The 115,452-nt window shown below is 53.5% G+C and overlaps 3 protein-coding genes and 3 long non-coding RNA genes across 14 annotated transcripts; 2 read left to right on the forward strand and 4 right to left on the reverse strand.

The window, feature by feature from the left end:
• The first annotated feature begins 2,757 nt into the window (after window positions 1-2,757).
• FMNL1 (formin like 1) lies at window positions 2,758-28,552 on the forward strand. 6 transcript variants are annotated; one of them, XM_045489250.1, is made up of 28 exons: window positions 3,028-3,455; window positions 11,859-11,942; window positions 13,468-13,581; window positions 14,254-14,327; window positions 14,712-14,795; window positions 15,195-15,332; window positions 15,628-15,645; window positions 16,943-17,051; window positions 17,676-17,752; window positions 17,963-18,056; window positions 18,976-19,050; window positions 19,354-19,464; window positions 20,805-20,954; window positions 21,480-21,581; window positions 21,740-22,004; window positions 22,253-22,570; window positions 22,761-22,885; window positions 23,796-23,998; window positions 24,471-24,705; window positions 24,935-25,003; window positions 26,035-26,115; window positions 26,199-26,328; window positions 26,482-26,645; window positions 26,851-26,952; window positions 27,096-27,191; window positions 27,473-27,593; window positions 27,756-27,854; window positions 28,112-28,226. In XM_045489250.1, exons 1-27 carry the CDS (start codon window positions 3,327-3,329, stop codon window positions 27,845-27,847), a joined length of 3,360 nt encoding a protein of 1,119 aa, XP_045345206.1. In that variant the 5' UTR covers window positions 3,028-3,326; the 3' UTR covers window positions 27,848-27,854; window positions 28,112-28,226. The 6 variants fall into 6 exon arrangements, with proteins under 6 accessions (XP_045345210.1, XP_045345207.1, XP_045345206.1 ...); XM_045489249.1 differs by lacking the exon at window positions 27,756-27,854 and having other exon boundaries at window positions 28,112-28,552; XM_045489253.1 differs by lacking the exon at window positions 27,756-27,854 and having other exon boundaries at window positions 13,468-13,551; window positions 28,112-28,552.
• On the reverse strand, window positions 18,407-21,745 carry LOC123603860. The gene is made up of 2 exons (XR_006715074.1): window positions 21,463-21,745; window positions 18,407-19,646 (listed from the first exon to the last, which is right to left on the reverse strand). It is a non-coding gene; the product is annotated as an uncharacterized LOC123603860 (long non-coding RNA).
• A 40-nt stretch (window positions 28,553-28,592) lies between the features above and the next one.
• Window positions 28,593-44,378, reverse strand: SPATA32 (spermatogenesis associated 32). 3 transcript variants are annotated; one of them, XM_045489258.1, is made up of 12 exons: window positions 43,593-43,919; window positions 36,385-36,439; window positions 35,516-35,570; window positions 34,350-35,212; window positions 31,602-31,826; window positions 31,430-31,482; window positions 30,427-30,570; window positions 29,987-30,058; window positions 29,783-29,903; window positions 29,358-29,536; window positions 29,079-29,237; window positions 28,593-28,749 (listed from the first exon to the last, which is right to left on the reverse strand). In XM_045489258.1, exons 1-12 carry the CDS (start codon window positions 43,603-43,605, stop codon window positions 28,613-28,615), a joined length of 2,076 nt encoding a protein of 691 aa, XP_045345214.1. In that variant the 5' UTR covers window positions 43,606-43,919; the 3' UTR covers window positions 28,593-28,612. The 3 variants fall into 3 exon arrangements, with proteins under 3 accessions (XP_045345214.1, XP_045345213.1, XP_045345215.1); XM_045489257.1 differs by having other exon boundaries at window positions 31,430-31,485; window positions 43,593-43,917; XM_045489259.1 differs by lacking the exons at window positions 28,593-28,749; window positions 29,358-29,536 and having other exon boundaries at window positions 29,094-29,237; window positions 31,430-31,485; window positions 43,593-44,378.
• Window positions 32,033-34,284, reverse strand: LOC123603858. Its single transcript, XR_006715072.1, has 3 exons — window positions 34,116-34,284; window positions 33,706-33,760; window positions 32,033-32,088 (listed from the first exon to the last, which is right to left on the reverse strand). It is a non-coding gene; the product is annotated as an uncharacterized LOC123603858 (long non-coding RNA).
• LOC123603859 lies at window positions 34,341-42,634 on the forward strand. The gene is made up of 3 exons (XR_006715073.1): window positions 34,341-34,453; window positions 34,892-35,026; window positions 42,523-42,634. It is a non-coding gene; the product is annotated as an uncharacterized LOC123603859 (long non-coding RNA).
• Window positions 44,379-44,494: 116 nt separating the features above from the next.
• Window positions 44,495-88,450, reverse strand: MAP3K14 (mitogen-activated protein kinase kinase kinase 14). Of its 2 annotated transcripts, XM_045489256.1 has the most exons (17): window positions 88,334-88,427; window positions 66,972-67,135; window positions 64,618-64,890; window positions 63,410-63,479; window positions 61,596-61,806; window positions 60,868-61,485; window positions 59,557-59,694; window positions 53,148-53,277; window positions 52,830-52,961; window positions 52,219-52,323; window positions 50,408-50,571; window positions 49,953-50,103; window positions 48,615-48,989; window positions 48,299-48,405; window positions 47,725-47,869; window positions 46,503-46,603; window positions 44,495-46,167 (listed from the first exon to the last, which is right to left on the reverse strand). In XM_045489256.1, exons 3-17 carry the CDS (start codon window positions 64,868-64,870, stop codon window positions 46,003-46,005), a joined length of 2,865 nt encoding a protein of 954 aa, XP_045345212.1. In that variant the 5' UTR covers window positions 64,871-64,890; window positions 66,972-67,135; window positions 88,334-88,427; the 3' UTR covers window positions 44,495-46,002. The 2 variants fall into 2 exon arrangements, with proteins under 2 accessions (XP_045345212.1, XP_045345211.1); XM_045489255.1 differs by lacking the exon at window positions 66,972-67,135 and having other exon boundaries at window positions 88,334-88,450.
• Between the last annotated feature and the right edge of the window lie 27,002 nt (window positions 88,451-115,452).

Below are 115,452 nucleotides of genomic sequence, written 5' to 3' on the forward strand. Positions count from 1 at the left end.
GTGTATCAAATACACACACACACACACACACACACACACACACACACACACACATTCTGCTTGTATATGCCCTAAACTTTTCTGGAAAGATGCATTAAAACTGCTTTCCTTGTAAACTGAGCACATGTATGTATTATCTTAAAAAAATTAAAAACAATTTTTTTTAAATGTTTATTTATTTCTGAGACAGAGGGAGACCGAGCATGAGTGGGGGAGGAGCAGAGAGAGAGGGAGACACAGAATCAGAAGCAGGTTCCTGGCTCTGAGCTGTCAGCATAGAGCCCGATGCGGGGCTCTAACTCACAAACCGTGAGATCATGACCTGAGCCAAAGCCGGTCGCTCAACCCACTGAGCCACCCAGGCACCCCTAAAAAAAAATTTTTTTTTTTTAATTTGAAGTAGGCGCTCGATGAGCAATGGTCATCAGGCAGAGGGAGGAAGATTCCTGGGGAGACCTGCTCAGTCATCTAAGCTCTGAGTGTCCCCAGTGACAGCACAGTTTCTCCATCGGAGGTGACAAGGCCACAACAGTCCAGAAATGTCACCCACGCTGTGACTCCATCTCCATCACTTCTGGAGGCCTCGCCCTGTCTTGGCTGTCATACCTCCTGCGTCCAGCAGGTGGAAGCACAGATCCACCAAAGCATTGGTTCCAAACTTCACCAAGCCTCCCTTCTAGGATTTCCTCCTCTGTGGACCACGATTGGAAAGATACTTCCTGCCAAGCCAACCAAATTTATTAGGTAATCATTGATTCAATGCTCTCCCTTTTTTTGTGCCTCACATTTCTGATCAGCGCGCGCGAGACAGAATGTAGGCTTGCTGAGTTCATAATTTTCCACGTAAGAGGTTCTATGTAGCTTAGCCTTGTTTCCACCAGGCCTTGGGTGGCAGTGGTTGGCAATGGCCAGAGCATCCCCAGGAATGGAGGGCTTAGGCTGGCAACTGCTTCATTAGAGGCTCCCCACCCTGCTCGGATTTTCAGTTGCAGCGCACAACTCCCATCCTTCTCTTACCTACCGGAAGAAGTAGTTCTGGGCAAGGGGAAGCATGAACACCTGCTACCAGTCTGCCTGATGGTAGTTACTCTCCCAGATGTGTTTGGAGTCTGTCCCTTGCTAGGCTGTGAGCAGTCTAATAATGGGGACTCTTTTCATCTGCCACTGAATCAACAGGAGTGAGCACAGTGCTGGGCACACAGCTAGTGTAAATTTAAGGTTTGTTGTTAAAAGGAAAGGGACAAGCATTGAGGGGATCAGGGACTAAATTCTTTAAAAAGAAATAAAAAAAGATGTCCTAACTAATGTCAAGGGCAAGAACCCCAGGTCAGCTGAGGATAAGGGTAGCGGGCACAGAATGGATCACCTTGGTAGCAGGTTCCAGGAAAATCCTGCTTTGTCTTACCTGTGTGTCCCTGGCTGGGACATCAAATAAGTAACCACATCTCTCACCCACCAGACGTGCTGGTGACCTTGGCAGAAGAAGCACTTAAATCAGGTCAGTCTGGGGGAAGGGGCTGTCTCATCCCAGGGCCTTCCTTAAAATTAGGTAAATTTCCCAGCTCCTGCTGAAATTTGTCAGTGGTTCTGCATGTGAAAGGGAAGGTAGAAGGAAGAGGAAGCTATAAGGGGAAGGGACACTTATGGCCTCTGGCCTGGCCTAGAGAAAATCCAGGCCTCATGTAGTGGGCCCTCCATCCTCAATGTTTTGGAAGTGCAGGGAGGGGCAGCTGGGGATCTCCACAAATTCGATGGGGAACAATAAGAACAACTGAGGGAGAAGGGCCTCAAATACAGGTTGGAGATTGTGTCTCAGAGCTGGGGTTCTATAGTCCTCCCAATACTCACTCACCTTTCTGGCCCACCCTGGATGAGAGGGGCAGTGGGGGCTAGGGCAGCAGCTCCAAGGCAGTGTGGATTTTGAAGGTGGGCAGAGTAGGGCTGTTTCTGACCTTTATTAGTTGTGTGCCCTTGGGCAAGTCAACTAACCACTCTGAGTCTGTTTTCCCATCTCTAAATGAAGATGTCAATACCTACCTTCCCCAGTCACTGTAGGGATGAATGAAAGAAGACCTCTGGAAGCATTTCTGTAATTGCTAGACTTTAGGGATTGTTACTCACCAAGGTGAGAGGCCACCCTACGTCCCTGGAGGGGACAGCGTCAAGGAGATATTTTTTTTTCTCCTCTGCGGAGCCTGCTCCTTTCTCAGCCTGGGTGCTGGCTTTAATCCTCTGTTCCCCAACCCCTGCGCTTCTCCTTGAGACCGCCTTGGTGGTCCCCAGATTCCCGTACCTTGCCTTCTCCCATAGGCGCCCCCGTTATAAAACCCTGGGGATGTCGGTATGGGCGCAGAGTTGGTCCAGGGTGGGACAGGTCCGGGGGTCTCGGTTGGCCTGGATCTGCGCTCCTCGCCATGCTTTGGGGCTCTCATTTGCAGATGGTTCCCTCTGATCCTCAGCTCCTCTCTGGACCAAACAGATGAGGGGAGAAACCAGGGGTAGGGGGCCTGGAAGGGGGTTCCCACCTTCTCAGTCCAGAATCCGAGAGGGGAACCCAGCCCTTGCGCCCCAACGCCGCACCGTCATGGGTCTCCAAGCCGAGCACGCAGTTGCTGGCATCCTCGGCAAGGAGGTTTGCCCCCTCCGACTCCCGGAGGTTTGCCCCCTCCGACTCCCAGGCCGTGACCCCCCTCACCCAGACCCCGCCGATCCCCGGCTCCGAGCGAGCGGGAGCATGCGGTTCTAGGACCCGGAGGCGCCTCCGCGCGCGCCGCCGCCTCTGCCTCGCCTCGGCCGCCTCCCGCTCCGGCAGGTGAAACGGCGCCCGCCGCCCCCTCTGCGGCAGGTGAAGCGGGTCGCCGGCCCCCTCCGCGCAGCGCCATGGCTGCGGCGGACCCCCGGCCGGCTCCCGGCGCCCGCCCCCTCCCTCCAGCCCGCCCCCCGGGGGCAGGGTGCGTAGCGGCGGCGGCGAAATGCGGTTTGCGCGCTCGGGGAGCGACAGCAGAAGTTAGAAAATCGCCGAGGGGGGAGCCCGCGCCGCAGCTTCCTGCCCCCGGCCCAGCCCTCTGTCCCCCGCGGCCTGCAGCCTGACTTCCTCCCCCCACCCCGCAGCTCGCCGCCCGGCTCCTCGGACGGGGCCGCCCCGATGGGACGCCGCGCCCCGGCCCTTGCGCGCAGCTGAGCCGAGCGCCGCGGAGCCGAGCCGCGCCGCCGCCGCCGCCAGCCTCTGCCCTGCTCGCCCCCCAGGCCGGGAGCCTCGTCCCCGGTCCCCCGGAAAGCTGGATTTCCGAGGCTGGAGGCGCCTGGCCGACTGGGTGGGGACCACCATGGGCAACGCGGCAGGCAGCGCGGAGCAGCCCGCGGGCCCCGCCGCGCCGTCCCCCAAGCAGCCCGCGGCGCCCAAGCAGCCGATGCCCGCGGCCCGGGAGCTGGAGGAGAGGTTTAACAGGGTTCTGGTGAGTGTGATCTGTCGCGCTCTGGGCGCGGGCGGGGGGCGGCTGGGGTTCGGCACGCGTCCCCGCCCCCGGGGGCTCAGGTACCGCTTGGAGATCCCCGGCCCAGTGGCTGGCCCCTACAGGGGGTGGGAGTGACAGTGGCTTCTTTCAGAGTGACTTAGCACTCTCCCCCCAAAACTTTCTTCTGCAGTCGCCCAGTCTGCCTCCCCAAGACACCCCCTTCCCCAGCGCTCCTGGGTCTAAAGGTCTAAACAGAAATGTCCTGCGAGGAAGTTGGGAGCCTAGCACGCAAGGGGGGGGGGGTCCTGGGGCGGCCCCTTCCACTCTGCACGCAGGCCCGGCCACCAGGCGAGGGTCGTGGAACATCTGCTTTTCCTTAGGGCCAAAGATGGAAGGGTGACATTTTAATGTCCTGGGGGCTGGAGACCGAGTTCAGGTGTTTGGTCCTGATTTGTTGGTGCCTGGGCTGCTGGGAGCTGAGTCCTCAGATCTCGCAGAGGAGGTGTCTGTATCTCTCACCCCCTGCATGTCCAGGAGAGATTGCCTGTGGGTCCTTATCTTGGGCATTTCCTCCAGCCCACTGAGGGGATTAAGGGTAGGAAGGGCGGGCGGGGTCAGGATGGGTTGGTCACTCTGGCTTGGGGTGGTACAAAAAGTCTGGAAGCATCCCCCCCCTCCCCACCTTCCCCACTATCACCTGCTGGAGGAATTGGGGGGCTTGGAGACTAGGTCACTGGGGAGGAAGCCATCAGCTCTGGCTGAGCCTGGAGACAGTCAAGGATGTGTTTGGGGAGGGGCTCCAGAGCAAAATCAGGGCTCCCTAAGACCTGGTGCAAGGCAGAAGTAGGGAGGGGGAAGGGCCACTCATTCTCACTTCCCTCTCCCTGTCTCAGCCCTGTCCCAGGCTCCTTTCTCTAACTAATTGCCTGGTGGCCTGTCTGCTGTCAGCTCCCTTGCTGGACTCTGGGTGACAGGCGAATGAGGCCACGCTGTGCTTTTTCCCAGGGGGCACTTCTCAGTCTAAGCAGGCTGGCACTGCAGGTCTGGTGGGGGGGGGGGGCGGGCAGCAAGGGAGGTGCGGGCAATAGAGCAATGCTGGCTTGTGGCAGCACTCAATTCTTTGTCCCCTCCACCTCCTTGACATCATTTCCCCTCCCTTGACCTGTTATTAGGCCGTACTTACCAGATCCTCTGTATGGCCCTTCATGATAGTTCCTGGAAATCTTGGCTGTCCCCTCCCGGCAGGAAGGCTAAGAGGGGTCTGGGGGAGCTATGGGGTGGGGCGGGGTCTGGTCTATCCTTGTGAAGACACCTTGTTTGATTAGGGGAGAGGGAGGGACTCTGAGGGACACCTCACACCAGGCTAGGCCCTGTTTCCCCCATCTCTCCACCTGCTCTCCCTTCCTCAAACCCATGGCCTGCGCAAAGCTCAGCAGAGCTGAGCAGATGGGGGAGGGGGCAGAATGAAGAGAGACAGTCTCTGGGGGACCATCTGGGGAGCCTGAGTTGGTGGTGGATCCCTGGACCCCTGCCAGCCTTGTGAGGGGGGGGGGGATATGGGTCTCTCTTTCCCCCCAAGTGTGTGTCTGTGGACAGGGGTGGGACAGGCTGTCAGGGTGAGGTGCGGTCTCTATCATACACACGCTAATGGGGAGGAGCTGTGTGAATAATTCAGACCACTGGGAAATCCAAAAGTCAAATGGTGAGGCTCTGATGCATGTGTAGTTCCTGAGTGCCCTGCTTGTGTTTTGGCCTTCGCTCTGATTGGCTGAGCCTGATGCTAAATGCCATTGGGAGTCCCTGAGTACCAGGGTGTGGAGGGCGGAGGCCCAGGGATGGGTCTTAGAGGGTGTCTTCATGGAGAAGGCAGCGGTAGCTGGGTAGAAATCTAGGGCAGCAGCACCCAATGGGGCTCAACTTCCCATCCCGGCTCCCAGGAACCCCAGTGTGTTTATACTTGGCCTTCTTTCTGGGGAAGGAGCAGCCTGTCCCTTGTCTTCTGTGGGCAGAACTCACCCAACCCAAGGTCACTTGGCTAAGAACCTGGCTCCCCTCACTCCCCACCAACAAGGGCATGAGCCCCGCCCTGGGGTGATAGCCTTGGCCGCTGCCTGCAGCTGCCTGGGCCAAGTATTTGGCTAAACCCACAGGCCTGGCAACGGGTCATGCAGGGTGCGCCTCCATCAGAGCACTGCCTCCATGGCCGGAGCTGAGTCTGGTCCTTAGTGAATGTGTAAGAGGAGAAAGAGGCTCAGACTGCCCAGAGTGATGAACCCACCACCCCCAGGGATCCCTGAGTCTTGATGGGAAAAGCATCGCCCTCCCCTTCAGATACAGTCACATAGCCCCAGGGAACCTCTTCCTTTCGCTTAAACAAAACCCTTTGGTCCCTGGTGGAGGGGTAGGATCCTGCAGCCCCAAACCACTCCTTGGCTCTTGGATGCGGGACCCATGTGTGGGTGAAGGGCGCCTCCACCAAGGCTTATGGCCAGATAGGAGATGAAGCTTGCTCTCCCTTTCCCCACAGTGGCCTTTCTCCCATGCAAGGGTGTTGGGGGGCTACTTTTCTAAGGAGGCTGTGAGCGAGAGGTGCCCCTGCTTAAAATGGGGGTGGGGAGAAAGAGCAGGTTGGCCAGGGTTTCCTGCTGCTGCCTTAGCAACAGCGGAGGAGCGATGGCTGCCCAGCGACATGGGCCTGCTGGAATGGTGGGAAAACCAGCTGGCCAGACATCAAGCTCTTGCCTTTCTTAGGCCATGCCCAAGGCTCATGTCTTCCTTGCAGACCTTCCCCTGTAAGGATCAGGGTTTGGGTTGGCAAGGCACTCTTTCCAGGCCGTCCAGAAGTTCTGTGCTTATGGCCAGGCATTGGATACCGCTGATCTGTCTGGTCAGAGAGGGGCCTGTAACCTTGGGGCCAAGGGACCAAGGGAAGGTGCCCGGGATGTTGTGCTTGAGGCCGAGAGTGATGCTGATCCACACGGAGACTGAACCGTTTGGAGAGGAGTTTGCCTGATGGGGCCTAGCACCCTGGGCTGCCCTTAGCAAGTGCCTAGGGATGTGGACATTTGGTGAGGCTGTGTGGGGAGGTCAGGACAGCCTCCAGCAGCATGTGGACCCTGGGAATCCTGCTTTCAGCTGGACCCCTTCCCTGAGGAGCAGGAGTAGAATCCATTCTGTCTCCATTTTGTTGGCCAGCTCCTTTCTCTGGAGTGAGGCAGATGAAGTTTGGGAATGGGAAGCTACAGGGGGGCTGTACCTTTCATCTCTGGGGTGTCTCACATGGAGGATCCCAATGGGGCTGTGGCCATGTGGGCAGATATCGGGCCGGATAGGGGCTGTGGGGCGACATTCTTAGCAGGCGGGGCTGGCACATGTCGACCCTGGAAACCCAGGGATGTGGTAGGCATGATTCACAGGGACATCTGGGGCCAGTTGGCAAAGAGCTGGGTGAGATGGGCAGGAGCAGATGGGGCTGCCCTGGGGGCTACCTCTGCATTTTTCCTGAGGACATGGAACCCTGGAAGGTGGCTCTGTCCTCCCCGCCTCTGGGAGGGGCCAGAGTTACTCAAGGGAAAGGCAGAATAGCTTCCTGAGCTTCGGGGTCATTAAGTCAGGGGGTGGGTTTTGTCTTTGCCGCTTCCTACCTGGATGACCTTGAGCAAGTTACTTAACCTCTCTGAACTTCAGTTTTCCCCATGTGTAGAAAGAGAATACCAGTAGTATATGCTGGCCTCCTAGGGTCGTTGAAGGATTACCGAGAGTGTGCCTGACACAGGGCGAGTGCTCCAGAAACTCTCCCCCGCTGTGAGGAAGGGACCGACATTGGAGTGGATAGAGTCCTCTTCATATTGGAGGCCTCCTAGGCCCTTCTAGCCTGTGCCTTTCCCCTCTACCCACCTCCATTACCAAGACCAACCAAGGTTGCCAACTTTAGCCATGACAGGCCAGGCTGCCCTTGGCTGCCATCATGCAGGGCAGCCACAGCGGGGCCTAGACCGAAAACTTGCCTGGTGGCCGGAAACCACGAGAGGGAGGGCCCACCTCTCCTGGAGGGTGGGGCAGTGGTGGTGCTAACGGTAGCTGTGTGCACATGGGGAGGGGGTGGGGAGGCCTCCACTTCCCTCTGAGAGACGGTGTACTGGGAGGGGGGGGTTCCCCAGTGAGTAAGAGCTCAGTGTGGGCAACAACAGGAAGCGTAGGGTGCTGGGTGGCAGGAAATGGGGCTGGCTGTTCCTGGTTCCTCAGACAGGGGGACTGGGGCCAGTCTGTCTGCAGAAGACCCCTGGGGGTCCGGGACCCACATTTCTCACCGCCTTCAGTGCTCTTTCTTCCAAGGAAACACAGTCTTCTTACCAGCTTGCCAGCTAGGTCACCTCAGACAAATGACTTAATCGCTCCGTGCCTCAGTTTCCCATTTGTGAAATGGGGATCACAATAGCATTTACTGTGTCAGCTTCTTTTTTGAGGTTTAAATGAGTCAGTAGATATAAAGCACCTAGAATGGCACTTAGCACGGAATGGGATGTTTGGGGAATATTTATCATCATTATTGTTGCTGTAATTCTCCTACTAGCCTGGATTGTATGGGCAGTACCTGCTGTCCTGGCTCCCACCTGGCTTGCCCTTGTCCCTGCCATGGGGACCCTTCAACCCTGATGGGAGAAGCCATGAGCTTTTTGGGACTCTCAGCACCTAATCCTGGGACTAGTCACCTAGAGCCCTCCTCTAAGTCAGGGATTGTCTCTAATAGCCCCAGAAAATCTACCTACTGGAACTTTGAAACATGGATTGATTGCCTTTGGAGACGCGCTAAGAGCTCTAAGACAAAGGCCAAGACCATGTAGAGGTGGCGGATGGAGACACTTCCTGGCTTCTGGGCCCATCAGGCTGTGGAGCCTCTGTGGGGCTGGTCTGAGACTGGGCTTGGTACCCAAGTTCAAGGGCATTCTGGGACTCAAAGGGCCACACGTCATGAGGAGAGGGTGGGCAGGTGGGTTGGGACAGTCTCAGTTCAAACTGAAAGTGAAACGGGAGGGTGTGGTTGTGTCCAGACGCAGACAGAACCCCTTCAGTCACCAGGGACACCTCTCCAGATGTCAGCGGTGGCGGGAGGGGGGAGGGGCGTTGTTGAAGGAGTACGCCAGAAGCTTGCAAGGGGCTGGTCTTGGGTGAGCGAGGCTGAGGGCCCCTCTGGCACCTGGAGAGGTCGTGGCAGGGAGGGAGAATGATGTCTACACATTCTAGTGGAAAGACTGGGGAATCAGCTCCTTTTCTTGGCCACACCTTCAAAGATGGATCTTACCTGTCTCTTCCTGGAGCCAAAGCATTAAGGGCAGCAAGGAGAGGGGAGCTGAAGGGTCAGTTCATTGTTGGCCAAGCACTGGAGACAGGTCTGTTTTATCTGGATGTTTTCACAAACTTCTGCTCACCACACCATCCCTCTCCTTGGGGTCTTCAATGGACTCCTCCCCCAGGCCCCAGTCTGTGAAACGCCTCTTAACAGCGTACATCACTGCAGAGTATTATTACATCAAAACCCAGCTTCTCACTGGGTATTCCTGGGAGCTCTGGGAGCTGGGAGGCAGAAGGGAAGTGCGCCCATTTTATGGAGAAGGAAGCTGAGGCTCAAGGAGACGGAGAAGTTGTTGGGCTAGGTGAGCCCAGGGCCTGGCTCTCCAGGATCCAGTGTGGGTTCTTCTGCCTCACAGCTTCCTCTCCCCGTGTCCCCTTACGGGAGGCAAGTGTCCCTCCTCCCCACCCCTGGACCTCCGTGTCCTTGCCTGTCCCTTTCGAGCGGTGTCAGCCAGCCTCATCTACTTCTCTCCCATGGTGCTGCCTCCTTGCTGAGGGCCCCGGGTCTGGGGTCTGTTGCCGTGTTCCAGGATGCCTTCCCTCCACCCCGAGTCAGTGGCACCCTCTGGTTCCTCTCTTGCTCCTTAGGGTACCGTCTCCTCGGTGGGCACAGCCGAGGAACAGCTGCTAATTAGTGCTCAGCGCTGTCAGAGCTATTTCTGATTTCCGAGCCTAAATTTAGCCCGTCTGGCAGGCTGGCACGTAGCCTCGGGGGCTTGAGCACGCCCAGGTGGGGAAGGGGACAAGGGGTGCTCTGCCCTCCACCACTGCCGGGACAGGTGTACCCCACAGCAGAGGCCTTTTCCTCCCCATTAATCACCATGGGGCTGCCCCCCACGGGGAGTGGGCCAGGGCGCTGCTTCAGAGTCAGCTCTGGGCTCGAAGCCAGCCCCGCTCCCCACTCTCTGGTTTTGTAACCTTGGGCAGGTCACTAAACTAATCTGTACTTGCACCTGTGAGATGGGGATGAGGGTGTGTGGTGGTGAGGACGTCACCCTCGTGGAGGGCTCAGAGCGGTGCCGGGCAGGGTGAGCGTCCGGGCGGAGCTGGCGCCCACATTTGTTGGGGTCACTATTTTGACTATGACTGGTCGCTGCCTCTAGAAGGGCCACTGGGGCCATTCCAGGAACCAAACAGGTCCCTGGAGTGGGCGAGGGCCTGGAAAGACCCGTGTTGGGAAGCGGCTGTCCCCTGTAAGGCTCGGGTGCTGGGGCTCAGCCGTTGTTGCCACATTCCTCCTCGTCCCCCTTCCCTGCCACCACCTCCCTTCTCTGGGTTGGCCACTGTTCCAGTTTCTCTGCGTTGCCTGCCTTCCTGCTCCCTCCTTCCCCCTCAGCCTTGGCTCCCCTCTGCCCTGCCCCACCCTGGATCTCTGTGATCAGGATCGGGAGAGACCAAGGAGAAAGAAAGGCAGAGAGAGAGAATGGTCCCAGGGGCCCTTGCCTCAGCTCCAGGGGCCCTTCCCAGGCAGTGTCTCCTGTAGTGGCGGGGGCTATACTGGCTGTTGGTGGGTTGGGGAAAGGCAGCAGATGAGACAGCAGTGGTTTCCTCAATCCAGGGGCTCGCTTTTGCAATGGGGACAAGAATGACGTATCCCCATCCCCAGCCGGCCTGGGGGGGCCTGGGGGATAGGCAGCTTCACCTCTCAAGTGGGGCCTCAGCCGGAAAGCTTGAGCAATGGGGGCTGAGAGCACCCAGTTTCCTGTTGTCTGGGGCTGACCTAAGGCAGTGATTTTTTTTGGTGGGGGGAGTGAGTTCTGGCCAGAGCCCCAGAATGAAGCCCAGCACCCCAGAGAGGAAGCTGGCTGAGGAGCCCCGGGTGGGTGTGGCCCTCTCTTTGCTCCAGCTGTGGCCTCCTCTCAGGGCCATGTGACTGAGGATGTGTAGTCTGAGCCACCAGAGCTGGTGACGGGGGTCTTTTGACTCTGGGCTGGGGATTCCTGGGGACCCCCACCTCCCCAGCAGAGATGGGGCTCCTTGAGGGCAAGAACTATCTTTTGGGGCCTGACACATAGTAGACCCTCTTTAAACCTGGGGTTCAGTGAATTGGGGTAAACTGGCATCATCTTCTGGGTCTGTTAGGAAGACATGCCAAGTTCGGTGGGGGGGGCGGCCAGGGAACCCCTAGTGCAGGCAGCACCAGGCAAGACCCTATACTTGCCCTGTGAGGGAGGAGCTTGACAGGCACGTCTGTGATTGGAGGATCGGGCAGAGCAATGCTGACCTTTCTTAGCTCCTGAGGGGAGTCCCAGCCTGGGCCACCGGCACCACAGACCCAGCATGCTGGCTGCTGTCTCCAGTTCCTATGTCTGGGTGACCTTCCCCAGGAATCCCCCTGTGCCCTGTAGCCGTGATGCACCTGCTAGGAATTCCCTGCCTGTCTGACCGTAGCTCCCTTGGCCCGTCCCCATGTCCTCCTTCCAGAAGTGATGAGGAGGGAGGGGGCTGGACAGGGCTAAGGAGGAGACCGCTGTTGCCATCCTTGTGAGAGGTTTTCTGCTGTTTGTGAGACACTGGTGCCCTGGGCCAGGACTGCATACAGTCCAGATGGTGTCGGCTGGCACACAGGGGTGGGGCAGAGTCCAAGACTGGCCACACTTGGGCCTGGCTGGAACTGGGTCCCCTGTTAGCTTCCCACTCAAATGGAAGAAGAGTTGACTTTCCCCCTTATTGCACGTGGGGAAGTGAGTCAAAAAATGCCCAAGGTCCCAGGAAGTCAGGCTGAGAACCCACGCTCTCACCGCCGGGGGAGACATGCCAGGGAGGGGGTGTGTGGAAGACGGAGCCCAGGCCCTGGAGCCAGGCCGACTCAGAGTCAAATCCCAGTGTCACTTTCTAGCTTTGGGGCCTAGGGCAAGGTGTTGTATCTTTGGGCCTCGGTTTTCTCATCCGCTAATGCTACTTATCTCCTGGGGTGACAGGGATTCATGTGTATGACAGAGCCGCTAGGGAGCTGCCCCCTGGTGGCTTCCCTGAAAATGCCTGTGCTCCCTTGCCCCTTGCATCGGGACCCCAGGCTCAGGGTCATTATCTTGTCCTTCCCCTCTCCAGAACTGCATGAACTTGCCCCCGGACAAGGTGCAGCTGCTGAGCCAGTATGACAACGAGAAGAAGTGGGAGCTCATTTGTGACCAGGTGGGTACCAGGCCCCTTCTGGCCTCAGGATGCCCTGCCCTGGCTGGTGGGGGGGGGGGGGTGCTGGCAGGAGAGGGGGCACTGCCATGCTGCCCATCGGGCCAAGACTCTGCCCAGAGACCTGTGTCGCATCTGCAGAGGGTGCTGAGGGTGTCTTCAAGACTCTACAACCACCCTCCCTTGAACATGGGCCTCCCCAGGGACCTTATGAGTCCCTAGCTGGGCTGGGTCTGCCCTATGAAGTGCTGGCAGGGGCTCATCACCTCCTTGCTGTCACCCACCTCCTTGCTGAGCTACCCGGAGCAGCATCTGTTGACCCTCCAGCTCTGGGCTGTGGAAGATAGGGGGGCAACCCTAGGGTTGGGCATCTTTGACCCCATGGGAGGTGGGGAGGAAGGGGCAGGATCCCTGTCCTTCTTTCACTCGGGCCCGGAGGAGCTGCAGTCAACCAAGCAACAACCCAAAGGTAACCAGTTCCCAAGTGGCCGAGCGAGAAATAGAACTCCTGGCTTCTGGTGCTCAGCCAGGCACCTGGGGTTGCCATCTTCATGGCTCACTGGCTGCCCCTGCCTCTCCAGCTTCCAGGGCCGTTCTCCGGGGTAGCAGGGAAGACCCCTCTCCCACTGCTAAGCCAGGGTGGGGCCTGGCTGCTGCAGTGATTCAGTGAGGGAAGGAGGCTGGGGGTGGGGAGTTGGGGAGCAGGGAGCCTCCCCTGGGAGCCAGGGCTGGGCCTTTGGCTCCTGCTAATGGACCGGAATGGGATGAGCAGGCTGTGCGGGAGTCTGGGGGGTAAAGGCTGGGCCGTGTGGGAAGGATGGGGAGCTGCTTCTAGAGGCTCTCAGGCTGCTGTGGAGGTCTCTGCCACTTGGCCTGGTATCTCAGGCTGGGGGCTCAAGGGCCTGGGAAAAGCGGGAGTCCTAAAGGATCTGGGCTGGGAAGGATGGGAGCTCCTCTGGGTAGGGGGCCTCTGATGTGGCCCCTGCTTCTTTGTGTGAGTGGCCGTTGGAGCCCTGGGTGGGGCAGGGGAGTTAGGAGTTGCTTTGTTGAGCACTGGAGATAAGCACACACAGACACCTACCAGCACAGGTAAATGGGACAGCTGGGGAGGAGCCGTGGGGAAGGGGCCCTCAGAGCGTTCTTCCTCCCTGGACTCCCAGGGAGGGAAGGGCCTGGGAAGGTCCCACCTACTGGCAGGTCTGAGTCCTCCTCCCCACCCCCAGCGTGGTGGGTTGTGCGGCAGAAATGACCCCTCCAAACTCCACCGGTGGGGGTGGAGTGGGGGGGGGGGCGCTGTGCTAGGGCTGTGGCTTGTGAGGCCATAGTGAGGAGTGAAGGCTAGGTCTGGGACCGGGGTCTTTTAATGACCTGGTGGGTTGTTTGGTGATATCTTTGGTATTTCAGAGGGGTCCTAAGATAGCCTGGGACCTGGGGTCAGAGCTGAGAATGGGATTCTGGGGCAAGGGCTGGTCATTTGCCCCAGGGTGGCTCTGGCTGGTTCCCTGTACATCCTGTTCCGTCTCCCCAGGAGCGGTTTCAAGTCAAGAACCCTCCCACAGCCTATATCCAGAAGCTGAAGAGCTACCTGGAAACCGGTGGGGTCGGCCGAAAGGTAGCAGCGGACTGGATGTCTAACCTGGGGGTATATGTCTCCCCCTTTTTCTCTGTCCCTTTCCCCCTGCACCTTCCAAGCTCTGGGCAGCTAGAATAACTGTGTGTGTAAACTTTTTGGTGGGCTTGTGTGGGCACGCGTATGAATGCGTGTGCATATTTTTAGGGGACTGGGAGGGCTGCGGGCATGTACTTTTTCCACGTTCCTCTGCATATTCTGCATGTGTTTACATCCACTTGTGGGTCCACTTGTGCGTATTTGTGCAGTGTGTGTGCGCGCGCCCCATGTGTCTGTATGCGGATGTATGGGTGTCTTATATCTGTGTACCCAGGGTGCTTGTATGTGGATGAGTATGTGTGTGTGTACAGCCAGGGTATCCATATTTGAATGTGTGAGTACCCTATGGCTGTGTGTGTGTGTGTGTGTGTGTGTGTGTGTGTACGCGCGTGCGCGTGCGCAAGCATGCCACATGTCTGTGTGTGGAGGAATGAGCGTGCACCCTGTGGGCCTGTGTATGGGGCTAGGAGTAGCCTGAGAATGCTTATTCTGCTGGGCAGGTATGTGGGGGTGGTGGGGGAGGCTGAACGTGAAAGGCCAGTGGTAGGGGGAGGGCGGGGGCTGCTGACTTGCTGCCTTGGGGCTCAGTGGGCCTGTGGGAAGCCCAGACGTCACCCACCAGACTTTCCTGTCCTTGGCCCCTAGTTTAAGAGGCGAGTTCAGGAGTCCACGCAGGTGCTTCGGGAGCTGGAGATCTCCCTGAGGACAAACCACATTGGGTGAGCGAGGGCTCAGATTTCCTGCTTGGGGGCCAGGGAGAGCTCTGCCTCCAGACAGCCCCTGGGGCTTCCCCTTGCTATTCCCCTGTCCCCCTTGTCCCCCCACCCCTGCGTAGGCTGTGCCTGTAGGCCACTTCTGGGTTGGGTGTCCAGGACAGCTTCCCGGCCTCCTCTCTGGTCACCCCTCGAGGCATGGCTGGGCCATGGGTCCTACCTGAGCCCCCTAGCATCTCCTAGCATCACTGGGTCTTCTGAGGTTGGGCTGGTTGGTGTCTTCCTGGGGACGGGGGAAGCCGCGCTGGAGCCCTGGCTGTGCCTATTCTGTGCCCACTCTGGGCAGGACCTCCCTCCTGGCTGGAACTCAGGGAGTCTTGTGCCCTGCAGGTGGGTGGAAGAATTCCTCAACGAGGAGAACCGCGGCCTGGATGTGCTCCTCGAGTACCTGGCCTTTGCCCAGTGCTCCGTCACGTAAGCCCCCCTGCTCCAGTCCTCATGCTGCTCCTCAGAGCCCTGATCCCTGCTTCCCTGTACCTCATCCACTCCTTGGGCCACGTCTAAGCAGCGCAGCCTGAGTCCACCCTGGGTTCACACAAACCACACCCTGCACGGTGGGCGGTACCCCTTCCTAAGGGCCTGCATGGATATGGAGGGACGCGGCCTGGGGTGGCCAGCTGGGACTTGGGTGGCTTCCTCTTCTGTTCCACCATTCCCTCGTCCCCTAGTCTGCCCAGCACAGTGCTGAGAACACAGCCTCTACCTCCCAGCCTCTAATCTCTCCTGCACATTCGTCTGTCCCCTCAGTTCCTCCCACCCCTCTCTTAAGTGCTTCTGCAGTGTTGGCCTCCAGCTCCGCTCTAATCCCTGCAGGTATGACATGGAGAGCACAGACAACGGGGTCCCCAGCTCAGAGAAGAGCAAGCCCCTGGAGCAGTCGGTGGAAGATCTCAGCAAGGGTCCACCCTCGGCCTTGCCTCCTCAGCCCAAGAGTCGCCACCTGACCATCAAGTATGTGCGTCCCATTGCAGGGTGGCAGGGAGAATAGAGAATTCACCCCTGGACTTCTGTACCCGGCCAGCCCTGCCCCTGGCCCTTGGGGGTGGTGGGAGGGACAGCCTGGCATTGGGGATCACAGTAAGGGCCTCAAGCAGGGTTTGGGAGATGGGTGTGTTAAGAAGCCTTCTAGGGATGGGCACTTAGAAACTGGAGTCTGGGTGGTCTGGGATAAGTAGGGTGTTTCTGGGTCAGTGAGACCCTCCCTTGTATCCATCTAACCCCCTCTTCTTTCCTGTGCGGCCTCCAGGTGCCCCCCTTCTCCCCGGTACGTAGCCACCCGGGGGCAGGTGCATGCCTGGTTGGCTCCCTGGGTGGGGTGGGGTGGGGTGTTCAGCTGACACCCCTGAGTTCATCTGCTGTGGATAGGGCACCCCACTTAACATCGGACATCCAGCTGAGAGGCAGGAAGAGGGAAGGAGTCAGCCCTGGAGCCTCATGTGGACTCCCGGCTTCCATCCTTCCCACTTTGGTCTAGGGGACCGACTTCATATTAAGCCTTTCAAACTCTCACAATATGTTTTTTTGTTTGCTCATTCATTCATTCATTCATTCAACAAATATATTTTTAGCATGTCCTATGGTGGCAGGTACTCAGGAAACAGATCACCCTGCTCTTGGGAGTCCTTGGTCTAGAAGGCGACAGTGTATGACAGGCTATCCTGGAGGTGTGGCTGGGAGCTCTGAGAAGGGAGGTGGCTACTTCCTGGAGCATCAGGAAGGTTTCCTAGAATGATACCACTGGAACTATGTCTCACAGATGGATTTGTGCTTTATAGGCAGTGGTGGGGACAGGGAGGGGCATTCCAGGTGGAAGGAACAGCATGAGCAAAGACTCAGACATATTAGAGCAGTGACGGGAGAAGGGCAAGGTAGCAGACGGAGGGAGGAGGTGGGGCTTCCCAGGGTTATTGGAAATGTGATAGAATTGTCAAGAGGAACTGATGTGGAAGTCATAATTGGCGGATCTGCAGCAATGAAAAAAAAATCACATACTTTTAAGCAAGGAATTATGAAGGACACTGGTACAGCACTTAACTATGTATCAGGCACTGTTCTGAGCTCATTTCATAGTCCCCAAAACCCTATCAGGAAGGTACTATTATTACCATTCCTATTTTACAAATGAGGAAACTGAGGCACAGGGTGATTAACTAGTCTCGTAAGTGGTGAGCTGGGATTTGGACCAAGACGGTGTGAATTCAGGGTTGACCTTTCAAGATGGAAGATGAGCCCATGAGGCTGTGAGCGCCACCTTGTGGATTTCCAAGCTTTGGCTGTCTTCCCTCTTTGGGCTGTCCACCCACACAACACAGCAATCCTTTCTGATGCCAAGTTGTTAAGGGTCTTTGCTTTCCTGACCCCCTCCTTATCACCTTGCAGCATGCCAGGCCCCAGCCTAGGGGCCAAGGAAGCCTTCCTGCCCTCAGCTGACCTCTTTGGTTGGGTGGATGGGAATCAGTGGCCTAATGTTCCAGACGTGCCTTCTGAGTGGTGGTGGATGGTGGGGGTGGGAGGCTGGGTGTAGGACGCTGACCCCTGCAGCCTCTTCCCTACCCCACCAGGCTGACCCCAGCCCACAGCAGGAAGGCCCTGCGGAATTCTCGCATTGTTAGCCAGAAGGATGACGTCCATGTCTGTATCATGTGCTTGCGTGCCATCATGAACTACCAGGTTGGTCAGTGAGCACGAGGGCACTGGGGGACCCAGGAAGCTGGGCCTGTCCTCACCGGGGGCTGCCTGAGCTGCTGGGGTGCAGGGACCAATGGTCCCCCGACCCTGTTGCCCACTGGAGAACCCTGTGGATGGGGGCTGTTGGGGGTCTTGAGGCTGATCAGGTCTTGAGACGAAGCCCAGATGTCTGCCCCCTCCTAGTGAGGTGCTCTAGAGTAATCTGGACATGACTGGGGGCATGGATATGTCTCATGTGGGGACCCAGGCACACCCACCAAGGAAGGCTGGACACAGGGCCCTCGGGGAGAGCAGCTCAGGATTACTTTGTTTGGAGGAGTGGCTGGTGAGGCCAGCCCTCCTTTGCTTAGCACGCCTTTGAGGGCTCTCTGTGTCCACGGTGCTGAATCCCAACACTGGCTTTTGCACAGACAGAGTCTTTTAAAAAGAGGAGCCAGGCTTTGGGAGCACAGAACAGGCTATGGTTGGATATCAAAAACTTCCTAAGCTTGAGGGCAGTTAGAAACCAGAATGCAATGGCACCGACAGTGCTTGAGGTGCTGGACAGGACAGTGCTGTCAGTCCTGGGGGTCTGCCTGGAGGAGCTAACATTTTCTCTCTCCCTAGTCTGGCTTCAGCCTTGTCATGACCCACCCAGCCTGTGTCAATGAGATTGCTCTGAGCCTCAACAACAAGAACCCCAGGTGAGGTCCAGGCCCCTAACATTTCTCCACATCTGGATTCTCCTGCCACCAGCCCCTTGCCTGTGCTGTTCCCCAGTTCTCGGGACTCCCGTCCAGGCTCCTTCCACTCCTACTCACCTATCAGCTCCCCTGCCCTCCCCCAGCCAGGTCCACATCCACCCTTGCTGTGGGGCCTGCCTTCAAGGGATAGACTGCCCCTTCTCTCCCCAGAACGAAGGCTCTGGTGCTGGAGCTGCTGGCGGCTGTGTGCCTGGTGCGAGGAGGACACGACATCATCCTTGCAGCCTTTGACAATTTCAAGGAGGTATGAACCACCCGCCCCCCCCTTCCCGCCAATGTCTTTGTTCTCTAGCACTGACTGTTGCTGGCAGCTGTGGCCTCTGCTGGGGGCAGCTGGGAGTGCTGGGTGGGCATTCGGGGAACACAGGGTGGGGATGATCTGGGATGGGGAGGCTTTAAAGGGAAGGGAAAGGCCAGGTCATGTTGGGGTGTTGCCTAGGGCAACAGGGACAGCTGAACAGGGGATCTGCTGAACCTCGGACCCTCAGCCTTGCCAGGTCCAAACTGGGTTTGATCCACACACCTGAGTTGCATACATACACCTCTCTGATTCTGGCGAAGTAGGTGCAGGACAATATGATGCATAAGGTGGGATATGGTCATTCATTCCTTTAATGAATATTTCTTGAGTGCCTACTATGTGTCAGGCACAGAGTGGGCTCTTGGGGCCCATCCGTGAACAAAAGAAACAAAGAAGGCAGGGGAAGACATCATAAACAGTATCATAAATGAGCAAATTACCTAATGTGTTAGAAAATGATAAATGCTTTGAGTAAAAAGTCAGGGATGCTGGAGGGACAGGAGGAATGGGTTGCAGGGTGGTCAGGGGAGCCTCATCGAGATGGTGAAGTTTGAGCAAAGCTGTGAGGGAAGTGAGAGACTTGGTGTGGTGGCGGCCTCGAGTAAGAGCAACCGGGCAGATGGAAGAGCAGGTGCAAAGGCCCTGAGGTGGGAATGTGCCAGGACCCCAGTGTGGCCAGAGTAGAGTAAACAGAGAGGGCTGGGGGAAATGGAGAGGGAGGAGAGGTTTTTGAGCAGAAGAGTGACAAGGCCTGACTTGGATTTAATGTGGGAGGAACCGTGGAAGCACAAGGGTGGCAGCTGGAAAAAGGCTTAGGAGGTGTGTCGCTGGGGCCCTAATGACAGCCATTCTCCCCACCCAGGTGTGTGGGGAGCAGCACCGCTTTGAGAAGCTAATGGAATATTTCCAGAAAGAGGACAGCAACATCGACTTCATGGTGAGCTCGGGACACCAGGCTGGGCCCTCAGTGTGAGGGGCAGTCAGGGGCCCTGGGCATCTGGGATCTGGGCTCTGCTCCTGCAAAGTATGAGGGTTGAGAGGTTGGTGGGGAGGGGAAGCTGGAAGGAGGGGATGCGGCGTGTAGGGGGATAATACGGGGAGGGACAAAGCTGGGTTAGCGGAGTGAGAAATGGGGAAAAGGAGAGAGACTTGGGAATAAATGGGGGGTGGTGATGGAAGGCACTGAGCTCCCCCACCCAGAGGATCACAGACCGACGTGCTCCTGTTCCCTACTCCCCAGGTGGCCTGCATGCAATTCATCAACATCGTGGTACACTCTGTGGAGAACATGAACTTCCGTGTCTTCCTGCAATATGAGTTCACCCACCTGGGCTTGGACTTGTACTTGGAGGTGAGCCCTACATCCTCCCGCCCCTCTGGGACTCAACCAGTTGCCAACTGCAGAGTATGGCTCTGTGGTTAGCAGCACGGGTGTTGAGGTCAGGCAGATCCGGGTTCAAATCCTGACTCTGTCACTTCGAAGCCCATGTGACTTTGGATAGGTCTCTTCTCTCTGAGTCTCAGCTTTGCCACCTGTAAAACAGGAGAGTTATAAAGATGATAAAATGACTCTAAATAGAATGAGGCAGAACGTTTCCTGCCACCTGATAGGCACACAGTCCATGGAGCTATTGTTGCAGGCACTGGAAGGGCTCTAGGTGGCCCTGGGTCTGGCTCTGGGAGGATCAGCCTCAGACAGGCACATAATGGAGAGCACAGAGATACTGGGCCGTATTGGGATCTGGCTCATGCTGGATGGGTCCAGGTCAAGGAGGAGTTCCTTGCCCCGGGAAAGGTTAGGCAGAGGGGCTTGGTGCTTCCGGGTCCAGCCTGTGCAGAGAAGCCACGGCTTTTCCTGATTCCTTTCAGAGGCTGCTTGGAGAAGTGGGGACTTTGGGATTGGATTTTTATCATTTTTTTGTTATTTATTTTGAAAGACAGAGAGAGAGAGAGAGAGCGCATACACGCACACGTGAGGGCGAGAGCCAGAGAGGGAGAGAGAGAATCCCGTGCTGTCACCTCAGAGCCTGACGACGGGCTGACGATGATCATGAGATCATAACCTGAGCTGAAATGAAGGGCTGGACACTTAACCAACTGAGCCACCCAGGCTCCCCTGGGAGCCAATCCCCTGGGATTGGATTTTTAAAAAGCCAGGATTAACAAAAGGTGCAGAGCAGGCTAGGGTGATATAGCCATGCAATGGAATATTATTCAGCCATAAAAAGGAATAAATTACTGATACATGCTACCACACGGATGAACCTTGGAAGCATTACGCTAAGCGAAAGACGCCAAGTCACCAAAGCCCAAATACTGTACGATTCCTTTACATGACTGTCCGGAATAGGTAAGTCCACAGAGGCAGAAGATAGATTGGCGGTTGCCAATTGGGATTGGGAGAGGAGAGAATAGGGACTGACTGCTAACAGGTACAGGGGTTCTTTTGGGGTGATAGAAATGTTCTGGAATTAGACACCGGTGATGGTTGCACAACCCTGTGAATATACTAGAAGCTATTGAATTATATGCTTTAAAGTAATGAATTTTATGGTATGTGAATTATATCTCAATAAAAGAGAAAAAGCAGGCTGGGGCTCAAGCCCCTTCCCCTGGACTCTAGCGGTGATGGGCGGTTCTGAGAGACCCCTCACATTGGGCCTCACCCTGCTCCTTCTGTCTGGGGGACAGAGGCTTCGGCTCACCGAGAGTGACAAGCTGCAGGTACAGATCCAAGCGTACTTGGACAATGTTTTTGATGTGGGTGCGCTGCTGGAGGACACGGAGACCAAGAATGCTGTGCTGGAGCACATGGAGGAGCTGCAGGAGCAGGTGGCCCAGGTGGGAGCTGTTCCTGAACTTGGCCCAGCACATCGTAGGCCCCCAGGGCTTCACAATCGCATCAGGCCCTGGGCCTCAAACCCAAACAGGGGGTGGGCTGGGGGTGGGCTGTGGCTGTCTGCCTGGTTCCAGACTTTGCCCTGAATCCACATCTTGGGTGTCTTTCTCAGTGAGCGTTCGCTGGGTTCCTGCGCTGTGGGACCTCTGCAGGAGGCAGGCCCCTCCTCTCCCTGTGCTCAGAGCCCACATCCTGGCTTGGGCGGAACTAGGTGCCTGGGGCCCCTCCTAGCCCAATCTCCTCTCCACTCACCTCCTTCCTCAGTGGTGCCCCGGTTTCTCCTCCTGAGAGAACTTTAGTGCCCTCAGTGCCTCACCTACTTGGGTTCAAGTGCCAGGCTCAGCCCACCAGCCAGCACATCCGGAAGCCTCCCCCAGCCCTTCAGGCAGGCATGCCTGCTGCCGCCCCCTCACCGGCGGTACCAGTGCCCAGCGGCGGGTGGGAGCTCACCATGTGCTGTGCCACAGCTGACAGAAAGGCTTCGGGACGCGGAGAACGAATCCATGGCCAAGATTGCCGAGCTGGAAAAGCAGCTAAGCCAGGCTCGAAAGGAGTTGGAGACCCTGCGGGTGAGGCTGGCGGCGGAGGGGCCGGGGGCAGGCCGGGCTCTCGCGAACTGACCCGTTGGGGCTTCTAGGCTTGACACTTCCCTCTACCCCAATAAGAGGGTGGGGGGCTATGCGCCAGGCCTGCTGCTGGGCACTGACCCTTCTCCCGGGATTCACAGGAGCGCTTCAGCGAGTCGACCCCCATGGGTGCCTCTAGGCATCCTTCCGAGCCTGAGAAAGTGCCTACCCCCGTCCCTGCACGGCCTTCGGCCCTAGAGCTGAAGGTGGAGGAGCTGGAAGAGAAGGGGTTAATCCGTATCCTGCGGGGGCCCGGGGATGCTGTCTCCATCGAGATCCTCCCGGTCGCTGTGGCAACTCCAAGCGGCAGTGACGCTCCGACTCCGACTCCCACTCCGGCAGTGCCCACCGGCTCACTCAGCCCAGGTGCGCAGGAGCTGTAAGCCGGAGTGGGTGGGCATGGGGGAACCAGTGTCTGGAAGGGGGGCCTGGGGACGTCTCGGGCCGGGACAGTTGCAAGAGGTAGGTTTGGGTTGTGGGCGTGGCTCAGGTGGATGCCAGATGGTAGACGTGGGCCCAGTGCGCATGCGTAGGGAGGGAGGCGGTGGCGAGACCACCCAGGCCCAGAACTTGACACCCCTTCCCCTCCATCTTTGGTTCTCTGTTCTCTTTAGGCTCAGATCTCCCACCTGCGGCAGAACCAGAGCCGGTTGCCGGAGCAGCACCCCCACCGCCACCGCCCCCACTGCCCGGCCCCCCCTTCCAGCAGGAAGCCGCGCCTTTGGCGCCCCCTCTGGCCTCACCCCTCCCTGGCAGCTCCGATCCCCCGCCCCCACCTCCACCCCCACCCCCACCCCCACCCCCGCCGCTGCAGGGAGGCTTGCCGCCCCCACCCCCACCGCCACCGCTGCCTTCTGGCACAGATGGGCCGGTACCTCCGCCGCCCCCACCGCCTCCTGGAGGTCTCTCTGATGCCCCAGAGATGGGCCTAGGTGAGTGGACCACCCAGGGCTGGGGGTGATATGGAGAGAGGTGCCGTGCCTAGACCTGTGTCCTCCAGGATGCTCTGTCTGGGGGCCTCCTGTTGCCTTCTGTCTGTCCCGTCTGGCCACTTTGGGCCCTGGGTCCTGCCAACCACCCCACCCTCACCTCCCTATGCTCACCACTCCCTCCCTGTCCCAGGAGTAAAGGCCAAGAAACCCATACAGACCAAGTTCAGAATGCCACTCTTAAATTGGGTGGCCCTGAAACCCAGCCAGATCACAGGCACCGTCTTCACTGAGCTCAATGATGAGAAGGTGCTGCAGGTGAGTGTGGCCCTTCTTTGCTCCCAGTGTGGGCACCAGAGGAGGAGGGGGCTTGTGTGGATCATGCTGGATCATCTCCTCCACCCCATTGTACAGATGAGGGCATGGAGGCCCAGGGATGGGCGTTAAGCTAAACTGGTTTAGTATATTGGATAGGCAGTGTATCCTGACTCCCCTGGAGGCTTTCCCCTTCCTCACTGCAGAGGGCACATCCCTCCCCCCAGATCTGGTCTCTCTCTCTTTCTCTTTCTTTTGATTTTTGTTTACTTTTGAGAGGGAAGAAGAGGGTGAGTGGGGGAGGGGCCGAGAGAGAGGGGAAGACAGAAAATTCGAAGCTGGCTCTGCGCTGACAGCAGAGAGCCCAATGTGGGGCTTGAATTCATGAACTGTGAGATCATGACCTGAGTGGAAGTCAGATACTTAACTGACTGAGCTACTCAGGCGCCCCCTTGTGTCCACTCTCCTTTTAAGCTTCTCTCCCACCACTCCCACAGACAACCAGGGCTTCAGGCCTTCTAATTCTACTTTTAGTTTTCCAAAAGTGATGTGTTCTCTTGCCTCCAGGCCATTGCTCATGCTGTTCCTTCTGCCTGGAATGCCCTTCCCTGTCTCCCCCCCCCCCACACACACACACCTTTTTTTTTTTTTTTTTTTTAATCCCTGGCCAATTCAGCTCTTCCTTTGGCTGTAATGGCTTGGAGTGTGGGTCCCCTAGATTGGGTGCAGCTCTTCCTCCTCAGTGCTGTCTGTACTTCCCCTGTATCCCCCATCAGGGCCTGTGGTCAAGCTGGGTTACTGGGTTTTTTTCTCTGTGGGTTGTGTTGTGTGGTCAGGGCTGGTTAGATGGTTCAGCCAGGAATATATCAGACCCCAGCCCATCTAGCCCCAGCTCTTCTCCTTGTGCCCTCAGGAGCTAGACATGAGTGACTTTGAGGAGCAGTTCAAGACTAAGTCCCAAGGTCCCAGCCTAGACCTCAGTGCTCTCAAGGGTAAGGCAGCCCAGAAGGCCCCCAGCAAGGCCACCCTCATCGAGGCCAACCGGGCCAAGAACCTGGCCATCACCTTGCGCAAGGGCAACCTGGGGGCTGATCGCATCTGCCAGGCCATCGAGACGTGAGTACTTCTGCCCTGGGATTGTAGGTAGCCCAGCCCCTCTACTAAACCAGGGTCATCAAGTACCTAGTAAGAGAGTCCCAACTATGGGACAGAGCCCATCAAACTTCATGCTAACCCTGGTCAGGGAGTAAGCTTGGGAACCTTGTTCCCATTTTCAGGCTGAGAAAATAGCCTATGCTGTGAGTCCACGCCCAGACTGAGATGTTCCCATTTCCTCCCTGCCTCCTTGCCCAGCTATGGGCACTCAGGCTCCGGCATTTACAGCTGGGCATCTGCCACTGACCTATGATAGGGACCTCAGGCTTCCCAGCTCCCAACTTCCCTTGACACCTGCCTCTTGGTCCCTGAAGCTGTTGGCAAATAGTGAATACTGAAGTTCATTTATTCAGTCAAGGAAATGGAGGGGGGGACGTAGTCCTGCCTCAAGAACTGGTGGGTATAGAGTGATAACTACCCCGCCCTTCACCAGGTACGACCTACAGGCCCTTGGCCTGGACTTCCTGGAGTTGCTGACCCGCTTTCTGCCCACGGAGTATGAGCGTAGCCTCATTGCCCGCTTCGAGCGGGAGCAGCGACCCATGGAGGAGCTGTCGGAGGAGGATCGCTTCATGCTACGCTTCAGCCGCATCCCGCGCCTGCCGGAGCGCATGGCCACGCTCACCTTCCTGGGCAACTTTCCGGATACTGTGCAGCTGCTCATGCCGGTGTGGGCGGGGCAGGCAGAGCGGTGTGGGCGGGGCGGGGCGGGACTGGCAGAGCGGTGTGGGCGGGGCGGGGCAGGCAGGGCAAGCGGGGGCACTGTGTTCTGGGTTGGGGTTGCGGAGGGGGGCAGTACTAGCCTCCAGGAGGGCATTTAGGGGTACTTGAGCCTCCCATGGGCTTGCCTCCCACCCTGCCCCAACTTACCTTACCTCCCCAATCCGCCCCTCCCAGCAACTGAATGCCATAATTGCAGCCTCAATGTCCATCAAGTCCTCTGACAAACTCCGGCAGATCCTGGAGGTGAGAGCCCAGGGCAAGGGTCTGGGAAGCGGGGCCCACCTATGGCTCCTTGCCCGTTCTGGGTCGTGTGAGAGGGAGACCCGGGCCTTGCTCTGTCTGTACCCTTGGGATGCAACAGTTATGTTCTTAGCGCTCGCATACACGGAAAGACAAAACTAAGGCAGGGGTGGAGGTCATGTCTACAATACTTTAGACTCCTCCTAAGGGCGGAGCCCCCTCTGGGGATTACTGTGTGATTAGCATAGTACCCAGGCCTGCCTAGTGGAGTCTCAGGGAACCAGTAGAAACGACAGCCTAGGCGATGTCAGCAGCACCATTTTGGGTAGGAATGGCAGAGGACAAAATTGGGTATGCCAAGGGGCACCTGGCTGGCTCAGTCCATTGAGCATGCGGCTCTTTTTTTTTTTTTTTTTTTTTTTAAGTTTATTATTTAAGAAATCTCAACACTGAACATGGGGCTCAGACTCACAACTCTGAGATTTAGAGTCACATGCTTCTCTGACAGCCTGTCAGGTGCCCTGAGCATGTGCTCTTGTTCTGGGAGTTGTGGGTTCAAACCCCACATTGGATGTAGAGATTACTTAAAAATAAAGTCTTTAAGGGGCACCTGGGTGGCTCAGGTGGTTAAGTGTCTGACTTTTAGTTTTGGCTCAGGTAATGATCTCATGGTTCATGAGTTCCATCCAGCCCCGCCTCGGGCTCTTCGCTGACAACGCGGAGCCTGCTTGGGATTTGTCTCTCCCTCTCTCTCTCTGCCCCTCCCCGGCTTACTCTCCCCCTCTCTCAATAAATAAATAAAAAAAATCTTAAAAAAAAACAGGCTACGCCATGCATTGGGTTAGCCATATGCATATGTCAGACATATATACAAGCATGTACATGTGTCCTAGACCTGAAGGGGCCATGCAGGAGAGTGGTGGGGGCTGAGTGTGTGGGGCTTGCTTTTCGCCACATTTTCTTGTGCACCTTATACTCGGGAGGGTTTCCTCAGCCCCGGCAACCTCCTGAACTCTCCCCCCTGCCTCTCCCAGATTGTCCTGGCCTTTGGTAACTACATGAACAGCAGTAAGCGTGGAGCAGCCTACGGCTTCCGGCTCCAGAGTCTGGATGTGGTGAGGGGCACAAGGAGGGGTTCCCAGGCATGGGGGATAGGGGACAGCTGGTGGCCTGTGGCTTACAACAGGTCTTCATGCAGCTGCTGGAGATGAAGTCAACTGACCGCAAGCAGACGCTGCTGCACTACCTGGTGAAGGTCATTGCTGAGAAGTATCCACAGCTCACAGGCTTCCACAGCGACCTGCACTTCCTAGACAAGGCAGGCTCAGGTATGGGTGCAGGTGCCCTGTCCTCCTTGGGTGGGGGCAGGGGCTCAGCCCTGGGGACTGATACGGGTTGAGAGAAAGGGGACCACAGGGTGTAGTTAGACGGGAATGCTGCCTGATTCCCTGCTTCTGTACTGCTCCCCCTCCCCCACTCAGTGTCCCTGGACAGTGTCCTAGGGGACGTGCGCTCCCTACAGCGAGGCCTAGAGTTGACCCAGAGAGAGTTTGTGCGGCAGGACAACTGCACGGTGCTCAAGGAGTTCCTGAAGACCAACTCCCCCATCATGGATAAGCTGCTGGCAGACAGCAAGACTGCTCAGGTGGGTCAGCGCTGGCCTGGAGGTGGGGAGGCTGTGGGGTTGTGGAAGAAAGGTCTGGAGGGGCATGGCCACAGCAGTGGGGGATGGGGCAGGAAGGCCCACCTGCCTGGAGGGGCAGAGATGAAGTGGCTGATGTCTTAAAGGGGCACAGAGCACAGAGCCTGTAGGGGTCCGTGCTGGTGGGCCTGACAGGCTGTGCCCGCAGGAGGCCTATGAGTCTGTGGTGGAGTACTTCGGAGAGAACCCCAAGACCACATCCCCCTCCATGTTCTTTTCCCTCTTCAGCCGCTTCATCAAGGCCTACAAGGTATGTGTGTCTGGCGGGCAGCCTGGGACCCCTGCAGGGCATTGTGGGGGCTCCTCCACATGGGCGGTGGGAAGCGGAGGGGATGCTTCTGTCTGGGGGTGGGCGAGGACCCCCCCTCATGGACACCCACTTTGGCCCCTCAGAAAGCTGAGCAGGAGGTGGAACAGTGGAAGAAAGAAGCGGCAGCCCAGGAGGTGGGCGCTGACGCCCCAGGCAGAGGGGAAGTCCCAGCATCCAAGGTAGGTGGCTGTGCCTGAGCCTGGCACTTGCTTGCAGCGATCCTCACCCCAGAGATCTGGCCCTCTTCTATACTCTCATTTCTGGGAACAGACCCTGCCCGAGGTGAGCACGGTGCCCCAGTAGCCTGGGGTGGGTGGGAATGGGTTCCTTCCGCTCGAGCCGGTTGTTGGTGCTGCGGAAGGACCAGGAAGACACGTGTTCTAGCATTTCGTGGCCTGGGGAGAGGGGATCCTGGAGCTGGAGCTATATACTTTCCATTACGCCCCCTGTCCCCCAACAGTCGCCACCCAAGGCCCGGCGGCAGCAGATGGACCTCATCTCTGAGCTGAAGCGGAAGCAGCAGAAGGAGCCACTTATCTATGAGAGTGACCGCGATGGGGCCATTGAAGATATCATCACAGGTGAGGGTTTGGCTGGGCCTGTCCTGTCCTCTGTCCATCTAATGCTGTCCTCCACCCCCTCTACCCCACCCTAGGGGTCTGGCTGCCTTACTGCCTCTTGCTACTTTTTCTGTCTTTTTTCTTTTTTCCTTTCTCTCCTCCCTTCTGCCTCCCAACCTTCAGTGCTCAAGACGGTGCCTTTCACGGCCCGCACCGGCAAGCGGACATCCAGGCTCCTCTGTGAGGCCAGCCTGGGAGAAGAGATTCCTCTCTAGCCCCCAGGTACCTGGGTAGCCTGGCCTCTGATCCCAGAGGCTGCCCACAACTCTGGGGGGCCTTGGGGGACTGGGTCATGCTGTCCTCCCCTTGGGCCATGCATGGCTGGGATAGGTTTGAGCGGGGTCTGGTAAACATAAACAGGTCCCTTCCTACATGCACACAACCTGGGTCCCTAGAAGGGCGAGGCCTCTGCCCTGGGGCTGTGGTCTTAGCCCCATGCAGACTTCTGAAAGATAAATGTCTCTCCTCTTGGCTGCCAGATCTGCGGAACCAGCCCTACATCCGCACAGACACAGGCCGTAGAAGTGCTCGCCGGCGCCCCCCGGGACCCCCCCTGCAGGTCACCTCGGACCTCTCACTGTAGCTGCTACTTCAGCAGATGGACTCAGTGGGGGATGAGGGGGGCAAGCTGGGGCTCGAGGAAAGTGGTCCTCAGCTCGGCTGGGCCGGGCAGCCCCCTCTGCGGCTGCGTTGGGCCCACCTCAAGTGGTCGGCGCGTGGGGGCATGGGGCGGGGGGCAGCATCGCCGGTCCCTCCCCCAAATGCTGCTTGCGGCACCCCTCTTCCCCTAATAGCCATACTTAGCCTCAGCGGGAGCCTGGCCTGTAACTTATAAAGTGCAACCTCGCGCCCCACCCCCAGCTCCAGGAACTCTCCATGGACCTTATTTTTATACAAGATTAATAAAGATATTTGCAAAAGATCCTTGTCCGCTCTGTGCCTGCCCCATCACACGCAGCCTGTTTTTCTCCGCAAACGCTTTACTTGTACACGTTTTTCATAGCAGATTTCTGCAAACAGGCTGGCGAAGGGGAGGAGGGCTGCTTCTGCACTAGAGTTGGGGGCGAGGGAGCCAACTTCGAGGGGTGCACGTGGTCTGCTGGCTGGCCCACGAACTCTGTGGGAGGGCGGAGGGGGCGTGCGGAGGGTCAAGCCGGCAGCTCCCCTTATAGACTGGATTAGCCTTTCTACCCGCTCAGTCCCACTTCTGCCAGTCCTGCCTCCTACCTGGGTACCCCACCCCTTTTTCGTAGGCTCCGCCCTACCCTTGGTCACGCCCCCGAGTGATCCCGGATTACTTCTCCGTCTGCCTGGTCCCGGTTTCTTGGGAGTCCAGCTCCCACTCTACTCCTGTCCTCCCCGTGTCGGCACCGCCTCCACTCCGCCTGCCCCGCCCCTATCCACAGCCCCGCCCCTCACCGCCCCGCCCCCTTTATCTGCTCTCACCGGCGCTGAGAGACCCTTGGTTGGGCCCAAGCTTGTGGCTGCTGGGCTGGCAGGACTTGAGAAGTCGGACGTTAGGGCGCGGGGCTCGTTTCTGCCTCCTGTTTTCTGGCGGTGTCTGCCTCGCCAAGTTAGGGATCTGAGAGTAGGGGCTGCGCGCACCTGGACCGGGCAAACCGGTAGGAGGAAAAGGAGAGATTAGTCCTGACAGCAGGTCCTGAGTGAGGGTCCCCCCCCCCCCTCCCCCGCCTCCAGCGGGTTCCTGCCCGGCCCGGGGCGCACCCGCTTTGTTTAGTCTGTGCAGCGAGAGCTCCAGCTCATTGCTGGAGAGGCCGCTGAGGCGCGCGGCCTGGCAGAAGAAGGTGAGGCCCCCGGGAGCGCCCGCGGAGCCGCTGTGGTCACGCCACCGGTCCTTCCAGCCTGGGTTCGGCCGCAGAGCCCGCTGCTTCTTGGTGTAGTAGCTTGAAGGAGAGAGTGGGGCAGCCTTCTCGGACACCACCTCCCCCAGTCCTCTCCATCTCATAGGTGGGGAAACCAAAGCAGGACAGGAAGCCACTTGTCTCTGGCCTGGGGTAAGTTGGGACCCAGGAAACTGACTCAGAATTCAGGGCTCCCGTCTCTGCGGCAGGAACTTCAGGGACCCCTGCATGGGGCAGAGTCTGCCCCTCCCCAATCCTGGGCCCTGAAGTTGGGGACTCTGTGCCTACCTCATCACTTCCTGCACCAACTTGTGGGGGACAAAGCCCTGGCTCATCAGCTTGAACAGAATCTCTAAGAACAGGGTCTGTAGGCCCTGGGGGTCATAGAACCGGCTGTTCCTCGCCTGGCCTGGGAGCAGAGATCATGGGGGAGGGTGAGGAGGAACCTTCCCCCAGGCCAGGCCATTCCCACCCACTGCCCTTGCTCCTTACCCAAGCACTGAGCCAGGCGGTAGCTGTCGGTAAGGACACCCAGGAAGTCTTTGAAGCTTACAGTTCCATCACCTGGGAAGAGAGAGAGGAGGGGGTCCTGGGGGCGCCTCCCCTGCAGAAGGCCTACACCACATATGCTTTAGGGTCTTGCCTGCAGTTCTTTCTGGACATCAGAGACTCCAGTCCCACTTCTAGCCAAACATCAACCCCAGCCGAATAGGGGAGAAAAATAGTCCTTGCCCTGCGGGGAGCCCCAAGTCAGGATGAGTATTAACACAGCAGAAGTGCTTAGGGGCTATGAGATAGATGTGTTGATCAGAGCAGGCTTCCTGGAAGAGGGGATTTAAAATAGGACCAGGCCAGGGATTCTGTGGGCAGAGGAGGCAGCCTCCAGGGCTAGAAGCGGGGGAGGACAAGCGGCCAGGGATGGGGGCACCCACCGTCCAGGTCTGCCTGCCGCAGAGCCTCACACATCTCCTGAGGGCTCAGCTGGATTCCCACGTGGCGCAGGGCAGCTCTCATGCTGCGCATGTCCACAGTGCCTGTCGGGCTGGGGCTGAACAGTTTGAAGATCTCCTGGAACGCTGGGGGCAGGGAGGCCAGCAGCAAGGTGAACCGCACACGGGGGCCCAGAGATCCACCCACTCCAAGCTCAGAATGGGACTGAATCACTCCAGGCTCGGGTCACTCCAACCCCTGGGGCATTACAGCATTTAAAGAACAGCAGTGGCTGCTGTGTGTAAAGTCCCCATTCAATTCTCATGTCCCAAACTCATGTTCGGATATGCCTGTGTGAAAAAACATTCAAAACTTATGTCAAAGGTCACACCAGCCGTAGGGGCAAGCCTGGGCTTTGGACCCTGGCAGTCTGGCTCTGGAGCTGGGACGCTCTGGGGCTCCAGGGGCCCTGCTGGCACCCGGCATGCAGTGGGCACTGAAAATTATTGATGGTGAGTAAAATGATTCTGCTTTGAGGGATCCTGCCACTATTAGGGCATGACCTTAGAGGGGACGTTGGGGTCCCCAAATGTAGAAGTGGTTCCTTCTACCCCTAACCCCACTGCCCCAGACCCCAGGGGGGTGGGGAACTCAAGTTATTTTTTTTCCCTTCCTTTCTCCCAATCTCCTTCCTCCCTTCCTCTTTCCATCCTGTCCATCCATCCGTCCATCCATCCACCCACCATCCAAATACCTTTTTATCCACCAATCCATTCCTACACACACACACACACACACACACACACCAGTAAGCCCTGGAATTGTAAAGATTAGCCAATTAGACTGGCATTGAAGGACAGTTACAATATGGTCACTAACTTCTCACAGTGACCCCAGCCTCTGGAGGAGGCAACCCCTTGCATTTAGGCTCCAAGCATTCCCTAATTTTCCACCCCCTGCCCACCCCCCCGCCCCACCTCCCACTCCTAGCTCTGGGGCCCTCACCTGCCAGCTGCCGGGGTGTCATGGGTAGCAGGTTCTCGTCTGCACAGCTGCTTCTGCTTCGGGTGGAAGAGGTTGGAAAGGCCTTTACACCTGCTGCAGAGAGATGCCAGGGCCAAGCAGGCCTTGCCCCAGACCCAGCACCCCAGGCCTTGTCTCCAGTCCCTGCCCTTACCTCTGAGACCCAGAACCTGAGCCAGACTGCACCAAACGGGTAGCTGCAAGGCGCTTGCGCTCCCTGGCCCTCGGGGAAGCCTGCTCAGCCCCTGTGGCCCTGATGGATGCTGGCTCCACCTGGGTCAGCAGGGCAGTAGGCTGCTGCGGCCTCCCCTTCTGCATCCTGCAGGGCTGCTCCTCTCCTGGGTCTGGTGGGAGCAGTCTTCGAGGCTTCTGTGGAGGCCTTGGAGGCAGGGAGAAGACAGGGCTGAGGGCCCTGCCCGCCCACCCACCCGAGTGCTCGGGCGCCAGGGGCCCTGGGACCAGGCCTGTGGGCGCTCAGCTCTACCTCTTTCCAGGACCCGCACACCAGCCTGCTCCCACGGTCCCCTATCTAGAGGATTCTGGGGGCATAGCTTGTACTAGCAGACCCTTCGCCAGCCTTGGTCACCTGTACGTTCTCTGTGCCGACGACGGGGCTCTTTTGGTCTTCTGCCTTCTGCTGCCTGAAAGGCAGAGTCACAGGGTCTGAGGCTGGTCCAGCGCCCCAGGCCCGCCGCCCCCAGGCTGGCTTTGGGGTGAACTTTAACATCTTTAGACAGGCGTGCGCTCTCTCCCTCACCACAAACCAGCTTCTCTTCGCCGGGGAACCTGCTGCTTTACTCTTTTGCGTCTCTGCCCGGATTAAGGCATCTGAGTTTGCGACTCCACTCCAGAAGCTAACACAGGCTGGCAGAGGCCCAGGGAGAAGCAGGCCTCAGAGTCCCAAAATCAGGGCATGGGAAGGAGGAGGATAGTCCAAGGTGGGGCTGTGGTCCCCCTTAACCCAGGTTCCCCGGAGGGAAGGATCTCTTCCTCCAAACTATGCAAGTTTACAAACCACAGTTTACAGATACTCCAGGAAGATGCAGCCCAATGGTCATGTGACACTTCAGCCAGGCCCCTCCCCAGATACCTCTGCATCTTCTCTTTCTCCCTGTTTCCAGTCTCCTGCCGGCACCCCTTCCCTCCTCTGGCCCTGGCCCATTCCCAACTGTTCACTCCTTCCTAATCGCACCCTCCTAGGCCCTGGGCACTCCCCTACTTGGCCCCCCCCCCCCCCCAAGGCAGGGCAGGCTCTTGAGGGCCTGCAAGCCTGGGCTTTCACCTGACAGGAGCCCTGGCATCAGCAGGTCTGGAGTCTGACCAGGGCCCCAGCTATGGCTCCGCCTCTCCCTTCCCTTTCTCCCTGACTGCCCTTTTCACACCCATGTCCTTCCCCACATTCTGAATTCCCTTCCCTCCTTTGCCGCCATCTCACCTCTTCCAGACGCTTCCCCACATTGCCTGTCCTCCCCAACGTGGGGAGGCTTGTGCATTTGTGTGTGCATTTATTGCGTGTGTCTGGCTCACAGGCTTGTGCACACGGCATGCGTGGGACTGTCCGTGGGCGGATGTACGGATGTGCGTGCCTGTGTGATGTTAGGGGTCAGCGGATGGGGGTGCGTGTGTGCGTGTGTCTGGACCGCATGGGGAGGTGCGCCATTACGTACGGGCTCTCCCCTACATTTTGAGACACCTCCAGCTCAAGGCTGTGGCCCTGGACGGCCAGTCCTTTGGCTGCTCTCTTCCCTTCCTTCGAGCCCCTGGACACCATCCCTTCCCCGAGCAGGAAGAACTCCTTTCAGACTCACCTCCTCACCTGCCCAGCCCACCTCCAGGAGGCTCTCTCCTAAGATGATCCCATCATGCCCCTGCCTCTAGGCCAAGAGGAAGCCCCACATCATGACCTAAGAAGCCTGAAGCCTCAGAGAGGGCACCGAGGCCTCCCTGAGACTGGTCACGAGTCTCTGCTGACCAGCTGAGAGCTCTGGACGGGTGTGAGTGAGGTGAAACAACCCGTGGGGAGTGAGTAGGGGCCAAATAGGGCTGGCAGAGCCCTTGGGGGTGGGTTGGGCAGGTGGGGCTAGGGTAGCTAAAAAAAGGGGAGGGGGTGGCATCCCTAAAAAATCGAGACCAGGACGCCGCGGCTGGGTGAGCTCACTAGTCCGGGAGCGTTTGCACAAAAAGTCTGAGCCGGGGACAGCACTGGAGGCTTTACTGGTTTTGTCTAGTCATTTCTCTGGGGAAGAGGGGGACGACACCTTAAAATGGATTTTCAGCAATAATGGACTCCCTTTCCTGGTTCCTGGCAGTGAGCTGCAACGTAAAAGAGAGAGTGTCACTTGGGGCCCAGTGGGAAGGTCCGGGAGAGGGGTGATCCCAGAGGCCTCTGCGAGGAGGGCCCTGGGGGTAAGAGGGCCTCTTCCTGCTGCACGCTGATGGGCAGCTGACCTTCTGTTGTGTCTGTTTGTCACCGGGAAGAAAGGGGTGCTGGAGAACCCTGTTCCCTCACATTCCAGTCCACGGTGGGTCCCGGGCCCAGGGCCATCAGGTTCTCAGCAGGGCAGATGCTAGCCTGAGCATTTCTGACGGGGGTGACCAAACTTCCTAATGCTAGAATGGCCCTTCCCATTTCGAGCCCGGGTCGTTGCCCGAGCCCAGGAGTGCTCACCCTCCATGGTCCCCACGCCTCCTCCAGCCCTGGCCTTGGCACTTCGCCTCAGTCCACCGGAACCCTGTTTCCAGCAGCCTTTATGAGGTCGCTGAGATTGCGACATCACAGGCCACCCCATCCCCTCCCCGGGGCCCCTCATTCCACTTTCCCAGCTGTGTGAAGAGCGGGCCCACCCACACGTCCTAGCCCACACCCTGTTCTTTTGGGAAGCTGTGGGCCAGCCTCGCTTACTCTTCCACGGCTCCTTGAGGCGGAAGGGATATGGTCGGTGCCTGGAGAAGCTTCACTTCCCCCTCGATGGTGGCCCTCTTGACCCCCGGCTTGTTGAAGTCAAGGTAAGAGTGGGGGAAGCTCTTGTCTTCCTGCTTCCAAGCTTTCTGTGGCTCCCCTGCTTCGAGTGGTTTCTCTAGCCATTCCTTAGCGAGCTCTTCCTTCTCCGGCTGGTCCACGGCCGGTGGGACGGCAGGATCTGTAGAAGGCGCCTCGGCCTTCTGCGCTGGAGCTTTGATCATATGCTCCAATTTGGGCAAGTCCATATTGCTGGAGGAGGCCACGGCCAAGGAAGACGCAAAGTTGATCAGCTCTGCCAGGCCAATGGCTGGTGAGGGACTGGGGGAGGCCGGGTGGGGATCCGGTGGCTGCTGGGCGTCTGCGGCCGGAGGAGCTGGCTGGGCGTGGGGGCTCTGGAGCTGCTGCTTGGAGCACGTGGCACCCTTGAGGTTGGACTGCTGGTCCTGATGGCTGGTGGCCTTACCTGTACTCTTCTTGTCCAGCTGCCTGCCGACCGCCTGCTGCAGGCTATGTTCGGAAGCCTGGATGAGTTTGTCTGCCCAGAAGAGGTGCTTGGAGGTCTGCACGCGGATGGAGCGATGGTTGGCGGACGCCCTGCCCTCCTCGGCAGCACTCAGGTAGCTGGAATTGGACCTCACGCTCCACTGGCTGATGTCCTGCTGCGGGAAGGGCTGGAGGAACTCTGTCCTGTACTCCTGCTGCTCAGGGTCCTTGGGCTTTGGCTCGGGCTCCAGCTCCACTTTTGGCTTAAGGTCCAGGTCCTCTTTCTGCACGGGCTTCAGTTCTAGCAATTCTTTCTCCGGCTGAAACATTTCAAATGAAGCCGGGGAGGCCCCTGGCCCTGAGGTCCTCCCTGGCGCCAATTCCCTGCCCCCCTCTCCTGCCTTCCTCCCTACACTGCCCTACCCCCTCCCTGCTTGCTTCCCCCCCCTACACGTGCCACTTTGCAGAGACCTCCCTGGGGCGGGGAGGCGGGAGGGTGGCTGTGCGTGAGCGTGCCCTGTCCAGGGTCCCAGGCTTGTCAGGGATTTGGGGAAGACGGGCCTTAAAGAATCCTGCCCCTTACCTACCGCCTCCCCATAAGAGGTGCCCCCGCCCACTGTTACCTCAGTCTCCTCTTTTTCTTGTGCCTGCTGGAACTGGTGTTGGGTTATGGTGCCCCTACGACGGAAGGAGACAGAGTGGATGACAGGCCTCCGTGGGGTGGGTGGGATGGCTTTAGGAGGATGGAGGTCTCTGGGGGCCTCAAGGCCCCCTGCCTCGCCCCCTGGCAAGATGCCCCCGGCTCATCCACTCCCCTCACTGTCCCTGCATCCACCGGAGAGCTATTTCAGACATTAGTGGGTTTAGGAAGTGCCTGGAGAGCTTGTCAGGCTGCCCCCTGCCCCAAAGAGGGACCCCAGTCAGTTGGAGGTGAGGCCCAGGAGGCTTCATTTTAACCAAGTGTTCCAGTGAGTCAGTGTGGCCAGTGCCCAGAGGCTGGCTCCCTATAGAAGGAGAAGCTCAAGGACAATGCCCTCCTCCTGGCAGATCTGAAAGGCAGAGGTGTGTGTGTGTGCACGTGTGTAGGATCCCCTCAGTTCTTGTTGGAAATTTGCTGCCATCTGGGCCCCTGCCCTCAGTGCTCAACCACAGGGACTCCTTCTCCTTCTTCGGGCATCTGCCCACCCTCACCTCAGGTAGCTCTGTCCTCAGAGCAAGGCAGTGAGAAGGCATCAGTCCCCATCCATGTCCCCCAGTGTGCCCCGCCACCCCTCAGTCCTTCACTAATGTCAGGGGCTGGAGGCAGGAGAAGAAGCGGGGGTGGTAGGACTCCCCCCACGACCTTTTGGCCTGGATACTGCCCCTGGGGAGATTTTGGAAAGAAGCAAGATGGAGGGAGATCCTGGCTTGGGGGGGCGTAGTATACGAAGACTTGGCGGTGGTGGCAGGGGTAAGGGTTGGTGGTCCCGGAGGGTGGGGGACTGGCTCTCACTGCGTCTCCACAATGTCCACTGACTCCTTGCCACAGCAGGGAAATCCATTGGCACCTGGCAGGGAGAAGGAAGTGAGGGCAGGGGAGCTGCAAGCGGGGACAGTCCCAGGGCGGCGGGGGAGGGGGGGGCGGGTCTGGAGTCCAGGCAGGTGTCTGCCTCCCTCCCTGTCCCCCATCTCAGCCCATTCACCCTCCGCTCTCCCATTCTGCCCCTCGGCTCCCTGCTCTCCCCACCAAGGTCACCAGCCCCGCGCCCCACATTTGCTCCCCTCCACACCCGAATCTGCCTTTCCTGCAGCTCTCCCCGATCCATCACCGTCCTCCACGAGGCTGCCCGGGCATTGTGTGGGGGCACATTCTCTGCTTTATCTCAATTGATTCAACAAAAAATGAGAAGAGGTTCATTGGCCCAGGGTCCCTCAGCTGATAGTTGCTTTTGTCAGGAACTGGATGCAGATTTGACTCCAGAAACTCTCAACTCCTCTGTCCTGCATGCTTTCCTACCCAGGAGCCTGTAACTGCATGGGACCACCCCCTCCGAGAACCTTCCTCATCTCCCTCCATTCCTGCCCCTCTGCCCCCTTTTCTCCACTCTCTCTGGCCAGGCTTCAGATCTGCCGCTCACCCTAATCCCGGCCTCTCCTACCCTGAAGCCCTTTCTCTCCTCCAGGCTCCTCACTCCATCACATCCTGGGGTCACCCACCCCCTACTGCAGGCCGAGGTTCTCACCCTAGGGATTTGATCTGAGGTGATGCTGACAGCTATTTGATTTCTGGGGTCCGATCACCTCCTACAGAAGAGGCTGAGCAACGCTTTGGGGAAGGTTCCCCCACCCCAGTCATTTCCCTGGAGGCTCGCATCTTTTATGGAGGAAGCTTGTTTTTCATCCTCTGGGGGGTAGGGGCACCAGGCTGTCCCATTCTCTGCTCCCCGGGGTAGTAGATGGGGGTTGATGGTGGAGTTGTCATGGCAGTGGGAAAGCTGGGTCCCCCTGAGCCTGGAGTGTGGCAGGAAATGATGACCTTGGCTCTGGCCGAGAAGAATTGCTCCCAAGATTATATCCAAAGGATCAGAATGTGCACGGCTTCTTCCTAAGAGATGTAGAGGTTGGTTCTGTGGCTGGGATTTGGGCACATCCATGTTCCTTCTGGGCCTGGGCATCACTTTGGATCACCTGCGTGGCCGGGCTAGGAGTGTACTGCCACAGAGGGGCTCCCAAGAGCCAGCTCAGTGGTCTCTTCCACATCTTGCACCAATTCAACTGCCACGTTCCCTTAGTTTCCTCCCCACGTCTCCGTTTCCAACTCCACCTGACCCCAGTGCTGCTGTTCTCCCGGCCTCTCACCTCAGAACCTTTGCGCGCCCTACAAAATTTCCCTGGACAATCTAATCAACAGCCACAGCCTAAACCGTTCCACGAACAACAACTGGGGTGTGGCTAGGAAGCGAAAGTGTTATGGTGTGAACCTCACAGCAGCTCTCGGGGTTGGAAACAAAATTCTGAGGTTGGCTCAACTTGGGACCTCTGTGCCCAACTTGGGAATGTTCTATTAGGGATTCAGGTGACATTCTGTAGTATGTGAAATAATTTCAATTTCCAACTGCTGGTTGCTAGTATTTAGAAATGTATACCTGGCTGGCTCGGTTGGTAGAGCATGTGACCCTTGATCTTGGGTCCTTGGTTTAAGCTCCATGATGGGCATAGAGATTACTTTCAATGTGTGTGACACAAGACAGTTTTACTTCTTCCTTCCCAAATTGGATGTGTCTTATTTCCTTTTTTTGCTTTACTGTACTGAGAATGTTCTGTACAATGCTGAATAAAATTGAGAGTGGACACCCTTGCTTTGTTCCTGACCTTGGGGAGAAAGCATTCAGTATTTAAGTATACTGTTATACTTAAGTATAACGTTAGCTGTAGCTTTTCTCATAGATCCTCTTTATCAGGTTGAGGAGGCTCCCTTCTATTTCTAGTTCACTTAGTTTTTAATTAGGAAGAGAGGTCAGATTTTGCCTGATGTTTTTTCTGCATTTATTGAGATCATTATATGGTTTCTCTTTTGTATATCTTTCTTTTCTTTTCTTTTCTTTTCTTTCTGTTCCTTCCTTCCTTCCTTCCTTCCTTCCTTCCTTCCTTCCTTCCTTTTCTTCTTTTTTTCTTTCTTTCTAGTAATCTCTGCACCCAATGGGGGGCTTGAACTCATGACCCCAAGATCAAGAGTTGAATGCTTTTCTGACTGGGCCAGCCAGGCGCTCCTGTTTTTCTTTCATAGTCTGTTAGTATATTATATGTTATATATAACATGTTATAGAATATGAACAATGTTATATTTTATTCTGTTAATAATTCTTTTATATTGTTTATGGTGAAATAAATTATTTTTTTTTTAATTTTTTTTTTTCAACGTTTATTTATTTTTGGGACAGAGAGAGACAGAGCATGAACGGGGGAGGGGCAGAGAGAGAGGGAGACACAGAATCGGAAACAGGCTCCAGGCTCTGAGCCATCAGCCCAGAGCCTGACGCGGGGCTCGAACTCCCGGACCGCGAGATCGTGACCTGGCTGAAGTCGGACGCTTAACCGACTGCGCCACCCAGGCGCCCCGAAATAAATTAATTTTTTAATGTTAAAATCAACCTTGCATTCCTGAGATAAATCTCATTTGGTCATAGTGTATTATCATTTTATACATTGTTGAATTTGATTTGCTTACTTAAATTTATTTATTTAAGTAATCTCTACACCCCATGCGGGGCTCAGACTCATGACGTTGAGATCAAGTGTTGCATGTTTTGACTGAGCCAGCCAGACTCCCCTGCTTTGCTAACTTTTGAAAAGAAATTTCTCATGATGTTCGTGAAATATATTGGTATATAATTTTCTTATATTGTCTTTGTCAGGTTTTGGTATTAGAATAATGTTGGCCTCATAGAACGAGTTGGGAAGTATTCTGTCTTCAATTTTCTGGAAGAGTCTGTATAAAATTCGTATTCTTTCTTTCTTGCATTTGGTAGAATTCACAGGTGAAGCTTGTGAATGTGGGCCTGGAGTTTCCTTGTCCGTTTCATCTAAGTTGGCAAATTTATTGGCATAAGGTGTTCATAATATTCTTTATTATCCTTTTCATATCTGTAGATTCTGTAGTGATGTCACCTTTTTCATTTCTCATATTGGTAACTTTTGTCTTCTTTCTTTTTGTCCTGTTCAGTTTGGCTAGAGACTTATCAGTTTTGTTGATCTTCTTGAACTGGACAGAGATATATCTGGTTCCTGCCTGGTCATCCTAAAGTGATACCTGCCAGGCAATCACTCCTGCAGTCACAGGTTCCCAACCAGCTTTTTATGATTTCACTCTTAAACATGAACAGTCAAGCATCATCAGACATTTGACGAAGCTACCCATATGCAATTGACAGAGAAAGAGAAAAGGTGATTCTAGAAGACCAGAGGTTATTTGGGAGACAGAAAGGAGCTTTAAAAGTATTCTAAAATCTTAAGAGATTCTGAGATGTACATATTCAACAATATATGTTGCAACCAAAAAGCAAGAATAGGATGCTATTAAAAAAGAATTAGGAAAAGAGCTTTTGGCAAAAAGAATCGGAAAATAAAACAGAAAATCTTCCCAGAAAGTAGAACCAAAATATCCCAGAAAGTGGAACCAAAATATCAAGTGAGAGAAAAGGACCAAGAGACAGTCCAATTCTGAGTCATAATAAAAAGGAGATCCAGAAAGAATAGAGAATATAGAAAAGAAAAATCAAAATTTCTCTGAACTGAGTGATGTCATTGGCTTAAAAGGGTTCAGTGAATGCTCAGCACTAGAGATATCAAAAGATCCTTGCTGTGAAAGTTCATTGCACTAGGAACAAGGAATTCTTAAATGCTTCTAAAGTGGAAAAACCAGTCACCTACAAGGGGAGGGGAACTGATTATATAGGCAGCAGAGTTAACAACAATGGTTGCCTTTAAAATTCTGAGGAAAATGTTTTTTAACCTACAGTTTTTTAAAAAATTATTTTGAGAGAGAGGGACAGACGAAGAGAATCCTGAGCAGGCTCCACATTGTCAGCGCAGAGCCTGATGCAGGGCTCAAACCCACGAACCGTGAAATCATGACCTGGAGTCAAATTCAAGAGTCGATTAACTGAGCCACTCCTAGTGCCCCTAATATATAGTTTTATATCCAGCCAACTTATCATTTCAGACATGGAAGGACTCAGGAAATTTGCTTCCTCTTTTTTTAGGAAGTTATTTGAGAATGTGCTAAAACAAAATACAGGTGTAAAACAAGAGACTTAGGAAGGAAATAGTGTGTCCACCCCAGGAAAGCAGCTAAGTCCTAGGATGTTAACTGTACAGAGGCAAGAAGATGAAGGGTTTGAGGCAGTAGATTTCTGAAATAAAGAAAATCTTATAGAATAGTTGACTAGATGTAGAGGTTGGTAAAAACTAAGACTATGATACACCAAAGAATATAAACAAAGGCAACTAGAAACTCCAGGAAAAACAAAAAATTGTATGAGAAAGAAAAGGTCATTGTAGTACCTTTCCTGGTTCTGCAGTAAACAGTAGTTACGTAGTCACAATAACGTAAGTCCTGTTTACTAATTTTCAACCCTCAGAAGCAACATATAAATAAAATTTGGAAAACATATTTGTGGCTATAGGGCAGTGTAAATGCTACCAACCTTGATATTGAAAAAGTAAAAATACAGGTTAGAGACACTGGGAGGTGAAAGGCAGGGAGGAAAGCTGAAGGGAAAGGTAGGGGCACTAAGAACATCTTACTATGTGTGATATCAAAAGATACTGTCTAAAGTGATAAAAAATAAATATAGGAGTATATTAAACTTACAAAGGCATCAGCAGATCTAAAAATAATGTTGGGAGGATGGGGGCAGGTGGATCCATTAGAGCAGGAAGGTGATAATGTCTAGCACTGATAAACCAAGAAAGAGTCTGGAAGTTTGTAGAAAGATAAGAAGGTAATTAGGCAGAAAAACAGTTCAAATGAAACAACTGTGGGTACTCTGAGTGAGACCAGGGGTGTGCTATAGGGAATACTTGCTTTTCATCACTGAATAAGCTCTTCAGTACTATTTAATATTATGCACGTGGTAAGGGCCAGGCAGTGTTCTAGGGGATACAGTGATGAACATCCAGTCTCTGCCTTCTGGAGCTTTCAAGTCCGTGGCTTAGACCACAGGAAAGCCTCCGATCTCCATTTCTTATTCCCTCTTCTCCTGAGCTCTCAACTCAAATTCCAGTTACCGATTGCACATTTCTCCCTAAGGGGACCTCTCCCTTGTCAGAGCCTTAGATACCTCCTGTCTCCGAAATGTCCCTTGTTTTCTGTTGAGATGACGCTCGGGGCTTACTGCTTCCTGGAGACCTTCAGGACTCCACCCCGTGGCCTCTCTTCCAGTCTCGCTTGCCCTGCCCCTGCAGACCTCTGAGCGCAGGACCTCTTGCTGACCCTTCATTAGAGATGGGCAGAGTGTGTGGGTGGCTCACTTTGATTCTTTGATGCCCCTGCACACAGAGTCTGCAAGGTGGATGGTCGGCAGAAGTCTGTGCAAAGAAATGCATTCCTCATCCCTCTCGCCCTGCCAAACCACGTGGCCTGTCCTCCATTTTTTCACAAGTTGACACCCTGCGTTTCCAGACTCTAGTGTGACCAACACAGTTCTGCATGCCTGACCCGTCTTCTTTCCCAATCACTCAACTCCTGATAAGCCCCTCTCCCCGATAATCCTTCATACTTTTGCCCAAATTAGGAACCTGGGTTATTTGTGACCCCCTCCCCCCCCCTTCCCCAGTTTTTGACCTCCCTACTTCTGACGTTGACCTTGTGCAGGTCCCTTTCTCCACCCCCACTGCCTCTCCTCAGCAACCAACACCAAAGTCAACACAAACCTAGCAATTACTACCCACTGACACTTCATGTTGAGTGCTTCCTGTATGTTCTATCCTCACAGCCACTCTAGGCTCAAGCGGCCGTGACTCTCCTTTCACAGATGAGGAAACTGCACAAGCCACACAGCTGTTAAGAGCAGCACCATGACCTGACCCTGGGTCTGACTGGTTCCAAAGCCCACGAGGCCCACCACGGTGTTTTTTGCAATCTCTTTAGGCTTCTAGTTGGAGCATTGCAGCCACATTTCCCTCCAGCTCGGGCTTCTTAAAGACCTCAGAGTGAGCCCGCAGCACCACACCTGCCTTCCGTCCCATCCAGACTACAGAGTGGCTTCAAAGATCCTGTGTCATCTGACCTCTGCTCTCTTTTGGCATCTCCTGGTATCCAGCCCCAAAGCCCGCTCCCCCAGAGCACAGCAGGCAGGCCCTTTTGTGCCTGAGTGCCTTTGCACAGGCTACTTCAGATACCAAGAAAGTCTCTCTTCTGGAAAAATCCTACTCACTCCTGACAGGCCAACTCACGTCTCCTGAGTCCTCTTCTCTGTGACGCACCTAGCTGTCTAACCCACATTTTAATTTTTAGTGAACTCATCAGACTCAGGGCCTAACACAAGGGCTGAAGGGGGTGCCGTAAATGTCACAGGAGTGATTTAAGGTGTCTGCATCGATTTGTTACTCCACAAGTTTGGGAAAGGGGGAAAGCGCTCTGGTTGTTGGCTCTTGGCACATTTTTAATGCTGGCCCGTGTCCTCCTGGGAGAGAAGGTCCCAAGAAGGCCCCCATTTCAGTGGAAACCGCTTTGCCCGTTGGTACAGAGAAGAGTGCAAAGGACAAAGGAGGTGCTCAGTATCTGTTGAAGCCCACTGCTTCTCCCTGCAAAGGCTCCAATCATCAGGAACGACTGAAAGGGATTTTAGGGTCATCAGCAGTTTGGGATAATTCGTGAGTTGTTTCCTGGGCACAAGGCCACTCTTGGCGTGTGCCCAGAAACCCCTTCAAGATTCTGCTGAATCTGTGGCCTGTACTCCCAGGTGCTCATGTGAGCCCTGGCGCACAAGCTTGTGCACCGCGCAAGGCCCAGGCCGGGCGTGGTAGTCAGAGGGCGGAGGACTGTTGGCTGGGGTCGACCTTCCTTCTAGGCGGTCCGGGGCTTTGGGGGCAGGGGGGAGGGGCCCCGGGCCGAATCCCCGCCTCTGCTCCGCGCCCCGCCCCTCCCCCTTTCCCCGCCCCGCCCGCCTGGAAAAATCCCTCGGCGCCCGGCCCAGCCGCGCGCCAGCCCACTCCCACCTGTCACCCCCATGCTGACCGAGGCTCTGCCAGCGGGCTGCTGGCTGCTGCCCCTCCGCCTCCAGTGAGCTCTTTGGTTGGGGGTTGGGGGGGGGGGGGCGCCGGCGCCTGTGATGTCGCCGCCTCTGTGATGTCCCTGCCGCGACCCTCCCGCGGACAGGGAACAGCGCTCAGGATTCCCGGCTCACGGGCGGGGCGGCCCTTGGGAGGTGTCCTCCGGAGAAGGCTGTCCCACCCCCGCAGCCCCAGCCCTCTCCAAAGACGCAGGACTGCTTGGCTCTTCCCAGCAGTCCCAGAGAGGGCCGCGACCGGTAAGCTTGGATGGCCTTTGCACCTGCCTGGGGCACGCGCACATACTTGAGCAAGGATTCCGGGGGTGTGCAGCCAGATTTGACAAGGCACCATGTGCTCAGCGCGGCCTGTGTGTGTGTGTGTGTGGGGGGGGGGGGGGTGGAATTCATCCTCAGACAGGAGCCCACTCCTGGCAAGTCAACTCTGGTCACTCAGGGCTGGGAGTCTAGGCTGGCTCCCGGTTCTGTTCCCTGGAAGCCAGGCCTCAGGGACAGGAGTGGGTGGGGCAGTCTTTGTTCTGGGCTCCTGGTTCCCCCCCTCCCCCCATCCATGTCAGGCCAGGGACTTCCCTACTGCCACCAGGTGGGGCATCTTGCCTAACTGGTCTGAATAGATAGGCCAAAAGGAGGCCTGGAAGCTCCCACTGGGAGGGGGAAGGGGGAAGAGTGACCTCGCTCAAGGGTTGAAAACAGTCCTTGCCCACAATAAAAGGGCAGACCTGGGAAGATCCCACCAAGAAGGCAAAGGGAGGCAGCGGTTAGGATCTGTAAGTAGGTTCTGTAAGTAGGCAGGTGAGAATGGGGACAGCCACGGCCTAACACGTTTGTCGTCACCCCAAACTTTATTGCTTACAAAGAGTTCTCTACAACCTGAACTCTGCAGTACCAAGGCTGGAGATCTTCACGTCCTGGGGGCTGGGGGTCCCTCCATGGGGAGGAGAATTGCTCGATGTGGATAGCTGGGCAGACGCCGCCTTGGCAAGACACGGGGACGAGCTTCTCCCAAGGAGGGATCTCAGGGGCCACCCCTCACCCCCAGAAGCAGAGGCTGGCAGGCCCCCACACAATGATTCACAGTTGATTAATGCTACATGAGTCCTGATCAGCACCCCCACTGAAGACAAGACAGGGCCGGGGCAATGGGGTGGGGGGTGGGGCTCATCTTAAAGAAAAACGGAGGTTTGAGGGGTCGTGCGCGTAAAGACAGGTCAAGACTTGAATCCCTTCACCCCATCTCCTGGCCTGCTTTTGCGCGTGCAGAACCACTGACCTGCCCTCCTGGAGGGCAGCCGTGAAAGTGCTTTGAGGTCATCAGAGTGCAAAGTGCAGTTGGCAGTTGTCCCTGGACGAGGGGCAGGGCGGGGCTGGTGTGAGTGTGATGCTGGGGCTGTGTCTCAGGAAGCTGGTGTGCATGATGTTCCAAGCCGTGGCCGGGAGGAACGGGGGGTGGGGGTGGGGTGGATGGGGGGGGGTGCCTGCGGCTGCTGCTTTCTCACACATCTGCCACACCCCAGCTCCAGACGGCTCCTGCCAGGTAGGGCTCCCGTCACCCTTCACTTTGACAGATGAGGGGGCTCAGTGCCAGCCAGTCGGGAGCAGTGCTGGGGCTCAGAGCCTGCTGCTCTGGGGAAGACTGGTGGCCGGCGGCAAAGGGACATGTGCTTGGGGACTGAGAACCATTTCACTTAAGACACCTCTGGTCCTTGGCTGAAGCGGAGTTCGGCTCAGGACCTGTCCTGCAACAACATGACGAGCATGTTCTCCCTGGGAGACTTCCAGCGTCCGGCCTTCCTCCCTCCCTGACTCTGGCAGAAAAGCTGCTAGGTCTAAAGGGGGGTTCGATGGCCAGGCAAGGGGGTCAGAGGGCTCCCCGCTAATCCGGGGGTGGGTACGCCTGCCGTCCCGCTCCTGCATTGGACCTGGGTGTGGGTCCTGGGACACTCCACACCCTCACACCTGCTTGGAGGCTGAGGGGCTCGCCCACCCCTCCCTGACCCAGGCCGGAAGCTGCTCTATCCTGATTGCCAGCAAGTGGTCACTGATCTAAGCAGGTCAGGCCAGCTTGTTTGGACCAGAGCAGAGAAGACCCTTTTGGCTCCCCATGGGGAGCGGCCTCCTGCCTCCCTCCTCCTCCTCACATGGGCACCGGGCGTTCTCTTGGCAGGGTCAGGCAGGACACAGCAGATCCTGGGAGGCATTCTGCTCACCCCTAGTCCCACCAGTGAAGCCACAGGGTGGCGGGTCCCTGGGAGCAGGCTGAGCCCGTGTGTCGGGGGCGGCACTGACACCAAGAAGGCAGGCCGCTTCCGGTGGAGCAGAGCCAGTGGTGGAAGGCTGGGTTAGGGCCTGTTCTCCAGGTGGCCATGCTTGACCCTCCAGCTCCAGGAAAAGCTGCCATCAGGGGCCAGGGTGCACTGCAGGTCGATGCCCGAGTCTGGCACCTCCATGTCATAGCGCACGGGCCGCCCGTCCTTGGTCACCAAGCTGAAGGCTGCGGCTGGGATCTGGGGGCAGAGCAAACCAGCAGGCCTGAGACAGCAGCATGGGGTTTGGGGGCTGCCCAGAAGTGCAAAGCGGAGGTCTCTCTCCAGCCAGGTGGGTTGTCCCGAAGGCATACTCTTGCCTTTCTTTCTGGAGAATCTCAACCAGCCCAAGGGTAGGTCCTGGGGACCCCTCAGTCACCACCGCGGGGCTTGCCCTGAGCCCTTGGGGGATAACTGAAGTCAACTATTCCCTACAGTGCCATTTCTACTTATTCAAAAGCCTTCCCCCTGGAGGGCTGGGCCAGGTACACTGACTTCTGGGACTCTGCCTCTTAAGTGTGCACCTGTCCCCTTACCTGGCTGCTGATGCCTGTTGCGATGTCCCCCACCTTGACCCGGTGAAACTCCCGGATGTGCAGGTGTTCGCCGTTGAGAGACTGTATTTGGATTTTCACACCTAGAAGGCAGGCAAGGTGACCGTCAGGAGAGAGGCTGCTGGCTCTCTGTGAGGAGCCCCACGGAGAGGGACGCAGGATGGCTGTGAGGAAGCCGATGTGACATTTAGGCTGGAGTGGCCCTAATGTTCTACGCCTGCTAGCTCTTCCTGGTAATTTTCTGTCAACATCTAGAATTTGGCCTGCACAATGCAAAGAGCTAAGGTTGGCTCTTATGGGGAACTAGTATTCCAACCTGCACACAAAGCAAAAAGGAAGTGGAAACAGAGACTCTTAAATTAGATTGTGGGCAACTTAGGCTGTAATGTCCCCTCAGTTGGGACAGCCGTCGGCCAGGCCACGGGGGCTTGATGCCATGTGTCACACCGGCCCTGGTAAGAGTGGGAGCTGATGAAACCCTCGTTCTATCAAAATCACGACATAGCCTACGCAGCCACCCTTGAAAACAAGTCCATGTATGTTTTCTTTCTTGTCTTAATGACTTTAAATCCCAGAGGAGGATCCCAGCAAACTTGTTGCGGAGTTCTTGATCAAAATGCTCACAGGGTCGGGGCACCTGGGTGGCTCAGTCGGTTAAGCGGCCGACTTCGGCTCAGGTCATGATCTCCCGGTTCGTGAGTTCGAGCCCCACGTCGGGCTCTGTGCCGACAGCCCAGAGCCTGGAGCCTACTTTGGATTCTGTGTCTCCCTCTCTCTCTCTGCCCCCCTGCCACCTGTGCTCTCTCTCTCAAAAATTATAAATAGACATTAAAAAAAATTTTTTTTAAATGCTCATAAGGCCTTGTTCCTCCTGTTCCCCTTGGAAGGCATTATTTACTTCTTGACGCTAGGCCAGGAGAGACCGCTCTGTGCCCCACAGTAGGGGCCTTCTAGAACTCCATCGGCAACCCATGAGGGGCCAGGTCCTTCACTGACTGCCCCACCAGGGAAGGCTCTGGGGCAATCAGGGCCTTTGCTCTAGACCGACTTCATGGCCAGGCTCCTCCAGTCCGGGCGCCCGGTGCCTTCCTCTCCCTTCCCCCGCTGCGCCAGGAGAAGGGGGACATAAACTGCCTCGGACTCCCTCGTCGCAGGCCGATCAGGTGCTGTGGGGGCAGCTGGGCAGGCAAGTATTGGGGTGTACCATTGAAGTAGCTTGGAGTGTCGGTGGGCCGCCCCCGTGCCAGCACCATGTTCCAGCTGGAGCTGCGAGCCTCTGCCTGGCTGCTCCATGAGTGCACACCGGAACTCAGGGTGTCCCGCGAGCTCTGAGAGGCCTTTGACGGGTTCTGAAACAAGAGGGGCGCAACTCAGGCCCCCGGGCTTGGGGAACCATCTGTGGCCTTGATGGCGCTTGGGGCGGAAGGGCTCGGGGGCGAGGAACCGCTCGTGTCCCGGGCTGGAGCGTGGCCCCACTGGGCACTTTTGGGGCTAAGCTGGGGTCTGGAGGGGGCGGTGAAGAGTACTTCCAGGGGGCCCCAGGCCCAAATCTCCATCCCCACGATCGCGAGTAGCCAAACGGCTCCCCAGTTCCCCAGGTGCGTTGGAGACGGATTGGCTCATCCTGAGTAAGTGCGACACCCTGCCCCGGGGGGGAGCCCTTCCAAAAGGAAGGGGTGACCCCCCACCAGCCTCCCTTCGCCGCTGCTTGCACACAGCCCCTTCACCAGCTGGACACAAAGCTCCGTGCCCCGGCCCTGGGTCCCCGGCCGGCTTACCTTCTCGCTGTCGTCTGACAGAGAGAGGCTGTCGACGCTGAGGCACGAGAGAATCTGCTCCTGCTCCTCCAGTGAAAACGGCTGGGACAGGCTGTTCAGAAACAGTTCTGGAGAGGAGGGCAGAGGACGGCTGTGGAAGACCGGGAGTGGCCCGGCCCGGCTGTGTGTGGGGCTGCACGGACCGCAGGAGCTGACCTCTGAGGGAAGGGCCTAGAAGAGAGCCCACGCTGGCTGCGCAGGGGATGAAACCCGGGCCTTGGGGGAGGCTCAGGTCTGTGTGCGGGGACCCAGAGGTCGCAGCCGTGGCCGCCCATACCTATTTCCAGTTGTTGCAGCTCCTGCTCTGGGAAGGTCGCCTTCCGCTCCGCCGAGCTGGGGTTTTTGGCAGGGGCCGGGTCCAGGGAGGACAGAGGTAATGGTTCCCATGTTCCAGACTCCTCCTTGCCCCAGTTGAGGCTTGGAGACTTGTTCCGCTCTGGGGGTTCTGGGGGTAGAGGAGGCTGGAGCTTAGGGGCCCCGCCTGTCGTGTCCTCGGTTGGCTGGGGCCCCGGAGCCCCAGGTGAGAGCTCCCTCGGCTGGGCCTGTGGCGTCCGGGGAGAGTGGCCTTGGCTGGGCGGCGGATGGGCTTGGTGTGGCGGCGGATGTCTTGGCTCTTTATACTCTCCCCTCCAAGGGCTCCTCAGACCTCCCACTACAAAACAGAGCACAGGCGGTGAGGTGGAAATAGGCCCGGCCAGGTGGCCCTTCCCGAGCAGAGGGCTGGAGGCAAGCAGTGACGGAGGGCTCTTGCCCCACTAGGGGACGCTGCGGTCTCGGAGGCGGCCTCTTCCGTAAGACGGCCTCCCACAGTGGGAACAGGATGGTATTTCTGTCTTTTATTCTATTTTCCTTCTAGGTAACCATCACAAATTTAAAAATGCCAGAATTGGCTCCAGAGAAGGACTTTGTAAATGGTAAAGATTTAAAAACAGCTCCGAGGTAACACCAACTTTGAGTTCCCATCTACACTGGCCTCCTTGACCACCCGCCCCGCCCCGCCCCCATCTCTCTTACCCCTTCTTCCCTTCTTCCCCACACTCCACGCTTTCTCTGGAGTGGGGGGGGGGGGCAGTTCATCTATGTTTTGTGGGAGGGGGGGCATTCGGGATCTCTCTCCTGCTTTATTTATTCCCCTTTCATTCCCATAACCACTGCCTCTCCCCTGCACCGCCCACCCCCCTCCCCCCCTCCCCCGCCCCGTGACCTTCTATTATATTTGCTGTGTCACTTTGGGTTCGATCGTGTTCTTGCAAACTGTGTGTTGTTTTTATTTTTCAATATCTCGTTTACAAAAAAGGTATTGTGTTCTAGGCCTCGCTCTGTCCATCTCCTTTTTGCCCAGCACACCACGGTTTCAAAATCCAGCCAGGTTGCTCTGTGCCACTGGGTTGCTTTAACTGCTGCGTGGTGCTCCACGGGGCCCACCCTGCCCACCACCCTTGCCTCTGGCCTTTCCAGTCTCCCAGCCAGGGACCCGCCACTGAGCCTACTCCTCTCCTGCAAACGACCCTGCAGTGCGGGCCCTCCGGCATGTCCCAGCGAGAATCTCTTTGGTGCTGGGTCGGTATGGGCCGTGTTGACTCTCTCACCCCTGCAGCCAGTGTGGGGTTCTTACCATGCTGCAGGGCCAGGCTGACCTTCCTCCACAGCTCCACTGCAGACGCGCGGTGCCCAGGCTCTTTCCTTAGCCCCTCCTGGATGGCCTGGGCCGTGAGAGGGGCACAGGACGGTGGGATCTCCCTCACAGGCGGTGGCTCGCTGGCAATCTGTGGGTCAGAAGGCAATGTGTGTGGCCTGCCCCCACCCCCACCCCCCCGCTCACTTCCCAGCACCCAGAGTACGAGTGGAAGACAGCCCTGACCTGCCATGAACCTGAGGAGATCCCTCACCTGGGATGTCCCCTTGGGCCCACCGATCTGGGTGGCAAGTGTTTTAGTGAGGCTCCCACGTTTACGATGAGGCCTCTTCCTGTTCCCATCGGCCACGGAAGAGCAGCCAAAATGGGGACCGCCCCAAGTCTGCAGCCCCGGGCCCGTGGGCCTCCTGGCCCTCCCGCATGCTGTCACTGACCTTGAGGCACAGTGGCCCTCTGAAGTACTGGGTCCAAGGGTGGCAGCCGTTGAGCATGTGAAGCATCATACAGCAGCTGCTCCACACGTCCACCTTGGCATCACAGGGCTTGCCCATCACCACCTCTGGAGCCAGGTGGGTCTCTGTGCCAGGGATGTAGTCCCCTGAGGGGGTGAGGTGAGGCGGAAAAGCCAACCGTGAACTCTGGGGGGCAAGAGCCTTGGCAGTGACCACACTAGTCAATTCCCGGGATACCTTGAATTTGTCTTTGTTAACGGGCCTCAAGTAGAGAAAAAGCCTCCAGCTCAAATCTGCCGGGGATGAGCTAAGTCAGGGGCTCCCCTGGAGACTGGCACAAAGAAGGCATCACCCAAAATATGGGCTCTACCCATTGGCCCAAACTCTTAGACTGCTTTTTAACACTGGGGAGGGGCCTGGGCGTTCGAAATTATGTGGCAGGAGACTAATTAATGGTTATGATGTTCCCGCAATGTTAGCAAGTGAAAAAAACAAAAACAAAAAAACAACCAAACAAACTTCTAGGCAGACTAGAAGGATCGATACCAGATAGGAAGTTGTTTTCCCCACTCTGGTGATCTGTATTTTTTATTTTTTCTTAGTTCTACTTTCTGCAAAAGGTTTTAGAAAATAAATTATTTTCATAATACAGGCAGGTGTCTGTTTTCAATATACATCTTCAGAATGACCAAGATAGTCCTCTAATGATAGAGAATCACTTAAAAAAATTTTTAATGCTTTTTATTTTTGAGAGAGAGAGGGTGAGCAGAGGAGGGGCAGAGAGAGAGAGGGAGACACAGAATCTGAAGCAGGCCCCAGGCGCTGAGCTGTCAGCACACAGCCTGACACGGGGCTGGCACCCACAAACCATGAGATCATGACCGGAGCCGAAGTCTGGCACTTAACTGACTGAGCCACCCAGGTGCCCTGTCAGAGAATCACTTCTAAACGGTTTTTGCCTAGGGTGCCTGGGTGGCTCGGTTGGGCGTCTGACTCACGGTTTCGGCTCAGGTCATGATCTTGCAGTTCGTGGGTTCGAGCCCCACACGGGGCTCTGCGCTGACACTGTGGAGCCTGCTTGGGATTCTCTCCCTCTGCCCTTTCCCTGCGCTCTCTCTGTCTAAATAAATAAGAGGTTGATTTTCCTTTGGTCAAGAGGAAATAACCTTATGCAGAACGCTATAAATGAAAAAAGAGCAGAATTGTGTTATAATGGCCTTAACGAGGTACAGGAAGAAAAGAGATGGAAGGAGTGATCTACAATGTTTGTGATTATGTCTCTGGGCAAGAGGAACAGGGTAGCTCCTTTTTCCCTCCTCTTCTACACCACTTCACTCTGTAGTTGCTAAATATGTCACAATGGATGTGGCTTACTTTACTAATCAGAAGATTTAAGTTAAAAACAGATGCTTCTCCAGCTACAGAGCCCAGGCCTCTTGGTCAGCCCTCGTGTTGTGCTTCCAGAAACTGTGCTCAGAGGCCCAGGACGGCTGAGGCCACAGGCTGGGAGCCGAGCCACCCAGAAAAGGCTGGATGAGAGGCAGCCAGCCTTTCCGTTCCCTTCTCTGTGTAGCAGGAATATCAGAAACGAGGACCCGATACTCATTCTTGCATTTAAGCGTAACAAAAGCTTTCTGCTGACCTAGGGTTGTTGATGGGCTGAAATACTGTGGTGGACAAAAAGGGTTCACACCTCTGACTGCTATTACAGAAAGCACAGGAGAAGGCTAATGCTTCGTGAAGGCTAGTGGTGACTGTCATCGTGGGGGAGGGAGGCAGGAGGCGGGGCTTACCCGTGAGCAAGGACTTCCCCAGGCCATCGGGTTGAAGGCACACAGCATGGCCGAAGTCACAGAGGGCTGCACGGCTCCCATCGCTGGACAGGAGCACATTGTCAGCTGCCAGGCCACCCCAGAGAAGAAGAGGAACAGGTGAGTCACTCCAGGCCCCAGCCCCATCTGGACCTCCAGGGAGGCAGTTTCTGGCTGACCCTACATGACAGCTGCCTGCTTCTGATTAGTTTTATTAGTCATAAGGAAGGGAGGAGGTTTATCAGTTCGGACTAGAGGCAGGGAGCGGGCGGATCTCTGAGGTCTGGGGACAGTTTACTCCTGGGACACTGCCACTCAGCTCTGCTGCCCCCACCCTCCCCCAGTGGTCACCAGTGCTTAGGAACTCCATCTGCAGTTCTCTGCAGGCACTGCCCACTGGCAACTAGGGTGCCGGGCTAAGGGCCTGGGGAACACACTTCCCCCTCCTGCCAGCACAGCCCTGCCAGCCTGACGTGGGACCTGCCACTGGGGACGGTCAGGCAGGCCCAGAAGATCTGGGAGGAAGTCAGGCAGGTTGAGGTAAGGAAGGAGGAGGCCGCTGGGGACCAGGGCGGTGGGGGCACAAGCCTCACCTTTGATATCTCCGTGCAGAATCCTTCGGGTATGAAGGTACTCCAGCCCTTCCAGAGCCTGGCCTAGGTAGTAAAGGGCCCGGTCCTCCGGCAGACAGCCCTTCTGCTTTATGAGCTGACCCAGCGAGCCACCTAGGAGACCAACGGCCAGTCTTTACATGGTGCATTTCCAGGCCTGCAAGCAGGCCACAAGCAAAGGCCTTCAAAGGGCAGGTGGTGGAAAGTAGGCCTTTCCGGCTGATGTCGCAGGGTCAAGAGATTAAAAATGGAATAACTGGGGACCAAGGTCAACCCTTGGCTCTGAACCTGGCTCCTTACCTTCTAAGAGTTCCATGAAGATGTTGACCCAAGGACCTTCCTTCACAGCTCCATACAGAGGGACGATTCTGGGTGAGGTCAATCCTGCACATGCCATCAACTCCTCTGCCCGAAACACTTCGATGCGCACCTGACAGGGCGCAGAGGTAGCTGTGAGTCAGGCTGAGGGACAAGGGCTGGTTCCCCAGTGCCCCTGCACAGAGACTGCTGATGTTCCCAGTGACGATTCTGAGGCCAGGCAGGGCCCTGGTGGGCCTACTGGAGCCACAGAGACTAAACTGTATACCCTGAGGGGTCAGGTTCAACATCCAGTGCTTGGTTAAAATTCTGCACTGCTGATGTGTGTGGAAATACACGGAATCACAAAGACTACAGCCCTTATCCAGGCTCCTGGCACGCTGCCTGCCCTCAAATCTGCCAAACACAGAACTTTTTTTTTTTTGCCCCAGCCCAAATGTCTGGGCCATTTCGAGGACATGAGACCTTCTGTTTATCAACATGCACGTCTACTCTTCAGAGGCTGGGTTTCCATCTTATCTGTAGCCAGAGCCGATGGCAGCCAAGGATCCTGGCTCTGTCAGTGCCTCTGGATCCTCAGCACATTTCTCAGCTCGTAATTATTTGTCTTTCCCCTGAAGGCGAAAGTGCCCATGTAGACGGAGCAGTGCCTGTTTATTCTGTTTGCAGCTGTTTCCCCGGGATCTGGGCAAAAGGAGGCTTCTAACGGGAGGGGTTTGGCCAAGGTCCCTCCCATAGGGACCACCCACTCCTTTGTGTAGGGATGAGCACGGCAAGGCGGGAAGAAACAGGCCTAGGATACAATCATCCTAGACTGAGACTCTGGCTTGGCCATTTCCAAAGGTAGAGTGTGTCCCTTAAGCTGTGTTTCCACGTGCAAACGGTGATGACAGTGGCATCTGCTCCCGCGTAGAGTGAGGATTTGGAGGGATGATAACCCAGCACTAGGCCTCGCAACCAGCGGGTGCTCAGGAAATGTTAGCTGCCCCCTTCCTCCCTCCAGCTCATATAAGAGCAACTTATTAAACACTTAGAAGTCCTAACAGACACTTGTCCTCTCCTTTCCGGTTGCCACTGGTTCTCCTGTTAGTCTTAACAGGTACCACCAGGGGGCGCCGGTGGCAACAAAACCAGCCTGGAAGAAATCACTCAGGACCTGGCAGTCTGGCTTGGAGACATGCTGACTTGGCAGGAGCCCTGACGATGTGGGGCTTTTGGACTTTCGCCTATCAGTGGAAAATGTCTCTCTTCTGGTTACAGAGTATCTGGTCTGGTTAATCAACTTGCAGAAATTTTGACTCTTTGTCAGCGTTTCCAGCTCTGAACCTGAGTTGGAATGAATTCACCATCAGGACTCGTACTAGCAAAGGTCTTTAACTCTCGGGCTCCCAAACGGAGCTGAAGCAGTTTGGGGCACCCCAGAGGACTTGGCAGGGTGCTGCAGGATGTTTTTCTTTCTTTCTTTCTTTCTTTCTTTCTTTCTTTCTTTCTTTCTTTCTTTCTTTCTTGTTTTTTTATTTTGAGAGAGACAGAGAGAGCACGAGGGGGAGAGGGGCAGAGAATCCTCCGAAGCAGGCTCCACGCTGCCAGCGCAGAACTAGACGGGGCTTGAACTCACGAAACCGTGAGCTCATGACCTGAGCCGAAACCAAGAGTCGGACAACTTCACCGACTGGGCCACCCAGGCGCCCCCAAGATGTTTTACTTTTGAGGGGAGCAGGGATGATGGCTATCTGTGGGACACCGCGTAAATTACTCCCTCAAGATAGTCCAGTTTCAACATTAGCTTGCGCTCCATTCTTTCCATGTATCTTTACGAAGCTAGGTTTTTGGAGCTTGCGGGGATACAAGTACTTGGGGGGGGGTGGATAGGAAGCAGGATATGAAGCTGAGGATGTCTGATCTGATTTCAAAATTTTGAGAAGTTGTGCAGTGCCCAACGAGGCATACATCCCGTTAGTAGTTATGATTAGGAATAGAAGGAAATTTCCTTTCAACTTATGTGTATTGTTATTCAAATGACTACTAAGTTGTTAGGAAAAACACTATTTGACCTAATTACTTTAATAAACGGAACTTTTAGGTATTTGTTTTGGCCTGGGGTGTCATGAAAAATTACTGACACTTGGGGCGCCTGGGTGGCGCAGTCGGTTAAGCGTCCGACTTCAGCCAGGTCACGATCTCGCGGTCCGGGAGTTCGAGCCCCGCGTCAGGCTCTGGGCTGATGGCTCAGAGCCTGGAGCCTGTTTCCGATTCTGTGTCTCCCTCTCTCTCTGCCCCTCCCCCGTTCATGCTCTGTCTCTCTCTGTCCCAAAAATAAATAAACGTTGAAAAAAAAAATTAAAAAAAAAAAGAAATAAACTTTAAAAAAAAAAAAAAATTACTGACACTAAGGGCTGCAAACCAAGAAAGGCTGGGAACCTCTGCCCTAACTTTTAAGAAATCCATAAGTCCTCTGGAGTATTCCAGTAATGTTGAGAACATTCTCACCCAGGGGCACCTGGCTGGCTCAGTCAGTAGAGCCCATGACTCTTGATCTCAGAGTTGTAAGTTCAAGCCACGCTAGGTGTAGAAATTACTTAAAAATAAAAATCTTTAGGGGGCGCCTGGGTGGCTCAGTCAGTTAAGTGTCTGACTTTGGCTCAGGTCATGATCTCACAGTTTGTGAGCCCTGCCTTGAGCTCTGTGCTGACAGCTCAGAGCCTGGAGTCCGCTTCAGATTCCGAGTCTCCCTCTCTCTCTCTCTCTCTGCCCCTTCCCTGCTCACACTATGTCTGTGTCTCTCTCTCAAAAATAAACATTCAAAAAAAAATAAAAAATAAAAATGAAAATCTTAAAAAAAATTTTTTTCAATTCTCACCCAGACCCGGGTGGGGGCGGGTCAGAGGGGACACTCCAAAACACAAGGTGATTTAGAAGTCTGTGCCAGCCCCAGGGAGAGCAAGCAGAAAGGGCAGTCCCGAGCGGGGCAGCTGGAGAGAAAGCACACGGCTGCCCAGCTGGCCCACCTCTCCTCCCTGGACCTCAGGGTCCTCATCTGTTAAAGCAAGGGGCTGGACTATGGTGAGGGTGTTCACGAAAACTAATATTCACTGCCCACTGAACACATGCGAGGCACCATTCTAAGCACTTTATGAGCATTCGTTATTTACATTTTACAATAGCCTATGGGGTGGTATTCTCATCTCCAATTTACAGACGAGGAAGCTAGAGTCTGGACAAATAACTTGCCCAAGGTCACTGGTAGGAAGTCTCAGAGGTGGGGTTTTAGTTGGGGAAGCCTGACTCTGGGGTGCCAGCTGCCCCGCCTCACCGAAGGCCTTCCGAGGAGTATCAGCTCTTACATCCAGGACGTTCTCACGTACATTCGGGAGCGTGTAGGTGGGAGCGCGGTCAGCAATCCCCTGACTGCCAAGTCCACAAGCCACTTCCCCCGCTTAACTGCCTGCATGCTGACGCTGGGGATTGACTTTTCTTTCTTAAAACGCTCCCTCTTATTCAGTATTTGTATCCATTTTATTTCATCAGTAAAAACGCGGAAAATAGCAATTCTGTAAATTCTTTTAAAGATCCCGGGAACGTAAGATACGCGCAAAGTAACTCACAGTACTGGGCGCACAGTAGTCGAATAAACAGAGGGGTCCCCCCATTTCCTCGTCGCCATGGAGATACTCTCCCCTCAGTCCTAGATTCCCTTCTCAGCGCTCGTCCAGGCTGCCCTCACTGGTGTACCTTGTTGACGGCTGCTTTCTACCACCTTTATGCCATGTAAATGTCCATCCCCCAATACAACGTTGCCAAGCCTTTCCGGGGGTGTGGATGCCGCAGCTTTGCCTCTAGCCCCTGGCACCGTATCTGGCACAGACCAGGTGCTTGGTAACGGCTGGGTTGGGCCAAGGCCACACTAACCCAATCGGAGGCAGAGTCAAAAGGAGGCTCCCAGAACTCCATGCAGGAGCCAGATGTTCTTAAATGAATGGTTCTTAACCCTCTTTGGGCCACAGACGTCTTTAACACCCAATACATGATAACGGACGCTTCCCCATCCAAAATGTGTGTGCCACACACAGATACACCATTGAACAAAGTTCCAGGAGTTCACACGTTCTATAAATTCATCCACTGGCGAGGATACGAACTTCTACGTCGGCTGATAAAAAGCACTAGAGAGACATGTAGGTACCAATAAGGAACTGTGTCCACGATATGCGATCACATGGAAAATATGGCACAGGACAGCCTCTAGAGTAGTCTCGTTTTAATAATAGCAACTACATGTTTATGTATGCATAAAAAGTCTAAAAAGATGTCAAAGGGCAGCTGCCTCTGTGAACGGGATTGGGGAACAAGGACTTTTGTGTTTTGGGGTATCCTTTGAAATCTTCTATAATGAGCCTGTGTTTATTTGCCATTAAAAGATCAAACAAGGCCTTAACAAAGTGAACAGACCCCCGTGCGTTAAACCCTGGACTTGTGACCAGTCAGCATCTGACCCGAGGCCATGGATGTTCTAGAAGGAGGACCAAGGAAGTGCTGTTGTTCCACATGCTGGATCTTCCTCAGGGAACACTGGAGAGTGCACAGACCCGCTCTGACCTCTGATCCCTGCCCCCTCCCCCAGTGCCTGCTCTACATCCCGCCCCCCCACCCCCAGAAAAAGGAGAGAAAGGAGGGGCTGTCTGCCCACCCGATGGCAGCTGTGTGGGCGGCCCCAAAGCCACCCCACTGAGCTCTTGGGTCGGGGAGGCAGATTCTGGAAGCGGCCAGTTCTGGCCCTGGGGAGCCTACTCGTTGTGCTTGGAGCTTTTCCGCCTGCCTTGGGGAGGTGAGAAATGGAGTATCTGTCTTCTACTATATCAGGGTTGTTTTCCTTGTTGCCTGGGACCCCGGAGAACCTCAGCAGGGCGACAGCTGAGAAGCCCAGTGACTAAGCTCCCCTAGCGCTGGGCACTGGACTCCAGGACACTTCATACTCTCGCTCTCCTCCCACCCAGCCTTCAGGAGGGACAGCTGAGCCTTCTCCGATGGCCCGGGGAGGGCACATGGCCTTGGCACCCAGTGGGAAATGCCGGCCCACGCTGGCGGGCACTCAGCACGTGCCCGGGCCGGCGGGAGGAGGCGGGGGTGGGGCCCGCTCCGTTGACACAGTGTGTCTGAAGTTTGGGGTAATACCTACGGATAGTCCCCCTCTCAGCCCATCACCCGGGGGCCCAAGCTCTCCAACTATAACATCCCGGCCCACCTACAAGCCAAGGAAGCCAGGGTATTCACATCACAATTTGCGTCCTCACCGCTGAAAGCCACAAGCAGCAGCGGCCTCAGCCCGGGGCCTGAGCGTGCCTTTGGTCCTCTTCCCTTTGGGGGGAGCAGAGGGTCCCTGACAAGACCTGCTTGAAAACAAGGTCTACCGGGGAGCTAGCTTATTTCCTTTTGTCACGGGCCAAGAAAACGGCCCCTCGAAACGTTTCTCATTTCAGCCTCTTGCGGTCCTGGGCGCTAGCTCTGAGGCTGAGTTTGGGCCGAGGACAAGGTGGCTTCCAGTCAAGGTGAACTGAGGGTGGGGGTAGGAGAAAAGACACCTGAAGGGGACCAGGGCCAGCACCAAAGTCTGTGTTCTGCTGCGGCTCAAGGAGGCCTCAGTTCCAGGCCCAGCTCTACGGTTCTAGGCAAGGCACGCTACCTTCTCCGGTCCCCAGTTCTACCCCGGTGAAACGAGGGAGCAGGGGAGGCGATTCACGCCCCTGCTCGCATCGATTCCCAGGACCATGAGTCTCTTCCCCTGCCCACTTCCTACAGAGTGGATCGTAGCCAGACTCTGGAGCTAGCCAAGCCTGGGTCTCTTGCTAAGTCTCATTTCCTCATAAGGTCCACCTCCCAGGACCTATTATTCCCGCCAGCAGGAGGCAGAGTCCAAACCGAAATCAGATCTGACGTCCCAAGCGCATGGCCTCGTCCAAGAGGCACCCGTTAGGGGCAGGTTATTGTTGTGGTGGTTTTTACCTTCTGGCCCAGGCGTGAGCAGCCCCACTATGTGGTTTAGGGGTTTCAGCTCAACACGATTGCATGACGAGCCAACACCTTCCAGGTTTGGACTTGCCCCTAAGGGCCCCGGCATCAGGAGTGGCCCAGGACGCGTGCACACTTGCATATTCCATCTGACACACGCACACCAAGTGCAGCTCCCAGGCCGGGACATGTGACCGAGACTGCTCCCTTCCGGCTCCAGCTGACCCCAGGGTGCCCAGCGACAGCCAGGCTCTGTTAACAAGCCAGAGCCATGGCTGCCCTGTGATTGCCCTTGAAAGAAAGCAGAAGGAACACGACAGGCCACCTGCCTGGCTTCCCTCTGCAGCCCCCGGAGCCCAGGCGCACCTTTTTCTTTCGGGCCTACCTTTTTGACCGCACACTGGAAGCCAGTCTGCTTGTCCTGCATCCTGTGCACCTCTCCGAAGGAGCCTCTGCCCAGGCAGGGCTGGCGCGTGGCCCAGTGGACCTCCTCTCGGTACTCATAATCCACTGGCTTGAGTTTCTGGGGTTGGCAGGAGACAGAAGCCAGTTTCAGTGACGAGGGCAGCGGGCGGGACGAAGGGTTACAGTGAGGAAGGCTCTCTGGCTGGTCGTCCTTGCCAGGCTGCTGGGGCAGAGCCCTCACCACCAAAGACACCCCCGGGTCTGAGGCAGGGCTCTGCAGGGGCAGGACCAGAGGGAGTTACAGGAATAAAGTGAAGGCAGTGGACAGCCTCGCCGGCTGCCCAAGCTAAGCCGACCCTTGTGGCGAAAGATCCTTCTCCCCAGACTTGCGGTTGTGGGACACAAATGGAATTGTCGGGGCGCCTGGGAGGCTCAGCCGGTTAAGCGTCTGACTCTTGACTTTGGCTCAGGTCATGGGTTTGAGCCGCGCACGGGGCTCTGCACTGATAGGGCGGAGCCTGCATGGGATTCTCTCTCCTCTCTCTCTGCCCCACCCCCGGCCCCCAACCTCTCTCTCAAAATAAATAAATCAAACTTTAAAAAAATGGAACTATCAACAACCTTGACCAAAAGTATAGCTCCGAAGCTATAAGGTAGAAGAAAGGGAAGGGACCATGAAGAGGGGTGGGGGACAAGGGATCATGTCAAAGATGGATGGAATGAACCCCAGAAATTGAAGTCTGGTAAAATCAGCTTAGAGTTATAAAGCTCTCCAGCAGAGCACTGGAGGGAAAGAGGAAGGCCAGGGGGGAGTGCAGATGGTCAAAATCCTCGCCTTTCATAGCAGGGGTCAGGAGGGAACATGTGCAGTTGATGCTTGCTTATTCCTCTTTCTCAGTATGTGTATCATTCAACACACACACACACACACACACACACACACACACACTCTTCAGCAATAACTGAATAAGTTCGGCAATAACTTCAGAAGAACTCAAAGCAGAAATATCTAAAAAGCCTGAAGAATGATCTGGAGGTGAAGCAGGGGATACCGCCTCTCGCCAGGGATGAGCACTTTCCGACTATCTGATGACGATACAGATACTTCGATACAGAGTGAAGACTATGCCCTGCCCCACCCCGACTCCCCGCAAAGGTGGGAAGTAAAAAGGGTCTGGCAGGTTTCCAGTGATGCTTCGCCCCCCCCAGAACAGGTCCCGCCTGATGGCCGGCTGCTGCTCTGGGCCCCAGAGCGGGTGGTACATGTACCTGCGTTTGGGGGATGGCTTACCTCTGTAAGCAGGACCCCCTCGCTGTCCATCGTTTCAGGGCTGGGCTTCTGGGGCTTGAAACCTCCTGCCGACCAGGTCTTGGCCAGGCTGGCCAGGCTGTGGGCCTGGCCTGAGCTCACACTGCCTTGCAGGGCGTGTACCATGTATTCCTCCACAGAAAACTTGTCATACGGGCCCCGGGACGGGCAGCCGGGCTCCAGGTGTGGGCCGGGCACAGGCTTCTGACCGTCCACACAGGCCAGTTTGCCCAGGTGGGGGCCGGACAGGGGCTGCTGGCTGTCTATACAGGCCAGTTTGTCTAGGAAGAAGGACTCTAAGGGGTGAGGTTTCCAGGGCTGGAGAGGGTGGAACGGGAAGGGATGGGGCAGTCTGCTGTAGGGGAAGGGGTGAGCAGGCTGGGGCAGGGGGCCTAGATCCTGGGGGTGGTGGAGTTTCCACACGTGATTTAGACATTGCAAGGGGCTGATCAGTTTGTGGAGTTCTGATCGAGGCAGTGCGGGCCGCAGGCCCTCCTCAAGCTTCTTGAAACAGAGTTGGCCGAGGCCCGGCTCCTTCAGAGGCTTGGTGAACTGGAGGGTGTTCCTCACATATGGGGGGCCCAGTGGGGACTCATCCTCCTGTGGGGGAAAACACAGGTGGTAGTACATACACAGGGCCAGGCTGAGGCACAGGCACCGTCCCGAAGGCCCCACGAGCCCGGGGTCTGGGGGGCGCTGGTGGGGCTCACCTGCACAGGGACAGTGCAGCTCTCCTGCTCCGGGGTTCTGGGGAGGGGTTTGGCCAAGGCCGCTCCCGCCTGAGCCAGGGACTTGGAGCTCTTCTTCTTGCGTTTCTTCTGGGCTTTGCTGCGACGCTTCCCCTTCCAACACACACGGGCCATTTTGCCCTCGGTTGCGTGGGCCACATTGTTGGGGATCTGATCGAGACTCTCGGACTGGCTGTCAAAAGGGACGGATACGCACGTCGAGTGTGAGGAGGCAGGAAGGCGGAACAGCTCGGGTAACTGCCGTTAGAGTCGTGGAGACCTGAGCTCAGATCCCAGCCCAGGGAGTCCTTGTGTGAACGTGGGTGAGTTCCTAAGCCCCAAGGAGCCTCCATTTTCTCATTTATAAAATGGGTGTAGGATTTCCTGCCATGCAGAGGAAGATGAGGTTTAAAGGAAACCGCTCATTTAGAAAGCCTACCTCGGCGCCTGATCCCAAGGCAAGCTTCCGATAGACAGCAGCTATTACTACCGTGATGGGGTGCACGTGGCTCTCTGGGGGGGGGGGCAGGGAATGGGAGGACGCGAGGTTCTCTCACCGCTCTCCAGGGTGGGCTGCCCCTGGAGAGGTCCCGGGGTCGGGGGGCGTGTGGCTAGGAGGGCCACACTCCCCAGCGGGCATTCTCAGCTCTGACAACAGTCTGTTTCTGTTGCCTCTGGACGGAGGGACGGTTGAGTTTGGGGACCAACCCCCCCCCCCCCCACTGGTTCCTGGAGATACCTGGTTTCTGGGAATGTAAGCTGCTGTATAAACAGACACCGTGGCTGGGCTGATGCCCGGTATCAGGGGAGGCTCCCCTCCTCTGACAGCCTACAGGCTCACTACCACCATGGATCCAAGCTGGCTTTCCCCCTGCCAGGCATTAAGGCATTGGCCACAGAATAGTGTCTGAAAAAGCCGCAGCCTTAGCTGCCCACCCCCCCCCAATGGCCTTATCTTCTGCCCCCTGCAAAGGAGGCAGACTCACACCAGTCTTGGGTGGGGGGGACTGCTAGAGGCCTATGGGCTTCTCCCAGGCACCTGAAAGAAATGGGCCCATCAGAAACCCCCTACTCTGGGCCGAAAGGCATCTGGGGTGGCATAAGGAATCCGATCAAACACTGAGCATTTCTTGGTGCAAAAGCAGCAGCCTTCCCCACAACCTTTTCATCACGAACGCTTTCCAAATCCCCATGATAAAAAAGTCCATCTGTTGGTAGAGGAGGGAACTGTTTTCCAGGTTCAACCTGCAGTTGGCCAAAAACCATCTTTGGGGATGGGGAGCCCGGGGAGCAGACTGAGCCCCCTTCTAGCCTCCTTTCCATGGGGCCCCCCAGCTGTGAATCCGTCGGTCCCTTTCTGATCCCAAACCCTCATCCCTCCTTGGGTGTGTCTCGAAGGGGAAAAGACATCAGCAGGTTTCTCTCATAGTTCGAGCGGCCCCTCGGCGCCTGCGCTCATGGTCACGCACCAGTGGGAAAAAGACTCCTGTTCCCAGCACCCTCCCTATTGATGGGAAACGAGGGGGAGCAGCAAGGACTCCGAGGAGAATAAAAATAAAACGTCAAGCTGATGGGACCCAGAGGCAGTCATCCACACGCCATGAAAAGCTTTTGAAAAGCTTCTTTGGCTGACAGAGCGGTTCAGCCAGGAAAACCTGGGCGGGCTCCAAGAGCTGAACCACAGGTGCTGGAAGAGGGAGCCAGGGGTCACTTGGGAGCGGCCTGAGCGAGCAGCTGGGGGAGGAGGGATGACGCGGTTTCAGTTCCCTGGGCCCCATGCAAGCTGGCCTCCTTACCTGTACTGTTTGGACCCGGCGATGAAAATCCGCTCTGAAAAGGTAGGGCTGAACTCTTGGCTGTTCTCACCTTGTGAGTCAAGGAAAAGAGAGGTTGGACAGGCAGAAAGGAGGAGAGGAAGAAGAGGGACTCAGCACTGAGGAGACAGACATTTTACAGATACCCTCTTGGGCTGCCGTGCCTCGGCCTCACCACCTGCCTGCCGGCCCACCACCCCGCCAACAAGAGCAAAGGGCATGCTGACAATAGGGGGTGATAAGGGTGCCCACCTCACTTCACCGTGGCCCTTAACTGAGATGATCTATATAACACATAACACACCCAACGGAGTGCCCGGCACATAGTAACAGTTCAGTAAGTATCAGCTCTTGTGGACGTCTGTATGTGTGTAAATGCATGTATTATGACCACGGGCATCTCGCTCACTCCATTTTAATTTGTATTCTCTCATCGCTTCTCAAAAACCAGCCAGAAGGAAGCGGAACTCAGGGCAAGATGTGTATAGGTGGGAAAATGCCACCACGAGCTGCCAGGCTCTCCCCCGAGAGGGGGGAGCCTCTTGGAGGGTGGGGGAGAGAGAGAGGAGGACTTCTGGCCTCACCCAGGCACCTGGGGGTTTCTCAGGCTCTGGTGGCAGTCACCAGGCAGAGTCATTTTGAAGTATCTTGGGTGGAAGCAGAAAGGACCAGACCAGGCCCCGCCCTGGAGTGGCCTATGTCCCCTCAACTGGCTCAGCAGGCCCAAGAGCAGGTGTTCATTCTCTAGGGTGGGGCCACCTCAGCATGGAAGGTGGTGAAGGGCCTACAGGCCCCAGAGGGGCTTTCCAGGAGACCTGGCCTTTCCTGTCTGGGGCCTCTCCAGAGATGCTCAGGCTGCCCAAGGTCACAGCACAAGGCTAATGGCCTGCCTGACGATCCTGCCAAGAGCCCTAGGACCTGTGAAGCCTCCCAGCTCTCTTCCCCTGCTCCGGTTGTGACGGGCAAAAGCCTCCCTGCGCCACTCCTCCCTTCTGTGCTCTGTTCCCCGGCACCGTTACGGCTCCTGCTTCGACTCATTCTTGGCCTACCCCCCAGACTGTGTCTTGTGAAAATCTCAGAGAGCCGCTGCCCTGACCTCCCACCCCTGCGCCGTGCCACCCTGGCACAGGGACCGTGCCCACCTGTAGGCCCGCCCACCTGCCCTCTCTGTCCCCAGCCCGGGCCCTTACATTCGGCCTGCGCGATGATGGAGATCGCTGCCAGTCCTCCCTCGGAGCCTTCTTTGGCTGTGCCTTTGGTGATCACGTCGTTCAGGATGTCCCACTTCCCGCAGAACACAGGGCTCTTCTCTACAGCCTCGAGCTTGTTGGCGGGGTTTTGTTTCTTGCCCATCGCCTGTGTCTTCTCCTTGGCCTTGGCGAGCTCCTTCTGCCCGGCCGCCGAACCAGGGGCGCCTGGGCAGGCCATTTCCATCACTGCCATCTCCCAGGCTCACGCTCGCCCTGAGGGACCAGACACAGAGCAGGTCACTCTCGGATCCCACGGGGCCCCGGGCCAGGCTGGGTGGGAGGAGAAAAGCAGGGGGAAAGGCTCTCTGCCTCATACATTTATCTTCCAAACAGCCCAAGTGACGAAGGAGTCAACCTTTCTTGTTCCTTGTGGCACAGGCCCCCACCCCTGGTCCTGTCAGCACACCACCACAAACAGACTCCCCCACTCGGCCCACAAGGAGGATTCCAGCCCACTTCCTCCAGAACCACCACAGCACCGACATCTGGGATTGGTTCATTCTTGCTTTTACAAATACTGGCCGAATCGTTTTCTGTGGTTCATTTTATGGTGAATTTTGCTCCCTCAGAACACGGTGGTACATTCCATACTCCAAAACTGCCAGTCACCCCACTGACTTGCCTTCTTAGAGGAGGACATGTCTACACTGGCCACGATGGCTCTTCTCCAAATGGGGAGAATTAAGTTTTTGTTCTCTTGCAGGAGGTAGATAAATGTATGTGCGTGTGTGTATATAGATTTATGCGTGCATATATACATCTCACACACACACACACACACACACACACACGAAATGTTACAAAGTCTAAAAATCAGCATGCGAATGACAGCGCCTGCACTCGACTCCTTTCCCAGGACACATCTGTCTGTGGCCTTCCAGAAGGAACTGCCATGCTTCCATGTGTAATACTCATTTGCCGACAACCTACGTATCCTCATTCTTCCAGACAACATTAGTAGTGGAATTTGTATTAGAGCCCCCAACGCCAACCTGTACCTCTAGAAATCTGAAGACAAAGCACAGGGCTTCAACTCTCTGGGCTCTCTCTCCAGCGGCCCTGTGTGTTCCCTGGAAACCCCAAGGGGGTGGGAGCCCAGCGCTGAGGCAATCTGTGCAAACAGCATGTGGGCTAGAACTGTCAGGAAAGAGATCTGCGCCGATCTGGGATTGCTCCCATCTGGGAACCTTTTTAAAGACTAGGACTGTGGACTCCCAAAGCGTAGGTCCCTCCTGGGTCATGACTTGCTTTAGACCAAGCCTGAGAAGGCATCACATTCAGACAGGTTTTTAATTAAGTGCTCTCTGCTGGCAGGTTGGTCTAAAGCTGTTGCTAACAGATGGGAGTGCTCCCTGCTGTAAGTGCACTCATTCCGGAACACGCCTCCATGTGCTCGTGGGGCAGAAAGGCAGGCCGTGTGAAGGCGAACCTCTACACCGCTGGCCCTTTGCCCTGGGTGGCTAGAAGCTGACATGGGACGGTGGGGGGCTGGGCATCTGAAGGCCGAAGCCCTCTTCTTCTGGAGTCTGCCTCCCTGCAATGGCCACAAAGCACTGAACCAGCTCCACTGAGCGGGAGGGTGAGGGTGGGATGGGCTTGTTGGTCACTACTAACTTGATCCTTTCATCTCTGCCTTCAAGGGTCTGCTGGCTTTGAAGTCAGAGCAGCTCCAGCTTTCAGCACAGATGCTTGGGTGTGACCCCAAATTGGGATGCTGAGGAGGCTGCATGGGAGGTCTCGTTGTTACCTGATGACCTTAAGAAGTCTAAGGGGTGTTCTGACTTCCAAGTGCCTACCTATCTCAGCCTCTTTACCAGGGAAAATGGGGTCTTAGAAACAAACCCCACGGCACTTGGGTGGCTCAGTCGGTTATGCGTCTGACTTCGGCTCAGGTCACGATCTCCCAGTTTGTGAGTTCGAGCCCCGCATCGGGCTCTGTGCTGACAGCTCGGAGCCTGGAACCTGCTTCAGATGCTGTGTCTCCCTCCCTCTCTGCCCCTCCCTTGCTCATGCTCTGTCTCTCAAGAATAAACAAACAAACAAACAAACAAACAAAAAACGAACCCCAAGCCCTCCGGACCTAACACCACTAGAGGTGTGCCTGCAGGGACCTCAGCAGTGCTTTAATCTCATTCTCACTTGAAGAAACTGATGCAAACCAGGTGGAGACTTGCCCAAGGTCACCCAGCCTCGTGTGGCACTGCAGGACCACAGCCTGGAACCTCCAGCTCCAGGCTGTACTGCCCCCTCCCCAAGTCTCCTGCGCTACAGGCAAACTCAAGGGGGAAACTCACGGCCCTGCCTGGTCAGAAGGCTCCTGAGGGCAGGAATGGTGCCCTCAGAGTATAGCACGGCGGGGCATAGACGAGACGATCGATGTTGGCTGAATGGGGGAATTGGAGGATGACCTTCAGAGACAGGATGATCCCGGGCACCAGGGATAAGGAGAAAGTTCCATCTGAGGAGTGAGACAAATGAGGCCAAGCTGTCCGTGATTGCTGCAGGGGCACCCAGCTATTTGAGAACTGGCTGCGTTGGGCTCACGGGGCTGTCTCTGTCTGACATGGCTCATCGTGAGCTAGAGCCCTCCAGAGAGGCTGGGGGGCGGCCCCTCTCTCCCAGGAGCCGTCCTTTCACCTTGGGGGTTAGCTGGGCCACTGGCCAGGGGCTCTGATCCCCCTCCATGAGCATGCTGGACTCCCCAGGCCCAGAGAAGCTGAGGCTGAGGCAGCCGGGCTAAGGGCCTCCTCTGCAGTTCCCTGATGACTCATCCCACAGCCTGGCAGGCAGAGAGAGGAACAAGCAGGCCGTTGAGAAACTAACCCAGCAGCTGGCAGCTGAACCTGTGAAGGGCACGGGAAAACAGGCTGACCCTCACCTCCCAGGGCCACAAAATCACGGCCTGGGAGCTGTACGGCTTCTCCTGTGCCATGTGACCGTGACTCAGACTCTCGCTGACAGCCTCCAAGTTCAAGAAGCTATTCTCAGGATACTCTGAACTGACAGCAGGTCTCCTACACATTCACACACGCTTGCTGCCCCCCCTCCCCCCGCCTCCTTCCCCACTTCTGTAAGGGGCCTGGCCTACAAAAAACCGGGGTTCTCATGAAGCCTGGGACTGCTGGCCGAGTGGCATTTCCAGCCCTGGGCTTGTTGCCCCGGACCGCTGCCCTACAGCCTTGCCCCTTCTCTCTCCCGCAGCTTGTGGGGTGAAGACTGAGTGGGGGCCAGCTGCGCCTCTGCCTTTGAAGGCGTGTCAAAATCCTGATCCATTACTCAGTCTGGACACCCTCCCCAGCTCCACTCAGGTCTCAAATGCATTCTGCCTCTCTGCTCTCTCGCAGGGCTGAAGACGTGGGCCCTGGCAACAGCCACACCCACTCAGCTCACTGACAAGGCCACGAACAAAAGGGGAAAGAAAGGCGTGGAATTTATTCAGTATCAGACCCGACGTGGGGCTCAAACCCACAACCTGTGAGATTATGACCTGAGCTGAAGTTGGCCGCTTAACTGACTGAGCCACCCAGGCGCCCCAGCCGAGTTGGGGAATTCTTAATGTGGCTTCAAGGACAGCTTCAGGATGGTCTGTGAACCGCAGAAACTACATGCAGTTTGTATTTTTCCAGAGAAGAGGTCCACGGCTTCCATCATAATTTTTAAGGGTCTGACATTCCCCAGAAGGTCACCATAGTCTCTCCAGAAGATCAAGACCAGGGTTAATGCCTGATTTTGGCATTGCTCTTCGTGTCAAGGAAGAGCTCAAAAACACAGCAGTTTCCTACCCGACTGCAAGTTAGAATGGCCTCATGAGTTTTAAAATGCACTCGCCCCAGACATACTGAATCAGTTGCTGGGCGTTAAGCCCAGAATCTGTACTTGTGACAAGTTCTCTGGGTGATTCTGATGCCAAGGGGCCAGAGACTGCCATCTGACCCCTGCTCTATACTGTAAGGCTGTGCCGTCCAAAATGGCAGCCACATGTGGCTCTCTACATTTAAATCAACTGAAATTCAATCACATTTAAACTCAGTTCCTCAGTCACACTAGCTATCATATTGGACAGTGCAGATAGAGAACATCGCCATCACTGCAGAAAGTCCTAACAGACAGTTCTTATTTAAGGCTAGGATAGTAATGTTTTCTCCAACAGCAAAATTTCTGTTCCTGGGATCCTGGGACAGGAGTTTAGACTAAATGAACTGCCGATTAACTGGAAGGTCCGAAAATATGCTTTAATTTGATCTTCAGTGATGATAACCTTTCTAAAATGTATCATATTTCAGTTCCCTCTTTTAGTGAGTACAGTAAAAACACCAGACTAGGAACTAGAGGATAAGAGTTCTAGCTTTGGCAACTTAAAAAAAAAAAAAAAAAAAAAAGGCAGTGAGACCATTTTTGTCAAATGAAATCCTAGCTCAATGCCCAATATATAAAAGAGCTAAAAGCATGCAAATGATAACATGGCTCACATGAAGAAAGAGGTGCTTGCTAAAGAAGGCGGGCGGGAGCCCCACATGGTCAGCTTTCTCTCATCCACCCAGGATTTCCGTGGAAGCCGAGGTCCTCTCTTCTGAGGAAGAAAGCTTGAAAGCCAGTGACCTAGGAAATCTTCCAAGGTTCCTTCTAGTTCCCCAACTAGATTTGTTCCCCAACCAGATGCAACTGATTCGTCAGGATCACTGGAGGGCAGGATGACCGATTCGGAATCAACACTGTCGATATTCACTAAGCACCTACCATTATCGACCTCATTTTCAGATGTGAAGACTGAGGCTTGGAGAAGGTCAGTGGCCTGCCAGAACAGCCGCACAGCTACAAGCTGCAGAGGTGGGGCTGGACCCACGTGGCTGTCTCCAAGCCTGCATGTTCAACCTTGAGCAGACCACCCAGATTCTTCTGTTAGCTGCTCCCGACTTGTTTTGAGAACCAGGTGAGGTAGCGTACATGACACGCCAGGCGGTCTGCCCGGCCCACAGAAGATGTTGGATCAAAGTTCGTTTTCTTGCCCTGTGCCTGGCTCACAAATGCCATCACTGAGACAATGGGACTTCTCCGTGTTGGCATCACAGAGTCAACGTTTCCAGCCGTAGCTGAGGCATTCAACGCACTGAGCCTCGGTTCTCTGTATATAAAAGGGAAATAAAAATCTCCGTTTCGTAGGGTCATCTTGGAAATGTCCACTGCGGGACCAGGGCAGACCGGGGCAAATCCCTGTCATGACTATTTCATCTGGAAGTACAAACTTATCCTCTTCTGAATGCCCAGAGGGGACACATAGCAGAAGCAGAATGACTCAACTTCCTTCATAAGATATTAGTTGAAAACCAATCTTATTCTGATGCTTCCTCTTTTGAGCCTTCAGCTTGCCTGGCCACTAGGCCGCACGGGGCTGGCCTCTGCCTATCAAGAATGAGGGGCTGTGCAGGAAGGGGAACCAAGGTCAAGTGCAAGGCAGCGTGAGCAGGCCTGGCAAAAACAGCCATCTGGCCTGGCAGATCCAGAGATCCCCATGTACACTCAGCCCCGGCTCCCCTTTCTACCCTGCCCGCTCTCCCTAACCTCCCCTACCCCCAGCCTCTGTCCCAGCCAATCTGTCTCTTTCACTTGCCTGAGCGCAGCAGCAATGGGTAAGCCTCTGCTTCTTTTCCTTTGCTCACTCTGACAATACCTTTGCTCTAGTAGACAATACCTTCTTCCTTTATTACTATCCCTCTGGCCCTCACCCATCCTTTATAACCGATCCCCTCAATGAAGCACCTGCATTCACCCCACAAGCGTTCAGTGAGTGTCCCCTAAATGCCAGGGCCTGTACTATGTGCTTTGTCTCCTTTATTGATGAACCTCACAGGAACCTTGCAACGTTGGTGACATTATTCCCATTTTATAGACGAAGAAGTTAAGGCTCTAAGAGATAAGCTGCCTGTGGAAACAAATGAGGCCCAATTTACACAACTAGAGTATCTACCATGGGGTTAGGGCTCAAGCTTTCTGCCCCCTTCCCCTAGGACCTAAGTATTCCCAGTTCCATTCTAGAACAAAAGCTGAGCCACTGCCTGGGTGGCTCAGTTGTTTAAGCATCTGACTCCTGATTTCAGCTCAGGTCACCATCTCACGGTTCTTAAAAAAAATTTTTTTTAAATGTTTATTTATTTTTGAGAGAGAGAGAGAGAGAGAGAGAGTAGGGGAGGGGCAGAGAGAGAGGGCAACACAGAATCTGAAGCAGGCTCCAGGCTCCGAGCCGTCAGCACAGAGCCCGACGCGGGGCTCGAACTTATAGACCGTGAGATCATGACCTGAGCCGAAGTCGGACGCTTAACCAACTGAGCCACCCAGGCGCCCCTCTCACGGTTCTTGAGATCGAGCCCCGTGTCCAGCTCCATGCTGACATCAAGGAGCCTGCTTGGGATTCTCTCTTTCCCCCTCTCTCTACCCCTCCTCTGCCCTCTCTCTCTCTCTCTCTCTCTCAAAAATAAATAAATAAACATAAAAAAAAAAAAACCTTGTTGGCAGAAGTACCTGGAATATCAAGGAACTGAGCAGGATTTTACCCATGTGTCTATTCCTGCTTCTATTTTACTCACAGGGTTGGCCCACTGTTCACAAGAATTTCTTAGCCTGGGTAGGCAGGCAGGAAGCACGAGAGCCAAAAATGAAGGATCTCCGGTAAAGGCGGAATCAGCAATACGCTGGACAGAGTTCTAGCTGAGTTGCACCACCGGGATGTCAGGACTTTCAACCGGATTAGTTGTAACAGGCCATTTCATTTTCTTAAAACAACCACAACAAAACCCCCACATAAATACGTACACGTGGAAACAAGAATTCCAGGAAAGACGGCGCTACCTTCACTGAAATAGTCCCCGAGGGATGTGCTTTGGCAAACAGAAACGTAAGCCAGAGAAATGAGATACAAGAAACAATGGAAGATGCAGGAATCCGTATGACACGTGGGTCAATTAAATTAACAATGGAATTTAAAAAAAAAATGTTTAGGGGCGCCTGGGTGGCTCAGTCAGTGGCACAGGTCACGATCTCACGGTTCAGGGGCTCGAGCCCCACGTCGGGCTCTGTGCTGACGGCTCGGAGCTTGGAGCCTGCTTCGGAGTCTGTGTCTCCCTCTCCCTCTGCTCCTCCACCTGCTCGCACTCTTACTCTCTTTCTCTCTCAAAAATAAATAAAAACATTTTAAAAAATGAAAGAAAGAAAGAAAGAAAATTCCAATACAATATGGTCACGCAATGACCCACACAGACACACAGCAGATGTAATGGGGACACGCGGAGGGGCACCTGGCCCAGCCTGGTGTGTGTCAGGAGGGGCTTCCTAAAGCCCTCGGGCTACATCTCAAGGGGCGAGCAACAGTTGCCCAAGAAAAAAAGGAGAGGGTATTGCAGGTGGAGGGAATGGCAAAAGTTGAGGTGAGTCTAGAAGGAGCCTCAAACAGCTCAAAGTTGCTGGTGGGCAAAGCTGAGGCCCGGGAGCCCCAAGAGAGGAGTTTGCAGATGGCGTCTGGGTACCAGATCACGGAAATGTGTTTGGTCCTGATGCAACTGCAGGGGTTAATTCTTAGCCAGAGGGGTAGAATTCAGAGGCAGAGTTCCAGAAGATGGAAGAACCCACAGGGTAGGGGTAGGGGCAGACGGGGGCGGGGGTGGCGACGGGGGTGGACGTGGGCGTTTAAATGTAAACTGCGCGCTCAGGACAGAACCCCCACCCCACCTCCCAGCACCCTATCTCCCGCCAGGGCTGACAGCATTTAAAGCCGCAGGCCTGGGGGAGGCTGGCTTAACTCCCTCCCTCAGGCCGAGAGGCTGAGCCAGCTCTGGGACCTAGAGACACGTCTGAGGAAGGAGGAAGGAGCACTCTGAGTTGAGACTCAGCCGGAGGAATCTCCAAACCGGCCTCACGCGCCAGCTTGAGGCCTGCTTCCCAGGAGGGCAGTTTCCGCCTAAGCGTTTCCCATTAAGGAGGACAGGAAATGTGAATGCACATCAATCATTAAAATCTCACCGATCAATTGTAAACTAAAAACCTGACATGCCCGCAAAACCTCGGTCTCGCCAAGGCCATGGGTCAAACTGCCAGGGTAAACACAATGTATGGAATGAAATTTCCGACTGTCCCCCGACTGCCACTACACGGCCGCCGACGCCGGCTGGCCCTGCACGTGCAGACACACTACGGTCCGTAGGCCCCTTCAGGTGGTCGAGGCAACCACCTCGTGTCCGTTCACTTCCAGCTTCTCCCAGACCTCCTCCCATCCCAAGCTAATCTCAAAACATCACATCCTTAACATAACCTCAGGTTCAGAGATATCTGTTGGCTGGGCACGGCTTCTGGGCCCAGTATCAATTCTGTGGTCCATAATCTGTCCGACCGCTATCTCCCTAAAAACACAGGGTTTGGCTCTGGCCAGTCTGGTCTCTCCACACCCCACTTGCATGGGACTCAAATCGACAGGTCCCTGTGTGTATTATGTCCTTGTGTGGGTCACCCTGGACATCCTGCTTTTCCTTCACGGACCAAGCTCGCGACTTATGCCTCCAGGAAGTCCCTCCCAACGGTTTTATCGCACTAACGATCTCCATTTCTGACTGCTTATGGCACCGGCTCTCCTCACCATCTCCCTGGCCCTTAACCACACCCTCACCTTCTTCTTCTTCTTCTTCTTCTTCTTCTTTTTTTTTTTTTTCAGTTTATTTATTTTGAGAGAGACAGAGACAGTGCAAGCAGGGCAGGGGCAGAGAGAGAGGGAGAGAGGGAAAATCCCAAGCAGGCTTGGCGTGGGCCTGCGGGGCTCGAACCCACGAAACTGTGAGATCATGACCTGGGCAGAAATCAGGAGTTGGATGATTAACCCACTGAGCCACCCAGGCGCCCCACACTCTCACACTCTTTACTCATCAAATGAAATAATGCAGATGAAACACTCTGGAAATGAGAAACCCTTACACCAAGAGAAGACAGCCATTTCTCGTGCGCACAACTCAAAGAATTGTGTCTAGGTATGGAGCAAACAGAAATATGGAAAAAGGTGCCAAATCAGAGACGCTCAGGGTGTTTTATGGTAAAACTGGAACAAAAGGGTCTAATGACAGGGGGAGGATAATTATTAAATAAATGATGGTACAGCCATTAATAATGTTTACAAATAGTTTTTAACTATAGGGAACAATGCCAATGGAACGCAGAAGTAACAGAGAAAGGATTCAGAATCATATCTAAAGTATGACCCCGCCTAGCATGTGTCCGTCCACGTATTACATCAACCTTTATGAAAATGCAGACACTTAGCATAGACACGCGGCAACAGCTCTCTCTTGGTGTTTAGTGGCGTTTTGATTTTTTTTCAACTTTTTTAATTTTTCCACTTTTTTTCAACAATCATGTATTACTTTTCTGTTTTCATTTTTTTTAACTAAAAAAATTTTTTTAAGTTGATTTATTTATTTCAAGAGAGACAGAAAGAGTGAGTGGGGGAGGGACAGAGAGAGAGAGAGAGAGAGAGAGACCCCAAGCAGGGGACTGAACTCACAAACTGTGAGACCATGACCTGAGCTGAAACCAAGAGTTGGACGCTTAACCGACGGAGCCAGCAGGCGCCCCTCTGTTTTCATTTTTTAACAGATAATGTTTCCAAGTCATTAAAAAAAAAAAACGAAACAGAAAAGATATACAGTGAAAAGTGTAAGTCCTTCTCACCCTTCCCCCATCCCTCTGAGGGGATCCCAGTTAGTGGTTTCTTGTATGTCCCACCAGAGATGTCCTCTGGGGAGTATTACTTTGTATAACAAAAACAAGCTATGACTAGAAAAGGGTCTCTTGGTATGGGATAAGAATTTAAGAGGCATTCTGGCCCATGTTTGTGAGGGGGACTTCATAAATACGTGATGGCTGCCTCCTGCCCCCAGTGGAAACCTCACCAGAATCTCGGTGGTCCCGTCAGTGAGTTCTGGGAGCACGGCTACTAACACAGAAGGCTGGAGACGGGCAAGCCCGTCCTTCTGGTTTTGGTTTTCATTCTTCTCTCTTTCTTGTTTCCCGATGGGGACTGTGGGTTTTATCAGTTATGACTCAAGCAGTAGAAGGTGGCGCTGTCAGCCGTCCTCAGCTCTGATGACCACTGCTTCCCTGCTTTTATTTATAGTCATGGGAGACAAGCGTTGCAGAAGCTGAGGCTGTGTTAGTGCTGGATGGAAGAAACACTGTGCGCACAAGTGGCCCCACAGACAAGGGGACACACAGCGGCCCTGGACCAGACAGAAAGCCACCAGCCCCTCCTTCCCTGCTTACGTCAAGGGTGGGACCTGAGGGGTGGGCTCAGTCTGGGAAACCCAAAGAAGGCAAGTTGTTCTGGCTAATCTCTCCTACCTTCCTGATGTAATATCTGACCCGGTTTCTTTTTCTTTTTTTTTTTTTTAATCTATATTTTGTTTTCAAATACAAAAGTAATACTTGTTCACTGTGCAAATTTCAACCATACAAAGTATATAGAGAAAGAAAGGAAGAAAGAAAGCAAGAAAGCAAGCTTTGCCCCATTGCCTCCTCCCTACAACGTAAGAAACCCTTACATTTGGTATAAATCCTTCTAGGTCCATTAGCATTCATGTACAAACATAGAGTTTGGGACTGGTTTTAAAAGAAACATAGGCTTATACATACACAATATTCTAATTTTTTTTAACGTTTATTAATTTTTGAGAGACAGAGTGTGAGCTGGGGGAGGGGAAGAGAGAGAGGGAGACAGAATCCAAACCAGGGTCCAGGCTCTGAGCTGTCAGCACAGAGCCTGATGTGGGGCTCGAACCCACAACTGTGAGATTATGACCTGAGCCAAAGTCGGATGCTTGACTGACTGAGCCACCCAGGCACCCCAACATACATAATATTGTACAAGTCACATCTTTCACTTAACAATAGATTATGGATACTGTTACATTTCAGTGTATGTTAGATCTCTCTCATTTAAAAAAAAATTTTTTTTGATGTTTATTTTTGAGAGAGACAGAGACAGAATGCAAGTGGGTTGGGGCAGAGAGAGAGGGAGGCACAGAATCTGAAGCAGACTCCAGGCTTCTGAGCTGTGAGCACAGAGCCCGACATGGGGCTCGAACTCACGAGCTGTGAGATCATGATCTGAGCTGAAGTCGGACGCTCAACCGACTGAGCCACCCAGGCGCCCCTCTCTCATTTTTTTTTAATGGCTCCATAAGATTCTATGGTATAAATATACCACCATTTCTTCATCTATTCCTCTACGGATGGACTTACACATCGTTCCCAACATTTCACTCTTGTAAGTAATACCGCAAAAAACCCAAAAACCGAAAAACAAAACCACTCCCCCTGCAACTGTTTATTTACTTCTTTGTGCACTTGTATAGGTTAATTCTGGGTGGTAAATATCTGGGGCTGGAATCTCTGGGTGACCCTTTTTATCCTGGGCTTGCTCTTTTCTCATTTCTATGTGTCAGAAAAGTAGGCAGCATCGATCAGTCCGGGACAGGTGGGTTCCCAAACGTTATATCAGCTATTTACTAGAAAGATGCTATCCTTGCCTTCAAGGTGCTTATAATCTAGTTGGTGAGAATGGATGGCTGGATAAATAAATGATAAAGCAATCACACAACGATCTTGGGATCAGAGGGCCTTTGGAGGTCTTTTATTCCAAGGTATCACTTAATAATCCTGAGGACGGCCATCTTAGCTACATTAACAGGGTGGCCTTGGAGTCAAAAGATCCGAGTTTGAACTGGAGCCTCTACCACTCTGGTGTGTGACCAGGTGCAGATCACTTACTCTGAGACTCGGATGTCTCATCTGTAAAACAGGGATGCTCAAACAAAAACAACAGGATTTTACAGGCCAATTAAACGCAAGAAGCAATCTCTAAATGCCCAAAACTGCCTGGAATAAGCGGGTGCTCTATAAACGTGAGCAAAGCCTCCAGTCAGAAGGAAGCTGTCCCAAGATGAGCAGGCCCTTCTGGGCCTGGAAGTACCAGTTGTCTGAAAGCCCTTGCCTCTGCAGCGCTGAAATCTACCTTGCAAAGCCTCTAGCCAGCAGCCTTAGTATCAGGAGGAAGGTCTGGAACAGATGCTGTCAGAATAGGAGGGGAGAATCCTGAGACCACAGGGCAGAAGCAGTCAGCCAGGAAAGGCCAACCTACCAGGGGGATGTTCTTTGAAGTGCTTTCGAAACGTGCCTTCCAGCTTCTTTCTCTGCTGGCCGTGCCTCAGCTCTGAATGCACTAAGGCACGAGCTGTGGGCGGTGCGTAATGAACCCGGGACCCAGAATTCCTGGGCAGCTCACGCTGAAATTAGCCATCCTGTGGACATCTTCAAGTGTTTTCAACAAGCTGCTGCTATGTGTATACACATTAATTACTCGCCGGTTGTCAATAATAATAAAAATAATAATGGCAGCTATTATTGCATGCTACCTATCAGGTAACGCACGTACTATTTCTTGGGCCCTCACAGTAAGGCTGTGAACAAGGCGCTAATATTGTCCCCTTTATGTGGGGGAAGACACTGAGGCTCAGGGGGTCAAGAGATCAGTGTAAGGCTACTCTGCAAGGAAGTGGCAGAAGCGGGATTTGTACACAGGACTCTTGTCAAAAAGTACATACTCTTAACCATGATGCCCTATTTTCAAATGATCTAAGCTTTAAGAATTGGGGGGCGCCTGGGTGGCTCAGTCGGTTAAGCGGCCGACTTCGACTCAGGTCATGACCTCACGGTCCGTGAGTTCGAGCCCCGCGTCGGGCTCTGTGCTGACAGCTCAGAGCCTGGAGCCTGCTTCAGGTTCTGTGTCTCCCTCTCTCTCTGACCCTCCCCTGTTCATGCTCTGTCTCTCTCTATCTCAAAAATAAATAAACATTAAAAAAAAAAAAAAAAGAATTGAGACCCCCCACACAGAAGCAGCCACAAGCCAAAGGTCTGTTAGTGAGAAACCCAGGGACTGACCCAGGAGGAAGCATCTCAATTAGGGAGCATAAACGCAGTTGGCCGACGTTCTGGAAAAAAGACACTTGAAACGGTGATGGGGGAGCAAGACATGTGGCAGGCTTGTGTTCGTTCCCTAGCCCACCCACGCCCAGCACAGGTATCAGCTAATACATACCTGGGCCCGTCACAAGGACCCATTCTATGACAAAGTTCAGATCTGCTATTCACTTTATGTTTTTAAATGTTTATTTATTGAGAGAGAGACAAAGAGAGAGAAAGAGAGAGACAGGGAGAGGGAGAGAATCTCAAGCAGGCTCTGTGCTCAGCACAGAGCCAGAAGCGGGGCTCGAACCCACGAACCGTGAGATTGTGAACTGAGCCAAAATGAAGCGACTGAGCCACCCAGGTGCTCCAGCCATTCATTTGAGAAAACCTGGCCCCAGGCTATTTCGCTTTGGTTGTTGTTATTGGTTTGGTTCTTTGGTTATTTTTGTGGTTGTTGTTGAAGGGGGGTGGGGGACAGAGGGAGCAGGAAAGAGAATCTCAAGCAAACCCCAGGGAGGGGCCCTGACCTGAGCCAAAAAAATCAAGAGTGGATCACTTAACCCAATGAGCCACCCAGGCGCCCCTAGGTTGTTTTTTTCTTAACAGCTACCGTCTTCATAGACACGGCCAGTACCTTGTCCTCCAGGCCCCTGATAAAGAGCATTGTAGACGCTTTAAAAGAAGTGTTACAATGGCATTTTCAATTCAACTTTTGAATCCTTTGCAGGAGGAGAGCCAATGGCGGATCGAAGATGCCACTGGGGCCTCACTGACCCACACAGACAATTATGGAATTGGTATGCAGGAGAACGTTGGGGGAGGGGAGTAGCATTGAAGAGGGAAAAAAAAAAAAAAAAAAAACCCCAACCACACGCACGCCTCATTTTATACACTAAACTGGCAAGGAATTTTTAATGTATGTTGTGTAAAAAAAATTTCAAGTGTGTTCTGTGGGGGTATTTTGTGTATTTAAACATTTTGATTAAGGGGGCCTGCAGGGGATACCATTCGGTAATGATCAATTTCCAAAGATTACAGTGCCATAAACTGCCCCCGACACCAGAATCATGCCAAACACCATCAGCTTTCTTTTGATGAGTCAAAATGCACTTCTGGATCTTGCCAAGCCTTGAGGTCATCATTACAAGCAACATTTGGTTGTGAAAAACAGCTCTCCTTGTTTAACCTTTTGAATTGGATTCTGAGCAAGGGAGCAGTTCCCTGGGCTACGGTTAATCCCACTGAAATACAACCACTTATTCCCCTCCTCTCTGGGTTTGTCTCTGGTTTTCCCAAGTGGCACTGGCTTCGAGCAGGGTCTACCTGGAATTCAGAGCAGATGGAGAAAGACAGGCTCAGCCTCCCTGTAAGGGAGGAGGCTCCAAGTTCGTTGTAGTCACTGGTGACTGGTTTTGAAATTGAGGAACTAGTTTGAGGAACCTTAGAATAAACAAGAAACCCAAACAACTTGGCTTTCCACAGAAGACTTCCAACGCGCGGGGGTTAATGGAAGGAAGCACCGTGGCAGTGGAACCCTGCCCATGGCTTCATTTCAGATGCTGCCATACCATACCCTTTGGCCGACTGGCCTGAGGGACGACTTGAGGACATGAGCGGCAAAGGTGACTTTGACGCATCCGTTTATAATACAGCCCTTTATAATACAGTCACATTCTTGCCCTCCTCTGGGAAGGGAAGAAAGGCTTGGGACTTGTGGGATAACGGGGAATATTCCAGAGGCTCTCAGAGTAATCCTTGGTAAAGGAGGGGAAACCGTGAATAGCCCGTAGCTCTCTCAGGCCGTCAGGGCCTAGAAGGAGGAATATGGATGCTACTCCTGTACTTCCACTTGACCACAAATACTTAGCCAGTGGTTCCCATTCTCCAGGTGCTGTGCTGGCCAAAAGATGCCACGGTGACCAAGACAGACAAGGTCCTTGCCCTCACGAGGCTTTCACCGTCGTAACCCTGGAAAGGCTTTTCTGGAATGCTGAACTTGGTTATTAAGAAGCACTGTCATGGGTCAGGCTTTGAATCATCTGCCTACGAACCTGTGTCGGAGTGGCACCAAGCACATAGGATCGGTCACTGTGTCACCGCCTTCTCTATTCCAGCCTGGAAGGCTGGGATAAGTCAGCCACGTCTTTAATAGCTGGCTCTCTGTGGTCTGCTTCTGCTCTGAGCCATGTGCAAGCACACATTTCTCCTGACTGCCATACGCCTCTGCAACTATGCTCCTTTCTCCCAGAGTGCTGAGGTTTCCAGATTGTTCTCAAGCTCCTTTTCCAGGCTGACAAGTGGTACAAGAGCCCAAGATGAGAAATGCTGAGGGTGTTCCCATCCGGACACCGGCAGAATGGGAGGCGGCGCTCCTTGCCTCCGAGGAGCTGTGTGTGTGACCGTACCGGGCCCCGCAGGACAAGGAGGGTCCTCGGGCCACCACGTCTTCCTGGCTCCTCTCCAGCCTCCTCAGTCATGGTTCATTATTTAGCACCTGCAAGGTCTGTCTCCTCCCGCCCCGTCCCCACCACAGTGAGCTCCTCGAAGGCAGCACCTCAGTTATCCTCGTTTCTATATTCTAGCACCTGCCAGAGCCTACAACCGTGACATTCTTGGCAAGCACTCACCGAAAGGGTGACTGATGCGCTCCTGAAGAATAACCTGGTGCCTCGGCTCCAAGAGTCTGGCCAGCCTAGTGTCTGAGTGTCCAGACCGGCCATTCATTCGGTGAGCCGGAAGGGGCAGAGACAGCTCCCTATACCAGGGGTCACGGCACGGTGCTTATATTCTTTCTTTTTTTCTTTAAAAGTTTTTAACGTTTATTTATTTTTGAGAGAGAGAGAGACAGAGTGCGAGCAGGGGAGGGGCAGAGAGAGAGGGAGACACAGAATCCGAAGCAGGCTCCAGGCTCCGAGCTGTCAGCACAGAGCCCGACGCAGGGGCTCGAAGCCATGAACTGTGAGATCGTGACCTGAGCTGAAGTCGGACGCTTAACCGACTGAGCCACGCAGGTGCCCCAGCACGGTGCCTGTATTCTGACTATACAGGGGTACAAGGAGGTGTCATGCAAACTGGGTCCTGAGCCGCCCTTGTCCCCTTTCCTAAATGCTGACCTTGAGACCCAATGATTTCCAAGTCTTTGAGAAGGTGACCCTTCTGAACTGGACAATATCCATCTGGGCTCCGATGTGTGCACATATGCTCGCTAGGAGGTAGTACATACACAAATCTCCGCCTTTTACATTTATCTCTGTAAAGCTATTCCTGCCTCTCAAAGTACAGCACCTACCAGCTGGGACTACTGAGCATGGGCTCAAGAAGCCTGGTTCATCCAACTCACTTCTTGGGCCAAAGAAGTCCATTTCTAATCTTAACTGGTAATGGCATCCTCATCTGAGGCTGGCTAAGGCCCCCTTTCCTCCTACCCCTCCCACCCCAGGTCATCCCTGGTATTGACCAGCAGACCTAGGAGTACTGGCAAATTCTGGCCCAGTAAAAGGACACATCAATGAGAGCATCAGGTGGGCGGTTAATCGCAGACACAACGGCTCTTTGCACTTACAGGGGCCACCATCCTGATCCGACATCATGCTCTGCCCATGAGGAAGAGCTTCTTTGCTGAGAGTTGCTGGAGGCATCCAGCTGGAATGACATCCGACTGCTCTGGCTTTCCCGGCCACCTGCATGCCACGGGCGACATGTCTCTTCTTCACGGCGGAAAGATACAGAAGGGCTTCTTGGTGCCCCATGGCTTTGTCCCCTCGCAATCAGTCATTAATAGTAACTGAACACCCACTTTGGGTAAGATACTGCTTGGGGAGGTAGGAAGGTACCTTAAAGGTGCAAGCAACCTTTGAGACTTCCGGGTAACCCTGCCCAGACTTGTATTTTCTTATCAACCTTGACCTCCTTTTGGTTACACAAACTTCGTGGTATAAGAGAGTATCAAATGAATAGCTTTCTGTTGACTTTTTCTTAGACCCACAGCAGCTGCCGTTCTGGCTCCACCCCTCCCAGGTCTGGCAGAGCTTGCAGAAAGGCTGAGAGGCATGGGGCCAAGGTGGGGGAATAAAGGAGGAACTAGTGAAAAAGTACAATTCCTACCCCGGGAGCAGTTCCTCTGTTCCGTGGTCGCAGCACAGCATAGTGAAAAGAGCCTGGGCTTTAGTTCAGATACTGCCATTAACTGGCTGTGTGGCCTTAGGCAACTCTGTTTCCTTGGGCCACAGTTTTCTCTTTTGTAAAATGGGGGAGAATGTAGGGCGCCCGGGTGGCTCAGTCGGTTAAGTGTCCGACTCTTGGTTTTGGATCAGGTCATGATCTCCCAGTTCGTGAGCCGGAGCCCTGAATCGGGCTCTAAGCTGACAGTACAGAGCCTGCTTGGGATTCTCTCTCTCCGCCCCTCCCCTGCTTGCGTGCTTTCTCTCTGTCAAAAATAAATAAATAAACCTTAAGAAAAATAGGGGAGGGGTGCCTGGATGGCTCTGGCGGTTACGCATCTGACTCTCGGTTTCAGCTCAGCTCATGATCTCGCGGTTCACGGGTTGGAGCCCCGCATCAGGCTCCGTGCTGACAGCGAGAAGCCTGCTTGGAGTTCTCTCTCTGCCACCCCCCCTCCCGCCCCCGGTTGCTTGCTCTCTCTTTCTCCAAATGAATAAATAAAAATAAAAATCATTTTTTTTAAATAAAGAAAAATAGGGGAGAATGTAAATGATAATGATCATTTCTAGGCTGTAATTCTAATAGCTCTTTCTTGACACAGTGCTTGAGGCCTAAAGGTCACTTAGCCATGCCTGCCTGAAGTGAGGGCTGGCTAGTTCAGATTGATGGGGTGTGCAGATGGGGCTGAGGTGGAGTCTGTGACCACTTGCAAGGTAATACTAGTTTTCCCCCTGAAGGCTTCAATAAAGTCAAGGCCACTTTGAGGCTAACCGTGGACATTGCCTACAGATGTCCCTGATCAGCAGTCAAGCTGAATACCAACCACACTGGTCTAGAACAGAGAGTCTGAACAAACCTTGTCTTGATGGATACCTGGTCATGGCCTTAGTGCTGAGAGGGTGAACAGAAGCCATAGGAACCAGAAACTGGCTGGCAGGGGTGTCTCAGGACTTTCCTCTGCTCCTTCTTTCTGGGCCCAAACGCTGGTCCCGGAAGTGTCGATAACTGAGGTGGCAGTGGGCTTGGAATGACAGTGTTCTGAAGTCCAGGGTTGAATCTAGCCTTCTTGATCACCGCAGCTCTTTAGAGCCTTCCAACTCAGGTGGCAAAAAGAGAGGCAGGTAGAAAAGGGTTCCCCAAAAGGTCTTTCACACCAAAGTATGGTTTGCATCTCTCTGCTCTTTGCCAAGGGGTTTCCCAGCTCCCTGGAGCCAAAGCTCCCCTCCAGCTTCTTTGCTGACTGTCACTGGAAGTGGGCCATTTTCCACCCTCAAGGTGGCAGGACTCAGGAGTGCAGTGACACTGCTGATCTGGGCTCTGTGCCTTGTTCACATGACCCCCCTTAACCCTTCCCCCCCCCCCCCCCAGTCAGGGGATCCATCTATCTGTCGGTTGGCAAGCCTTGGCTCCAACCCCTGCCTCCAAAGCCCTTCTGCTGAAATGAAAGTGATTTCTGACAAAGAGCTGTCTCTTCTTCTTTTATAAAGTGTGTGTGTGTGTGTATATATATATATATACACACACACACACACACACACTTTTTTTTTTTTTTTTTTTTTTAGTAATCTCTACACCCAACGAGGGGCTCGAACTCATGACCCCAAGATCGAGAGTCGCACGCTCTTCCGACGGAGCCGGCCAGGTGCCCCGTGGCAGAGAGCTTCTCTGACAAGGTCTGCTCAAGACTTCCTCTGCGACTGTGCTGGGGAATAAGTCGCCTGTCACCTACACCCCTGCATGGGTGACTCACCTTCTGGAGAAAGTGCTCTGCTCACCTAAGCAAAGCTGCCTGGAAAATGACTAAGGCACCTATCAAATGCATTCTGTGGGGCCGACCAGTTAGTGAGCCGGGTCCAGACACGCTGCCTCTCACCTCCGGCCTGAAGTCAAGTGTGGGGCTACCACTCCGGGCCTGCTGGTTTCATTTTCATCTGAACTGAGCTCCACATGAGGCTTGACATCCGGTGATCTATTTTTTCTAAAAACTAGGTTCACTTTAGAAATGACTCTGGCCATGAAGGCAGCTTCCCCAAGAGAAAACAAAATGTTATTTAAAGGGAACGTCAGCCTGGTGGGAGCCTATATTTTTGTTTTGTATCAAGAAGAGGAAAAAAGAATTTAAAATGTAACGTGAAACTTTTTTCCCCCTTGGGTGACTTCTCATTCTTTAAATATTTATTTATTTCGAGAGGGAGAGAGAGCGTGAACCGGGGAGGGGCCGAGACAGAGAGGGAGAGAGAGAGAATCCCAAGCAGGCTCCGAGATGTCAGTGCAGAGCCGGACACGGGGCTCGATCTCACCAACCGTGGGATCATGAGCCGAAACCAAGAGTTGGACGCTTAACCGACTGACCCAACCCAGGAGCCCTCTTTCTTCGGAACCAAAATTTCCCTTTGAGTCCCTCAAACAGAGAACAAGTCCTTGTTGACTTATGTTCTATACGGCATTTTCCTACTTTTCATCTCGAGTCAAGGCGGGGACCCGCTGCACCACACGGGGGACACAAGGGAGGCCTAGAAAGAAAGGCCCAGCCCTGCTTCTGGCTCAGAGTCCTGGGAGGGCCGAGGCTGGCCTAGGTCTAGGATCCCCCACTCTGATCGGGCAGAGCCTGGGCCTCTGTAGGCTCCTTTGGAGGGTGGTGAGGACAGTATCTAGTATAAGATGGGGAGAACGTGACAGCTAAAACCTCTGCCCAGAAGAAACATCCCCCGGAGGTCCTACTGAGAAAATGACTCTGCCCTGTCAGGCAGTCTGACCCTTCTTGACATTATCTTCCAGAAGAAAAGGCAACTACCACTACTGCTAAGCCACTGTGTCCCGCGGCTTACTACGCGCCAGGCACGGAGCTCAGCACTTTGCACAGATGCTCTCATTTTCTACTCAAAACAACCCCGTGAAGTATTTCTGATCCCATGTATAGATGAGGCACCCAGTGCTTGGAGAAGCGAAGTGATTTGCCTGAGTCACACGGGCAGACCGTGGCAGAGCTGGACCTGACCCAGGTCTGTCTGACATGACAGCCCCAACCCCCACATGTGACCCCGGAGACACCACCAGACTTGCTCTATTCCTCGGGCCAAATCACCTGACTACTCGGCCCTAATTTCTGCCATCTGCAAAATGAAGACAAGTAGACTCGTCCAGAGAACGTGCTAGTCCTCGGTCAGCCTTTTAGTAACCAGCAATTGTGAATAACCAATGCCACTCGATCGCTGTCAACGACACTCATTACTATTTTAGCATAAACAGAGAAACACAGCAGCTACCCCGGTGTAGTCACATTCAAAATTGGCATGTTTGGGGGGAAAAAAACCCCCCAACTTATCCCGAGTAAGTTAGTAGAAAAAGCAGTGAAACAGATGTTAAGAAACGTGTGTTTAGCTTCTGGGCATGACGGTGCTCTCCTGAAGAATCTTGTGTGCCCTATTTCTCCTTAGGAGGCTTCCCTTTCCTGATCTTCGGCCCTGCCTTTCTTGACAAAGTAGAAGTGTAAAAAAAAAGTACAAAAAAATGGCTACAACGTGCCATTACTCTTCATGCCATATAATTTTAAGGGATTTAAAAGCCGTAAGACAGCAAGCGATTAAAAGCCATAAGACAGCAAGCCGGGAGGAGGACCCGTTCAACTAGAACACAAAGAAGGACACACAGGCCACCGAAGGGAAAATGGCTTTTCTCCGTAGTGCCACTCAGGTGTGGAAGACAAGCCCCGAACTAACGACCGTCCGCCCAACGTACGTCGGTGTCTCACTCAGCTCGACTGAAATGTTCTACTACCCAAGTTGCCCTATGTTTAGCCTTCTATTTCTGATCTACTGCTTTCAACATTTCAGTCAGCACCACCAAGTAAATGCATAAGCCTTCACACGTGCATCACTTCTAACGCTCGCTCCACCCCCTTGAGAGGGCCCAGCCTCCACTCCTTTCCCTCCGAGTCGAGTCGCGGTGTGGTGTGCACAGGCCAGAGGGCCCGGCCTATCCTTCGAGTTCCCCAAATCCACGGACATGGAATGGTCTCCCTTCCCGCCAATTTCACACCGGTGCCATCAAAAGTGCCCATTGTGCTCAGATGTTTCCAGTTTAACTGAAATACTAAAATGGGGCAAACAGGAAGCATCAGACACAACTGCGGTAGTGACTTATTAATCACGAAAGCAGAATTTTAGTTGCATTTTAACCTTTTGCCAGGAAAAAAAAAAAAACAGCTTTGAGATGATGGAAGCCTTTGGTACAAACAAGCTGCCTATGAGAGTATCAAGCTGACTTATACTTTTCACGTAGGACTGAATTTGCTTCCACGATTTCTTAACTATCCTCCCGGAAAGAACATTGGTCAAGCCAACTGATATGAATCTGTCAGCTCTTCATCAAGGCAGGCAGACCTGTTCGAAAAGCTCGTGTGCTGTCCGCGGAGACAGGAAAAAAAATAGGAAATGAAAAGTGACTTCACAGGCCAAAGTGATAGAGCCCTCTTAAGGGGGTGCCAACAACGAAGAAAACAATGCTGGATGAAGCTTTGTCTTTCCCATCTCTACAGATCTCTCACCAGACCTTGGCCGGGATGAACTGTTATCATGAACCAAAAGGATCACAAGAGTTGCCCGGAGTTGGACAACCAATCAGGGCCCAGCCTGCTTCTCAACATTAAATGATATATAAACACTCCAAGCAGATCACAAAGGAGTCAGTGTTCAACAGGAGAACCAAAATGAGGAACCAAACCTCCATCTGTTGAGGCGAAACGGCCAACCAGACATTTTTGTTTAATAGATGAAGGCTCATTTGGCAGGGTCTCTGTCTGTGGTGCCGCTCCCACAAACCCTAACAGACAATACCAGGGGCAAAAAACCCCCTTCAGAATGGCTCCTTATAATCTGAAAGCAGTCAGAAGATGATCTAAAGGTTGGCAGCTTGTTGCTGTCTGATTTTACAAAAGTGTTGGAACATACACCTGGGTACGTATTTCTAAAGTTACTTTTATTTTGAGGCCTTCTGAGAAGTTCACCACACCCTTCAAAATAAACGAGGATGTCTTAAAGGTGTCAGAGAGAGGTCTGGCATCACCACACCCAAGGAACTGACTTTGACATCACTTAAAAAACACCAACAGTAAATCCGAATACATCGGAAGCAAGCCAAGCACCTGTCCTCTCACGGCAAGAGCATAAATACCACGCCAGACTTCTCCCTTCTTCCTGCAAGCAAGTCCCATAATGTGGTCCTGGTCCAGGGCAAGGAACCCTGGTAAGACTCCAGTGGCCCAGGCCTCTCACCCTGAGTCCTGGCTAGAACGCATTAGGCAAAATATATTACTACCCACCCACCCCCACCCGCCCCAGGTGCCTCACCTATGAAACAGGACAATACGGTCTATGTCTTCCTGCAGATGTCTGAAGGAAAATGGAGGTTACAGGTATGAAGACACTAAGTAAAAAACACATCACTAATGTTAAGATACTATCTCCCTCTAATCTTTCAGAGACTGTGTTTCTAGTCAAGCGGTTTTCAACATTTTTCCTGGAATGAACTTCAGACTGCTCGTCTGTAGCGGGCCCCATTTCTCACCGTTTAACTTCGTTGGCTTAGACTCCTTAACAAGCCACTGGTGTTCACCGCCTCCAGTTAAAAATAATCCTGCCACTTCTACCCCTGATTTCTGTACCTTTTCTCTGCTTATCCTCTGCTCCCCACACTACTTCCCCAGCACACCGTTCGAGACCGAAAGCAACAGTTTTAACTCTATTTAGGAGGGAAGCACTTCTGAAGTTGCCCAGCACCAAGGAGGCTTCTGGGCAGGTGAGACTGCACTCTACAAGCGGCCTCTCTCTACCCGGTGCCTGGTGGGCTTCCAAGATGGGAACATTATACCGGACCCGGATAAAGTCCTGAGCGTAGCGGAATCACAGAAGGGTCAGGGTGAGAAAGGATGCCGAGAGTGGCCAGCATTGCCCCACCGGGTGCCAAGGGCAAGCTCCGCTCCTTCTCCCCGCTTCGGGGTGTGACCCGAGAACTTCCCAAGGGAAGGCCGAGGGCTTCACGGCCACAGCAGGTGAGAGGACGCACAGATCCGGGGCGCTTATGCATCCGCCACCTTCCGTCCCGAGCCGAGGCGAACCCCCACCCTGCGGGCACCCAGGGAGAAGAGTAGGAGGGGGGGGCTTGGCGGCAGGGGAGGCTGAACGCGGGGGCAATGGGGGCGTTGCGTTGGGGAAGGGGAAGCAAGGCGCCCCTATGCGCGCTCTCGGCGAGCGTGCGGCCTGCGGGGGTGCGAGACGAGCGCAGCGTGCGACCGTGGCCCTGGCAGCGTGGTGCGAAGCGAGGGCCGGCGGCCGGCCGCCGGGGGCTCGCGCGCGAGTGGCTCCGACCGTCCGCGCCGCGGACCCCCACCATTCCGGGCGGCGGGCCAGGTCGCGGCCCGACCCCGGGCTGTGGGGTGATTCTTCCCCGCCGTTCCCTCGGCGCCCCGCTCGGGGTCCCGGGATCCCGTTCAGTCACCTACCGGCTGAGCGCCGATCTCCCCAACCAGCGAGTGTCGCGCTCCCCTCGCCCGCGGTCTCCCGCCGTCGGCCGCCGACCGCTGTGCTCCGGGACCACGGTCGCCCCGCCCCGGCCTCGGGCCCCGCCCCCCGCCACCGCCTCGGGCCCCTCCCCCCCCTCCACCGCCTTCCAGGCCGCCCCCGGGGCCACGCCTCCCCCAGCGGCTGCAGATTCGTCCTGCTTCGCGCCTCCTTGCTTTGGCCGCACCTCCGCCTTTGGCCCCGCCCATTCCTCCAGTCTAACCAATGAGACGTCTCGCCCCGTCATACGGCCCCCTAGCAACGATTGGCTAACAAGGCCCTGTTTCCAGAAATGGGCACTATTTCCGGACAGTGTTTATAGAGCAGAGATTGCCAGGCGGACAGATTGACAGAAGGCGGAGGCGGCCGGGGTGTTGGTGCAACCGCACATGCGCGCTGGGCTTCTGGCAGTCTTTTTACGGGTTGCGTGCTTCTGGACATTACGGGAAGGAAGGGCGAGTGTGCGCATGCGTGGGCCCCCTAGGCCTCGGACTAAGGTTACCTTGGAGACGACGAGGCGCTCTTGCTCCTGGGTCTGGTTCTGCTTCCTCTTTGCAATTAGCCTCGGTGTGGTGGTTGGGCGGGGGAGCGGGGAGGAGTAGAAACACTTTTATTGAGCACTTACTGTGTGCCCCGCGCTGTAGACTCCCTGAGGACGAGTAAGACAGGTTCTGATGCCTTACCTTGAGAAGATTGGGAAGCCTAGGCCCTTCATGGGTCAGATCCAGGCCTGGATCTGGATCCAGGACGTGTTGAAATCCAGGCCTGAGGAGAGCTTGCTGATGGAGTGGTGCAACCCCTTTCTACAGCCAGGAAGCAGCGTGGTGAGAGCGCTGCGCGAAGCATCTCCTCGCTGGGTTTACAGGTTACAGAGCCAGAGAGAAGACTGGAACGTTACCTGTGCAAGAAAAGGACCTGGAATCTGAATATGCTCCAAGGTGTCAACAGTGCTTTCTGAATGGGGAGTGGGGAGTGGTTAGGGAGGTAGGGGTATTTTTTTCTTTTCTAACCTTTGCCTGTGTTTTCCAGTGTTTCCACCGTGAGCTTGTATTTTATTTGTAATAAAAAATTACAAACTTAAAAAAAAAGTTTGCAAAATAAAAGATCCACCCCTATCCGGGCACCCCACCTCCTTCAGTGGTCCACAGCAGGCAGGTCTGGTAACAATCCAGTGGTGGGATCAGGCAGGTCCAATCTGAGGTCATCTTGGGAAGCAAGGATCATGCCATCTCTGGAAGTGTTAGAACAAAGACCCCAGGAGCTGTCGTTTTCAGGCGGTCTGTGGTAGCTCAGAGCCTATTTTTGGAGGTCCGTGTTGTTGGGGGTTACCGGAGGCCAGGGGTCAAAAACTCGCAACCTAAGGGCCTCACCCACTCACTCAGGCCACAGATACGTTTTGTTTGGCTGGCGGAATGCTTTGTTTTGTTTTGTTTTGTTTTTTAATTTAAATGCCTTAGAGCAGTTCCTCACAGCCTCTGCCTGTGTTGTCTTACACCCAGCCACTTAGCTTATGTCAGTCATCCTTGTCGCCCCTGAAGCATTTGAAACTGTGGTCCTCAGTAATGCCCATGCTTTGGAGCTGGGCGCCGTCTGCTGTATAATTGGTTCTGCCACTGGCCAGCTTGGGAGATGGAGGGCAAGAGAGAAGCTGGGGGCCCCTAAAATTCCTTCCAACCCCAGGGTTTTTCATTTCAGTCACTCTGGGAGAGGCAGAGCGTGGCCAGATGGTGGTTTACACCTTGGTATCTTGCCTCTCCCACCACCTACTTGCCTCTGGGCACACCACTTCTCAGGAAAGACGTGGGCACAGGCCCAGAGTCTGCAGACGCTCCCTGGCTTGCCATCGTTGCTTTAAGACACCCAATGCCCACATACTTTCCCCAGCTCGCCTTGACACTTCTTTGATTTGGGGTCCCCTGCATGTACCTACCCACCCCGTCAAGATGATCTGTCTTAGAATCTATCCACTAACCCTAGTGTGCGTTAGTGGGAGAAAGTGACGGCTTGACCCCAAGTTGCAACTCCCATAAAGGAAATTCACATCAGGTTGCAGCGAGGAACAAACTGCTACAGACCAGTGAGGAGGGCATTTGGGACAAGCAGGGCTTCGTGGTTTCGGCCACCTTTCTCAGGCCTTTCCAAGCCCCGCTGTGTCCGGGGGGCTGTGAAGTGAGGAACAACACAATACCCACTCCAAGTGAGCGCCTTGGAATCTCTGAGTCTTGAGATGCCTACATGTCTTGGAAGGAGAGCTTCAGGGTAAAATTATTTCCTCCCAGCCCAGCCAGTTAAGTCACAACAACCTGGAAAGCCTTCTAGCCTTGAGTCACTTGGGCAGCCCCAGCTCTGCTTTCAGTAAAAGAAATAGACATTTACAGGGTGACTCACACCTGGAGCAGGGAGCCAGGCTCTCAGCACTCAAGGATCTCCACATCCTACCCCAATGGTTCAGGTCTGGAAAAGGGGTAAACTGTGCTCTTCCAAAAAGAATAGCGACTTCTGTTTTTTTAAGACCTTGCAAAAACGTCACCAGACGCTTCTAAGTGCCTCGTGGGGTGACCTCCCTGAATATTCACTCTAGTGTGGGCTTTCTCAACCTGGCGCTATTGACGTTTGGGGTTGCGTTGGATCACTTTTTTGTCGTGGAGGGCTCTCATGCGCGTCGTAGGATGTTAATGAGCACCTCTGTTCACCACCCCCCCACATCCAGTTGTGACAACAAAAAATGTCTCCAGACATTGCCACATGTCCCCAAGGAAGCAGAATTGCACCCCCCCCCAGTTGACAACACTTACAGTCTAACCCCATAGAGTAGGTACTATTATCATCAACCCTCTTTTACTGATGAGCAAACTGAGGCTCAGAGAGAAGTGACTTGCCCAAGGTCACTCTGCTATAACAGAAGAGCTGGGATTCAAACCAGGTGCGGCCCCAAGGCCCCTGTCCTCCTGCATGCAGGACTCTGCAAAAAGCCTTTGGGCTTCAGGGAGCGATTTGCCCATCAGTTCTGTAGAAGAGTTAAGTGACTTGTGTGCATCGGTGAGACACTGCTCGAAGCTCCTTTGATCATTTTGCCTCTTCTGTTTGCTTTGGAATGAAGGAAATTATGTTCCGGTTTCTATTTCCTTAGTCAGCACAGTTCACGGTGTCCAGTCATGTCTAGTGAGAAAGTGGCTAGTGAATCATCTGAGTGTCTGTGGATCTCAGGCCCCAAATTCCTGTGAGATCCTGAAGTTATACTTGCGAAGAACTCAGATGTGAGGCTGAGATCAGAGATGACTAGGGGCTGGAGGTGAACGTTCCCAGAGAAGAGGCAGCTTTACTTTCCCCATCGGAGCCTGACGGGGGCCACAGCCGTGGTGCTGTCACCGCCCTCCCTGGCTTGGACCTGTCATTGCTGCCACCCAGTCTGATGGTTTGTGGGGGGGCTGGGGAGGCAGGAGAGGGAATGGAGGCAGGCAGTGGTTTGTTACTCTGCCTTCAGTGACCTCATGTTGGTAGCTTAATATTGGAGAAGATGAGAGCGTTTACACTGTGGAAATTGGCAAACGGGATAAGCCAGGGCTACCTACCCCCGAGCGGGTCGTTAAACACTTATCAGTACACTATTGCATGCAGATCCTGGACCCTGATCATCTTCCACCAATTCCCACCACAGGGGAGATGGACGGGGGCATGGCGAACCATGGACCTATTGGAGAAGAGGAGGAGCCACGGTGACATGGGTAAGGAGAAGAGGTGCCCATCTCTGCAAAGGATGGAGCTGACTGGCCGGGAGTCTCTGTGGGGCACTGAGCAAAAATGACCTTATCAAGAGCAGATCCTGGACGTCCTTTCTGATACCCTTCCCAACTTGGGGGCCCTCGTAGGGAGCCCTGGGTTAAGGCTTGACTCAAATTCTTCTTACTTCCTGACTAGTTATCCCCTCCTAACTCACCTCTCTGCCTCCAGTCCCCTCTCCTTACCAGCCTCAACCTTCCTGGTGGCTTCAGTCCTCCTGAGGGACCATTGTGGTTACGTGTTCCAACTCCATGTCCCAGCTTCTCCTGCCCTTGAACTCCTCCCCTTTATCTTCTTCCTCTCTCCAAACGTGATCAAGTCTCCCCAGCCTAAAAACAGACAAATAATAATAAAAACCCCTTCTCCCATCCTGGCTTTCCCCTACACTGTTGGCCAAACCTTCTTTCACCTCCCAACTCCCAAACTTCTTGGTACGCTGGATATCCGTTTCATCTCCCACTTGTAGGTTCCCCTGTAGTCTGGTTTCTGCCCACCACCCCCTCTCTCCATGGATACCCTAATTGCCCCCTTGTTGGATGACCTCATCTCAGCTCTCATCTGCACCCACCACAAATGTGGTGCTCCGTGCACCTGCCGGGCCAGGTCCTAGGGAATGCAGAACCTCTAGACCTCTTCCTGCCCTTAAGGACCTTCCTTAAGTCTAGTGGGTGGGCAGACCTTGAACAAGTGACTAAGTCATTCCAGGTGATGAAGGCAACAAAAGGGAGCATAGAATAGATTGTATCAGGCAGGGCCCAAGTAGGCAGGCAGCACTCACTCTGAGTTTTTAAACATGCAAGGAATTGGTTACGTAAAGGGTGGAATTGCTGAGAAGCCCAGGAGGAGATGGCCAGATATTCAGGAATCCACTGCTACTCCTGGGCTGGAGGTTCTTGAGGGGGGAAGCAGTGCAATCAGGGGCTGGGGGCCAGGGTCTCTTGGAACAAGTGAGAACCAGAGAAGAGACACAACTCCTTCTGTAGACATTACTCCAGACCAAGAGGGATGAAGAGTCTCCTTTCCTTCTATCTTCCACTCTCTGGTCTTCTGCCAGAGCCTCTCATCAGCCTGGGAGACTGCAGGGATCATTCACCAGTGCAGAGCCGAGGAAGTGAGGACCAGATGGGAGGACACACTGCCCGGGACCAGAACAGGTATGGGATGGGCGAGGATAACAGGTTGCGGGAGGCGGGGACTAACGTGGTAGAGGGGCTCAGAGAAGGCTTCCCTGAAAAACTAAGCTGAGACCTGAAGGGTGAAGAGGAGAGAGATGGAAAATATTACCAGCCATCACGGGCATTTTTTTTTAAAAAAGCATAACTTTTTTTTTTTTTTAAGAGAGAGCAAGTGAGCATGAGCAGGGGAGAGGGGCAGAGGGAGAGAGAGAGAGAGAGAATCCCAAGCAGGCTCCGTGCTCAGTGCCGAGTCTGATGTGGGGCTTGATCTCATGACCCTGGGATCACGACCTGAGCCAAAATCAAGAGTCGGACACTCAACCGACTGATCCACCCAGGCACCCCAAAAGACTTAAGATTTTTAAGAGCTGTTTTAGGCTTATAGCAAGATTGAGCGGAAGGTGCAGATTTGCCATATGTATCCCCATTCCCACCCATGCACAGCCTCCCACAGTCTCAACACCCCCCACCAGTGTGGTATTTTTTATTTTTATTACAAAAATTATTTTAAGTTTCTTATTTATTTTGAGAGAGACAGAGACGGTACAAGTAGGGGAGGGGCAGAGAGAGAGGGAGAGAGAATCCCAAGTAGGCCCCATGCTGCCGGTGCAGAGCCCGATGTAGGGTTTGAACTCATGAAACCGTGCGATCATGACCTGAGGCGAAACCAAGAGTTGGATACTTAACTGACAGAGCCATCCAGGCACCCGCCCCCGCAGAGTGGTGTTTTTTAAATAATTTACCAACCAACCAATGAACCTACACTGACCCCCTAATCACCCAAAGTCCATAGTTCATATTAGGGTTCATTCTTGCGGCTGTATATTCTATGGGTTTGGAAAATGTATAATGACAAATATCTATCATGATAGCATCATACAGAGTATTTTCACTGCCCTAAAAATCCACTGAGTTCTGTCTCTTCATTCCTTTCTTCTGTCTCAACCCTGGCAACCACTGATCTTTGTACTGTCTCCATAGTAATAAATAAATACATCGTGATATATCCAGACAATGAAATATTATTCAGCACTAAAAAGAAATGAGCTAGCAAGCCATGAGAAGACATGCAGGAAACTTAAATGTTTATTACTAAGTGAGGGATGCCGTACAGTGTGGAGGGTAGAAGGAAGCCCTGGGTAAGATAAGAACACATAGAAGAGATCCAAGAAGGCTTCCTGGAGGAGGTGGTGCTTGAACAGATTGCTGCCAGGCACACTAGCAGCAAGCCAGGTGAATGAGGCAGGAAGAGCATTCTGGCCGAAGGAATAACGTGCACAGGCAGGAGGGAGGTTCTGGGAGGAACAGGTGTGTCAGCTTGGGACGGAATGTATCCAAGGTGCTTCTGGCTCTCTCAGTTGTCCTTCTTGGTTATTGTTTTCCAAATTAACACCTTCCTCTCTGACCTCGATCTTGAGTTTCCAACTGGAATTTCCAGGGGCCTGTCAAACATTTCCACTTCTGGCCACCTGGCATCTCCAGCTCTGTCTACACAGTGCCCCAAGCCGGTTCCTCACCCATCTCTCCCTGTTAATGACATCACCTTCCGCCCCGGGAACCTCCATCACCTCCTCTTGCCAGCTCCCCCCAAGCCGTGTTGACTCTGTCTCCATAATGCCCACTGTGTCTGTGGCCTCCCTTTGTCCCCCCTTTCTGCCAGTGCCCTGGTGACGTCTCACCACCCCTCTTGCTTCCTATCATTGTCATTCCAATCCTTCCTACTCTGTCCTGTCACTGCCTTGCTCAAAACTCTCAGTGGCTCCCCATTGCCTACTGATAAAGTACAAGCTTATTATCTGGCTCTCAAGGTCCTCACAGCCCAGCCCCACCTTAGTATTTGCTGTTACTTTTTACAACTTCCTTGCGGACACGTTTCTGTTCTACCAACCATTGCCCAACCCACCCCGTGTGTGGTGCGTGTAGGGGGGGCGCGGTCCTGCAGACTGAAATGCACCCCGCTGGTTCTGCCTGCCAAATCACACCCATCCCCCAACGCCCTGATGAAATGCTTCCTCTCTAAGATCACACTTCGCAGGTGATTGCCTGCCCCATCTCCTTAACAGACAGTAAGTGCCTTGAAGACAGCCTATATGCCAACTGGTGAGTTGGTATTCAGTAAATGTGTGTTGAACTGAATTGGCTCAAAACCATTCCTCAGATCAAGAACCTTGATCCGTGGCTCCTTATTGTCAACCACTTCAGGAGCCCGTTTCTAGTGGCTTCCCAGGTTCCATTTTAGGTATCTAACCTCACTCCCCCACCCCCACCCCCGTTCCCCAAAATGTGTCCCACGATCAATTTCAACTCCATGCTAAAAGTGCGGAAAAAACAAAAAGGATAAAATACATCCTCTCTGCCTTCCCTTTATCTACAAGCGTGGATAAGCTATCCATACTTTAATAGCTAGTATAATAATAGTTTAAAATAATGTCTTTTGCTCGTGGGTTATCCTGCCTATTCCTTTTTAAGATTGGAATTCTCATTTTGCTCGTAGTGGCGACCTGCTCGGTTTTAAAGTCTCCCTTGCGGGTGGCCATGTGACACAGTTCTGGCCGGTGAGGTGTACATGCAGATCTCTGGATGGGGCTTCTGGGAAAATTTGCTAAAAAGGGCCAGTCCAGCTGGCACATGCCCAAAAGCCTTTTGTCCTTTGCCTTATGACCCTCTTCCGTCTGGGATGTGGACCCACTGCCGGGAGATGTAGCAGCCGGTGTTGGAGCCTAAGAATGAAAACCTCACTCTCTGACGGCAGAGGAGAAAGTGAGATGGGCTAAGTCCCTGATGGCCTCGTTGGAACCGTGGTACAACCAAGGACTGCCCACCCGCTAGGGACTGCGGTCCTCCAGCTCCTGCTACATGGTGAAGCCACTCCAGCTGAGTTTCTGCTACATGCAATCCCGACTTGTTCGTGGAGATTTGTAACATTTATCCATCTTGAGAGTTCTCAATAGGGAGAAATGGCCCGGGGAATGAAATCCCACTCTGTCAAAAGCCTTTCTGTGTGATAAGCTTGTGCTTCTGAGGGATTGTGTAACATGTGGAAACAGTAGAGACAGGCGGGTCTGTGACCCAGGTCCGTTCGAGTGCCACTCCTACTTTCTGAGAAAGGGAACCTCTCCTGGGCAAAAGCCATGGAAGGAGATAAGTGACTGAATGGGCTGGAGAGAATGCCAGAAATTTCAGTGAAGGCCTATGTGATTCTGCTGCTGACAGGCCAATCAGGACCAAGATGTGTTTCACTCAATTAAGATAAAAGATGCTCAGATGAGGTAGAGGGAAAACCCAGGCGTTAAGATTCAGAGATTAGAGCACATGGCAAAGAGGAGAGTGCTTTCACAAATCTGTGCCGTTCTCACGGAGCTCTCCTGTAAACCACGGCTTCCCAAAGGGGGGCACTTGGTCCCCCGGTGGCGCACCAGACTGTGTGTGGTGGGCCAGAGCCCTGAGTAGCATTGACGTCATGCTGAGAAAGCTGTTCTCTTCCCAAGTCTTGTTTTGATTTGTCTATTCCTTGAAGAGTTGATGTGAGATGTGTGCACTTGGTACAAATTATTTTTTTAAAGCACGGGGTTAACGTCTATTTATTTTTGAGAGACAGAGACAGAGCGCAAGCAGGGGAGGGGGCAGAGAGAAGGAGGGGGACACAGAATCCGAAGCAGGCTCCAGGCTCTGAGCTGTCAGCGCAGAGCCTGACGTGGGGCTCAAACCCACGAACCATGGGATCGTGACCTGAGCCGAAGTCGGATGCTCAACCGACTGAGCCGCCCAGGCGCCCCTGTACAAATTTCAAGAGTATGCTGGACCCATCTCTGGCCAGAAGTTTTCCTTTTTTTGAAACAACCATTCTTACCAGTTTCTTGTATATTTTTCCCGACATGTGTCATGCATCTACAAACACACACATTCATATAGCTTCTTTTAAAAAAATTAATGGAGGCATGCTCTACACAACTGCTGCGTGTGTACCTTGCTTATTTCACTGTACATATCAGTGAGTTCCATGTAGTAAAGAGTGCATCCTATCCCATTGTGTGGCTGGTATGTAATTTACTTGGTCCCCATTGATGGACTTACCCGTTTCCAACCATTTCCTATTACAAGAATTGTTGCCCTGTACTTATTTCATTTTGCATGTTAATTAATCCATGCACTAAACAAATATTTATTGATCCCATAGCATATGCCCGGCCAGCTCTACACACCAGGAAAAGAGCACTGAATGCAAAGACCCTGGGTCCTTGCATCATAGAGCTGCCATGCTGTCGTGGAGAATAGACATAGGATTAAATCCCTAGGAAGGGGTCCCACTTTCTGCCAATCCTTCTAATTAAGTCAAGAAGAAAGTCTCACTTTGGTGCCAGTGCGTCTTTAATACCTTTTTCTAACACTTGCTGACTTTTTAAGACCGAGTATTGGTCTAAGGATCAGAGTTTTTGTCAGACCACAGAGCCTAGCTGGAGTTTAACAACCATGTTTTGTGGGGTTTTTTTTTTTTTAATGTTTATTTATTTATTTTGAGAGAGCGCACGCCAGCAGGGGAGGAGCAGAGAGAGAGAGGAGAGAGAGAATCCCAAGCAGGCTTCACGCTGGCAGCACAGAGCCCCACGTGGGGGCTTGAACTCATGAACTTCGAGATTTTGACCTGAGCCGAAATCAAGAGTCGGACGCTTAACCAACCGAGCCACCCAGGCGCCCCAATCCTGTTTGGTTTTTATTGGATTTATTTTACATAGCAAATGGTACTGATTTTTCCATCTATCGTCAAAATACGAAGGCTCCTTTCAAAATAATCTAAGTTTAAAAAGAAAGATGAGTCAGTTTAGAGAAGAATGTTAAGTAAATAATAACATGGGTGGAATTCAGAGGTGGGAAGAAATCCCACGAAGGTGATATTCAAATGACGGAGGTGAGGAAATCCCTGATGCAAACGAAACAAAGGGACAAGACGAGGCTCTTTACGCGGTAAAGATGTAATGTTTATTGATGTTTATTTTTGTATCCTTACTCATCTTTGGTGTTGAAATGGTCCTGCCTCCATGTTTCTTCCTAGGCAAACTTATTTATTTATCATGTATTATTTGCTTAGATTTCACAGAGTTTCTGGTCTGGTCGTAACAGGGTGTGTGTGTGCACGCACACACGCGCGTGGTGCTGTAATGAACCGGTAGCAATTTTCGAGCTCTCGGAAAATCTCTTTCATTCGAATTCCCCAGATGCCTGGGGCCTCTTTGTCATTGCTGGCGCTGGAGCTATTTGGAGATGCCTCTGCCGGGGTGTTCACGCACTACACTTAGTCCGATATTCATAATCTGGTTGAGGCTTGCTCCATAATTCTCTTAAAATATACCAAGATACAGCAACCAAACCCAAAGGAGACCTTTGAGGAGATTTCAAAGCCAGAAGCTTCTGAACAATTCCACAACCACCGATGGGTCTGTAACCGCCCACAAGCTTGTTAGCTCGAGACACAATTAGCTCGGTGATTGCAGGTGTGAACAAGAGTGCATTTCACAAATGTGCCCTTTATGCCGAGTAGGTGGTAGTAAGTTTCTGCCAGCAGTTGTCAGCTGTGGTCAGAGGGTGGGCGATGCCTCGAGGCCCTGTGGCATACAATCTCTGTGCTGGGAGATAAGAGGGACCAGAGCTAATGGAGAGGTGAGGTTGGCGGGGGGGGGGGGGGGGGGGGGGGGGAGGGGATGGGGCCAAGCAGAGCTGTAGGCAATGAAGGGGCATCTAAGATCCTGGAAACTGAGAAACGAAAAGTGAGGTCATCTATTAATGGTTAAATCCTTGAGCTTTGAAATCTGGGGGAGACTGACTGCTGACAATTATTTACTGAGGATGTGCCAGGTAGGAGGCACTGATTTACACATTAAGAAACATTTCTTTTTTCACGTTTATTTATTTTTGAGAGAGAGAGCGTTGGCGGAGGAGGGGCAGAGAGAGAGGGAGACAGAATCGGAAGCAGGCTCCAGGCTCTGAGCTGTCAGCACAGAGCCCGGTGTGGGGCTCGAACTCATGAGCCGTGAGGTCATGACCTGAGCCGAAGTCAGATGCTTCACTGACTGAGCCACTCAGCACGCCTGATTCACACATTTTATAAGCGCTAGCTCAGTGGTTCTCAAACTTTTGGGCACACTCTTAAAAAATTTTTAGGACCCCTCCCCCCCACCCCTCCGCAAAGAGCTTTTGTTTCTGTGGATTATATCTGGTGATGTGATGTTTAACAACTTGCATCTACAGGGGGAAAACTCCTGATTTGTTGCATTCACCAATTCCCGTGGTGAAAAGACTTCTACTGTGGCCAGTTTCAAGACCCCAGCCTACCATCACTAAACGTCAAATGGGAAAACATTTGCAGAGGTGCTCTCTCAAGCCAGGCAAACTGACTTTGGCACACTGCTGGAACATTTATCAATATTTAAGGTGTTCAAGGTGAAAACTGAGGAAATTTCAAAATATGCATTTGTTAAAAATACTAATAACAAACCCATTACATGTCAATACAGATAACATTCTTCATGCAAAAACGGTTATTTTCCCCAAATAAAAAAATCCTTTTTGAGAAAAGTGACCTTGCTTTTTTATATTTTTGCCATTCCCTTTAAGGTCTAGTTTAATCAGGGGTGCCTGGATGGCTCAGTTGGTTAAGCGTGACTCTTGATTTCATCTCAGGTCATGATCTCATGTTTCGTGAGTTCGAACCCCATGTCAGGCTCTGTACTGACAGCACAGAGACTGTTTGGGATTCTCTCTCCCTCTCTCTCTGCCTCTCTAAATAAATAAATAAATAAATGGACATTTAAAAAATATTTTTTAAATGATATTTACCATTTTATTTTTTTTTTTTAATTTTTTTAAAATTTATTTTTGAGACAGAGAGAGACAGAGCATGAGCAGGGGAGGGGCAGAGAGAGGGGGAGACACAGAATCTGAAGCAGGCTCCAGGCTCCGAGCTGTCAGCACAGAGCCCAATGCAGGGCTCAAACTCACAGACTGCGAGATCATGACCTGAGCTGAAGTCGGACGCTCAACCGACTGAGCTACCCAGGCTCCCCTAAAAAATATTTTTAAAAATGTCTAGTTTAATCAAAGATAGCTGAGTTCATACATCTGCATTTAATCCATTATGATGTCACACATCGTGTGGTCTCTGGGAAACATTGCAGAGCAATAAAGGGAAGTAAGTCTCACTATTGCTATGAAACTAGTTTTGGCCTGTTGGACCCCCCCAGAAAGAGTCCTGGGGCCTTCCAGGCGTCCCTGGACCACACTTTGAGGCATTTCATTTTTCCAAGCAGCCCAATGAGGCAGGTTTCTCATTAGCTTGATTTTACAGATTGAGAAACTGAGGCACAGAGAAGTAAAGTAACTGATTGGAGGGCACTGAGTGAGAAAGCGGCAAAGTCAGGATTCAAAACAAGTCAGTTTCTAGGGATGGGATTGAGTTGGTGATTGTCACTTACTGGAGGTGTGATCTTTGGGAAAATGAGCCTCTCTGGGCCTGAGGTATTGTCTAACACCCACAACCCATCGTCATCCCTGACTTTGGGTTAGACTTCACCTTCTCTCACTCTCAGGTCGTACCCCCAGGTCCGTCATCTGCGCTTCCTCAGCATTCTTTTTTCCTGCCCACACAGCACTTTATCCCACACGATGATTGTTTGTGTGTTTATTTATTTTTGAAGTTTATTTATTGTTTCTAGTAATCTCTACACCCAATGTGGGGCTCGAACTCACAACCCCGAGATCAAGAGTCGCATGGTCTTGCAACTGAGCCAGCCGGGTGCCCCGATTGTGGCAGGGTTCAGTTGTCCCTATTGGACTGTATGCTCCATGAGGGCAGACCCCACGCCCAGCTTGTTTCCTTGGGATTTGAAACGGGTGCTTGAAAACCTTTGCTGAAGAACGAAATGAATAAGTAAGTGCATAGACACTTTGCACGAAGGCAGGCTACAGTCCATCCTACCCAGAGTTCTGCTCTGTGGCGCCAGGGAGAGAGGGAAGGAAGGAAGGGGGCTGTAGTGCACTTATATACCCAAGCTTCTGGCATCTTCATAATCACAGGCCAGATCACGGGCTAAGAAAAATCGCCTCCTAAATTCTCCAAAGCAGTTCCGATCACCCACTTCTGCCTGGAGTCACTTCTCAATCTACCCATCACTTGACACTCAGTTTAGGAGTCTTCATCCTTCTAGAAAATTCAGCGTCAACGCCCCCCCCCCCCCCCCGTGCTGCTGGGGGTGGGATGGGGAGCTTTCTGCCTTTTCCCTTCAGAGTCTGGGTTTTGTATGTTATCTGTACAGGCACACACACCCCCCCCTTCCTAGAACAGTTAAATCTTTTTTATTTCGTCACCTCTGGAAAGGGTCAGGCACGCAAGAGTGAACTTCTCTTGTTCCAGCGCCCCACACCGCTGGCTCCTGATTCATGGCTGCATTTCCAGAGGCTGGGGACCCTGAAGAAATGCAGCCTGGCAGGTGCAGGAGGCCATCTCTCCGGGCTGGAGCCCATCAGCTTCCTCTTTCGCTATCTATAACGGTCCTTTCCAGCAGTGACCTTCTAGGATTCTCAGAAGCCACCGAGGAGAAGTGCGATTGTGGGGGAGGGGGCGGGCAGCACAGAGACAATCAACCAGGATTCTGCCTGGAAGGTCATGGGGCTGAGCTCTGGCACCAGAGACCTTTAAGAAGTAAAAAGGAACTGAGAGAAGAGCCAGGAGTCTGCCTAGCCTGGTGTTCCTGGAATTCTGCTTTGTGTGTGAGCTTCCCGAGGCAGCCCCGGCCCCTCTGACTAAAAGCAGATTTGAATGGGAAGCAAGAGGATGGGTGGGGATGTAGCTTGGCCTGACAGCTCTCCCGGGCACTGTCAGCTCCACAGACTGGCTCCAGGATTCCTCTGGGAGCCAAGCTGGGTCTCCTGAGAACCTCACCCATGAAGGTGCAAGAGGCCCGGGCAAGTCTATGGGCTGGGTTCTCTTTCTACCCAGGACAAGCTCTCTGCCTGCCTGGTCTGGAGCAGGCAACCAAACAGGCTGTTCTGTCTAGAAGGCCTGCTTTCTTCCAGAAAGCAGGGACACCTGGGTGGCTCAGTCGGTTAAGCGTCTGACTTCAGCTCAGGTCATGATCTCACGGTTCGGGAGTTCGAGCCCCGCGTCGGGCTCTGTGCTCACCAGCCGGGGCCTGCTTTGGATTCTGTGTCTCCCTCTCTCTCTGCTCCTCCCCTGCTCATGCTCTGTCTCAAAAATAAATAAAGATATTTTTTTAAAAAAGCAAACCCTGACCCTTATCCAGGCAGGAACAACTGACCCCACGGCCATTTTTATGAGTCGGCGTTTGTCATCTTGAAGGGCACTGTGAGCCTGGCCTGGGCGGCAGGACTGATGGATTTCAGTCGGAGGGGGAGGAAGAGGGCGTGGGAGGAGCAGTGAGGGCCGGGTATGGGTGTGGCTTCTTAGGAAAAGGTATAATTGGAATCAGAGCTATCCCTGAGGTTGCAGACAAACCCAAGGATTCGCTTCCTTCCTCCACCCAACATTGGTGCAAGTGAAATCTTGCTAAAATAAAAATCAAGGGTAGCCTTGGCGTTCGATTGCATTCTGTATCAGAATCGTCATTCACACATCTGTTCCTCCCTCTCACTTGTGAGCTTCTAGAGGATAGAGGGCTGGGTTGTACTGACCCCAGCATCCTGCACTGAGCCAGACACGTAGGGATGGCTCAGCAGGTATCACACGAATGAATGAAGGAGGGAGTGAATGAATTAATGAATGAATGAAGCCGCAAACGTGAAAACCCACAGTCAGGGTGAAATGTCATTGGGAGCAGGAGCTAAGAACAAAGGCAGTTGATTGGGATAGGGGGTGGGGTGGGGTATGCCTGTCCTGCCACTACTTTTCTTTCGGAGATTCAGAGAAGCTTCCTCCCCGAAGCCCCCACTACCTGCCTTGGTCTCTAAATGCTCTGATAATGTGGTTCATTCATCCATCCAACAAATATTTACTGAGCACCTGCTGTGACAAGCCCAGGGCTGCAAGATTGGGAATGAATGAGTTCCACACATTGCCTGCCTCTGGAAGCCTGCCCAGCGTCACTACATAAGTAATTACAATGAGCTGTGACAAGCGCTGGGACCTGGTAGGTCTCATAGAGCTGGAGTGACTGTATAATTTAATATCCCAGCTGGAACACTGTTGAGAGTAAAAGTGATTGTTGCAGGTTGAACTCTTCGGGAGGCAGATTCTGAGATGGGGATTCGAGTGCAGAAAGTTTATTGTAAGTGCTTTTGGGGTCGGGATGCCTGGGTGGCTCAGTCGGTTGAGCTTCCAACTCTTGGTTTCGGCTCAGATCGTGATCTCACAGTTTGTGGGTTCAAGCCCTGTGTCAGGCTCTGTTGCATGGAGCCTGCTTGGGATTCTCTCTCTCTCTCTCTCTCTCTCTCTCTCTCTCTCTCCCCCTCCCTCTCTCTCCCCCTTCCCCCACTTGTGCGTGCACGTGCTCTCTCTCTCTCTCTTTCTCTCAAAATAAAGAAAGAAAAAAACTTTAAAAAATTTGTTATGTAAAAGAAAAAGAAGTGCTTTGGGGTCAATGCCTATGGAAGGGAAGGGACAGAAGCAAGACTGGGCAGAGGGAGAAGAAATCGAGATGTGACACAGTCTCAGTGAAGGCTTCAGCCAACCCCACAGGGCGCTCAGAGCTGGAATGGCCCTTCGGCAGCAGCTCCAATTGGGGTGGGTGGCCTGCCTTGTGCACCGTCGTGTTGATCAGTCATACTGGCTGCCTCTGGAAGGAGGTGTGACCTTGGGTGAGGCTGACCCCAAGGAGGGCTGACAGCTGAAGGCATCTTCTGGCGGCTTTCCCAATAACTGGGGATTTGGATGGTGCCTCACAGCGTCTGCCACGGAGGCACGGATGACAACGATGCCCAGGCAATAGCCAGAAACGAGGCGCCCACAGCAGGAGCACCTGTCGGGGGTTTCAGCTGGAACCTTGTGTCAATGCAGGGTGGCATTAAGCTCAGGGCTTGTTCAGTCTGCAAACTCTTCATTGCTCGCTCTCCTCCTTTCCCTCGCCTGTTTCCTCGGCTTTAGAGGACAGCTGGTGGCTCTTACGTGCATCAGATTATTTCACATGCATTACGTCACTCACGGCACGTGCATCATATCATTTAATTTGCGGTGAGGTGAGGGTAATTATTACTCTCACCCCCACATCCAAACTATCAGGAAGTTTTCTCATCATTACCTCCAAACGGAGCCCCAGACCGTTCCTTTCCACCTTCACCACCTCTGCCCTAGTGCAAACCACCACCTCTCTCCTAGCTGCGGACATGGTTTTGATTTTGAACCAAGACGGCTGACAATGAGATGTTGCTGAAGGATGGGTGACAACGTGAAGAGAAAAATCAGACCACTGAAGGAGCCTCAGGCAGAGCACGTGAACTTAAAAAACCTGAGGGAAGCCCAAAACATGACATTTGATCTGAAAAAATCAGCATATGACCTGAAAGTTGAGGATATTCCCTTTTCAGAATAAATTGAGAGACAGGAGACACGGTGATTAGCATCATGGCCTCTGAGGCCAGAGTGCCCGAGTTTACGTAACCTCAGGCCAGCTTCTCCGTTTCTCTATGCTTCAGTTTCTTTCCCTGTAAAACAGTGGTAATGATAACAGAACTATTGGGGCACACGCAAAGTGCTCCTTTGGGGTTAGCCATTGGTATTTCCCCGTGAGCTGCCATCTTGGTCTGCATTCAGCATGGTATATGTGGCTGTTGGTGCCCCTTCTGGGCCTCATCTCCCTTCGACTCCTGTCTCCAGCACACCATTCCCCACTCCCACTTGGAGTCATTGATCCATTCCACAAATATTTCTTGAGCTCCTACCCATGTATCAGGCCCCAAACTCTTGTTTTATTCTGCATCCCATAAGTATTTCAGCAAATGGACAGGCTACCCTGGGCTTGCTTTTGCCTTGATGACAGGCCCCGTCCTCTGCCATTTCTCGTTCATGCTCAAAGTCACCCAGATGGAAAGCCAGCTTCCGTCGTGGCCCAGCTACCTCTTGTCCTGCATTTTGGACCTTCAGCTGGTGGCGGAGAATGAGCTTCGTGAAGGACCCATGGACCCTTCCTCTTGGACCCAAGAGGGCTCAGCGGGAGAGAGGGTCCTTGGCAGCTTGGAACCCTGCTGTCTCATGTGGCTGCGTTCTCCACATTGACCCTACGTTGGCCAAGGCCTTGTGTACTCCTGGCCTCTGTCTCCTGTGTCTTTCTCGATGTTGGGAAAGGACCTGGAAGGGATGAAGTAAAGGGGTAAACCAGAGAGGGCAGAGGGCAGGGCAAGTGGATAAAAGAAGTGAGACCTAGTGAGGCGAGAGGAGTTGAAAAGAAAAAAGTGTGAGAGAACGCTGATGATGACATTTAACATGAATTGACACATTAATGTCTTTTTAAAAAATTTTTAAAAATGTTTTTATTTATTTTTGAGACAGAGAGAGAAAGAGCATGAGCAGGGGAGGGGCAGAGAGAGAGGGAGACACAGAATCTGAAGCAGGCTCCAGGCTCTGAGCTGTCAGCACAGAGCCCGACGCGGGGCTCAAACTCACAGACTGAGATTGTGACCTGAGCTGAAGTCGGACGCTCAACCGACTAAGCCACCCAGGAACCCCACAATGTCTTAATTTGAACAGTAACCCTGCGAGGTCAGGACTGTTACCATTCTTGTTTTCCAAGGGAAGGGACTGAGGCAAAGACGGGTTATGAAACTCACCCAAAGCCTACGACAGAGGTGGTAGAGGTGGCTCCACCCCCTGGGTGGGGAAGGGTGCAAAAGCCCCCAAAGGGCATCCTGAGGAAGGCATGCACTTGGCATGTAGGCAGCGAGCAATGAATAGTGTTGAACGGTTGGTGGTGCAGGAGCGTTAGGCCGGGAGGCTGGGGGCTGGCTCTTTACATAAACCCCCGGGGTCTGGCGTCTGCTGGCACCGGCTAGTAGAGCCTCTCGTCTTCCCCACCCAGTAACTCCTCATCTTGGTCAGGGCCCTGCAATCCACCAGCCAGAGGGAATCTGGATTCACCGGCTCTGGGGTGGCATGGCCCACACCAGCCGCGGAGGGGCTGTGGTGTGGGCACAGCTTGCCATGGGTCATTCCCTCCCCCCGGGACCAGAGGCGACGCATTTAGCCTCACTTTCCTCAGTCGCAAAATAGGAATGCAGGTCTATCCTCAGGGTCAAGGTGAAGATGAAATTGCATAGGGGCGGAGCCCCTCACGGGGCAGGGAGGGATGCCGTTACTGTGGCCCCTCCTCACCAGCCCTGCTTTGCTGATGGCTGATGAGCTCTTTGCAGTTGACAAAGCTCCATCTGCTCCCATGTCAGCCTGACTCGGATCCTCTCAGTGGGTGGGCAGGCTCTGCAGAACCTTCTTCTGCTTCACAGATGAGCACATTGAAGCCAGGGAGGTCAGAGAGGACAAGGAAGCCTTGTGGAGGTCTCTGGGGGTCTGCAGGGGTGTCAGGAAGAGGGGGGCCCTCTGGGAAGAGGAGGAGGACGTCCGGGAGCCCAGTGTGACCTGCCTTGCTGTCCCCTGCCTCCCTCAGCCTCTGAATCTATCAGTGTGGTTGGGATCTGTTGGCCCATAACTAGTCTCCGTGTCCCTGTCCAGCAGCAGCCTGACCTCGTCCACTTGGAGAAAAACAGGAAGCTGGGCTCTGCCAGGAATCAGAACACGCCCTTCCTCAGCCCTGGGCTGCGAGGACAGTGGGGGAGTCTGGGGGGGCAGGTCACAGGACAGGGTGTGGGGTAGGGGCTCTGCAGGCCAGGCTGGGCTCAGGCTGGGCCTTGCTGAGCTTCCCAGGGGCCAAGAGGACGTGGAGAGGTAGGGGGCCAGGAGAAGGAGCTCTCGGCCTTCCTCTCTCCTGTGGGGACAGAATTATGGGGCACCAGGGTCACATATGACTTTTGCCTTCATGGGGCCCTTCTTCTATAAAAAGTATTAAAAAGTATATTATACGGCTGTATTAGTGTAAAGAATGTAATTCAGGCTGGATTCATGGTTATGTTTTCATGATTATTCATTGTATCTTGTGGTTTGGTTTTATTATTTTTTTAAATGTGTATTTAGTTTTGAGAGAGATGGGAGTGGAACAGAGAGAGAAGGAAAGAGAGAGAATCCCAAGCAGGCTCCACGCTGTCAGTGCAGAGCCCGATATGGGGTTCGAACCCACGAACTGTGAGATCGTGACCCGAGCCAAAACCGAAAGTCGGATGCTTAACCACCTGAGCCACCCAGGCACGCCTATCTTGTGGTTTTAAAAGAAATTAAAATGGAAACATTTTCCTGGGCCCCTAAAAGTATCATGGGCCCTGTACCTAATGGTTAGGTCAGCCCTGTGGGGGAAACTCCTAACACTTTCCTGTCCCGGAGAAACCACTTCCCCCCCCCCCTCCCGCCCCACCCTGTGGCCTCAAAGCACAGGGATTAGAGATCAGATGGGAATGCTTGGCTCAGCCTGGAAACAGAACCTCAGTTTCCTCTTCTGTAGAATGGGAGAATGAGAGTGTCTGCCTCGGGATGCTCTTATGAGATAATCTTGTGAGAAGTGTCTGGCCCAGGGCCTGCCCCGAGGGAACCCCGCTGTTTTCCTTACTGGCAATATAGATAAGACACCTACTGGGTGCAGAACCCGGGACAGATGTGGCTTAAGGGAACACCTGCTATTTTATATAAGAGCTCAGGGTCATCTTTAATTTTTAACTTTTTGTTGGAAAACAATTTACTGTCTTTAACATTTTTTTAATGCTTATTTGTTTTTGAGAGGCAGAGAGAGAGAGAGAGAGACAGAGCGTGAGCAGGGGAGGGACAGAGAGAGAGGGAGACCCAGAATCCGAAGCAGGCTCCAGGCTCTGAGCTGTCAGCACAGAGACCGATGCGGGGTTCGAACTCACGAACCGTAAGACCATGAGCTGGGCTGAAGTCGGATGCTTAACCGACTGAGCCACCCAGGAGCCCCAACTATCTTTAAATATACGTAACGCCACCAACAGAAGAATGGTGATAATCAGCTGGTATTCATGTTTGATTCCAGTAAAGAAGATTTAGGCCCAGGCTGGAGTCCCGGCCATGAATATTGGTTAAGTACAAAAACTGACCAGTGTGTTGTGGACAGAGAACTCATTTTTAAAGACCTTGAAGGAGAGCCTGAATTTCCAGCTGGCAGAGATTGTTTGGGGTGAGGTTTTCATTTCTCTGATGTTTCTGATTAAAACCTCCCAGCTTCTCTGGCTGAGTTAGGTCACTCTGGTCACTCGGCATTTCGGTATTTCCTGAGAATCGGAGCCGGGGCTGGCTAACAAATGGGCTCCTCAGCCCGTGACCCACGGGCTCTGTGGGCTGGTGGCCTGAGATCCTGCTGTTCTCGCCCCTCCTTTGCGGGGAGGGGGGGGGGATGGGAGAGGACAGGTCATCCAGCTGGTAGGTGCTGAGACCCAGAGTGAGTCCACTTACCAGGGGGTTGTCTTTTAATGACCCAAAGCCGGTCCTGTCACTGTTCTGCCCTGAAACCCTCAGGGACCTTCTCTGGCTCTCCCAGGAGAGGGGGGAGGCCCCTGCCCCCGGCCTGCTGGAAGCAGCCTGGATCTTTCTCAGGACCCACTTTCTCACTTCTGGCCACTTGGGCCCCCAGTGAAAGCAGCCCCTCCCCTGCTCCCAACTCGGGCCACCTGTTGGCCTCCTTCACAGCCTCGGCCTCTGGAAACGACCCGTTTCCATGCACGAGTGTTGGAATAGAGTCTTCGAATAGAGTCCATCTGGCCCACTGGGTTGTAAGCTCCCGGAGGGCCAGGCCTCACCCTCACTCCCCACTCCACCCCCAGCCCACAAGAGGCACCCAGGAGATACCGGTCAAAGCCATCGTTACAGTTAAGCATACAGTATTAATCCATACAACAATGACTTCAAAAATACTTCCTGGAAGATAGGCTTAGGAGCCGCACAGACCCGCGTTCCCGTGCTGTCTAAGCAAGTCTCAGCTTTGTCATCTTCAAAGTGCAGACAGGAATCGCACCTGGCCTGTTGGGCAGCCGGGGGGAAGTGAGACCACGCACAGAGAGCACCCCGTGGAACGCCTGGCCGGGCAGAGCTCGCCTTGGCCAACGCAGGCCACTGTGATGACGATTCCCTCTGGCGACAGGGATGGGCGAAGGTGAGGGCCCAGGACCTCCTGTACAAGATCACACGGCCTTGTCTCCATTGAGGGTGGGCATCCATCATCGCACCACAGCTGTTCTGCCCCTCCGTTGGCATCATCTGATCTGCAATCGTTTTACCGCTTTGGTTCCCAAACTTGGCCGTAGGTTGAGCTCAAAGGGGAGTTTAATAGAAATAAAAATAAAAATAAAAAATCACCAGGCCTGAATTCAGTCTTGGAGAGTCTAGTGTAATTGATCCGGGGTGTGGCCTGGACCTCAGGACTTTTATTTATTTATTTTATTTTTGGACCTCAGGACTTTTTTTTTTTTTTTTTTTTTTTTTTTAAGTATTGGACCTCAGGACTTTTAAAAGGACCCCAGGTCATTCTACTGTGTAGCCAAGGGTGAGAACTGCGGCCTGGCCCCACGTGTGACTTTAGGGTCCTCTGCCTTCCTGCCACTCCCTTCCCACCAGCCTGAAATTCATCTGGCACAGGGGCTTTCACAGCACAATAAAGATAAATGGCTTCAAAATGCTGATGACTAGGCACCTGTTGGGATGAGCACCGGGCGTTGTATGGAAACCAGTTTGACAATAAATTTCATATAAAAAAAAATGCAGATGACTGATGGAGGAGAGGAAATGGCCGAATGTCTTTCCTACACAGGCTCAGATTTTTCTCTGCCTTCCTGGCAGGGAGGGGATGAGAGCAGAGGAGCTGGGTCCTGGGATTGGGAAGGAAAAGGGAGACAGGATCCGGTGTCTGGAGACCTACATCCTAAGCTTTGCCACTGTGTAAATATGGACAAATCAGCTGTCTCTCCCACCTGACATCTCAGTTCCCCGCTCCGTGAAATGACATCTGTTTGAGAGCCCACATCCTAAAGCTAGGACCAATTCCACCATCCCTAAGAACCAGCCTTCCCACAATCCTGAAGCCTGCATGCAGATTCCCTGGCTCCTCGCTTGCCCTGCTTTCTGAAGTTTATTTGTTTAGCACAATCGCGTTATTATAAAGCCTAATTCCCAGAAGACATCACTGTAATTTTGAGGTTATGAAGCAACTCTAAGGTAACTTGGGAGGTGTTGACAAGCAGAGGTCATGGGGGAATCAGCTTTTTATTGCATAGAAGAAAATCTTCCATAATCAGCTGGAGGCTTATCTTCAGTTGGATGTTGCCTAAGAGTGCAAATGTTTCCTCTCTTAGCAGATCAATGTGGAGCCACTGTAATAACTTTAAAAAAAAATGTTTTTTAATCTTTATTTATTTTTGGGAGAGAGACAGAGTGTGAGCAGAGGTGGAGCTGAGGGGAGGGAGACACAGAATCCGAAGCAGGCTCCAGGCTCCGAGCTGTCAGCCCAGAGCCTGACGCGGGGCTCAAACTCACAGATGGCGAGATCATGACCTGAGCCAAATTTGGTGGCTTAACCGACTGAGTCACCCAGGCGCCCCTGTAATAACTTTTTTACACTATTTTTTTTTTTTAATGGAATCCTGTTCCTGTTCCTGTGGTCGCCAACTAATGGACGAGATTTTATAGTTCTTAGGATAAAGAAATGGAAATTCTCAGGAAGAAACAGGAGACATAGAAAGTCCTTCTAATTAGACACAGGAATGAGGAGGGTTGAGGTAGGGGAATGTCCTGGAACCAGCCTGAAGGGCGGGCCCGGGAAGTGTCCCCGGGCAACTGCTTTTGGCTTTCAGACTTTTTTTTTCCAAGCTCAGAGCCTCCTAGCTACAGAGCCCCATCAGGCCACAATGATTACACAAATCACAAACATCTAGTGCCAGCCCCATCAGGCCCGAGCCCAACTTTTTTTGAATAGTAGCACTTGCACATTTGAGGTCAAGCTCTGTTGCAAACGGAGAGGAAGGGTATTCGGGAAAGGACAGACTTTTTCCAGAAAATCTCTGGCACCCAGCCCCCTTCCCCCAATTCAGCTTTGGGAGCACGTCCAAAGCAAGGCATCGCCAGAAGACCGCTCAGATCCTAGAGAAACTTTCTAGGTGAAATCCACGCAATCGTGTCAAGATGTGTGTCGGCTTAGTCCCCTCGTGCCTGATACTGGTTAGACGTGCAAGTGGGGGCTGGGAGGTAAGTAAACTTGGCATTAGCCCTGTGTTCTCCTTTGAAGGAGTTGAACAATTCTGTGTTCCAGGCACTGTGGATTCAGAGGTGAGGAAGATCTGCCCCTACTCTGGAGGGGTTCACAGTCCACGGGGCGGGGGGGGGGGAGGGACAGACCACAGGTCTGGCTTGACTATCCTGCTGCCCTAGGGCTGGACCCCACCTGGGCAGATCCTGGCTCTTGGCCCCACTCACAGTGGTCACTATACCTCTGCTGTACTATTACTCGCCCTCCACCCCATATCCCACTGGCTGCCTGACGGGCTAGCTGGTTGACCTAGCTGCCAGATAATAACACATCTTGATTCCTGAGTTTGTTGGTACCTCCTGAGATATTGCTGTTGAGGCAGATGCCCAACTCATCTAACCCTCATTGAGGCCCCGACAGACCAGCTGCAGGCCAGAGGGGAGAGTGCTCAGCACAAACCCCCATGAGAGCTCAGAGAAACATTTGAACAATTCTGGGGGCAGTGTTTCCCAAAGTGTGCTCTGAGGAACAGCGATCCGATGCGGTGTTCCTCCGAAACGAAAAGATTTTGTGGACAAGTAAGTTTGGGAAACAGCGCGTGCTCTAGATTCCCCCTCAGACGTTGAACACACAGAAGGCTCTGAGACTCCTGTATGAAAAAACATGACTTTTCTAGTCCATCCCCTGGGGCTACTCAGCTGTGTCAGTGTTCCTTAAACTGAAATGAGAGGGCACTCATCCCAAAATCTCTTGGGGGTGCTTGTTGGAAATAGAGAATCCCCGGCCCTGCTGCAGACTTTCTGAGTCAGAATCTCTAGAGCCATGACCCAGGAATCTGCTTTGAACAAGTTCCCAGCTAATTGTGATGCATGCTTAGGCCGAGAACCCCAGATAAACCTTCTCCGGCCTTGGTTTTTTCTCAGAGTGTTGTAAAGATCCAGAGATAAGCTCGAGCAAAAGACTAGTCAGAAAGAAACTACACACTTCCCAATTCATTCTATGGGGCCAGCGTTACCCTGATAGCAAAACCAAGCAAAATTCAGTACAAGCAGAGAAAACCGGAGACCAATAAAAATAATGACTGTAGGTGTAAAAATCCTCAACAAAATACTAGCAAACCAAACCCAGCGACATATCTGAAGGATTACACGTCATGATCAAGTGGGATTTATCCTAGACATGCGACGATGGTTTAACATCTGTTACATCAGTAAATGTAATACAGCATAACGGCAGAATCACTGGAACAAAGAAATGGCCCAGTAGTTGGACGTGCATGTGGGGTCAAGGAGGAGATTGAAAAAATGGAAGATAGTAGAGACAAATGAAATGATCCGATTCGGGGGCGCCTGGGTGGCTCAGTCGGTTAAGTGTCCAGCTTCAGCTCAGGTCATGATCTCACAGTCCGTGAGTTTGAGCCCCGCGTCGGGCTCTGTGCTGACAGCTTAGAGCCTGGAGCCTGCTTGGGATTCTGTGTCTCCCTCTCTCTCTGCCCCTCCCCTGCTCGTGCTCTCTCTCTGTCTCAAAAATAAAAAAAAACCATTTTTTAAAAAATTAAAAAAAAGAAATGATTCAGAGGAGGAATTGCCGGTGCCAGAAAGGACAGAACTTCTCAGGAGTCCACTTCTTGAGAAGGCGAGAGGAAATGGCATCTGCCTCATGTGGGGCAAATGGTCTTGGAGAGGAGCAGGGACACCCTTCCAACTGTGGTAAGGAGAAAGAGAACGTGGTACAGGTGGGGAGGTGGGAAGGGGAGGGTCCTCCTGAGGAATTGCTTCTATTTCTTTTTAAAGTTTATTTTTGTTTATTTTGAGAGAGAGAGAGAAAGAGAGAGAGAGAGAGAACACGTGCAAGGGGGAGAGGGGCAGAGAGAGAGAGAGAATCCTAAGCAGGTTCTCCACTGTCGGCACAGAGCTCGACGCGGGGCTTGATATCATAAAATGTGAGATCATGACCTAAGCCGAAATCAAGAGTCAGATGCTTAACTGACTAAGCCACCCAGGCGCCCCAGATTGCTTCTATTTTTTTTTTTTTAATTTCTTTTTTTCAACGTTTATTTATTTTTGGGACAGAGAGAGACAGAGCATGAACGGGGGAGACAGAGAGAGAGGGAGACACAGAATCGGAAACAGGCTCCAGGCTCTGAGCCATCAGCCCAGAGCCCGACGCGGGGCTCGAACTCACGGACCGCGAGATCGTGACCTGGCTGAAGTCGGACGCTCAACCGACTGCGCCACCCAGGCGCCCCAAGATTGCTTCTATTTTCTAATTGCAGTTGTCTCCTTGCCTTCTTTCTCCCTCCCTTCCTCCCTCCCTCTTCCTTTCTCCCTCCCTTCCTCCCTCCCTCTTCCTTCCTTCCTTCCTTCCTTCCTTCCTTCCTTCCTTCCTTCCTTCCTTCCCCTTCCTTCCTTCCTTCCTTCCTTCCTTCCTTCCTTCCTACAAGCATTCATTGAGCACCTAATGCACACTATGGCACTGTTCGAGGTGCTGAAGTTATAGCAATCAACAATTTGTTTGTTTTGCCTTTCTTCAGAAAACATTTTATTAAGAAACATGTCAAACATACAGAAAATTTGAAAGAATTTTATGTGAGCACTCATATGCCAGCTAGATTCTACAGTTAGCATTTTGCTCTATTGGTTTAATCATGTATCCATACATCTCTCTCCATCCATCTACCCACCCACCCACTCATCCACCAATTTTCCATCTTTTTATTGTTTTGAATCATTTCAAAAAAAGTTGTAGACACCAGTATATTTTACCCCTAAACACTTAATCAGGATATATACAATTAAGTAGACTTCAATATTTGTTTATCTTTTTTAGGTAAATAAAATTTATTAAAAATATTTTTTATGTATATTTATTTTTGAGACAGAGAGAGAGATAGAGAGAGTAGGGGAGGGGCAGACAGAGAGAGAGAGTGACAGAGACACAGAATCCAAAGCAGGCTCCAGGCTTTGAGCTGTCAGCACAGAGCCCGACGCAGGGCTCGAACTCACAGACCGTGAGACCATGACCTGAGCTGAAGTTGGACGCTTAACCGACTGAGCCACCCAGGGGCCCCTAAGGTAAAATTTATATACAAGAATTGCACAGATCTTAATTATACCTGAGTCGCAAGTATGAGTGAATTTTGACAAATGCCTGTACTTATAGAAGTCAAACCCATATCAAAATATAGTACATCATCATCATCCCAGAAAATTCCCCATGTTTCCTCCTAGTCTCTTCTTACCCCTACCCAGGTAACCATCATTCTAATATTTTCACCAGAGATTAGCTTTACCTATTCTAGGATTTCATATGAGTCAAGTTGTATTATATGTGTTTTTGTATGTCTAGCTTCCGTCTGTCAGCACAATGGGAGAATCGTTCACGGTGCTATATGTGTAGGTAATTAATTCTTTTCATTGCTAAGTAAATCCCATTATATGATTATACCAGAAGAATTATTTATTCTTCTGTCATAGCCATCAGACTTGTTTCTAGTTTGTAGCCATTAAGAATAAAGCAGCTCTGGGGCGCCTGGGTAGCTCAGTTGGTTAAGCATCCAACTTCAGCTCAGGTCATGATCTCGTGGTTTGAGTTCGAGCCCCGCGTCAGGCTTTGTGCGGACAGCTCAGAGCCTGGAGCCTGCTTCAGATTCTGTGTCTTCCCCTCTCTCTGCCCCTCCCCTGCTCATGCTCCTTCTCTGCCTCTCAATAATGAATAAACGTTTAAAAAAGAAGAAGAAGAAGAAGAAGAAACCAGCTCTGAACATTCTTGTGGGCATATTTTGTGTGTGTGTGGACATATGTTTTCCTTTCTCTTAAG

Source organism: Leopardus geoffroyi, chromosome E1 (genome assembly GCF_018350155.1).
Source record: "Leopardus geoffroyi isolate Oge1 chromosome E1, O.geoffroyi_Oge1_pat1.0, whole genome shotgun sequence".
In the NCBI taxonomy this organism is placed as follows: Eukaryota; Metazoa; Chordata; class Mammalia; order Carnivora; family Felidae; genus Leopardus; species Leopardus geoffroyi.

What these genes read in the sequence shown, in the direction of transcription:
- FMNL1 (XM_045489249.1), top strand. Translation starts at nt 3,327, where the DNA reads ATGGGCAACGCGGCAGGCAGCGCGGAGCAGCCCGCGGGCCCCGCCGCG. An exon ending in ACTGGATGTCTAACCTGGGG is followed by an intron (nt 13,582 to 14,253) that starts GTATATGTCTCC and finishes CTTGGCCCCTAG; the next exon opens with TTTAAGAGGCGAGTTCAGGA. An exon ending in CTGTGCAGCTGCTCATGCCG is followed by an intron (nt 24,706 to 24,934) that starts GTGTGGGCGGGG and finishes CGCCCCTCCCAG; the next exon opens with CAACTGAATGCCATAATTGC.
- SPATA32 (XM_045489257.1), bottom strand. An exon ending in GTGGACATTGTGGAGACGCA is followed by an intron (nt 35,571 to 36,384) that starts GTGAGAGCCAGT and finishes CTTCCGTCGTAG; the next exon opens with GGGCACCATAACCCAACACC. An exon ending in CCAAGGGTCTCTCAGCGCCG is followed by an intron (nt 28,750 to 29,078) that starts GTGAGAGCAGAT and finishes GCCCTCCCACAG; the next exon opens with AGTTCGTGGGCCAGCCAGCA.
- MAP3K14 (XM_045489255.1), bottom strand. Translation starts at nt 64,870, where the DNA reads ATGGCAGTGATGGAAATGGCCTGCCCAGGCGCCCCTGGTTCGGCGGCC. An exon ending in GCTGCACTGTCCCTGTGCAG is followed by an intron (nt 61,486 to 61,595) that starts GTGAGCCCCACC and finishes TTTCCCCCACAG; the next exon opens with GAGGATGAGTCCCCACTGGG. An exon ending in CAACAGGCATCAGCAGCCAG is followed by an intron (nt 46,168 to 46,502) that starts GTAAGGGGACAG and finishes CTCTGCCCCCAG; the next exon opens with ATCCCAGCCGCAGCCTTCAG.